This window comes from Aotus nancymaae, unplaced genomic scaffold (assembly GCF_030222135.1).
Source record: "Aotus nancymaae isolate 86718 unplaced genomic scaffold, 86718_ANA_hifiasm-v0.15.2.pri h1tg000004l, whole genome shotgun sequence".
Taxonomy (NCBI): domain Eukaryota; kingdom Metazoa; phylum Chordata; class Mammalia; order Primates; family Aotidae; genus Aotus; species Aotus nancymaae.
Genome location: NW_026988415.1, coordinates 2,620,116 through 2,764,294, shown reverse-complemented (window position 1 = coordinate 2,764,294; position 144,179 = coordinate 2,620,116). Strand labels below are relative to the sequence as shown.

Sequence of the window (144,179 nt, the reverse complement as noted above, 5' to 3'; positions counted from 1 at the left end):
AAAATAAATTTTAAATTAATAACTAATACTATGTTTCAATTTTAAAACTGACTACATTTAAACGTTTTTTATTAATTTTGTTAATGATGATCTGCTGGTTCTGAGTGTAGGGAAACAGGGATTCTCACATACTATTGGGGACAGTCTAAACTGGCCAAACTACTTTAGAGGGAAATATGGTCAATTGTACTGAAAAGTTTATACACTTTAACAAAGTGATCCTACTTCTAGTAATACAGCCAATAAAATAATCAAAATTGTAGATAATGGTTTGTGTCCAAAGATGTTCATAACAGCATTGCCTATAATATTAAACCATTTGAAACAGCCTATGTGTTCAAAAAGTGACTGATTAAAATACATTGCTCTCCATTCTTTCCATGGAACACTATATCAGCATGATGAAAAATGGAGCAAGTAGCTCTGCATATTTGCTGCACATTTGAATCACCTAAGGAGATTTTACAATTCCTAATGCCAGCCATATCTCATATCCAGTAAACCAGTATTTCTGGCGGTGGGGCCCAGGGATCGGTACTTTTTAAATCTACCCTCACCCCCACCACCCACTGATTCTAATGTGCAGCCAAGCTTAAGAACCACTGATGTAGATTTCTATTTATTGACATGGAAAAAATATAAATATTCACTAGAATTTGATGATAAAAGCAGATTATAGAACAGTCTGTATAGCATGAGCTCATTTAAAAATATAAATGTGTGGGCCTTCTGAGTAAAGATGATGGATTGAACACCTACATTTGCTTTTACTTCCTCCTGAAACTCCACTAAAACAACAATAAAAAGATATTTTAAAAGGTGCAAACTGATGAGGAAAAAATAACTGGAGGGAGGAACAGCAACAAAATTTTGGAAGCTAGAAAGCATTTGAATGGTGACTTAGAATGAAGCTGAATCCCAAACCAACAGTGGTTGATAAGCAAATTTACAATGCAGAGCTCCCATCCCTTATGATAAACTAATTAGTAGATGTGGATACCTCTGGAAAGGATGAAAGAAAAGGTCACTATAAAGTTTACTTAGGAAGCATTTAAAGCTCCCGATTCTTTCCACAACCCCAGCAGGAGTTGGAGGCTTATTTTCTGAAGAGAATAAAATGAAATATCTCCAGATGGAGTCAAAGGACACACTTGTGGACTGAGGGTGCTGTGCTAATAGTGGATGGATTCAGTTAATGCCAAGATCTCCAGCTCATTTTCCCTACTCAGTTTCCAGAGCTGTAGTTGCCAGGTTTATCATCTTCCAGGAAGGAATTTGGAAGGAATCTGAGTAGCCCAAGAAGAGAGACATGTACTTGTTATGGGCTTACTGGGGACTCCAAAAATTCATATGTTGAATTCCTACCACAGAATGTTACTGTAGTTGGAGATAAGATCTTTAAAGAAGTATTTTGGTAAAAATGAAGCCATTAAGGTAGGCCCTTATCCGATGTGACCGGTATCCTTACAAGAGAAAATTTGGACACAGACACATACAGAGGGAAGGGTATGGTGAAGATACAGGGAGAAAATATCCATCAACAAGGCAAGGAGAGACACTTTAGAATAAACAAACCCTGACAACACCTTGTCTTGGACTTCTGACATCTAGAATTGTGGGAAAATAAATTTCTGTTATGTAAGCCACTCAGTATGTGCTACTTTGTTATGGGAGCCCTAAGAAACTAATACACTTCTATACCAGAATTCTCCCCGAAATGGCCTCACCATACATACATGGTATAGTGAAACGAAGTTGACAAGGCCCACACACTCTCAGATATTCCAATGGACATCTGGTCCCTCTCTTTTAAAATTCAGCAGCATCCAAGGCTTATCAGACATTTGTGGAACACTTCCAACATAAAAGATAGAATCCAAAGCAAACAAACAAAAAACTCAGGGAAAGCAGGAACTATTCATGAAGGACAAAACCACATGCTACAACATGATGAACTTTGAAAACATTATGCTAAGTTAAAAAAACAGACACAAAAGGCCACGTATGTTATGATACCATTGATATTAAATGTCCAGAATAGGCAAATCCATGATGATAGGAAGTAGATTAGTGGTAGCTATAGAATTGACTGCCCTACATCTTTTCTTTTTGAAACCTTCCATTGCCTTACTGGGGAGAAAATCCATCATCACACAACTCTGCTTCCCCTACCTCAAGAGTGTGTACTTGCCCCAAGTTGATCAATATATACCATCCTCCTGAGCATGCTGTTTGTTTCCTAACATTGTACACATAAAGCCAAGCCTGGACCTTTTTCAGGACTGATACAGAGACTGATTATGAAAATGCCTCTTCTAACACTGTAAGCACCAGGGACAATGTAAGCCTGGAGTTGTCGGAAGCTGACTTTGTAGCCTAGTGTGAGAGGACTGCTTAAGAATGAAGCCAACACTAAGGGAAATAGAAATGATATTATTTGAATGCCTGCAACTAGCTTCACCTTTGGTGATGCAAGATTATGTGAGCCATTGGACTCCTTTTTTTTCCTTTTTGCTTAAGCTCATGCTCATTTGAGATAAGTTTCTGTCAAAATCAAAAGTCTTGACTAATTCAATAATTCATTGCATTGGTATTTCAGAGCAGAACAACTATATGAGCAGTGATATGGTTTGGCTTCATGTTCCCACCCAAATTTCATGTTGAATTGTAATTCCCAGTGTTGGGGAAGGGACCTGGTATGAGGTGACTGGATCATGGGGGAGGATTTCCCCCATGCTTTTCTCATGATAGTGAGTGAGTTCTCATGATATCTGGTTGTTTAACAATGTGTAGCACTTCCTCCTTCTCTCTCCTGCTCTGCCATGGTAAGACATGTTTGCTTCCACTTCATCTTCTGCCATGATTGTTAAGTTTCCTGAGGTTTCCCCAGCCATGCTTCCTGTACAGCCTGTAAAACTGTGAGCCAGTCAAACCTCTTTTCTTTATAAATTACCCATTATCAGGTAGTTCTTTATAATAATGTGAGAACAGACTAATAAAAGCAGTCATCACTAGAATATGCTAATTTTGTCAGTTTCACCAAGATAGATTCCAATCGTGGCAAGGATTCCTTGGACAATCAGAAAAATTCAATTATAAAAGTTTCTGCCCCCTGGATTTACTCATACTTCAATGAGATCTTTTAATGGAATAGAGATCCTATTAGGCAATGAAATAATATTGTATCTGTAATTCAACATTAGTGAAGTATGTGCAAAAAGTTAATTTTTAAAAAGCAGTGTTATTTTCAGAAACAGTATATGTCTTAAATTTGAGCTATAAAATACATGATACAGTTGAAGACATGATAAAAGGAGTTTATAATTCTAGCCTAAATTTCACAAATAGGGAGCAAGATGGTGCAATAGAAGTCGCCACCAATCAACCCCTCTTCAAGGACACCAAGCAAACAACTATTTACACAGAAATAATACCATCATAAGAATCAAATATCAGGTGCGCACTCAAGAGTACTTGGCTCTAACTTCATATAACTGATAAAGGCACTGAGCAGCCTGAATTGCCAACACTACTCCCCAACCCTGCAGCAGCAGCATTGGGGTGGAGGGTATCTCTGGGTGCTGGGTGAGGGAGAGCACAGCAATTATGAGGCACTGAACTCAGTGTTGTCCTGTTAGAGCAGAAAAGAAAACCACACCAAATTCAGCTGATGCCTGCCCAAAGAGGGAGCATTTAAACCAGCCGTAGCCAAAGGGGAATTGCTGATCCCAGCAGTGTGAACTTGAGTTCCTGCAAACTTCACACAGAGGGCAATAGTGCTCTAGGTTTCCATGAAAACTTGAAAGGTCGTCGAGGCCATAAATATTGCAACACTTAGGTGAGTCCTAGGGCTGAAATATGCCCAGAGACAATAGATAGGGAATGGTTCATATGACCTGCTAAGACACCAGCCCGGGCAGCTAAAAGAATGCTGGCATCACCCTTCCCCTAAACACAGGCTGCACAGCTCTCAGCTGCAAAAGAGACCTCTTCCTTCTGCTTGAGGAGAGGAGAGAGAAGAGTTGGGAGAACTATGCCTTCCATCTTGGATACCAACACAGCCTCAGCAGGATAGGGCACTGGACAAAGTCATGAAGCTCCCTTTCTAGGCCCTAGCTCCCAGATGATATTTTTAGATATGTCCTGGGCCAGGAGGGAACCAGATGCCTTGAAGGGAAAAACCTAGTCCTGGCAGCAGTCATCACTTAACTGAAGAGCCCATAGGCCCTAAACAACCAGCAGCAATACTAGGTACTACATCAAGGGCCTTGGATGAGATTCTGAAATTTGCTGGCTTCAAGTGACACTTAGCACATTACCAGATGTAGTGACTGTGGCATGAAATGCCTTCTGTTTGAGAAAAGCAGAGGGAAAAGTAAAGGGGACTTTGTCTTGTACCTTAGTTACCAGCATGGCCATGGGGGGTAGAGCACCAAGTGAACTCCTAGGGTCCTTATATTCAGGACTTCACTTTTGGACAGCATCTATGGATCTGTCCTGGGCCAAGGTATCTATGGACTGCCCTGAATAGTGAGTCCCAGGTCATGCAACATTCACCACAAGCTTGGGCCTTAAGGGAATATCAGCAGTAGTCTGGCAAAACTCCCCCTGGACTATGGTGATGCCTATGGGGTGAGGCTGCTCTGCCTCTGGAAAGAGCAGGGAACAGTAGGAAGGATGCATCTTGTGGTTTGAGTGCCAGCTCAGACACAGTACAATAGAACACCAGGTAGAATTCTAAGGTTTTTGACTCTAGTCTCTGTCTCCCAGACAGCACCTCTGGAACCACTCAGGGGTGGGGGGAACTCACTGCTCTGAATGGAAGTACACAGGTGTAGATGAAATTTTCATCAGCTGATTGTAGAACTGCAGGGCCTTGAGCAAAAATAGGCAGGAGCCAAGGAGTAGTTACAGTAGACCTTTGGTGAGAACCAGTGCTGTGCTGGCTTCAGGTCTGATCCAGCACAGTCATAGTGGTAGTAGCCAAAGGGGTGCTTGTAGCATTCCATCCTCAGCTTCAAGTGTCTCAGAACAGAGAGAGAGAGAGAGAGAGAGAGACTATTTGGGAAAAAGTAAGGGACCTAGAAATCCAGAAAATTCTCTTGGATCTTGTCTAAGACTAATAATCAAACTCCCAAAGATCAAAGACAAAGAAAAGATTCTAAAAGTAGCTAGAGAAAAGAAACAGATAACATAAAATGGGGCTTCGATATGTCTGGCAGCAGACTTTTCAGTGGAAACCTTACAGGACAGGAGAGAGTGGCATGATATACTTAAAGTGCTGACGGAAAAAATATTTTACCTTAGAATAGCGTATTCAGCAAAAAAAAAAAAAAAAAAAAAAATCCTTCAAACCTGAAGGAGAAATAAAAATTTCCCCAGAAAAACAAATCCTGAGGGATTTTATCAACACCAGACCTATTCTACAATAAATGCTAGAGGGAGTACTTCAATCAGAAATAAAATGATACTAATGCACAATAAGAAATTATCTGAAGTATAAAACTTACTGGTAATAGTAAGTACACAGAAAAACATAAAATGTTATAACACTGTAACTGTGTTGTGTAAACTACTCTTATCCTAATTAGAAAGATTATGTGATGTCCCAATCAAAAATAATAACTACAACTTTTCAAAACATAGTACAAGAAGATGTAAATGGAAACAAAAAAAAGTCAAAAAGCAGGAGGACAAAGTCAAGGCATAGAGTTTTTATAAGTTGTCTTTTTGCTTGTTTGTTTGTTTATGCAAATAGTGCTACATTGTTATCAGGTTAAAATAGTGGCTTTTAAGATAGTATTTGTAAGCCTCGTGCTCACCTCAAACCAAAATTCATACAATGGAAGCAAGGAAAATAAAAAGCAAGAAACTAAATCATATCACCAGAGAAAATCACCTTCACTAGAGGAAGACATGGAAGAAAAAAGAAGAAAGAAAAGACTACAAAAGAACCAGAAAACAAATGATGAAATAGCAGGATTATGTCCTTACTTACCAATTATAACATCTAATATAAATGTATTAAACTATCCAGTCAAAAGACAGACTGGCTGAATAGATGAAAAAACAAGACCCATTGATCTGTTGCCTACAAGTAACACATTTCACCTATAAAGACACATATAGACTGAAAATAAAAGGATGGAAAAAGATATTCCATACCAATGCAAACCAAATAGAAGCAAGAGTACCTATATTATATCAGACAAAATAGATTACAATACAAAAAGTGTAGGAAGAGACAAAGAAAGTCACTATATAATGATAAAGGGGTCAATTCATCAAGAGGATATAGCAATTATAAGTATATATGCACCCAACACTGGAGTACCAGATATATAAAGGAAATATTATTAGCACTAAAGAGAGAGATGGACCCTTATGCAATAATAGATTGCAACTTCAACACTACACTTTCAACATTGGACAAATCTTCCAGACAGAAAATAAACAAAGAAATATTGGACTTAATCTGACCTATAGACCAAATGGATCTAATAGATACTTACAGAATATTTCATCCAAGAGCTGCAGAATGCACACCCTTCTCCTCAGCACACTGATCATTCTCAAGGATTAAATATATGTTAGGTCACAAAACAAGTCTTAAAACATTCAAAATAATTAAAATAATATCAATAATTAAAATGATATTTTCTGACCACAATGGAATAAACTAGAAATTAATAATAATAAAAATTTAAGAAACTATACAAATACACAGAAATTAAACAATATGCTCCTGAATGACCAGTGGGTCAATGAAGAAATTAAGAAGAAAATTGAAAAATTTCTTCAAAGAAATGCTAATGGAAACATGAAATAGCAAAACCTATGGGATACAGCAAAAGCAGTACTAAGAGAGAAGTTTTTACTATAAATGCCTACATCAAAAAAAAAAAAAAGAGGAAGAACTTTAAATAAACAACCCAATGATACATCTTAAAGAACTAGAAAAGCAAGATCAAACCAAACCCAAAATTAGTAGAAGAAAAGAAATAATCAAGATCAGAGTAAAAATACATGGATTTGAAATGAAGAAAACAATAAAAGAGATCAATGAAACAAAAAGTTGGTTTTTGAAAAGTTAAAAAAAAAAAAAAACCTTTTTCCAGACTAAAAGAGAAAAGACTCAAATAAATAGAAAGAGAAATGAAAAAGGAGACATTAAAACTGGTACTGTTGAAATTCAGACAATCATTAGTGGCTATTATGAGCAAACATATGCCAATAAACTGGAAAATCTACAAGAAATAGACAAATATCTAGAAATATACAACCTACCAAGATTGACCCCTGAAGAAATCCAAGACCTGAGCAGACCAATAACAAATAATGAGATTGAAGTGGTAACAAAAATTCTCACAGTAAAGAAAAGCAGGGAACCCAGTGACTTCACTGTTGAATTCCACCAAACATGTAAAGAAGAACTAATATCAATCCTACTCAAATTATTCTAAAAAATACAGGAGGAGGGAATATTCCCAAACACATTCTATGATGCCAGTATTACCCTGATACCAAAACCGGACAAACACACATGAAAAATGTTAAGTACAGGTCAATATCTCTGATGAATATTGATACAAAAATCCTGAACAAAATACTAGCAAACCAAATTTAATAATAAATTAAAAGAATCCTTCATCATGACAAAGCTCTGGAATGCAAGGATGGTTCAACTTATGCAAATCAGTATGATACATCATATAAACAGAATTAATGATAAAAATCATATGATCATTTCAATTGATGCTGAAATCATTTGATAAAATTCAACATCCCTTCATGATAAAAACCCTCAAAAAACTGTGGCTAGAAGCAACATACCTCTATATAATAAGAGCCATCTACAACAGACCCATAGGTAGTATCATACTGAATGGGGAAAAACTGAATGGGGAAAAACTGAATGCCTTACCCCTCAGATCTGGAACATAAGAATGTCTACTTTCACCACTGTTATCTCACATAATACTGGAAGTCCCAGCTAGAGCAATCTGAGAGAACAAGTAAAGGGCATCCAAATTGGAAAGGGAGAAGTCAAATAATCCTTATTTGCAGTTGATATGATCTTATTTCTGGAGAAACCTAAAGACTGCAACAAAAAAATATGAGAACCAATAAATTCAATAAAGTTGCCAGATACATATCAACATACAAAAATTAGTAGCATTTCTATATGCCACAGGGAAGAAATTGGAAAAAGAAATCAAAAAGTAATCCCATTTACAATAGCCACAGATAAAAATAAATACCTAGGAATTAATCAAAACATGCACAATCTCTACAATGAAAATGATAAAACACTGATGAAAGAAACTGAAGCAGATGCCAAAACATTGAAAAATTTTCCATATCCATGGATTGGAAGAAACAATATTGTTAAAATGCCCATACTACCCAAGGCAATCTACAGATTCAATGAAATCCCTATCAAAATACCAAAGACATTCTTCCCAGATATAAAAAATAATAATTCTAAGATTTATATGGAACCACAAAAGACCCAGAATAGCCAAAACTATCCTAAGCAGAAAGAACAAAACTGCAGGTATCACTTTATTTGACTTCAAATTATACTGCAGAGCTATAGTAACCAAAACAGCATGGTACTGGCATAAAATCAAACACATAGACCAATGGAACAGAATAGAGAGACTAGAAACAAATCCACACTCTTACAGTGAACTCATTTGCAACAAAGGTGCCAAGAACATATACGGGGGGAAAGAGAGTCTCTTTAATAAGTGGTGCTGGGAAAACTGGGTATCCATCTGCAGAAGAATGAAACTAGATTTCTACCTCTCACCATATTCAAAAATCAAATCAAAATGGATTAAAGACTTAAATCTAAGATGTAAAACAATGAAACTATTCCAAGAAAACTTTGAGGAAAATCTCCAAGACATTGGTCTGGTCAAAAATTTATTGAGCAGTACACCATAAGCACAGGCAACCAAAGCAAAAATGAACAAATGGGATCACATCAAGTTATAAAGCTTTTACACAGCAAAGGATACAATCAGCAAAGTGAAGAGATGATGCACAGAGTGGGAGGAAATATTTGCAAACTATTCATCTGACAAGGGATTCATAACCAGAATGTATAAGGAACACAAACAGCTCTATAGGAAGAAATCTAATAACCCAATTAAAAGATGGGCAAGAGATTTGAAAAGACTTTTCCCAAAAGAAGACATATGAATGGCAAACAGGAATATTAAAAGGTGCTAAACATCATTGATCATCAGAGAAATGCAAATCAAAACCACAACAAGATATCATCTCATGACAGTTAAAATGGCTTAAATCCAAAAGACGGGCAATAACAAATGCTGGAGAGAAAGTGGAGGAAAGAAAACACTTGTACAGTGTTGGTGGGAATGCAGATTAGTAGAACCACTATGGAGAGCAGTTTGGAGGTTCCTTGACAAACTAAACATTTAGCTATTGTATGATCCAGCAATTCTATTGCTGGGTATATACCCAAAAGAAATAAATCAGTATATTAAAGAGATATCTTCACTCCCATGTTTGTTTTAGCACCGTTGACAATAGCTAAGATTTGAAAGCAACCTAAGTGTTCACCAACAGATGAATGCTTAAAAAAAATGTGGTACTTATGCACAATGGAGTATGGAGTACTGTTCAGCCAGAAACATGAATGAGATTCTGTTATCTGCAACAACATGGATGGAACTGGAGATAATTATGCTAAGTGAAAGAATGAATAAGACATATCATTTGATCCCACAACAAGGTGACTACAGTCAATAATAGCTGTACATTTCAAAATAGCTAATAGAGTATAATAAGATTGTTTGTAACACAAAGTATAAATGCTTGAGGGGATGGATAATCCATTCTCCATGATGTGATTATTTCATATTGCATGCCTGTATCAAAACATCTGATGTATTCCACAAATATATACACCTATTATGTACTCACAAAACTAAAAATTAAAAAAGACTTAAAGTTTATCAAAAAACAGGGGCAAGGGGAGGGATAGCATTAGGACAAATACCTAATGCATACGAGGCTTTAAACCTAGATGACAGGTTGATAGTTGCAGCAAACCACCATGGCACATATATACCTATGTAACAAACCTATGTGTTCTGTACATGTATCCCAGAACTTAAAGTAAAATATAAGGAAAAATTATCAAAAAATACACTTCACAAATAATTTGCAATCTTTTAAATTTTTTAAACATTATTTTGCAATCATTATAATTTACTCTTTATAATCTGCATATATATGTGTGTGTGTATATATATATATATGAATATATATATGTGTATATATATATATGAATATATATATACGTATATATATGAATATATATATGTGTATATATATATGAATATATATATGTGTATATATATATATGAATATATATATGTGTATATATATATATTCTCCTTAGAGTGTATTTTCAGAATTAAAAGAGAAAAATGTTTTCAATTACTATTGGCAAACAATTAGTTTATGTGGGACTCAGATCAGTGTGAGGTTTTACTTCAGTAGGTTTTTTTTTTTAATTGAATATATTAATTTTCCTTTACAGAGAAAAGACTGAAGTAGGGAGAGAAGAAGGAGAAGAAGAAGGGAGGAAAAGGAAATACAAAGGAAAAGGAAATAATAACTAGTAATTGAATCATTTGTTAATTATAAGCATAATTTTAAATTTTCAGGTGCAAAAGTAGAAGGCAAAATATTTTACATAATTATGATTCTTTCAAGTCAGATTCTGAAATGGATGTGTTCTAAGTTTGGTATAAACAGACTAACTACCACAATTAATTGTTACAAAAATGTCCAGTTTTTTAAAAATCTTGTTTAATTTTGTCTGAGAGCCACACTTATTTAATGTAAAGGTTGAAAATACCAGCCACCTAATAAAATACCTCCTTTTTTTGTTTGTTTTTTTAATAGTGTCTCCTTTTAATCAGTAAAGATTTCTTCAGATAAAACCACTTTTAAACATATAAAGTACAATATAAGGAAATGTCATTTGTATAAATATCCAATCTATTAGCATAATAAAATTTCTAGATCTAATTACAATCTAGTATTTATAAAAATAATTTGTATTTTAATATTTAAAAAGCAATCAAATTTACTCTCGTCACAATCAGTTAAAAGTGAATTACGGTAATTTAGAATATTGGCTTATGACATGGTTTGGCTGTGTCCCCACCCAAATCTCATTTTAAATTGTAGTTCCCATAATCCTCATCATGGGAAGGACAAAGTGGTAGGTAATTGAATCACAGGGGCTTTTACCCCTATGTTTTTCTCATGATAGTGTGTTCTCAGGAGATCTGATGGTTTTATAAGGGGCTTTTTCCCCCTTTTGCTTGGCACTTCTCTTTCCTGCCATCATATGAAGAATGATATGTTACTTCCCCTTCTGCCATGATTGTAAATTTTCTGAGGCCTTCCTAGCCATGCTGAACTGTGAGTCAATTAAACTTTTCTTTTAAATAAATTACCCAATCTCAGGTATGTCTTTATTAGCAGCATGAGAACAGACTAATACAGCTTATCCAACACATAACAAACTGCTGCTTTCCCTGTCTTAATTTTTATTTTATCAAAGTAATGAATGCACATGGTACCAAAAGGTACAGAAAATCCTATGATGAAAGGCCGAGATTCTCTCCAACCTCACTCTTCCCCAACCCTCAACCCACATTTCAAAAGCAGTCAGCTTTTACTGTTTTGCACTTTGAGCTCTATGTAAGTATGGATGATGTGCTTAGACCACTATTTCATGGTTTGTATCTGTTGAGCCTCTCATAGTCCTGATATGAAAAACAAGCACTTAATTCACACAGTTCCTTTGGTCCTCTCCCATCTTCCTGATTTTTGATCTTTGTTATTTTTAGTTCTCCTCTGGTTGCCTAGGTAACTTTAAATACTTGTGAAATGTGATATACAAAATGGTATCACTCTGCTTTAGAGCTCTAAAATGGAGTCAGGAAGTCATTCTAAGAAGGACTACCTACACAGCTTGCAACCTTGCAAAAAACAAAAACAAAACAGAAACTTGCCTTGAACTTTTGAACTAGGCCAAACTGCAGTGACCACATCTTGGAAAACAGCCGAATTTCACCAGCACTACAACTCCTGAACAGCAACAACCAATGAACTATGGGCTCACTTACCAAGCCAGCCACCTGCACCAATGATGATTCTTTCAAAACAACTTGCACAATCAGCATTCTTTAAAAAATCTCTACTCTCCTTTTCCTCTTTGGAACACAATTTCCTTTCTAGCCCAATCTGCATCTCCTGAATTGCAGTTCCTAAGATCGCAATAAACACTTTGTCTTACTGCTTTACTGTCTGGTCTTTTGCCTCTTCTTGGTTGACATTAAATGGTGTCAGAATAGAGTGGGATACAAAGCAACTTTCCCCTGCGTTCTGACACTGCCATGGATTCAAGCATGGTACCTGTAGGATCCCTATGTGTTCTATCGTCTCACCAACAGCCCAGGACCTCACTGGTGAGTCCTCTTATGTCCTTGAACCTCCTCTTTGGTTAAGTTCAGCCCTGTATGGAGAGTCTTTTGTTACTGGCTGTCGACAAAGGAATTTTTCGCTTTTTGATGAGTATTCATAGATACTTTTGCTTCTAAGGGTATAGGTTATGTCATTCCCTTCTGGAAGCCCTGCTGGTTTCTCATGCAAAAAAAAAATATAGTCCTTCATTTGATAAATTTCTTTCTTGATGGATCAATATTACTAAAAATGGTTTGGAATTACAATGGCCAACCTGAGGATCTTTTGATCTCCTGAAACTTGTTTTCCTCCATGGAAAATTAGAAGGGCTAAAAAGAAAAGTTAAAAGATTAAAAAGCCCAAATGGGACATCTACTTTAATTTGGTATCTTGAGGCAACTAAAAGACTCCAGGAATGTAAACTAGTGTTCTTAAGAGATAATAACACCAAATGAGCTCAAAGACCCTAAATTAAGAAAAAAAAGTAGAAGCTTCTACTAATAATAAAACAAATCTGGAATTGTGCATGCCTCTATTTGTCTTTGGTCTGTGTTGCCTCCTGCTCCTATCCCTACCCCTTCCATCCATCCTGTAATGTAAGGTCAGTCGACTCGCTGGAAGCTCAGACACACCCCGCTCCCTCGCCAGGGGCTCGGACACACCCCCTCTCCCTCTCCAGGGGCTCAGACACGCCCCCTCTCCCTCTCCAGGAGCTCGGACATGCCCACCTCCCTCCACGCCTAGAAACTACATCACCACTCCACGCCCGGCACCAAGCTCTGCACTCAGCACCTAGCTCGCCGTTAAAGAACCCTGCCAAAATTCAAAAGAAGCCCCACCAGAACGTGCCCAATAGCATTTTGTCCCATCCAGGCCCCACTCCCCCTGGGCAGCCCACTCACCAGAAATCCCGCCTACCTGCCAATGGCAGCTGGCCTCGTCCACGTCCTGCTCTCCCACAACCAATCAAACACCTCCACTCCCTATAAAACCCCATGTCTGAGAGGAGTCCGTGTGACTTCTCCGGCCCCTCCTGTCAGACCACAGAACCTCGCCCAGAAGCTGATTAAATTTCTTCATTCCAATAACTGGCCTCCGTTGCCTCTCATTTAAACCTTACAAGTGGTGCCGAAACCCGGGAGGAGTTGTAAGACCCCTCCTGGGGGAAACTGACTCCTCCATCCAAAACCGGACCAGGAAGCTGCTCCACTGCAAGGTAAGACTTCTGTTGCCCATAACCTCTCCCGCTGCTTGCCTCGTGGACTGCCTGCTCACAATCGCAGCTGTGTCAGGGACTCCTTCTCATCTCTTGCCGTGGGTCCAGGACCCTGGCTTCCTGCCGTGAGTCTGGGACTCCGGCTTCCCGCCGAGGGCCCAGGACCCCGGCCTCGTCTCAAGGACCTGAGCGTAAAGGAGACGTCCCTACACTCTTGTCTTCTCCCCATGAGGGGTTTCTCAGGGTCAGGATTTTGAGGGAGACAACCTCACTTTCCTGAACCCTCTCACTCGCCGTGGGTCCGGGACCCCAGACTCGTCTCGTTTTTCGTCGTGGGTCTGGGACCCCGGACTCGTCTCGTTTCTTGCTGTGGGTCCAGGACCCCAGCCTCGTCAGGGTCAGGATTCCGAGGGAGACATCCCCGCCTTCCTGAACCCTCTTGTATTCTCCGGTGTTTGGTAGCGTGGCCTGGGATGCTGATTCATATTCTCCGGTGATCGGTAGCGTGGCCTGGGATGCTGAGCCGCTCTTCCAACCACCTCCACAGCAGCGACTGAGGTGTGGGTAATCAGAAACCCCATCTGTAAATCCGGGCTCTACCCCACAGTGGAACCAAACCCCCGGCTTACACCACCAAAACGTCTATCTCAAACTTGCCCTTTGGCATATAAACTCCCGTTAATTGAGTAACTGCACTTTCAGTTTCTCTTCCTGACCTCAGCACAAGTAAACAGTAAATTCAGATTCGGCTGTATTCTCAGCTCCTGTTTCTGTTTCCCACTCTTAACTCTTTCTCTCTCTCTCTTTCTCTCAAGATGGTGGCCGTCTCCCACTCCTAACTCTCTCTCTCTCTCTCAAGATGGTGGCCGTTTCCCGCTATTAACTCTCTATCTCACTCTCTCTCTCTCTCTCTCTCTCTAGATAACAGCCATTTCCCGCTTTATGGAGTAACTGTACCTTCAGTTTCTCTTCCTAACCCTGATGCGAGTGAGTGAGTGAGTGAGTTTACGTGTAATCCCATGGCCTAATGGCTACGGGGCTTGCGTGGGCCTCAACCCAGCTACTTTGTTTCCCCTTCAATCCCATTCCCCCTCCCCAGCCCATTCCTGTCCTGAACTAATAGATACATTTGTTACACCTCGGGAGGGCCTGTCTAACCTTCCTCTCTCTAGCCCAGACCTTACCTTTTATGTAAATGGGAGTTCAATAGTGACAGCCGAGGGGCGACAAAAAGTGGCCTATGCAGTAGTCACAGATTCAGCCACCCTCGAGGCATGCCGCCTCCCCAATGGACCTACAGAATGAGGCCACCTTAACTAACCAACTCAGGCCCTCGAGATGAAGGTGACTGTTGATAATGAAGGTGATGATGAAGGTGATGATGAAGTTGATAATGAAGGTGATGGTAGTGATGATTATGTTATAGGTGATAATGGTGAAAGTGGTGATGATCATAATGAAGGTTATGGTAATGGTAGTGAAGGTAAAGGTGATAATGCTGAAGGTGGTGATGATAAAGGTTGTAGTAATGACAGTGATGATGATAAGGGTGATAATGAAGGTGCAACAACCCCCAACCTTTCTCTTAGTTAACACTAGTCAAAGCCATAAACTTCACTAATTGCTTTCTATGTGCCTCCCTTAACAAACCCCCCTTAGCCGCAGTTTCCCTCCGGACCGGGTTCAACCTGTCACGATCATCTACGGGGCCTGACACCACCCTAACGGGTATCCCACTGTTCAAGGTACACTCCCAAAAGCTCTTTCTCTGCTATGGAACAACCAACAGCTCCAGCTGCAACACAACTGCAAAAGTAAGATCCACTCTTTATGCGCCTCCAGGAGGATACTTTTAGTGTAATAGAACCCTAACCAAAGTTATAAATGCCTCCCTCCCCTCCCCGTGTGCCTGTTACTCTAGTCCCGCAGTTAGAGGTATACAGGCAAGCTGAGCTCCTATCTCTCCTTACGCTTCTCCCTGCTTGCCGAAACAAATGAGCTGTCTTTCTCCCAATAGTAGACGGCCTCTCTTTAGTATCCTCTTTAGGGGCTGCTGGAATAGGAAGCGGACTGATAGGGTACAGTGTTACTTCAGGCGCTCAACTGGAAGACAAGCTCAGTGTGGCCATTGAAGCGTCAGCCACCTCCCTGGCCTCCCTCCAGCAGCAAATCACATCATTGGCCCAGGTAACTCTCCAAAACCAACAGGCCCTTGACCTACTAATGGCAGAAAAAGGAGGTACCTGTCTGTTTCTCCAGGAACAGTGCCGCTATTACATCAATGAATCAGGCCTAGTAGAGGAAAATGTCAACACTCTCCACCGCCTCCAAGAAGACCTCTGTAAAAAACAAAATACATCAGTCTCACCTCTCATCTGGTGGCAATCTCCCATGCTTGCCTGGTTGACCCCTATCATCACTCCCATCATCATAATCTGCTTACTACTACTTCTGATTCTGATTTAAAAGAATTCTGCCCCTTTTCTTCTCAGGTTCCTGCAAGCTCGTATGCGAGAAATTGGACAAGTGGCTGTTAACCAAATGCTGCTTTGCCCCTACGTCTGGCTCCCAACTGAGGCACCAGCCAACTAATCCATCCCCCTCACTCTGCCCCTACTCAGCAGGAAGTAGCCAGAAAGAGCGGTGTCCTATATCATCAAAAAGGTCAGAATGTAAGGCCGGTCACCTCGCTGGGAGCTTGGACACAGCCCCCCTCCCTCGCCGGGAGCTCAGACACACCCACCCCCCTCCACGCCTAGAAACTACGTCACCACTCCACGCCCAGCACCAAGCTCTGCACTCAGCACCTAGCTTGCCGTTAAAGAACCCCACCAAAATTCAAAAGAAGCCCCGCCAGAACCTGCCCAATAGCATTTTGTCCCGTCCAGGCCCCACTCACCCTGGGTGGGCCGCTCACCAGAAATCCCGCCTACATGCCAATGGCAGCTGGCCTCGTCCACGTCCTGCTCTCCCACAACCAATCAAACGCCTCCACTCCCTATAAAACCCCACGTCTGAGAGGAGTCCGTGTGACTTCTCTGGTCCCTCCTTTCGGACTGCAGAACCTCGCCCAGGAGCCGATTAAATTTCTTCATTCCAATAACTGGCCTCCGTTCCCTCTCATTTAAACCTTACACATCCCACTACTACCCTCTGCACCCTCTTGCTTATGTGGTAAAAATGTATTCTAAACTGGAAAAATTATCTCCTGGGCTCCATGGAGAGGCTTATTGGATGGAGTCACTATTGGAATAGGAACACCATTAAAAATTCTACTCATCAGTAGCCAAAAGATGAATCTTTTAAATTAGAAAGACTCCTTTATTTGAAAAATAGTTTAGAGATTTGTCATTCTAAATAATTATTTGTATTTATGGGAGGATTAAAAATATTTAAGGTGCATAATAATGTCATGGCTAGCCCTAGAAATTCTGACAAAATTAAAGAACAAAGATCTGACCTAAAACAAAGTTAAAATCCTTTGTATGCTCAAACTGACTGCTTTGGATTCCCTGTGGGATTTATATAGGACGGGCACTCCATCCTATGGTTTAGTGGCTAGGATTTGGCACTTCACTGCTTTTTCCCTGGTTTGATTCCCAATCAGGAAACCATTCCCTGCTGATTTAAGTCTTTTAAATCAGAAGAAAGATTTATTTAAAAACTCGTTTGATATTTGTGTGACTCAACATTTTGGGGTACTAATTTGTTATTGATCCTTTTTCCTTCTATGGACAACTTGTGATTTTCAGTCTTACCAACTGACATGGTTTGGATATTTGCTCCCTCCAAATCTATTTCAAAATTTGATCCCCAATATTGGAGATAGATCCTCGTGGGAGGTATTTGGAACATAAGGGCAGACCCCTCATGAATGTCTTGGTGCTTCTTCACAGTAATGAGTGATTTCACACTGTATTAGTTTACGTGAGAGCTAGTTGTTTAAAAGAGCATGGCACACCTGCCCTCTCTTGCTCCCTATTTCATCATGTGACATGCCTGTTTCCTCTTCACCTTCCACCATAATTGGAAGCTTCTTGAGGTTCTTACCAGAAGCAGATGCTGGTGCCATGCTTCTTGTACAGCCTGCAGGACTGTGAGTTAAATAAATTGCTTTTCTTTATGAATTACCTAACCTCAGGTATTCCTTTATAGCAATGCAAAACAGACTAAGACACTAACTGACTTTTAAAATCTTCTATCTATTGGGCACATGGGATGGTTGACTTTTGTGTGTATACGGTCAGCTGAGAAGCTGAGATCCTAGAGAATTTGGCAGGAAAGAAATATGAGTTATATTTTGTGGCTGGCAAAATTTCTTTAGCTGCCTTTGAGATGCTCCTAGATCTTTTGAGGACTGCTTTGTACCTCTTTGGAGATGTCCCATGTATTCTTAGTTAAGTCGAAACCTTGGTTAAGGAGTTTTGGTTTTGGTGAGTTATTTGAAAGATAATTTTTGGGGAAAATCTTCTAAAGCAAAGAATATTGGCTGTTCATCCCAGCTAAAATCTGATCATGAAAGATTGAAAAAGTTTTTTTTAAAAAAGCTCTATGGTCAGAAATAAGCTTAATTAAAAGCTGATATACAGACGATAATACTTTTTTTAAAATAAAAGTTCTTTCTACTTTTTCTCTTTTGTATTCTGCTATTGGGATTTACTTTTCAGTCAACTGAAACCCCTTTTTAATTATATGATTGGTTCCTCTGTTTGCTTTTTTTCTTCACATGATTTTTGCGGAGAAAAATGTAAAACTACATTGGCCCTTCTGGAAAGCTTAAAATCTCTGAATTGGTACATCTGAGACTTGTTCCTTCATTTTCTTTCACTTCTACTCCCCCTTCTTTTTTGCCATTTTCAATTCCACATAAAGAAATCTAGAAGGGACTTCTAGCAGCTCTAAGACCCATTGAGGAACACAGAAAAAGTGGCACGCATCCCCATTTTGGGGTCATCTGTTTTTCTCATGGATCCCCAAGAGTTGTGGACTGGCTCCTCTCAGGTCTGAGGCTCTGTTCTTTTGCATTAAATTCCGTGATCTCTCTAACTTTTGGGGGTACCAGGGATTACTTTGTACTATGACAGAAAACTTAATCTTTGTGTGTGTGATAGCTAGTTGGTCACTAGCAAAAGCTGCAATTCTGGGGGTGACTGAGAGCAGTTACAATGAATGGTTATTACTGTATGGGGCTATTCATTTGTTTGTGCATTTATATAAGAAAAGTGAGGTTTGGAAACTTGGAGGCTATGGATACATCACTGAAATCAAGGGATAAGACTCCCATGGGGAATGAACTTATCACAAAGTGGGCTGATTGACATTGGGTCACCTTTGCAGTGACGTGCCCTGTGGAAGTGTTGAACAGCCTGGTCCTGTGGCATTCCCCTCCCCCTTTTTTGACATCCCAGAATTCAATGTAAAAATGAGATTATTGATTTTTGAGGATCTAGGTGATTTGCCTTCCTACTGCTTCTGCTTTTCCCTATATAAGTATTAGGCCTCAGAAGCTGCCAATGCGTTGTTTGCCCTATTCATTAATGGGCTCTACCCTGAGGTCAGTGGTCCTGTTGTAAAATGAAGACTAAATTAAAAGCCACCTATCTAACTAAAATTGGTCTCCTTATAAAACCGTCTAGTGATTCTCAATGATTTCCTGTTACCTTAGCATTCCTTACATACCCAAATTCCTTCTTCAAAAAGCTTAAATTCTCCTTCATGCTTTGAGATGTAAATTTGCAATCCTGGTTTCTCTAAAACTCAGTAAGGACTTCAACCATGTAGGACAAATAAACTTTATTTTAAAGTATTTTTTTTTATTTATTTATTTTTTTAGAGACAGGGTCTCACTCTGTCACCTAGGCTGGAGGGCAGTGGTATGATCCTAGCTCAACGTCACCTCATATTCCTGGACTGAAACAATCCTCCCACCTCAGCTTCCCAAGTAGCTGGGACCCCCAGGCACACACCAACATGCCCAACTAATTTCTTTTTTATTTTTTAGTATAGACAGGGTCTTGCCTTGTTGCCCAGGCTGGTATTGAACTCCTGGATTCAAGTGATCCTCCTGCATGAGGCATTGCACCCAGCCCAGACAATCTTTAACTTGTTTGATTTACAGAGGTGCAAATTAATCTAACTGTCCTTTTAAATTAGTGAGTTTTATCTGTCTCATGACTAGAATTTTAAAATAAAAGCAAATATAGCTTGCATATTTTTCCCTACCCAAATCTTGTGTTGAATTGTAATCCCCAGTGTTGGAATTGAGGCCTGGTGGGAGGTGTTTGGGCCATGGGGGTGGATCTCTCATGGCTTGATGCTGTCCTCAGGATAGCGACTGAGTTTTCCTGTGATTTAGTTGATTAAAGTGTGTGGCACCTCCCCCACTCTCCCTCCTGCTCCTGCTCTGCTACGTGAAATGTCTGCTCCCATTTTGCTCTCTACCATGAGTAAAAGCTTCCTGAGGCCTCATAAAAGGCTGAGCAGACGCCAGCACTATGCTTCCTGTACAGCCTGCAGAATCATGAGCCAATGAAAGCTTTTTTCTTTACAAATTACCCAGTCTCAAGTATTTCTTTATAAAACAGTCTAACACAAAAGCTATAAAACCTTTATTTGTGTTTGTTTGTATTTTATTTATAAAGGTGTATATGTCTGTTTTTATATTGTCTACATGGTACTGAGTTGAGTTATAAATAAATGAGTACTCATAAATTAAATAGTTAATCCCAAAGATTTTTTTAAATTCATATGACTTTAGTAATCTTAGATATAAAAAGCAAATTTTTAAATTGTTGATAAAATAAAATAGAAATGTCTTCAGAATTTTAGACCTCTTTGTCTTAGTCTACTGGTCAAACAAATGTATGCTCTTTCTGCTAAATATTTTAAGGTCAAAAAACTTGTTTCGGTGATTTTTTTGATAATTGCTTGGTTTGTCTTTAAGCATATGTCTTTGGTTTTGAGCCTTTAGATTCCAGAGTCTAGACAGGTGGTCATGGTGAGGCTTCCATAGCACCTAGACTACCAGCTGCAGGGCAGAGTCAAGCCCAATACTTCCTCCCTGGCCCAGCTCTGCCTCCTGGCCATGCTGGAAGGGGATAGATCCTCCATTAACTGTCTTTGCAGCTCTGTCATTTGTCCTGGGCTTTGCATTTGATACATAACAATTAAAATTGCTTTACTTCCTAGCTTTATCAGTAGAAATTGGGGTTACTAAAGTTAAAATTGTAGATAATATAATTAAAACTACTATATATAAGAGAAACAATTCTTTATAAAGAGTGTACAAAGAAAGTAGGATGTGTTTTTGGTGAGAAAGTTTATAAGAAAGACATGAAGCCAGATGCTGTGGCTCATGCCTGTAATCCCAGCACTTTGGGAGGCTGAGGCAGGAGGACTGCTTGAGCCCAGGAGTTCAAGACTAGCCTGGGCTACATAAGATGACCCTATCTCCATGTACGTGCACACGCGTGCACACACACACACACACACACACACAAGACTTGAGAATGTGGTTTGTTAAAGTAAAAGTATTTTTTCTAGTTTAGCGGTTATTCAAAGGCTGCTTTAAGTTGAAAAAATAAAAAAGAATGACAGAAAACTGAATGGATATAAAAAGTTCAGGAAAAAAAGAATGGGAAAAATTGTAAAAGATTATAAAATGTTCATGTAAATCTTTTCTGTGGCCAAAGCTGATTGAGATTGGATGGATTTGTTTATAATGTTTTGTTAAATTAGCTTTAGTGTTAATAATACACCAATGCAAAGTACAATTTGGTTTTCTTTTTTGAACAAGATTTTCACGTAGTACTAATAAGAAATGGTAAAACATTTGTTCACCTTTTCAGTAAAAAAAAGGAAGACTTAGGCCGGGCGCGGTGGCTCAAGCCTGTAATCCCAGCACTTTGGGAGGCCAAGGCGGGTGGATCACGAGGTCAAGAGATCGAGACCATCCTGGTCAACATGGTGAAACCCCGTCTCTACTAAAAATACAAAAAATTAGCTGGGCACGGTGGCGCGCGCCTGTAATCCCAGCTACTCAGGAGGCTGAGGCAGGAGAATTGCCTGAACCCAGGAGGCGGAGGTTGCGGTGAGCCGAGATCGCGCCATTGCACTCCAGCCTGGGTAACAAGAGCAACACTCCGTCTCAAAAAAAAAAAAAAGGAAGACTTTGCCTCATGCTCTCTTTATTAGGTCTTTTGATTGTTTGGAAAATTTAATCTCCTCTCTATCAAATAGTAAAGGTTTTTTTTCATTTTTTTAAATCTTTTAATTATCATTTTGACTAAATGAATGACTAACATTTTACAGTGACTTGTGATCTTATTTTGATATCAAGTGTTTTAAACCTTTGATATTTGACAAACATCCAAAAATCAAATTTCAAATTCTAAATTGTCTTTTTAAAGCTTGAACTAAATGTTTACACATTCCAAAAAGAGCCCCTGGAAGTCTAAGGGACACATATTAGGCTTATTTGGTATGTTAAAGTTATATGGGAAGCATTGTCAAATAAAAAAAGATATCTAACTTTCTTTGAGTTATATTTAAATGGATATGTTATTAATGTATTCCAAAATTGCATGAGATTCCTAAAATATGATATATCTTTGTATATTCAGTAAATTGCTTAACTCTAGTGCTCTTTTTCTGACAACTGTTTGTAAATTCTAAAGCGATGTGTCTTCAAGGAAGTTCATGGGAAAGACTGACAGGTAATCTGAAATACAGTCCTCTGCTTATGACTTTGAGATTATACAATTGGACTAGGTAGAAAGTTAAAAAGAAAAGTCTAACGAAAAACTAGACATAAAATTTGAAAATTGTTAACCTAACCTCAAGTAGAAGAAGAATATGAGACTAAAGTGATGAAGGGCTGAAATGATTTTCATGACTTTTTGCTTAAACATGGATAATTTTTTCTGTTTTGTTTTCCAGAATCAAGAAACCTCCTTTTTCCTCTTAAGTTATTCATAGTTTATAGTAATTGGGTGAAGTATTTTTTTTGTAAGCAAAATGAAACCATTTACCTCAATAAGAGCATTTTCTTCATTAACAGGACACAATTGAAAATGCTGGTCATATTACAAAAGCTTTGACTGGTAATTTTGTGTCATATTTTCAAATGTGACCAGGCTGCTTTGAAGAATTGCAGTTTACGTTAAAACCGACAGTCTTGGAAAAAGACTGGCCGGGTACCTTATCTACGCTATTCCCTTACAGGGTTCCTGACCTTGTGGTAAGTAAAAGTTGTCACTTTGTGACAAAACAAGCTACCTCAGATATTTTGGGGACCTCAAGAAGAGAGAAATTCACACAAGTATTACAAGCCCAGTCAAAAGATGAATCCTTCGCTTAGTGTCCTAGCCTCAAGAGGCTTTTAAAAGTCTATTCTGGGATTTCTTATTTAAAAGTTCCAGCAAGGCCAGCTTAAAAATACCCTATATAGCCAATCACTATTCTTACTGCAAACAATCAGGCAAAGTATAATAAGACTAAAAGTTATTTTGCAAATAAATTGGTCTTCCTATGTTTTGTCTTTGGTAGAAATGGGAGACTAAAGAGAGAAATACTATTTTTCAGAAGAAAACTATAGTACACGTTACTAGATTCTAGCCTTGTCCATTGTTTGTGAGTTTTTATTATTTGATTACAACAATTTGGACTGAATTCTGAATTCTTTCCTGGCTACGAATCTCCAAACTAACATGTTCATATTTTTCCATTTTTCTGACTTGGACTCAGTGAAATTGCAGCTTTTTCCTGAGGCCCTGCAAGCTGAGGCTCATATATAAACAACCTTGTGATATACAAACTACAGGCCAGAAAAATATGTCAGATTGCCACTGCCTACTTCCACTTTAACTGGAGATGGTTTGAGTCTAACATCTAGCACTTCAACTGACTGCCCCCACCAAACTCTAAAGAAACTGGTTTAAAAAGTGTTCCAAACATTAACCTTTCTTTTGCTTCAGTTTGAGTGCCTGACTGCAACACCATCTCCTGAAATGAGACACAACTGTTCAATTCACTGGCCTATTCTCAGAAATGGGAGACCAGTTTAATGGTATTCTTTGGCATTCAGCTATTAACTCAATTTTTCTCTCCACAGCCACCAACTCAGCTTTTAGTGTGTAAAACTTCTAGGGAAGTTTCAGGAAGGAGAATGCTGGGCTGCAGAAAATGATTTTCCAAAATATGGCACTTTGGCATGCTGAGTACTTTTGAAAATTGAAAGGTGTCAGAAATAGGATGCTAAGTTAGCAATTTTATAAGTCCTCAGAATCGAAGTTCATCTAACCTTGTCTTGTTCCTCCCCCTCCATGGCCAAGGGGGTATTCTCTAGAATTTCCTTCCAAGTAGCTAGAATTACAGGTGTGCCCCACCATTCTTGGTAAATTTGCCTTTAGCCTCTCCCTGAAATCTCATAATCTATTTCAAAAAAGAAAACTGAGTACTGACCTATAGACATTGTTAATCAAATATACCCTTCTCCTGACATACTGCTAATCACCATAGACTAATGCAGACCTCCTTATTAGAATGGCTTTATTGTCACTTGAATTAGACCAATCTCTAATGCCTTGGATACACATTGACTTTCCATAACCCAAACTCTAGAAATACCTCTAGAGTGGAACATGATCTAAAAAATAGGCATTTCTACCTCCAAGGGAAACAGATAACAAATCTCTGACTGACCAACTGATGATTATCAGCAATGCTTCCTCACATCACATCTTTATCAAAATGATGAAATGTGAAATGTAGTATACCAAACAGTATCACTTGGTTCAGAGCTCTAAAATGGAGTCAGGAAGCCATTCTATTACTACCTACACAACATGCCACCCTGCAGAAAAAAAAAAAGAAAAAGGAAAAGGAACTTGCCTTGAACCTTTGAACTGGGCTAAACTACAATGATCACATCTTAGAAAGCAGCTGAATTTCACTAGCACTGCAACTCCTGCATAGCAACAACCAATGTACCATGGACTCATGTTCTAAGCCAGCCACCTCCACCAATGATAATTCTTTCAAAACAACTTGTGCAATCACTCTCGGCATCCTTTGAAAAATTCCTACTCTCCTTCCTCTCTTTGGAAAACAATTTGACTCTTAGCCAAATCTGTGTCTCCCAGATTGCAACTTTTAAGACCTCAATAAATGCCTAGTCGTACTGCATTGCACTCTGCTGTTTTGCCTCTTCTTACTTGACACATTACACTTACATCTCTATTTCTAGTAGTATTGATTTTTTTTTTTTTTTTGAGATAGTGTCTCACTCTGTCACCCAGGCTGGAGTACAGTGATGCAGTCAGGGCTCACTGCAGCCTTGACCACCTGGGCTCAAGTGATCCTCCTGCCTCAGCCTCCCAAATAGCTGGAACTACAGACATGCACCACCATGCCTAGCTAGCTTTCTTATTTTTTGTAGAGACAGGGTTTCACCACATTGCCCAGGCTGGTCTCAGACTTCTGGGTTCAAGATATCCACCTGCCTTGGCCTCCCAAAGTGCTTGTATTACAGGTGTGAGCCACTGTGCCTGGCCTTGTAACAACTTTTTGATAGTATCTCTTGGACAGAAGGTAAATGTGAGTAATACAGACCCAGCATGATAGAGAAATGATATATGGAGGAGTGGTATTACAGAGACAAGATAGATTATTCAATAAATAGTTCTGGGACAATTGGATATCCAACCATATGCCCTATTCAAAAATCAGTTGCTGGTGGATCCAAATTTTATTTTAAAACTTCATTTTAAAAAAATCCTTTTATTTTATCACACATATGTGTGTGTGTGTGTATGTGTATATATATGTACATATATATATATATATATATACACATCTGTATGGAATTTTTCCCATCTTACTTTTTTAATTTTGGGGGGTACACAGTAGGTATATATATTCATGGGGTACGTAAAATATTTTCTATATTTTCTACAGTCATGCAATGCATAATAGTCACATCAGAGTGAATGGGGTCGCCATCCCCTCAAGCGTTTATCTTTTATATTACAAACGATCCAATTACGCTCTTTTAGTTATTTTGAAATGTATGATTAAATTATTTTTGACTACCGTCCCCCTGTAGTGCTAGCAAATACTAAGTCTAATTCATTCTTTCCAACTATTTTTTTTTCCTGTTAATCATGCCCTACTCCCACTTGCCCAGGACCCCACGACCCTTCCCAGCCTCTGGCAACTTCCTTCTACTCTCTATGTCCATAAGTTCAATTGTTTTGATATTTAGCTCCCACAAATAAGTGAGAACATGCAAAGTTTTTCTTTCTCTGCTTGCGTTATTTCACTTAACATGATGACCTCAAGTTCCATCCATGTTGTTGCCAATTACAGGATCTCATTCCGTTTTTAGGGCTGCATAGTACTACATTGTTTATATGTGCCATATTTTCATTATCCATTCATCTGTTGATGGAGACTTAGGTTGCTTCCAAAGCTTGACTATTATGAATAGTGCTGCAATAAACATGGAGTGCAGATATAACCTTGATGCACTGATTTCCATTCTTTTTTGTATATACTTAGGAGTAGGATTGTGGATCATAAGGTAGCCCTATTTTTATTTTTTTGAGGAACCTCCAAAGTGTTCTCCATAATGGTTGTACTGATTTCCATTCCCACCAACAGTGTATGAGGGTTCCCTATTCTCCCCATTTTTGCCAGCATTTGTTGTTGCCTGACTATTGGATAAAAGTCATTTTAACTGGGGTGAGATGATATCTCATTGCAGTTTTGATTTTGGTTTACTGATGATTAATGATGTTTAGCGCCTTTACATATGCCTGTTTGCCATGTGACATTTCTTTTGAGAAATGTCTATTCAGATCTTTTGCCCATTTTTAAGCAGATTATTAGATTTATTCCAATAGAGTTGTTTGAGCGCCTTATATATTCTGCTTATAAATCCCTTGTCATATGAGTAGTTTGCAAATATTTTCTCCCATTTAGTAAGTTGTCTCTCACTTTGTTGATTGCTTGCTGTGCAGAAGCTTTTTAATGTGATGTCATCCTATTTGTCTATTTTTGTTTTGGTTGCCTGTGCTTGTAGACTATTACTCGAGAAATCTTTGCCCATTTCAATATCCTGGACATTTACTCCAATGTTTTCTTTTATTATTCTTATAGTCTGGGGGCTTACATTTAAGACTTTAATCCATTTTCATTTGATTTTTGTATATGATAAGAGGTAGGGGTCCAGTTTCATTCTTTTGCACATGGATATCTAGTTCTCCCAGCACCATTTGTTGAAGAGAATGTCCTTTTACCCAATCTATGTTCTTGGCATGTTTGTCAAAAATGAGTTCACTGTAGATGTATGAATTTGTCTCTGTGTTCCTTATTCCGTTCCACTGATCTATGTGTCTATTTTTATGTCAGTACCATGCAGCATTGTGTATTGCTCTGTAGTATAATTTGAAGTCAGGTAATATGATTCCTCCAGTTTTGTTATTCTTGCTGAGGATAGTTTTGGCTATTCTGGGTCACTTGAAGTTTCATATAAGTTTTGGGATTCTTTTTCCATTTCTGTGAAGAATGTCATTGGTATTTTGATAGAGATAGCATTAAATCTATAGATTGTTTTGAGTAGTATGAATATTTTAACAATATTGATTCTTCCAATCTATGAATATGGAGTATCTTTCCATTGTTTTATCTCTTCTACTCTTGCATCAATGTTTTAAAGTTTTTATAATAGAGATCGTTCACTTCTTTAGTTAATTCTCAGGTATTTTGTTTTACATGTAGCTATGGTAAATGATATTACTCTTTCATTTCTTTCTCAGATGGTTCACAGTTAGCATATAGAAATGCTACTACTTTTGTATGTTTATTTTGTTTCCTGCAACATCACTGAATTTGTCTATTATTTCTAATAGTTTTTCGGTGGAGTCTTTAGGTTTTTTCCAAATATAAGATCTTATCATCTGCAAATGAGGATGATTTAACTTTTTCCTTTCCAATTTAGATGTATTTTATTTCTTTCTCTTGTCAGATCATTCAAGCTATGGCTTCCAGTACTATGTTGAATATTAGTGATGAATGTGGGCATCACTGTAGTGTTCCCAATCTTAGAGGAAAAGCTTATGGTTTTTCCCCATTCAGTATGATACTGGATATGGGTCTGTTGTGTATGACTTTTATTATATAGTGGTATGATCCTTCTATACCCAGTTTTTCAGGGTTTTCATCATGAAGGGATGTTAAAATTTATCAAATGCTTATTCAGCATCAATTGAAATAATTATATGGAGGCCAGGCACAGTGGTTCATGCTTGTAATCCTGGCACTTTGGGAGGCTGCAGAAGGCGGCTCACTTGAGTTCAGGAGTTCAAGACCATCCTGGCCAACATGGTGAAACCCCGTCTCTACTAAAAATACAAAAATTAGCTGGGAGTGGTGGTGCATGCCTGTAATCACAGCTACTCAGGAGGCTGAGGCAGGAGAACTGCTTGAACTCAAGAGGCAGAAGTTGCAGTAAGCTGAGATTGTGCCACTGCACTCCAGCCTGGGGGACAGAGTGAGACTCTATCTCAAAAAAAAAGGAAAAAAATAATTATATGGTTTTTGTCCTTCAGTCTGTTGATATGATGTGTCACATTAATTGATTTGCATGTATTGAACCATCATTATATCCTTGGAGTAAATTTCATGTAGTCATGATGAATGATCTTTGTAATATGGCAATTGATTCTATTTGCTAATATTTTGTTGAGGATTTCTGCATCAATATTCATCAGTCATACTGGCCTATAGGCTTCTTTTTTTAAGTGTGTTTATCTGGTTTTGGTATCATGGTAATATTGGCCTCATGGAATAAGGTTGAAAGTAGTCCCTCCTCTTCTGTTTTTTGGAATAGATTGAGTAGGATTGGTATTATTTCTTCTTTAAATGTTTGGTAGAATTCAGCAGTGAAGCCATCAGGTCACGGGCTTTTCTTTGTTGGGAGACTTTTTATTACAGCTTTGATCTCATTATTTGTTATTGGTCTGTTCAGGTTTTGGATTTCATTATGGTTCAGTCTTGGAAGGTTGTATGTGTCTAGGAATTGATCCATTTCTTATGAATTTTCCAATTTATTGGCATATAGTTGCTCATAGTAGCAATTAATGATCCTTTGAATTCCTCCAGTATCAGTTATAATGACCCCTTTTTCATCTCTGATTTTATTTATTTGGGTCTTCTTTTTTTCTTAGTCTAGCTAAAGATTTGTCAATTTTGTTTAACTTTTCAAAAAACCCAATCTTTGTTTCTTGATCCTTTGTATTTTTAAATTTCAATTTCATTTATTTCTGCTCATATTGTTATGTCTTTTCTTCTACTAATTTTGGATTTGATTTGCTCTTGCTTTCCTAGTTCTTTAAGATACATTGTTGGATTTTTTTATTTGAGGTTCTTCCTCTTCTTTGATGTAGGCACTTATAGCTAAAAACTTCCCTCTGATTACTGCTTTCATTGTATCCTATAGGTTTTGGTATGTCATGTTTCCATTATCATTTTCTTCAAGAAATTTTTCAATTTCCTTAATTTTTTCACTAACCCCACTGGTCATTCAGGAGTATATTGTTTAATTTCCATGTGTTTGCATGCTTTCCAAAATTCTTCTTGTTGTTGATTTCTAGTTTTGTTCCATTGTGGTCAGAGAAAATGTTTGATATGATTTTAGGGTTTTTTTTAAATGTTATAAGAGTTCTTGGCCAGGTGCGGTGGCTCACGCCTGCAATTCTAGCACTTTGGGAGGCTGAGGCAGGTGGATCACCTGAGGTTAGGAGTTCAAGACCAGCCTGGTCAGCATGGCAAAACTCTGTCTCCACTAAAAATACAAAAATTAGCCAGGCATGGTAGCACATGCCTGTAATCCCAGCTACTGGGGAGGCTGAGGCAGGAGAATCATTTGAACTCGGGAGGTGGAGGTTGCAGTGAGCTGGGATTGCGCCATTGCATACTCCAGCCTGGGCAGTAAGAGTGAAACTTGGTCTCAAAAAAAAAAAAGAGTTCTTTTGTGACCTAAATATTGTCTATCCTTAAGAATAATCTATGTGCTGAGGAAAGAAGGTGTATTTTACAAATGTTGGATGAAACGTTCTGTAAATATGTATTAGGTTCATTTGGTCTACAGTTCAGATTAATTCTGATGTTTCTTTGTTCATTTTCTGTTTGGAAGATCTGTCCAGTGCTGACAGTTGGGTGTTAAAGTCTCCAGGTATTATTGTACTGGGGTCTATTTTCTCTCCTTAGCTCTAATACTATTTGCCTTACATATCTGGGTGCCCCAATGTTGGGTGTATATATAATTACAATTGCTATATCCCATTGCTGAACTGGCCCCTTTATCATTATATATTGTCCTTCTTTGTCTCTTCATATGGTTTTTGTTTTGAAACATATTTTTTCTGTTGTAAGTATAGCTACTCCTGCTTTTTCTTGGTTTCCATCTGCATGCAAAATCTTTTCCCATCCCTTTATTTTCAGTCTATATCTGTCTTTATAGGTGAAATGTATTTCTTGTAGGCAACCAATCATTGTGTCTTGCTTTTTTTTTTAACCCATTCAGCCACTCTATTGGAGTGTTTAGCCCATTTACATTCAATGTTATTATTGGTAAGTAATGACTTCTGCTTTTTTGTTATTTGTTTTCTGGTGGTTTTGTGGTCTTCCCTTCCTTCTTCCCTTCCTTCCTGTATTCTTTTTAGGGAAGACGATTTTATCTGGTGGTTTTAATTTCTTACTTTTGATTTTTTTGTATACTCATTACATGTTTTTTGATTTGAGGTTACCATGAAGCTTGCAAGCACTATCTTAGAACCCATTATTTTAGGCTTATAAGAACTTAATACTGTTTGCATAAACAAAGAGACAAACAAAAAGAAACCTAATAACAATTTTACATCTTAACTTTTCCCCCAACTTTCTACCTTTTTGTTGTTTCTATTTATATCTTATTGTACTATGTCTTGAAAAGTCATTTTAGTTATTATTTTAAATTGGTTTATCTTTTAGTCTTTCTACTTAAGAGGATTTCACTCACCACAGTTACAGTGTTATAAAATTATGCATTTTTCTATACTCTTATTATTGCCATTGAGTTGTATACCTTCAGATGATTTCTTACTGCTCATTAACATCATTTTCTTTCTGATTAAAGTACTTCTTTTAGCATTTTTCGTAGGACAGCTCTGGTATTGATGAAATCCCTCAGCTTTTGTTTGTCTGGAAATGTATTTCTCCTTCAGATTTGAAGGATATTCTTAGGATATACTATTTTAGGGTAAAATATTTTTTCCTTTAGCACTTTAAATATGCTATTCCATGCTCTCCTGGCCTGTAGGGTTTTCAGTGAGAAATCCGCTGCCAGATGTACTGGGGATCCATTGTATGTTATCTGTTTCTTACATCTTGCTGCATTTAAGATCCCTTCTTTATCCTTGACCTTTGGGAGTTTGATTATTGAATGCCTGAAAGTAGTCTTTTGGGGGTTAAATTTGCTTAGTGTTCTATAACCTTATAATTGAATGTTGATATCTCTCTCTAGGTTTGGGAAGTTCTCTGTAATTGTCCCTTTTAATAAACTTTTTATCCCTTCTCTTTTTCTACCTCCTCTTTAAGGCCAATAACCCTTAGGTTTGCCATTTTGAGGCTATTCTCTAGATTCTGTAGGATCTGTTTCATTGTTTTTTTACTGTTTTGTGTCCTGTAACTGTGTACTTTCAAATAGCCTGTCTTCAAGCTCACTAATTATCTCTTGTGCTTTATAATTCTGCTATTAAGAGAATCTAATGTATTCTTCTGTAGGTCAATTGCATCTTTCAAGTTCAGAATTTTTGCTTGATTCCTTTCATTTATTTCTGTCTCTTTGTTAAATTTGTCTGATAGAATTCTGAATTTCTTTTCTGTGTTAAATTTCTTTGAGTCTCCTCAACACAGTTATTTTAAATTTTCTGTCTGAAAGTTCACATCTCTGTTTCTCCACAATTGGTCCTTACTGCCTTATTTAGTTCATTTGGTAAGGTCCTTTTCCTAGATGGTATTGATGCTCTTGGATGTTCAACTGTGTCTGGGCATTGAAGAGTTAGGTATTTATTGTAGCCTTCAAAGTCTAGTTTTATTTGCACCAATCTTTCTTAGGAAGGCTTTCCAGGTATTCAAAAGGACTTGAGTGTTGTGATCTAACCCATATCTGCATTAGGGGGAAGCCCAAGCCCTGTAACTCTGCGGTTCTTGCAGACTCATAGAGGTACCGCCTTGGTGGTCTTGAATAATATCTGAAAGACTTCTCTGAATTACCAGGCAGAGATTCTTGTTCTCTTTCTTTACTTTCTCCCAAACAAATGGAGTCTCTTCCTCTGTTCTGAGCTACCTGGAGCGAGAGGTGGAGTGACATAAGTACCCCTGCATCCACCACCGCTAGAACAGCCCTGGGTCATGCCTGAAGCAAGCACAGCACTAGGTGTTTTCCAAAGCTTGTTGTAACCACTACCTGACTACAGCCTACATTTGCTCAAGGCCCTGGGGCTCTATAATCAGCAGGTGGTAAAGTCAGCTAGCCTCTTATTCTTCTCTTCAAGGTGGTGTGGGTGAGTTCCCCCAGGCCCAAGGCAGGTCCAGATGTGCTGTCCATCAAGGAACAGAACATAGACAAAGGGAAAGACTTCACAACTAAAACACCAAAAGTAATGGCAACAAAAGCCAAAATAGACAAATGGGATCTAATTAAACTTAAGAGCTTCTGCACAACAAAAGAAACAATCATTAGAGTGAACCGGCAACCAACAGAATGGGTAAAAATTTTTGCAATCTACCTATCTGACAAAGGGCTAATATCCAGAATGTACGAAGAACTAAACAGATTTACTAGAAAAAAACAAAGAATGCCATTCCACTTGCATTCTTTTTTATTTGCATTTGCCTAATATTTTTTGCCCATCCCCTTAAATTAAATATGTATCAATTTATTTAAGTGTATTTCAAATCTTCTTTCTGTCTCTGTAGTTTAATGAGAGAGATCAGTCCATTCAAATATAAAGTCTCACATGTATTATTTTGTTTTACATCTTGCTTTATATCTTCTATTTACTTCATTTGCTATTTTTTCTTTCTTCTAATACACATACTTCTTCAGTATTTACTTAAAATAGTAAATAGTAAATGTTGCCTCCATCGCAATGTTCTATTTCTTCCCCAATTTTTTCAATGCCAGTAAGATAAAACATTTAGAATACTTTCACCTCACCCTACCCTCATCTCCTTATCCTTTAAAAAGAACTTTATCTCTTTTCACCTCCCATCTTTCAGCCTAACCTCTACATTTGGTTCAGGAACAATTGGATATCTATTTGAAAAAAAATGAATTTTATACAAAAGTTAAACTGAAATGGATGAGGCTGAGCATGGTGGCTCACGCCTGTAATCCTAGTACTTTGGGAGGCCAAGGTGGGCAGATCACTTGAGCTCAGTACTTCAAGACCAGCCTAGGCAACATGGTAAAACCCTGTCTCTACAAAAAACACAAAAATTAGCCAGGTGTGGTGGCATGCACCTGTACTCCTAGATACGCAGGAGGCTGTGGTGAGAGGATCTCTTGAGCACAGGAGGCAGAGGTTGCAGTGAGCCGAGATCGCACCACTGCATTCCATCCTGGGCAGCAGAGCCAGACCCTATCTCAAAAAAAAAAAAAAAAAAAAAAAAGAAAGAGAAAGAAAGAAGGAAGGAAGGAAGGAAAAAAAAGAAAAGAAAAAATACCCAGCACTTTGGGAGGCCGAGGCGGGTGGATCACGAGGTCAAGAGATCGAGACCATCCTGGTCAACATGGTGAAACCCCGTCTCTACTAATACAAAAAAAAATTAGCTGGGCACGGTGGCGCGTGCCTGTAATCTCAGCTACTCAGGAGGCTGAGGCAGGAGAATTGCCTGAACCCAGGAGGCGGAGGTTGCGGTGAGCCGAGATCGCGCCATTGCACTCCAGCCTGGGTATCAAGAGCGAAACTCCGTCTCAAAAAAAAAAAAAAGAAAAAATAGATTTAAAATTTTTAAAATTGAAATAGATGATAAACCTAAACCTAAAATCTAAAACTATAGAACTTCTAGAATATAATATAGGAAAGAAACCGTTACCATCTTCGGGTAAGTAAAAATTTTATTTGGTAGGACACATAAAGCCCAATCTATAAAGAATAAATAAATTGTACTGTGTCGAAACAGAATATTAATAGAAACAAACAGCCTTTTTGAAAATGGGCAAAAAATTTATGGGCAGTTTACTATAGAAGATATACAATGGATAGTAAACACATGAATTTAACATGCTACTCATCAGGAAAATATAAATTAAAACTCATATGTGATATCACTTCACACCTATTAGGATGGCAATTTTTTTTTAATGACAATGCCCAGTGCTGGCAAAAATGTTCAGCAGCATATATCACTGGTGGCAATGCAAAATAGCCACTTTCAAAAATCAGCTAGCAATTTCTTATAATAGTAACCATACAATTACCATACAAACCAGCAATCCCACTTCTGTATATTAACCTGAGAGAATAAAAAACCTGTATTCACATACATATTTCTATGCAAATTTTTATGCCAGGTTTATTCATAATCTCCTAAAAGAGAAAACAACCTAGTGTCTTCTAAACAATGATTAAGCTATGGTACATGTCCATATATGCACATAATGCACTACTACTCAGCAATACAAAGTAACAAACTACTGACACACACAACAAAATGGACAAAGTTCAAAAGCATTTTTCTAAGTGCACAAATTCAGACTCCAAAGGGAACATATCGTGTATGATTCCATTAATGTAACATTCTGGGAAAGGTAAAACTATAGGGAAAGAAAATAGGTAAGTTTTTGCCAGGGGCTGGGTATGAGAGGGAGAGATTGTGGTTGTACAATTGTGATAATTTATCAAAACTCATAGAACCATACATCAAAGCCTGTAAATTGTACTTTATGTAAATTACACTTCAATAAAAAGGACAAAAACATCCAAAATAACTCAACTTTTCACTCTGTGGTTACCTCATGACCTACACGGTGATAAAGCACAAAGCCCGTCCCTTCCAAGTAATCTGGTGAAGAGTCCATAAAATCCTCAAGAATAGTGTATGGTTTTGCCAGAACCATAAGAGGTCAACTAGAAGTTGAAATTCCTACTGAGACTTGGATGGGACCCAGTAATATATTCTTTAGGAATTTAACTGCTTCAAATGAACTCTTTTCTTGTGGCTGGTAATACTAGCAGTTCTCAGTTTGCATGTCCAATCAGCACCTGTTTTCAGCAGCAATTTAACTTGGGGGCAGGGCTCAGTCAAGCCTGTCTCCCCAGAGTTCAGTTTTCTGAAAAGGTTTTTTCCTAATTCTATGTCTTCCTGGTGCCTGCAGTCAGACTCTTTGAGCTCTGAAGCTAGGCAATGCAGCTTTTCTTCCACAGGTCTTTCTGATTTACTTTGCCAATCTGACTTATGGCATCTTTCATTGTGGTTGGTTCTGGCTATGCATGCATGAGGAGCTCAATGTGACCTGACAGGGGTAGGGCCCAGGGGATCTCCGATGCCTTGCTGAGTTTATTCCTGTCCTGTACGCCTAATGCCAGAACTACTACTGAACTGTTAATACTATAGATTTTCCTCACATCCAATAATACTGTCTACATAACAACCCCTCCCATCTTTTACAATCTGCACTTTCTCAACTTTTATTAGACAGTCCAAATTCTCCATCTGCCAGCTCAGATACCACAGTCTCAAGCCAAGATTTTAAGTCTAAGAAAAAGAAAACAAAAGAAAAGCAAACAAACTATTATTTTCCCAAGACTTGTGGCCTTGGGAAAAAATATTCAGTAACTATCTGGGTTTACTGAAAACATCCCAGCCCCAAATGCTAATGTTGAAGAATTAATTTCTTCTGAATAATTAGTTGGTCAGTTTCCATGAATAATAATAGCGTGTTTAAAGTGTAGCTTGCCACTTTGGGAGGTTGAGGGAGAAGGATAGCTTGAGGCCAGGAGTTTGAGACCAGCTTGGACAACATACCAGGACCTCATCTCTACAAATAAATAATAATAATAATAATAATAATAATAAAGATCTTGTTCCAGTGCAATCGATTCCTTGCTTCCTCAGTATGCCAGCTTTATGAATGCTTTTACTGGTTGTTTTATATGCAGAATTCCAGCAGGAGGCCATGGGTTCTGGAGCCAGGACACATTCTGAAAAACTGATATTATAATATACTTAGTATCAGTCCTCCTGTCCATGCAGGCCTCTGTTCTTGAAACACATTTGCTTGATATCTCTATCCATTCTTTCCTAATAGGCCTCCCATTCCTCATGAAAAAACAGACTTATTGTGGACCATTCTACTAGCAGTTTTGTGGACATGCCAAAATTCCAGCTGTGAAAATACCTTAGGCTCCTACTAGTACATTTGGATCTCATTCATCCTGATTACAGTTGCTGTTTTTTAAATGTAAATACTTATTTTGTCATATAATAATTTTTCCTCCAGCATTCCCTTAGTTTTTTCTTTCCTTTTTTGAGACAGAGTCTGGCTCTGTCACTCAGGTTGGAGTGCAGGGTGCGATCTAGGCTCACAGCAACCTCCGCCTCCCCAGCTCAAGAGATCATCCCATCTCAGCCTCCAGAGTAGCTGGGACTACAGGCACACACCACCACGCCCAGCTAATTTTTTTATTTTGTTATAGATATGGGGGTCTTATCATATTGCCCAGGCTGGTCTCAAGCTCCTGGCTCAAGCTATCCATCTGTCTCAGCCTCCCATAGTGCTGGGATTATAGACGTGAGCCACCGCACTCAGCTGCCCTTAATTTTTTTAATGAAGAAATGTTGGAAGAAAAATTCTTTTCCTTTTTATTTTAGAATAATTTTCAATTTACAAAAAAGGTACAAAGCTAATACAGAGTACTTATATAACCCTCACCCAGTTTTCCCTAATGTTAACACTTTATATTAGCATGTTACATTTGTCACAACTAAGAAAGCAACATCTGGGTGTTACTATTAACTAAACTGCAGACTTTTTTCAGATTTCGCTCATTTTTTCACTACCTTCCTTTTTCTCTTCCAGGATCTAATACAGGATACCACATTGTATTCTGTCAATATGTGTTTTTAATCTCCTTTGGTCTACTGACATTTCTGTCTTGTCACTTTAATTTTTAAATGATTGGGATTTTTTTTTTTTTTTGAGACAGGGTCTTGCTCTGTTGCCCAGGCAGGAGTGCAGTGGTGCAATCTTGGCTGACTGCAACCTCCACCTCCCAGTCTCAGCTGATCCTCTCACCTCAGCCTCATGAGTAGCTGGGACTACAGGCACATACCACCATGCCTGGCTATTTTTTTTTTTTTTTTTTTTTTTTTTTTTTTTTTGTAGAGATGATGTCTCCCCATGTGGCCCAGGCTATGGTTGGGATATTTTTATGTCAGTTCCACAGGAAGGATCCGAGGCCTGCTCTGCCTAGGTACTACAATTTATGAAAAACATTATTTCCCACTAATTCTAAAAAGGCATATTTGTCAATAGAGAGGAGTAAAAAAGCGCTAGAATGTTGCTTCATAATACAATCATGGATTATAATACTGAGGTTGAATTTTCCTTTACTTGTTCAAAACAAGCAACCTTTTCATTCAGACTTGGGACAAACATCTCTACACTTAAGCCATATACTCTGCTCCATAAACTAGTTTGCCATTTTGAGTAACGGGATGAAGGGTGTAGCAGCACTCACAGCAAGCTGCATGCCCAACACCATCATCATCATCTTCCAAAAGAAATACAGTTCTGTTTAGGACAGCAAGGTGTCTGACTACAATCCTCGGGCTTCCTTGTAGCTACATGTAGTCAGGTAACATGTTCCCAGCCAATAAGATGTAAGCAGAAATCTACTGAATGTGGCTTCTGGGAGAGCTAGTATTTTCTTTATTATTATTTTTTAAAGGAGCAGCTGGCATGTGCCTTTTGGACAGTCTGTTCTTAAATCCTTTTTCCTGCATAAAATGTAAACTCACGGTTTAGAGAAGGAGAGTCAACTTCCAAACATGGGGATTTCAAGGAGGATTAGTGGGAAGAAGAAGGCACCACCAGACTATTTCCTCACTTCTTGTCTCCAGACTTCTTGTTACATAAAAAGAATAAATAAAATAAATGCTTTACTTGTTTAAGTCAATATTTTTTAGGTTTAAGTGATATATAGTTAACTGTAACCAGATCAATAAACAGAGCCACACTTGTGACATGTACTGACCTAGTAAGTGCAATAGACAGTGACAGTCAGTAACCACCTTAAATAATCTCTGAGAAAGATGCCAGGAGATTGGAGATAGACAATATTCCACATTTCCACATTTCAAAGGGAACATACAGACCTCCCAGCTTAATCAACTCCTGGAAAAACCCTAAACACTATTCTTTCTAAACGGAGTCGCACTTCTGAAAGAATTTGTTTACTGCCCTTCAGGTAAAAGTTCACTTAACTTTGGCAGCTCATTGAGCCCAAATTAATGCTCAAACCAAGGTCCATTGCAGCTCAGAAGTATTTCTCTGCTTTGGTATTAAGAGCTGTCTTAAAGCACTCCTTGATATGAAAACAAACTAGTCATGAGTGCTACTCCTCAGACGCAAAATTCTGTGTGGGTTTGTGGACGATGTGGGCAATATATGCAGACAGTTAGGGCCACAATTCAGTTTTAACATCATTGAAATGACCTTTAATGTATGCAGACACTGGCTGACTTATTTACCTAGATTATCTCATTTGATGCTCACAATACCTCCAATGAAATGCATGCTTTTATTATCCCCATTTTATGGATAAGGAAACTGAAGCACAGAGAGATCAAGGAACTTGCCCAAGAAGACTGATTAAGAAGAACCTCATTCCTAATTCATAAAAACCTTAGAAATCTATCCTTTGGTTGGATCTGATAACCAAAATGAGTGATTGCGGGGTAAGTCTCGAAACATCAAGGTTTATTGAGCCAGCTTGAGGGTGCACCCAGGAAATATGTGAGTCACAGAAGCATCTGTGGCTGTGTTTTTCCCAAAGAGGTTCACAGGAGGTTTAGTATTTATACATTTTCTTTAAAAAATGAGGGGTGGCAGTGAGACAAATGATTATATATTTGTGAGACTTTAGTGGCCAGTAAATCCACACTGACATAAAATAAGGTGAATATTTGAAGAAAAACGCAATGGAGAAAGCAAATTTCTTGGGGAGAGGTAAATAAATGATTAATCTCATCTTGTCTTTGTTCTATACCTGGGACAATCATCTAGTAGCCTTTTGAAAGGGCTGGTTTCTGTTTAGCCCTTAGGGAATAAAACCTATGACTGTTAGCGAGGAAGGGGGTATAATGAGCCGTGTCCAATCTCTCATCCTGTCATGGCCATGAATTCAGCTTTCAAGGTTTCTCTTCAGTTCCCCTGGCCAAAGTGGGGTCTGTTCATTCAAATGAAAGCTAGGAATTTTATTTTTATTTCTCAGATCCATCTGTGCAGCTCAGGAAGACTGCTATGGCTCCCACCTCCTTGAAAATTGCCATTTTCTCATGTTACTGATCACTGGCACCTTGGTTTAATGCTTTTTCTTTTTTTTCTTTTTCTTTTCTTAAACTGTTTTTAGAGACAGGGTTTTACCTTGTTGCCCAAGCTGGGGTGCAGTGGCCTGATCTTAGCTCACTGCAGCCTCAGACTCCTGGCCTGGAGTGATCCTCCCACCTCCGCCTCCTAAGTTGCTGACACTATAGGCATGCACCACCATGCCAGGCTAATTTTCTTACTTTCTTATAGAGTGGAGGGTCTCACTATGTTGCCCAGGCTTGGCTCAAACTCCTGGCTCCAGGCAATCTTCTCAACTTGGCCTCCCAAAGTGCTGGGATTACAGGAATGAAACTGGCACTTTGAGTTTACAGAGAAAACATCCCCTCCACATTTCATGTGACATATGTGCATAACAAATGGCAATCAGCAAAACTCTAGTCCTTGGAATTTCAACAATGTTGCAACTGATCTTTGCTTTAGTTCTTTGAATGGGTGGGCCTCAACATGACTCACTGTAGCCAAGTTGACTCCTGTTCTTCATAGTTACCTATTAGTCTGATTGGTTTTGTACCTCAGATTCCATATAAGTTAGGTGTTCTATCAGAAATGCATATGGACGCAGGTTATTGAAAAGCCACTTTAGGAACACTTAAACAGAGGTTTGTTTTTCTCACATAAGTCTGGTGGTGGCTGGACACAGTGGCATAGGCCTGTAATCCCAGCACATTGGGAGGCCAAGGTGGGTGGATCGCTTGAGCTCAAGAGTTCAAGACCAGTTTGGGCAACATGGCGAAACCCTGGCTCTACAGAAAAATAAAAAAATTAGTTGGGCGTGGTGATGAATGCCTGTAGTCCCAGCTACTCGAGATGCTGACAAGGAAGGATGGTTTGCGATTCTCTTAAACACAGCCTCAAGGTTTCCCTAGCTTTAGGTGTCACATCCACAACCAAAGCAGGCATTACAAAAGAAGATATATCAGCCAAATTTGTCCCCTTTTCTCAAAAAAGCAAAAGCTTTTCTAGAAACTTCCCTGTAAACTTATGTTTAGATCATATTTGCAAAACAAAAAACAAAAAACAAAAAAGTCATGTGGCCACCGTGGTTTCAGGGGTGGTGGAAACTTGAATATTTAGGTTTTCCAGTCTCTAGGGTAGAGGCAGACAAAGAGAAATTAAGGCTGGGCATGTAAGTCAAGTTAGCCAAACCAGTGATTGTGACCAATTGCATGCTATTTGTTCTCAATGGATAAAGAGAAAATAATGTGATTATCTCATAATGAAATCAATACTAAAATGACCTTGAGGGTCAATACTTCTACCTGTACAGGCTTGTTTGTGATGTTTGGGCTATGAATATCAGTCCTGACACTCGACTACAAGCCAAGAAGCAAATTCCAACTCAAATGTATAAAATTGTGCTCTGACATGTACAGAGTTTGTCAATTGGCACTCCTTTCAACAACAACTAAGCATTGAACAAACAGAAAAGCAATGACTTCTCTTAGACAAAGATATTTGAGGTCCCAGGGCAACGTGCCAGCACCAAATCTGGAGAGATAGGTGAATATAGAGAATCAGAACAGAATTTAGATTTCCTGAAACAGAAGCCACTGGAGCCAATTGGGTAGGAAAACTTAAATGGTGGTTTTGGTGAATTGCTTGAGGCTGGGTGTGGGCTAGTTTGAGAGTTGAAAATTCCTGGGGGACAAATGTTGGATGGTGAAGGCTACACTTTCATGGGTTTTGCCTTCAGGAACCCCACCAGTTTCTGACAGTATAGATCAGAGAAGCCCCCCTTCCTGTTTCCTGCAGGAGGAGCAGGAAGCAACTATTTTGAAATATATTCAGCATATTCTTTATAACAAATCCCTACAAGGGAAACTACCTTTCCAGAACCATTCCTGACCTAGGAAGGGACTAATAGCCAGTGCTAGTCCTTTCTAGCCCTCTTATCTCACCTAAAGGGAGAAAAAAAGCAAAGAAATAATTCTGAAGATCACAGCCCAGGAACTCAACTAAAAATCTGAAATTTAATCATAAAAGTATAGAACACTTCCCTTCCCTAACACCATGCTACCACATCAAGAGTGTTCCAGTATAATAGCAATAGATTACAATCAGAGAGCTGAGAAACTCAGACCATTTAAGAAGAAGTTGATAGGGAAACTCAAACACAGCACAGGAGACAAAAACAAGGATACTGAAGTAAAGCATCTGGCACCTACAGCTACAGTAAACATTTAACACCCCAACTCGTAACTGATTAACATAAAAACTCAAACTAAAACCTAATTACTTCAGTTCCTATTACCCAAAACATTATACCTGACTTTCAAAAAAAAAATTGCAAGGAATGAAGAAAGGCAAGAAAAAACACAGTCTGTAAAGATAACGCAAGCATAGGAACCAGATTTTAAATGTAACAGTGATTTTAGAATCATTAGAAAATTTAAAATAACTATAATTAATATGTTTAGAGCACTAATGGAAAAAGTAGACAACATGTAAGAACAAATGGATAATGTAAGCAGAGAGAGGGAGAAAATCTCCAAGAAAGAATTTTTAAAATGATAGATTTTTTTAAAAAACAACTATAACAGCAATACAAATGCCTTTGATGGGCTCACCAGTAGACTGGAAACAGCTGCGGAAGAATCAGGGGAAAGAATCAATGAGATTGAAGATATGTTAATAGAAACTTCTGTTAATCAAGTTTATCCTAAAGCTGCCTCCTTACATACCTTACATATTTAAGTTCGGCCTACAGGTTTTTCTGTACATCTTGAACTATAACAAGTGGAGGTATAAAACGACCATAGCCCACACCTGTGCCAGTGACTGAGTTTTGGCCAATCAAATGTAACCAATTGTTTGAACCCTGTTCAAATAACGCTAACGCCAAGCTGTAACCAATCCAGTTGTTTCTGTACTCAACTTCTGATTTCTGCAATCATTTTCCTTTTTTGTCTATAAATCTTCTTCCACCACATGGCTGCAGTGGAGTCTCTGAATTTGCTGTGATTCTGGGAGCTGCCCGATTCACCAATTGTTCATTGCTCAATTAAATGCCTTTAAATGTAATTTGGCTGAAGTTTTTCTTTTAACACTTTCCAAACTGAAATCCAAAAATTTAAAATTAAAAATAAACAAAATATCCAAGAACTGTAGAACAATTTCTAAAGGTATAATATGCTTATATGAGAATACCAGAGTAGGAGAGAAGAAGCAGAAGAAATATGTGAAATAATAAAGGCTGAGAATTTTCCAAAAATCAATGACAGACACCAAACCACACATCGAGGAAGCTCAAAAGACACCAAGCAGGATAAATTGAAAAAAAAAAAGTCTGACCTAGGCATATTATGCGCAAATCACAGAAAACTAAAGACAACCAGAAAACATGAAAGAAGCTAGAAAAGAGGAGAAATTTACCTATAGAGAAACAAGGATAAGCATTACATCAGAAATCTCATTGGAAACTATGCAATAAAGAAGAGGGTAGGGTGAAATATTTGAAGTGCTGAAAGGAAAAAACTAGAATTCTGCATACACTGAAATTATCCTTCAAAAGCAAAGAAGAAATCCTTTCTCAGACAAAGACTGAATCTGTCACCAGTAGAACTGCCTTGAAAGAAATGTTAAAAGAAATTCTCCAGACAGAAAGGAAATGACATTGGTAAAAAACTGAAATCTACAGAAATTTCAAGAAGGAATAAATGAGGATAAAATAAAGCCTTTAATTTTCCTTAACTTTAATTGATCTAATAAATATAACTATTTTTTCAAACTAATAATAACAGTGATGTTTTGGATGATTATAATATATGGATAAGTGAAGTGAATAATAGCAAAATTATAAGGAACACAAGGCAGGAATTGGGAATACTCTGAAATAAGGTACCTGTACTACCTATGAAGCACTATAGTGTTATTTGAAAGTGGACTTAAATTAGATGTCCAAAATCTAGCGAAAATCTAGCGAAACTACTACATTTTTAAAAGTATAATCAATATCTAAGATCTCTTTTCCTAGAGAATAATACAAAATGTTCAATTAAAACCAGAGAAGGCAGAAGAGGAGGAAAAGTTAAAAAAGAAACCAAGAACAAGTGAAATAAATAAAAAACAGTTAAAATAGGGTAGATATGAATCTAACTATATTATTATAATAATCACTTTAAATTTGAATGGTCTAAATACATAAATTAAAAGATGAATGCTGTCAGAATGATTTTTTAACACTCAATTATGTATTGTCTGCAAGAAGCCCAATTTAAATACAATGATGTAGCTAGATTAAAAGCAAAGGGATAGAAAAATATATACCATGCTAACACTAATCAAAAGAAAGCTGAAGTAGCTATATTAATTTCAGACAAAGCAAACTTCAGAGCAAGAACATAATCACGAATAAAGAGAGACATTACATACCGATAAACATGTCAATTCTCCAAGAAAACATAAAAATCCTGACTGTGTATCCATCTAACAACAGTGCCAAATATATGAGGCAAAAGCTGACAGAATTGCAAAGAGAAATAGACAGATGCACTGTCATATTTGGAGACTTCAACACCACTACTCTGTCCGTAATTTACAGATATAGCCAAAGAAAATCAGTAAGGATACAGTTGAACTGAGCATTCTTATCAATCAACTTGATCTAATTGACACCTATAGACGTGTGTGTGTGTGTGTGTGTGTGGGTGTGTGTGTGTGTGTGTGAGAGAGACAGTCTCGCTCTCTTGCTCAGGCTTGGAGTGCAGTGGTGCAATCTCTGCTCAATGCAACCTCTGCCTCCCACCTTCAAGTGAGTCTCATCATGCCTCAGCCTCCTGAGTAGCTGGGATTACAGGCATGCACCACCACACACAGCTAATTTTTTTGCATTTTTAGTAGAGATGGTGTTTCACTATGTTGGACGGGCTGGTCTCGAACTTCTGGCCTCAAGTGATCCTCCCACCTCAGTCTCCCAAAGTGCTGGGATTACAGGCATGAGCCACTGTGCCTGTCCTGATAGTTACAGACCATTTGATCCAACAGAGACAGAATATACATTTTTCTCATGCTCACATGGAACATTAATCAAGATGGATCACATTCTGTTTCATAAAATTCACCTTAAAATTAAAAGAATAGAAATCAAACAAGATATTTTCACAGATTACAATAAAATTAAACTAGGTATTTTTAGAAACCTAGAAACATAGCTGGGCAATGTCCTCAAATATCTGGAGATTAAACAACACACGTCTAAATAATATACAGATCAAAGAAGATGTTTCAAGAGATATTAAAAATATTTTGAACTAAATGAAAAAATAAAACTTATTAAAATTTATGGGATGTAGCAAAAGCAGTGATGAGAGGGAAATTTATATATGCCCATAATAAACAATTGGAATTTGAAATTAGAAATATATCATTTAACTCATTACTGAAAAACAAAATATTTAGGTATAAATCTAACAAAATATGTACAGAATCTAGTGAAAAACCTTATGAAATAAATGAAAGATCTAAATACCTGGAGAAATATCCCATGTTCACATATAGCAAGACTAATATTTTTAAGCTGTCACTTCTTCCCAACTTGATCTATAGATTCAATGCTATCTGAATCTAAATTCCAGCAAGTTATTTAGTGAATATTGACAAACTGACTGTAAAGTCTATATGGAAAGACAGAAAATCCAGAATAGGCAGTATAATATTGAGGAAAAACCATGTTGGAAGACAGACACTGTCTTACTTCAAGACTTATTATAAAGTTACACTAATCAAGACAGTGGGGTATCGATGAAAGGGAAAGAGAAATACTGTCATTCCTCAGTATCTGAGGGGAACTGGTTTCAGAATGTCTGAGGATATTAAAATATGTGGATTCTCAAAGTCCTTATATAATACAGCATAGTATTTGCATATAACCTATGCACATCCTCCTGTATACTTTAAATTATGTCTAGATTATATATAATACCTAATACAATGTAAATGCTATGTAATAGTTGTTATACTTTATTGATTTTTATTTGTATTATTTTATTGTTATATTGTTATTTTTAGGGGATTTGTTTTGAGATGGAATCTCACACTGTTGTCAGGGCTGGAGTGCAGTGGCGCGATCTTGGCTCAGTACAACCTCTGCCTCCTGGGTTCAGGTGATTCTCCTACCTCAGCTTCCCAAGCAGCTGAGATTACAGGTGCCTGCCACCATGCCCTACTAATTTTTTGTATTATTAGTAGAGACGGGGCTTGACTATGTTGGCCAGGCTGGTCTTGAACTCCTGACCTCGTGATCCCCCCACCTGGGCCTCCCAAAGTGCTGGGACTACAGGCGTGAGCCACTGTACCTGGCCATTTTTAAGGGATTTTTAAATAATATTTTTGATCTATGTTTGGTTGAATCTGTTGATGCAGAACACATGGATACAGAGAGCAACTGTAGATCAATGGAACAAAATAAAGAGGTCAGAATTAGACCCATACAAATATAGTCAACAGATCATTGACAAAGAAGCAAAGAATCCAATGGAGGAACAATGGTCTTTTCAACAAATGGTGCTGGAATAACTGGATATTCACATGCAAATAATAATCTAGACACAGACATTATATCTTCCACAAAAATTTACTCAAAGTGAATCACAGACCTAAATGCAAAACACAAAACTGTAAAACTTCTGGAAGATAACATAGGAGAAAATCTAGGTGAACTTGTGTTTGATGAGTACTTTTTGAGTACAATGCTAAATGCATGATCCATGAAAAAAACTGAACAGTTGAAATTTTTAAATTAGAAACATCTGATCTATAAAAGACATTGTTAAGTGAATGAAAAGACAAGCCACAGTCTGGGAGAAAATATTTGCAAAATACACATCTGATAAAGGGCTGATATTTAAAATATATTAAGAACACTTCTAGATCTGAGCTGACACTGTATCACAGAAGATATATAGATGGCAAATAAGCATAAGATGCCTAATGCCAATGCCGTATGTCATTAGGAAATTGCAAGCTAAAACACTGAGATTCTACTACACACCTATTAGAATAGCCAAAATTCAAAACACTGGCAACACCAAATCCTGGAAGGATGTGGAGTAACAGGAAGTCTCATTCATTGCTGCTGAAAATGTAAACTGTTACAGCCACTTTGGGAGACCATCCGGTAATTTTTGATAAAGCAAAATATAGTCTTACCATATGATCCAGCAATCACGCTCCTTGGTATTTACCTAAATGAGGTAAAAACTTATGTCTATACAAAAACCTGTACAAGAATGTTTACAGTAGCCTTATTCATAATTATTAAAGACTGGAGCAACCAAGATGTTTTTCAATAAATAAATGGATAAACAAACCATGGTACATCCATACAGCAGAATATTGTGCCCAACAAAAAAAAACTATCAAGCCATGAAAAGACAGAGGAATGTTAAATGTATATTGCTAAGTAAAATAATAAAAGCAGTATGAAAAGACTACCTACTATATGATTCCAACTCTATGACATTCTGGAAAAGGCAAAATTCTACAGAAAGTAAAAAGATCAGTGATTGCCAGTGGTTGGTTGCGGGTAGACTAGATGAATAGGTGGACTACAAGGAATTTTTTAGTGCAGTGTAATTGTTCTGCTGACACTGTAATGGTGGATATGTTATGCATTTTTCAAAACCCACAGAGCTGTGCAACACAAAGAGTGAGTAATAATGCATCAGTTGTAATAAATGGACCATACGAAGGCAAGATGTTAGTAATAGGAGAAATCGTACAGGAGGAGGGGAGACTAGGTAGTACATGCATTATGGCAACAACTTCTTCGCTGGTCTCCTTGCAGTCACTGTTGTCCCCTCTCTGACATTTCTCAGCACAGAAGACAGAATGACCCTGTTCAGGTGTCAATCAAGTCACTCTGCCACTCAGAATCCTCCAGTGGCTCCCTATCTGCTTAATTTTTCCATAAATCTAAAACTGTTCTAAAAAATAAAGCCAACTAATTAATTTTTTTTTCTAATATCTCATTCAAATGAGAGGTCACAGTTAAGTGAAATTGTCAGATAAAGTGTCAAGAAAGAAGTGTGACTTTAGCTGGATCCTAAAGAGTACATAAGATTTTTAGAGTTGGAAAGGGCAGAAGGCCTTTCAGCTGGGATTAAGGCATGAAAAAGACTCTAGAGGGCTCAAGTTGCGAAGGAGCAGGAAATAGCAGAGAATAAATCAATGCAAAGACAACAGGCAGCAATTTAATGGAAACTAGGGGCCAAGGCAGGGCTAGAAACACTGAAGCATCATTGCAATATCAGATAAATATAGGCATGAGAGCTGACTCAACCTTGGCCGGGTCCTCAACACATATCCATTCATTCATGTAATATTCAGTAAACATTCCCTATGTTCCAGACACTGTGGTAGGCACTGGGGACGAGCAGTAAATTAAACAAATGGAAATCTTTGTTCTCACTGAGCTTACACTCTAGTGAGGGGAGACAGACAGAACCTGCCTGGTATTTTCAAGAAACAACAAAGAAAATATTATGGCTGGAATGAGAAACAATGGTCTTTTCAACAAATGGTGCTGGAATAACTGGCCATTCATATGCAAAAATTAATCTAGATATAGACCTTATATCTTTCGCAAAAAAATTTACTCAAAATGGATCATAGACCTAAATGCAAAGCACAAAATTGTAAAACTTCTGGAAGATAACATAGGAGAAAGTCTAGGGGAACTAGATTTCATTCACTGGAATGAAGTGAAGGTGCAAAGTAGAAGGTGAGATAGAGGAGACAATAGAAGTCAGAATATATAGGGCATGGAAGCCAGAATAAATAACGAATCTGGCTTTTACTCTGAGAGATGTAGGGAATCACTGGGGGATTCTGAGTGGCAGAGTGACTTGATTGACACCTGAACAAGGGCATTCTGTCTTCTGTGCTGAGAACTGTCAGAGAGGGGACAATAGTGACTGCAAGGAGACCAGGAAAGAAATTGTTGCCACAGTGCAGGTAAGAGAGAATGGAAGCTTGGACTATGGGTTGTAGCTCAGCAAATGATGAGAGGCAGATTCTGGATTCTGCAATGATTTGCTGATGGATTTGATGTGTGGAAGAAGGTGAAAATGTCTTAGTTTTAGGCTTGAGCAATGAACTGGAAGGCAAGAGTTGTCTGTAAAAAGAGAGAGAGATAGAGAGAAGGGCAGGGAGAGAGAGAGCATTTTGGAAGAGCAGGCTCATGATCAGGCCTGAGCCCAGTGTCTGAGTTCAGGTAAGCTATCTTGAAAGGAGAAATATCAAAAGCTAGAGATCAGAGTGAGGCTGAGACTCAGAGTCAAGTGGGCAAGACTAAGTTGCAGTATGTACTGGCAGTGAGGATAACTATTTATTTATTCATTCATTGAACATACCTTGAAATCAACCACTTTTAATGTGCCAGGGACACAAGGATAGAAAAGATATTTGCCCTGTCTGGGAGGTACTAATAATCCAATAAGGAAAACAAAAATATAAATAAATTATTCTAGTATACTAACCATCAATAGTAGAGGTATTCAACATTTGTTGAGTCCCTGCTACATGCCAAGCAGTGTAATGAGGAGGCAGGAGGTATGCACAAAGATCTACAAGAGCACAAGGTAAGTTCTGGTAAAGGTTTGTAAAGACATTCCCAAGGGTTTTCACCACAGTATGACTTCAGGGAGTTGGCAGCAACCTAGATACCCGATCAGTAGGGATATGTATGAATAAAACCTATAGCATACTCAGTAGCAAACTAAGTGTACAAACAGCAATGTGGGTATAGCTCAAAAACATAGTGTTGAGCAAAACAGTGGGAAATAGAGATTTACAGTCCAATACCACCTCTGTAAATGTAAGAGGCATAAACAAAACATTATCTGTCTTAAATTATCAGGGATCTATATCGAACATATTGCAGTTTGTGTCTGGAAGAATGAGAGTGGGAATTGAGAAAGATGAGGAAAAAATCATATAAATAATATAAAACAAGGACCTTGTAGGGACTGATATGACAATGTGCTGAAAATGGAGGAGCAAAGTTAACTCTCTGTACCTGAAACAAAATAACCAGCTAATAGGAATCCAGCTGAAAGCCTTAAGGGGCAGGGCCTCTACGGGGCTCAGGAAGGATGTGTAGACACATGAAAGGATGAAAGTGCATCACAGGTTCAGGAACAGCACAGGATGAGTGTGGCTTGCAATAAAGATAGTTGTGAAGAGTTGACCTATTTTTAAGCCCTGGGTAAATTGAACAACACCTTACACGCGGAGAGGTATAATTATTCTAATCAATGTGTCCCCTTTTACTATAATACATTGGAGTTACAGCTAATGCTCTGCTCCCATTTCAACCTATGATGAGATTCTCTTTCAGCCCTATTGAAGTCTTGGTCTGAAGTGACTACTCCAAAGACGGTAGTCCAAAAATGTCTTTCCTGTTTACTATGACCTTGAGGAATGTGGCCCTAAATCCACTGCTTTAAAGCTGGCATTCCACCAGCACCAACATCTTCTCATTCTAGGGCACCTGCCTGGGGCAGGTCATCCTGCCTCTGCCAACTCAGTGCTACAGTTAACTCTCACCTGCCATATTCCAGCTGGAATCATTTCCGATTCTCCACCCCAGACTGGGTCATGTTATGTCATCATGGATGCACCTATTCTTCGTAGCCCTTATCACAACTGCAATTCCTCATTTACTTGCCAGGATAATTTATGTCCATCTACTTCGCTAGGTTCCAAGTTCAATGCTGGCAGTCTTTTCTTTTTTCTTTTCTGTTTTGCTCACCAATTTCTCGCTAGCACTTAGCACAGTGCCTGGCACATGATAGGTGCTCCATAAACTTCTCAGTTGGATACCAGCATCCCTAAGGGAACATGGATCAACGCAGCTATAAGCACGGTGCAGAAACAGGAATAAGAGAAAGTTGGGCTTTGTTTTAGAGTAGAAGGTAAAGGGTTGCAAGGAGGTGCATCGACCCCTGTAGACACGACCCATGACTGCCACACACATGCTCACCCCGACACAGGGTGCGCATACAGTAGGGGCAGAAACGAACTTTAAAGACATTAAGAAGTGCTAAACACAATTTTTTAAAGTGTGTCAAGTGAAAGTATGAAAATAAATTGAGGAAAGGCAAGTACGTGGGTCAAAGCCGGGTGTGAGGAAAGGCTAACATTTTGAGGTCCTGATTCAATACACTGTCCCTGAAAGGGCCCAGGATGTCTCCACAGGAAAGCCCAAAATCTGGTGAGAGAGGGTGTGACTCTTCACCCTCTGCCTCTATGGGTCTTGAAAGCCAAGGTCAACCTGGTTGCCACTGTTTCTAGTTCAAAGTCTTCTTCAATCTACTCCTTCACCCTCATTCTCGCCTTCCACTCCACCTCCCGCTCAATCAGGCTCTGCGCTAATTTTAATCAAACCAGACCAGACACGCCCCCGGAATCCTAGCGAGGCCAATGGGATAACCGGATGCAGTTGATTTCACACGACACAGCATGCACCTCTGCAGAAATGGGAGTTCTGACCCTCGCGAGGCGGTGCGACCTGTCACCGCCCTTCAGCCTTCCCGCCCTCCGCCGAGCCCGCGCACGCCGGGCCCGCGCATCTGACGTTCGACCCGGCACTCCGGCCCGTTCCCAGCAACGCGCATGCGCGCTCTTCCTGGCCACTGGAAGCAAGGGGGCGGGGCCAAGGGGCTGAGCCCGCGGGGGGAGGGAACAGCGTCGATCACGTGACGCAGTTTCAGTGTTTACACGCGCAGCGGGCCGAGGCTTCGGCCTCTGTCAGGCGCTCGGCTCCGTTTCGGTTTCACTTCCGGTGGAGGGCCGCCTCTGAGCGGGCGGCGGGCCGACGGCGAGCGCGGGCGGCGGTGGTGACGGAGGCGCCGCTGCCAGGGGGCGTGCGGCAGCGCGGCGGCGGCGGCGGCGGCGGCGGCGGCGGCGGCGGGGGCGGCGGCGGCGGCGGCGGCGGCAGTTGTTGGGCCTCGAGCGCCCGCAGCCCACCTCTCGGGGGCGGGCTCCCGGCGCGAGCAGGGCTGAAGAGAAGATGGAGGAGCTGGTGGTGGAAGTGCGGGGCTCCAATGGCGCTTTCTACAAGGTACTTGGCTCCAGGGCAGGCCCCATCTTCGCCCGTCCTTCCCTCCTTTTTCTTCTTGGCGTTGGCGGGAGGCAGGCCCGGGGCCCTCTACCCCAGCGCCGCGCCTGGGTGCCAGGGCACGCTCGGCGGGATGTTGATTGGGAGGGAAGGACTGAACTTGGGGCCTGTAGGAAGCCCCTCAAGCCCCGCTCCGACTCCGAGAGGCCCTAGCGCCTAACGGGATGAGAGACGAACGAGGACAGGGTTCCCTTTCGGCGCTGAGCCCCGCCGGGGTGAGCTGGGGATGGGCGAGGGCCGGCGGCAGGTACAGCAGCCGGGGCGGGAAGGGCCGAAATCCGCGCTAAGTGACGGCGACGGCTTCTTCCTTCTTTCCTAAATATCTTCTCCCAGCGGGATCCGGGCCTGACGTGTGAGTAGTTGTGGAGGAGCGGGGGGCGCTTCAGCCGGGCCGCCGCCTGCAGCGCCAAGAGGGTTTCAGGTCTCCTTTGGCTTCTCTTTTTCGGTCCAGCATTGGGACTTCGGAGAGCTCCCCTGCTCTGGGCGAGGGCTGTGAAGAAAGAGTAGTAAGAAGCGGTAGTCGGCACCAAATCACAATGGCAACTGATTTTTAGTGGCTTCTCTTTGTGGATTTCGGAGGAGATTTTAGATCCAAAAGTTTCAGGAAGACCCTAACATGGCTCAGCAATGCATTGAAGACGTTGATCATCGTGAATATTCGCGCCCCTCCTTTTGTTAAACGGGGTAAATTCAGGAATGCACACGCTTCAGCGTCTAAAACCATTAGCAACTCTGTTACTTAAAAATTGTGTGTGTGTGTGTGTATGTGTTTTTAAGTTTCCAGAGACTTAAATATATGCCATGGAACTTCAGGAAATTAACAGAGAGTATATTACTAGGGCATTTTTTAAACTGAGCGAAAATATTTTTGTGCCCTTAAGAACTTGACCATATTTCCTTTGAATTTGTGGTGTGGCAGTGGGCTGAATTGTTGAGGCTTAGGGATCCATGGGTTTACTGTGCTTTTTAAAGTTACACCATTGCAGATCAACTAACACCTTTCATATTTAAAAGGAAGATTTACAAATTTGATGTAGCAGGAGTGCGTTTGTTGGTATGTAGTTGCTGTAGATGTATTAATCTATAATTCTCATTTCCTCTTGAATGTCTATAATCTCTGTAAATAATATCCCACCTTACTACAGTATTTTGGCAATACAAGGTGCACGTGGAAGGAAGCATGGAAAATAGCTATTACCATTGTCCAACACAATTCTTAAATTTATTATAGAATGACATGAATGTTTCAAACATGACAAGTTTGGCTAGGAAAATAAACAATTTGACTTTAATATACTCTGGGTTTACCAATCTTATGAAGACATTTGGAGATCAGTATATTTCATAAATGAGTAAAGTATGTAAACTGTTCCATACTTTGAGCACAAAGATAAAACCTTTCGCTGTAAAAGGAGGCACAAAGTAACCCCACGTTTACGTGAACAGTCTCGCGAATATGCAGTTGTTTCAGTTGACTGCAGTCAAAATTTTAATTGCATTGATTTTATTGATCCATAATTTTTTCTGGTGAGTTTGCGTAGAATCGTTCACAGTCCTAGATTAGTGGGTTTGGTCACTAGATTTCTGCCACTAATAACTCTGTATATACACATATATATGTATGAGTAAGGGCTAATGGGTAAGCAGGATTCTGATTGATCTGTGATATCAGCTTAGGTTGGATGCCACTAAAGTTTGCTTACCACAGAGGGCAAGTAGCGCATTCTAGCCTTGAAGTACTTATTGTTCTCTTCCAGCCACTTAGGATTTGCTCCAGTGATTTTGCTTGCAAACTGACTGGAATATAAGAAATGCCTTCTATTTTTGCTATTAATTCTTCCCCCCTTTTTGGGTTTTGTTTTGTAACAAAGTTGTTTAACTTGAAAGTAAATGAAGAATAGATTGGTTGCCCCTTAGTTCCCTGAGGAGAAATGTAATAGTTGAACAAGTGTGTGTCAGAGAAATTGCTGTTATGTTTATTTAATTAAGTTTGATTTCTAAGAAAATGTCAAATGGTCTGCACTGATGGAAAAATGGTTTCTGTAACAAAAAGCTCAAAGTTTTTATATGACTTATAATATTACTGTGAGTTATAAAAGTAAAGCAAAAGTAAACTGAGTTGCTTGTCCAGTGGGATGGACAGAAAAGATGTGAAATAAAAACCAATTAAAAATGAACTGCTATGGAGAAGTGTTACATTTATGGAAAAAGAAATAGGAACCTTGTTCAAATTGATAGAAGAGCTTTAAAAACTAAACAAATCAAACAACTTAGGTATAATTAAATTCAGACTTTGATTTGCTTAACATAACCACCATATTTCCAAGGACAGCTCTCTTTTTCTGGTGTTTCTTCTTAAAAACTTAAGTTAGATTTAGTAATCACCAGAGCCACTACTTTTAAGCTTAGATATTTGACTTAGAAAAAGTTGGTCACGTGTACCACTTACAGTGCCCTGCGGGTGCTGTTTAAGATATGAAGACACTTTGACTTACACCTCATGAAATCTTTACAAAGTATTTTCTAAATGAATAATGATGAAATAAAGCCTTTATTCTAGGGGCATGTGCCCCACATAATTTGTTTTCTTTGGACTAGAAGTTTTGATGTGTTGAGAATGGTAATGAATTAACTCAATTTTAAATGTAGAATGTGTATCATTCCAATATGAATGCCCTAATAAATCCTAAGATTTGTAGGTTTTGTGAAAATTACTAAAGATGGATACATCACATATTGGAGACATAAGAACCCTTTTTGTTTCTGAAAATACAGCCTCTGATTTCTGATTCCTTATTGTCATATGGTATAATTGTGCTACATTATAATTTTGTTGTTAGATTATACTTTATTTTTTCAGTATTTATGGACAGACTTTAATTTGGTGAGCAGTAGTATGGCAGCTAGCAGCTAAATATGATAAAGTGTACAATCAAAAGAAAATTTTTAATGAAGGTATTAGTGGTCTAACATGTTATTTCAGATGCTAAGTGAAATGTAGTAAAATCAGTTTTACTATAAATAAACTTGTATAAGGTTTATAAGTTTATGAAACAACTTGCTTAAAGTGTAAATAAACTTGCAGCATGTTTTCTCTGAAGTTTCTTGAGCTAACTTTGCATAAAGGTGTTATTCTGTATTTCGAGGAAGTGAATTATTTGGGTCAACCACATTTATTGTTTGCTTCCTAGAGTCTAATTACCTTTTTTAGTTTTTAGGAGCTTCGTGGCTACATCATTTTCCCCTTTTTGGACTTTGTATTTTCTAACTCCATACCTAAGTATTCTGATAACCTCCAAATTATTAATTAGATGCAGAATTCAGTGGTATATTACTAGAGTTTCTGATTTCTGCCCGCTGTAGGAATGTGCTTCCTGAGAAGATCAGGATTGTGATTATAATAATATTTAATAGGGGATGAGTACTTTCTAGGTGCCAGGCACTGTTCTAAGTGCTTTACCTCTGATACTTTATTTGAGGTATTGTTGTTATTCCCATTCTTTAAATGATGCACAGAGAGGTTAGGTAAGTGGCTTACTACCAAGTGTCAGGGCCATTAAGGGTCAGGATTCTGACTTCCTGAAATCATGAAATTTAGCTTGAAGAAATTGGTTTGATTTCCTGCTCAGTTTTCAATTTCATTGTGGTCTTTGATTGTATTTTGTGTTATAATACTGCCTTGGCATCCTATAACTATAGTTACAAGGTTATATTACTATTTTTTACTGTTAATAGAAAGCTGTCATGAAATAATTTAGTTTATGTGCCAGCCTTTTTTGTTGTTAACTCTTGACCCTTGACACTGTACTTCTTCATATGGATGCCTGTTAAGGAACGATAAGGTTGGAAATCTTTGACCCGGCTAGAAAATTTGCCTTGTTATATTGGGAGCTTATAAAACTGAAGTATTCAAAAATTAGAATACATACACACAAGGAAAGTTAATAACTAATACTGTTTTCTTTGCACATGTCTCTGTTGTCTTTTGGTCAGGGTGAAGCAGAATGTGTTTTTCTCATAATTTGTGGCAAATGGCCTATATGAAGTCCTGGACATGTGGTATGGTTGGAAGGACTGTTGATGAGGTTTATTGTCTGTGTTTATTCTTGTATGTTGTTAGTGTCCCCATAAAAGGGGGACAAAATGATAACTTACTTTGTATATGAAGCCTTTGGTTTGAATCATACTTTTATCACATTTTTTATGTCCCTGTCCTCTCTATCTGCTGCAGGTTTGGTTTGGTTTTGTTTTGCTTTCTTTCTGTCTTCCTGTCTTTGACCTTCCTCCCCTCCCCTGCCCTGCCCTCCCCTCCCCTGCCTTCCCTCTTTTCTTTTCTTTTCTTTTCTTTTCCTGTCTGTTTTCTCTTTTCTTTTTTCTTTCTTTCTTTCTTTTTTTTTTAATAGAGTCTCACTCTGTTGCCCCAGGCTGGAATGCAGTGGCGGGATCTCAGCTCACTGCACCTTCCACCTCTCGGGTTCAAGCCAGTCTTGTGCTTCAGCCTTCCAGGTAGCTGAGATTACAGACATGTGCCACCACGCCCGGCTATTTTTTGTATTTTTAGTGGAGATGGGGTTTCACCATGTTGGCCAGGCTGGTGTCAAGTTACCTGCCTGCCTCAGCTTCCCAAAGTGGTAGGATTATGGGCGTGAGCCACCAGGCCCGAACTCCTACAGGTTTTCCTTAGGAGGGATATTTTACAATGCTGTTAAGTTTTTCCTAATGAAAATTATTGTAGCACTACATGCTCTGTCTTCAGTAAGTGATAGAAGCTTACTGATAATGTAGTAGTTGTGTTCATTGGTGGTCAGGTGTACATTGAAACATTAATACACAATATCCTCTCCTGTGAGCAGTGGCTCCTATTTGTAAGATACCTTACTAAGCTAAGGAATGTGAGGTGTAGTAGGGGAGAGTTTACCCTAATAGGGATGGACTTTCTTTGTTTCATCAGTCCTGATAATAGAATGTTTGAATGGATAGCTCTAGGCATTACATACTTTGGTAAATATGATTTTTTAAATTACCTCTTTGGCCCAGTTGCCAGTAAATTGGGGATTCCTTAATGATTTATTTTCTGTTTATTCACCCTGATGAAGAACCTGTATCTCTTTTAAACTGTACTTTATCACCTTTCTCAAACCCCAAGATTTTCGTCATGTTTTTTTTCTTCTAAGACTCTAAACAACCTTTAGTATTGAGTATCTTTGTGGAAACATTCTTTTCTTTTTCTATCCCAATTTTTAAAGCTTTTTTAAAGTGTGCTTTTGTTGTGATGTACATTTTTCAAATGGAAGAGCATTTATGATTCTGCATTTTTTGTAAAATATGACACTCTCTACTTTATCTCTCATTTATTTAGTGCCACCCATGTGTGTAATTTCATTACCCACAACAACCTTAGGAGGCTGGTCGAGTTCCTTATTTGCAGATGAGGAATCTGAGGTCCAGAGATCACTTCTTGGTGAGAGTCTCACAGCTATTATGTGTTAGAGCCAAGATTTTGAACCTAGATCTGATTCACAGCAAAACCATTAACTACTAAGTCCACTGACTCCAATAAGAGTCCTAGCTCTCACACAATACACTGTAATTCCCCTTGTGTGTTTATTCAAACTCATTCAATATGCTGCTTTTGGAAACCTCTCAGGAATCTTCTTAACTTGTCTTCTCTACAGACATCAGCTTTACCTGAAAGGTAGGGATCACAGCAAAATACAGTTTTACAAGTTGGTGATTGATGGAGTGATAGTGCTCTGGAGATGGCCAAAGAAGGAAGGTATGAGTGTGTCTGTGGGTGGGTGAGTGGTGGATAAGGGGAAGGACAGAGCCAAAAGGGGGGCTATTGGAAAAACTATGATGAGAGACAGGAAGATGGAACCTTGTTGGAATGAAGATTTAGTGAAAGACCTTAGAATTCACAGGAGGTATTTGGCCTTCATGAGGGAGTAGACCAAAGGCAACCTATGAGTTTCTTTTAGTCCACTTATTAAGGCAGCAACCAAAGGTATTATATACCTTCTGTATTCATTTAAAATGACTAATTTTGAAACAGTCATGCAAACATCCATATACAGATAAGCCTCATTAACTCAAAGTCAGTGGCCCTGTTGAGCTATGATGATTATTCAAACCATTTCTGACACTACATCCGGAAATGCTAAAGCTTTTTTTTCTCTTTTTAATAGCCACAGCACTTGCAGGTCTTCCTCCTTTGAGAGATTATTTGATTTTAGGAAATAAGTAAATGTTGCGAATAAGTATGATTCAACTGGGCAATAACTTTTAGGCAAAGAGGAAAAAAATAGCAATGTAGTGACAGGGCTGATATTATAGTGCTTTTATGATTAGTCTGAAGACAGTCTCCAACATTTGTAAATGTTTTAAATCGGGTCTGTCTACTACAGTAGCCCTTAAGCCTTATGTGGCTATTGAGCACTTGACATGTGACAAGAGTGAATGGGAGACTGATTTTAATTTCATTTAATTTTAATGTGAGTAGCCACACATGACGCATGGCTGCTGTGGTAGATAGTATAGTTTTAGACAAGGGCAGGAGTCTTGGATAGACACTTGATTTTCTGAAAACATTTCTTTACCTAGCTGTAATAAGATCCTAATAGCTGATTAAAAGACAACGTTTTTAGCATATAATACACAGTAAGGACCTAATGTTAATTACTGCCAAGATGTATAAACATTATAAAACTTTAGACAAGGATGGACACAGAAGCAATGGCCCTTTGTAAATAGAAATTATAGAAATAAGAATTATTTCTATAAATAAGAATTATTTATAGAAATAAGAGCCTAAGAGTTACCAATTCCTGCAACTTAACTCAAAATTAGGCCTCTCTGTTGAAGTAATAGGGAAACAATTCCTTATAAAATCTAATAATTCTAAAATATCATTGGCAGTATTAAGCTAGAATTCTCAAAATATGCTGTAGAAAATATAGCTGAGTAAAAATAAGCAGGATCAAAATGATAAGAAAATGTTGATTTCTCCCCCAACTCTAAGGATATATACCCATGCTTAACTTAAAAATAATTATTTAACCACCTTGGGTATAGCACAACATATGGATGCCGTTATAGTCCTCCTTGATCTTGCAAGGAAACTTTCTTTTAGCATAGCTTGACTTATATTTATTTAAGCATTATTGGAGAAGTTTGGTATCTCTCTTTAAGTTGCTTCTGTGTCAGTGTTCCCAGGGCCCTGTCTCAGCTTCCATAGTTTTTCTTAAGAGCAGCTGATTAATGCTTCACTCCATATGCTTTAATTTGATATTTTGGGAAGTTTCATTTTTTAAAAGAATCTTTATACCAGGCCTTTGAACACGTATGTGTTTACCAAGACATCTGCATTGGAACATTTGTTTTTAAAAACATGTGTTGGGCACCGACTATAAACCAGAAACTGCCATTTACTGAGGGCACAGAAGTTAGAGAATGGTCATAATCCAAACTAGTTATCATCTTACTATCTAATACAGAGATCAGACATTCAGCGACAGGAGGATTTACTACTGTGTTTTCTCCCAAGAGTTGTATAAGTTTAGCTTTTATATTTAGGTCTTTGGTGCATATTCATTGATTTTTTTTGTATGCAGTATGAGGTAAAGGTTGAAACATATTCTTTTTGTATGTGAATATCCACTTGTCCCAGCTTCATTTTTTGAAAACAGTATTCTTTCCCCCATTGAATTGTCTTGGCTTCTTTGTTGACAAAGGATTTATTATTTCTGCCACAATCCAGCTGTTTTTCAATATCTAAATCTTTATGCCTGCTGCCCCTTAGGCTTAGTGGAATGCCTCTCCATCCTCCTCTCTCTTTTGTTTAGCTAATCCTTCCTTATGCTTTAAGGGGTCAGTAGGAACCTCACCTTCTTCAGTGTGTTTTCCTTTATCTTATCAACCTACCAGCACCGCCCACATGCATACATTTCCCTAAGGCTGGGATAGGAACCTCTTATGCAATGATCTATTTGATAACTACTCACTGAGTTCACACTAGGCACTCTGCAATATGACAGTAAGTGAAGTAAAACCTGACACCACCCTCAGGAACTTTACCATGAGTGAGAAAATGGGCCATAATAATAGAGGGGGGTAAGTTTATTGTAGGGATAAGCATAGGATGCTATGAGTATGCAGAGGACAGGAATTTAACCTAGACTTCTCAGTTCTCCCATTGAAGATGACATTTGAACTGAAATCTGAAAGACCAATAAGAGATAGCTATGTAAAAAAAGTGGGAAGGACAATAGGAAAGAAGGAAAGGAAAGAGGCCCAGAACAGAGTAAGGCAAAAGTAGTTTTTAGCATTGTTGGGTTACAAACTCTAAGGATATGAAAGATAAAGCTTGGAGAAGTGGTGGGGGTGGAGAGGGCAGCTCCTGTACAGCCTTTTACAGCCAGAGAAGGACTTTGGCTATGGTCCTGCAGGCAGGGAGAAACCACTGAAGGGGAGAAACATACAGAAGAAATCTGAGTAAGAAGCTTAAATCTCCCCAGGCCCTTTTAAAATGAATTAAGATATAAAGCTTTTGAGTTTCTTTATGCTTTGTTCTATTCCTCTAACTGTCCAAAACAAAAGAAAAACCCTCTTTTTCTGTACCTATTAAAAGCTTAATTTTGTAAAATTACAGCATGCAGATTAAAGAATTCTTGATAGTTAGTTAGCTATTTTCTTTCTGTGTGTAGATTACTAGCAATTGTGTCATCAGATTTAAAAGATCAAAACCTCTGGACTTTATATATTTTTTCTAGAAGTGCCTGTGAGATTGAGAATTAAATTCAATTCTGGACCGTTTAGTGTTGTTTGCAGCATGTGGTTGTTAAAGGTTAGTATATTTGTGTGTGTATGGGTAGATAGATAGATTTGAGGTTATATTTAATCATTGACTATTGGTATTCTAAGATTTTAAGAAGAAAAAGGTGGGTTACAACATATATATACTGGCTAATATATGACTCTGGAACAATTTTCTTAGTTTTCAGTACTTCTAGCCTAAAATATATGTCCAGCTTTGCACTCACCACCAACTCTGTGGAGCAATTTTTTCTTGTTTAGTGTTTTAGCTATCTGTATCTCTAGGGTATAGCATATACAAGGTGGCAATATAGATGTGCTTAATGAATAAATGATCTTCAAAAATTGACCTTCATTTGAAGCTCCATTTTATTCATAAACACATAAAACATTTGGTATCACTGTAAAATTTAAAAACAAACAATCTTTGAGCTCACAAGTTAATTTAATGTTTTTTTCTTACACAGGCATTTGTAAAGGATGTTCATGAAGATTCAATAACAGTTGCATTTGAAAACAAGTAAGTGTCTTGTTATATAATTTTAATGATGAGGTTCTTTAATATTTTATGCTAATTCTCTTCATTTTTTAAAAATTCAGGTCAAGTTTGAGTGCTTTTTAGGAATGGATCTTCATGTTACTGACTGAGAAGTTTCTGAACAACCCAGAATTAAACTAATGGAATGACTGTTTCTGCTAATGACCTAGAGGTCCTTTGTTGTATAATATTGATCCTTACATCTTAATTCCCTTGAATTTGAAGAAAGAAACCAGAGATTCTTGTGTATTAGTAACTGAGTGTTTGCATAGGATTATTTGTAAATTTTAAAAGGATAGTAATGAAGGGATTCATGAATATTGCCTAAAAAGTGTATGTGAGTTCTTCAACATTAAATCTAAAACTGATGGTTTTAGTTGTCTAGTATATTTTATCAGAAACAGTCATGTTTACCAGTTATCTGATTTTTTTGTGTTTTACTTATTCAGTAATAGCAGTAGCTGATCTTTTCTGCTCTCTTTCGCTAGATAAGGAAATAAAAATAGTTATAGGCCTAGGAATATTAACTGTATGAAAGCATCAATAGTATAGATGTTAACATTTTATTGGAGAAGACAGGTCTCTTGACTACATTTTTTGAATGCTAATAAGACTGTTTTCAGGGTAGCCGTTTAAGATTCTAAAGTACATATAAACTCCTCAGCCGAAGTGTAGATGTGGCTATTATCTTAGGATTTTACTAAACTCTTATGGATGGTTAACAGTTATCATTTTTTGGCTCTTATATACCAAGAGAATTAATAGTATCAAAAGCAGGCTGCAAATCTATAGAGACAGAAAGTAGATTAGTGATTGCTTAGTGCTGGGGCTGGTGGGGAGGCCATAGCTAAAGAGTTCAGGATTTTTTGTGTGACAATGAAAATGTAAAATGGACTGGTAATTATTGCACATATCTCTAAATCATTGAATTCTACAAACCATTGAATTGTACATTTAAATTGATGAATTATATGATATGTGGATTATGTCTGCTAAAACGTAGTATGTGACCCAGACATACTAAGCAATAAATACACACATCTTGCTTCTAAATAATTTAAAACCAGGCCTGTGTTTCAGCATCTAGAAAATAAATTTTGTAATTGAACTTAGCAGATTCTTTTGGCTAGCAACAGGACAAAGTGGTATCCTTAGATGCCTGAAACACATGTAGGAGAACAGAGATAAAAGGATTGAAAGTATCTAACCCTATTTCTGGCTCTGGACTAATAATCTCAGACAAGAATGCAAGATTGAATAATAGAATACCTTTCCCTGAACACATAAAGCCTAAAATTTCAGAATTTGTCTTTTTGCTATTTCACATATCCATGGTTATGAAATAACAAAATAGACAATGGTATCACACCAACAGAGAAATCTTTGATAACTTGGAGGGTATTTTTTTTCTTATAGTTACACACTTTATCTACTTACATCACTAGGTAAATGCTGTTTCCCATAAAGGGAGAGTTGTCTTTATTTGCTACTCTTTTAGTTTTTCCTGTAGTCTACAATCCAAAATATTAAGCAAATACTCATTTCCTCTGTGCATTTAAGAATTTTTCTAGTTTATAAATTGATTTATCAGCTCACTTCTTTTTGGTTTTCAGTCAGATTTCTACCATAAACTTAAAATTATTCCATCTTTGGACCTTCTAATTATTTATCTCCTGTACCATATCTGCATAAAAGTTTCTCTTCAAGCTCTTTGTCATCCTGGGAGTTTGAAATAGATCATCGATTTTTCCTTGTGTTCATGGAATATGTTTGAGATACAACACTGGGTTTTTGAGCACATCAATAGGATTTAATAAGTCCCTACCAAAGTAATCTCTTTGCCCTTCCTTGTGTGTTTCCTTTTTGGTTTTCTGTTAGAAATGAAACAAAAACAGCGTTTTGTAGAACACCAGATTGTATTTACCCTTTCTTTCCTTTCAATAATGAAGAAGCTCCTGTTACTGATACCAAGATTATTTTAGGTGCTTTGTTTTTAGGTGCTTCCTAAACATTCCATAAAGCGTAAAGGTGTTTCCATATTTCACATTTTTGAATAAGGAATTTAAATTTTTATCTGTATACACTTAAAATAATTATTTCTTCTTCAGAACCAAGAAGTTATATTACACATTATTATATGCTTTAAAATCAAATTTAGCAATGAACGTATAATAGCTGTTAAGTGTTTATAATAACTCAGAGGAGGGTTCAGTTAATTTAGGCCCTAGTCAGACTTCCACAAATTCTGACTTACTGTTTGCCCTCTTATATAATAGCTCTTCTTTAAACAAAACTTAGTGCTTTTCTCAGTAGAATTTTACTAAGAAAGCCCTTTAGCAAAACATCGACATTGTACATAGAACATATCTTTGTATTTACTGATGAAAACCACCAAAAAGAACCCAGACGTGGCTGCTTCAGAAGTTGAGTCCTCAGTGTTTTTGCAAAGTTTGTCTTTTAATATTTTATATATGTGTGTGTGTGTATATATATATATTTAAAGGTAGGGTCTCACTCTGACCCAGGCTTAGAGTGCAGTGGCATGATCATGGCTCACTGTAACCTTGAACTCCTGAGCTCAACTATCCTTTCACCTCAGCCTCCCAAGTAGCTGGAACTATAGGCACATGCCGCCACACCTAATACTTTTGTAAATAATTTGTTGTGAAGATGAGGTATTTCTTTGTTACTCAGGCTGCTCTTGAAGTCCTGGCCTGAAGCAGTATTCCCACTTCAGCCTCCCAAAGCTCTGGAATCATAGGCATGAGCCACCGCACCCTAATATTTTACATTTTTATGGATATAAAAAATAATTTGGTATCTTTCAAAGTCGTTTAATATCATTTTAAGTTTAAAAACATAGGCAACTTAAACTCCTATAGGCTGTCTCCATCAAGTTTCTGTGGTTTAGGAGAGCCCACCATCCCAGTGCATGCTGATAACGTCATACTGATCAGCAGCCAGCTACCCACAGCAAGAATTGACCACCTCGTGGGATCTAAAATTTAAAGGGGGAAAAGTGAGTTGTGAATTGCTAATGTGCTGACTGCCCCATTTTGCTTGGGAATTAGAGGGCAGTTTTTGTGGTCCTCGGAATGTGGTTAAAATTCTACTGCAAGTGGAAGTATATTTATATTACTAACAATTACTGGCACTAATATTCAAAGGTTGAAGGAAATTTCTGTTGTGTTCTTATGTTTAAAGCTCTTAGAAGTTGAAATTACTGGAAAGAAGACTTGTTTTGAAAAATCATAGTGTTGCCGTATTGTGTTTAGAGAAATACTCCAAATGGAAGTAGGCTGCTGTGTTGCATGCAGACTTTGCTGAAATGTTACTATATTGCCATTATGCCCTCCTCAGCAAAAACTGATCATTTTAAAGCATTTGCTTCTTTAAACTAGAAAAAGAGGGTCACACTTAACCAAAAGTTGATGGCAGAATGATCATTGTTTCAGTTAAACATGAAAAGCATGTTAAATAATTTTATGTTTGCTTATTTACAGCTGGCAGCCTGAAAGGCAGATTCCATTCCATGATGTCAGATTCCCACCTCCTGTAGGTTATAATAAAGACATAAATGAAAGTGATGAAGTTGAGGTGAGTTTTCCCTGCCATAAAGTCATTTAGCACTGAAGAAGTGGGGTTATTTAATTTATCTGTGCTTTTTTTTAATACCTTGTCTTTATCACTGTTTAAATTACTTTGAGAATTACAGTTGAAGTGGACATGTGCATTTGACTAACTCATCTTATTAATAATTCAAAATGATACATGATGCTTACATTTGGCTATTTGAGCAGTACTCAGAGCATATATTTGAAAGTCACTGCCTCAAGTTTCTTTGCCCACTAATAATTCTTTTCTCCTTCTCTCGATTTCTGAATCTTCAATAATGTGTTGTTTGTTTACAACTGTGTCCCCATTGTAAACAAAAATTGATTATGAAAATTAATTTTACACAGGAAAGAAATCATGCTTTATTACAGAGTAGTATACTGTAATTTCTTTAAGTGGTAGTGAATCTTCTTGGTATATTTTTAAAAACCTACAAAATTGGTTTTATATTTAAGGCACTTACCTTGCCTCATATAGTTAGAATCCTCTCTCCTTTGTATCCTTTCACATACTCCATTTTGAGCTTCTTCTCTTCTTTTTCCACAATTATAAGCATAATGCCTTACTATTAGCTAATAATAGTTGCTGTTTCATGAATATTTGTAGTATGAAGGATGTGGCTAACTAGACATTTGTGCAGGTAAGGCAGAGTGGTTCTAGGTCCTTCAATTCTTTTTTTTTTTGAGATAGAGTCTCGCTCTGTCACCCAGGCTGGAGTGCATTGTCACTATCTTGGCTCACTGCAACCTCTGGCTTCTGAGTTCTAGCAATTCTGCCTCAGCCTCCCGAATAGCTGGGATTACAGGTTCCTGCCACCATGCCCAGCTAATTATTGTATTTTTAGTAGAGATGGGGGTTTCACCATGTTGGTCAGGCTAGTCTTGAACTTGTGACTTCAGATAATCACCCACCTTGACCTCCCAAAGTGCTGGGATTACAGGCATGAGCCACCACACGCAGCTGGTCCTTGAATTCTTATTTGCTGCACTAGGTAGTAAAGGTATAGCAAAACAGGACAGAATCTTCTGCCTTTGATGAAATCACATTCCAGTTAGGATAGCTAATATGACAGATGTGAGTCTTAACAAAGGAAAAAAAAAAAAGCAAGAGGATGAAAGGTGATATAGGGGCAGGATTGCTGTTTTAGAGGGTAGTCAGGGAAGGTCTCTGAATGTCCAGGTCTGTGTTTTTCTCTCTACAGTTTTAAAGTGGAAATAGGATAAAGTGTTATTTATTTTCCCAAAAATGTACCCAATCTCTACTAGTAAGCAACTGGGCTTGGTTTTGCAAGGGATCTTAATAGGGAACAGAAACACTGTGTATGCTTAGCTGTCCACTTCCCAAGGAGAGTATAAGCTCTCTGAAGGCAAGGCCCAGGTCTTTGGTCTATATTAGGAATACCCAGAATAGTGTTTGATGGAGGGATGAAAGGGACATTTTCTCCCCAGCTTAGTCACTTGACAAATGGGGACCAATGAGATGCCATTGCTAGGATGACCTCACTGTATTACACCCCGATTAGCTGAGGTAATTTCCCTGGCTGGAGTAGTTGAGAATGATGGAAGCAAGAGGGAAAGGTATGTTAAGTTGTATTCCGTCAGTGTATTGTCTGATCATTAACTTTGGTTATAAAAGGGAGACAAGTTTGAGCTTTTACTTGCTTGTCAGCCTTAGACTCTGTACCTTTCTGGGCCTCACCTCCTTATCCCCCTTGTCCTCCTGGGTTTCTCTTTTCTGCTTCTGAGTGTCTCAGTCTTTCTCTCCATGTATACTCTACTGTCTCTTTTCCTATTAACCTTGATTTGCTAGGGTCTTCACGAAAAGTTCCATGCTGTACATCTTAAGTGAACTTTGAAGTGGTCACCAAAGAGATCAGTTAGAAGAACTGATCCACAATGTGTGACAGAGCAGGAAGGTGATATCCAGAGGATTGCCAGCCTGAAGTTGTCCTTTTTAGTGGAAAGGAAGCAGGAGACCAGAGAGTGACCAAGGATCTGTCCATTTAGTTCCCAGGAGATGTGAATGCCAGAGTGGTATCCTCAGTGGGCTGCGAGTTCAGTGATCTTACTTAGTCACCAAGCAACAAGACAGTAGGGCAGGGTCAGTAACTTTTAGTAAATTTTTCCTACTGGAATAAACAAAAATAAGCTTATGCATTTTTAGATACATTTTTGTAACTCACTAAGTACCCAAGGAAAGTGTGCATATATTTATGAGCACCTATTTTCAGAGTACTAATTATTGCTGAAGTAGATCAGAAATATAGGAAAACTGATTTTTACAAGGAGCCTTAAAGCAGTCTCAGGTAGTTTCTGATTACGTATCTCTGCCTAGCTCGGGGTACATAGACAAGGGTACAGTTTGGTTGAAGATATATGACATGTGATTTTAAAGACACCTAGGGGCATTTTAAGAAAAGTTCCTTGATATCTGATAATCCGTAGATTTCAAAATTATGTTAATCGTGAAATATTCTGTGTTGTAATTTTTGTGTAGGTTTATTCCAGAGCAAATGAAAAAGAGCCTTGCTGTTGGTGGTTAGCTAAAGTGAGGATGATAAAGGGTGAGGTAGGAAAATGCTTATTTAAATTTTTTTCTTATACTATTTCCTTTTTTTAAACCCAGGTTCTACATTTCCATGTGGATTTCTATTTTGAAGTAATCTCTAATTCTGAGACATTTTATTAAAATGTTTTCACTATGTGTTCAGTATGTTTTGAGTTGGTTATAAATTTTTTCCCATAGATAATTTATTTTAAAATAACTGAATAGGGAGAGCTTCTTGCTCTTACTTTAAAAGCGGTGATTAGAAGTGATTTTTATTTATTTCTCAGTTTTATGTGATAGAATATGCAGCATGTGATGCAACTTACAATGAAATTGTCACAATTGAACGTCTACGATCGGTTAATCCCAACAAACCTGCCACAAAAGATACTTTCCATAAGATCAAGCTGGATGTGCCAGAAGACTTAAGACAAATGTAAGTTGATACACAAGAAATTCTGAGAACTTGGAACTGATATGCAATTAGTTTAAAAGCATATGAATTTTAAAATACTAGAAATTGATTTTAAGTTTGGTGAACTTTGGCAAACATTGTTTGGTTTGCAAGAGCAATGGGGAAAAACTTATTTAGCTTTTCCTACTTATAGAATCAAGGCAGCCTTGCACTTGTTTAAACTTACTTGGCTGTATACATGGCTGATGTACATAATATACATTTGTTTTCTAAACTAACTTCATTCATGAATTCTAAGATTTAAAAACTGATCAAATGTGATAATTCTGTCATAAGTCACACATTAAATTATTGACTAAAAGATTTTTCTCCTTTACCTAAAAGTTTTCAGATAAATGTGTAATAAATAGAGCTAAAGAAGCTTTAAAAAGTCATCTCATCTTATAATCCATGATCTGGAATAATGCTTAAAGACAATAGAAGAGATTCATTTTTTTACAGATTTTATCAAGTGAATACAGTACGTTTGATTTGGACATGTTGCACCTCAGATGAACATTAAATTGCAGTTGAGAATACATAGAAATCTTCCCTTTTGATTCTAGAGATTGTGTATGTGTAAAAATTTTTGTGCCTTCTCGTTCAAACACATTTCCTTCTCTTCCTCGGATTGGTTAGCAGTTTCCTACCTCATTTTCCATGATGTGCTTATTTCATATTTCATGCCTGTATCAAAACATCTCATATGCCCCATAAATACATATAAATACTACTACATGCACACAAAACTAAAAATTAAAAAAAAAGGAAAAAAAAAACAGGCCTGCTACAAGAAAAAAAGAAAGAAAGAAATCAGATACCCTGTAGGTAGCTATCTCCAAAAGCTTTCAACAGTTGACTTAAGAAAACTGCTGACTTACATGTAACTGAAATCAGGAAACCTGTAGTGTAAAGTGGTTCCCGAATATGTCTCCTTTGGTAATCTAAGCCGTATTTCAGAGATTTACAGAAAAGGTGCTAAACTTCTAAATGGATATAGCATATTTTGCATAAATCAAATTTAATATGAATCCATGTTGGTAATTATTCATCTTAATTTTTTTTTTATTTCTAGGTGTGCTAAAGAGTCGGCTCACAAGGACTTTAAAAAGGCAGTTGGTGCCTTTTCTGTAACTTATGATCCAGAAAATTATCAGCTTGTCATTTTGGTGAGCATTTTCGAGTTGTTTATTTTTGGTTTATTTCATCTGGGGCAATTGCCTTGATAATAATGTTGTTCATTTAAATCATTTAGTCCATCAGTGAAGTCACCTCAAAGCGAGCACATATGTTGATTGACATGCACTTTCGGAGTCTGCGCACCAAGTTGTCTCTGATACTGAGAAATGAAGAGGCTAGTAAGCAGCTGGAGGTATGTCACTTTCCCTAGCACTGCTTATAAAGCTACTAGAAATGATAACTGTATCAATTCAAAACTTGAATATGGGCCACTTGTCATTTATTTACTACTTCCTAGCAATTCCTTAGATTTTGTAGTTGGAAAATAGTACAAAGCATAACCATACTAAAGTTTCCATGCCTGAGGTTTCAGAATTAAGCAGCAGTTCATGTATATCAAGGGACTTCTGGTCTTTTCACTTTTACTGGAAGTTTATCAAAGCTGCTAATAAAATGAGGCAATGCTTCTTCCATATAACATCATTAACGTACTAGAGAATATTTAAGTATCTAATAATATTCCTTTCATTGTGTAGGTTTATCTTTGTTTAAAAGGATATAGAACTTCTTCATTCTAATTGGTTGTCATTCTTTAAAACTCCTGTCTTCAGATTCCCGCCAGAGGCTATTTCCCTAACTTACTATTTCGTCTCTTAAGGTGCATTTTATCTACTTTTATTAATCCTCCAATAATTTTCATCACCATACATTTATTTTCATTGATAACTATCTAGTACATCCATCCATTACTATAGAAACTAAGTGGATCTTGGATGAATGTGTCAGCTCTACTATATTACTGTCAAATTCCAGAGTTCCTCATCATTATTCATTTGATTAGAAGGAAAACACCACACATTTGAAATAGTAAAGAAGAAAAGGAGTTCCAAACTGCATTTTAAGAGAAAAGGTAGTGAAGTCTCTGTTCTTGTAAAACCCTATGAAATTTGGCACCTGCTAACTTGATGTATGGTGCTGAACTCTTAGCAGAAGGGGAAAAGTTTAATCTCTTTTGCTACTTTGTTTTTTCTTAAGGCCATGGAGGTCTGTTTAATTCTTTAATTTTTGCCCTCATTCTTTCTTGATGTCCCTGTGTTCACAATTTTGTGGTTTCTTTAGTGATTCTCTTGTAACTTTTAGCCCAGAGCTGCCTCCTTACTTGCATTGTATTATGAAAATATACTCATATGCCTCTTCTTAAGCATCAAATTATTCTTAAATGATCGGTTATCATACTTTGGGCTAACCATTTATCAGTAAATTATCAATGAAAAAGAATGAACCAGATTAATCAACCAGAACTCAAAAACATGACTTCTTGAAAAGTCCTAGAATTATTTTGTACATTTTATTATTCTAGTCTAAAACAAATGGATATTGCACTTTTAGAATTAGTTATAATAGTTATATTCATTCATTCATTCAAATTATCAGATCTGTTGAATGAGAAACTAGTATGCATGCCTATGTTTCTTCACTACTAATATTAAAGATATTTACATGTTCCTCTAAGAAAATCCCATTTTTCGACATGAACCACTAATATATTTGGTTTTCATTAATGGCATGCTAGAACTAAACACTAAATTTTGATAATGGTATTTAAAGACAGGGATTATCCATAAGTTGGGGATGTCAGTGTAACTTAGTTTCATCATCACTGAATATTTACAAGTGCTCATCAGACTTGTGGATCCAGATCACAAAGTCTTACAGACTCTGGTCTCATGGTAGCTTTCAGATGCTTAGTAAGTTTTTAATTTTTGATATTTTTTGATTATTCAGTTTAACTACTGTACCAACAATTTTGGTTCCTTAGCTTTTGAGGGAGGTATCATTTTAATGTCATTTTAACAGAGGAATGTTTAGACTACAGTACCTAGTGATGTTATAAAAAATGGCATTGTTTCCAGAAAATATATACTGTTATCTTTTAATAAAAATGAAGCGAATAAAATTTTCTATAAAGATGGTATTTAAACTTTTTTGTAACCTAAATAAGTAACATTGAGTTTGTCAGACCAAGTGGGCTGGTTTTTACTGGGGAACATTTGACCTGCTTCTTAGTTATTATATTGTTGATGTCATTGGTTAACTAAGGCAGCCTTGCAGATAGGTTTTCAACAGTTACTTTGGAAAATGTCAACAAGTTCTTTCCTGTTAACAAAACATATAAAATGACATAGACCTTTAGTAACCTAAAAAGTACTTAGGCTGTGAGAGAGGTATTTTCTAAAACCTGTTAATTTTCAACTAGAACTATTAATAATTTATGGACCCCTCATATACAGGGTCAAGATAATTTACATGGCTGACCTAAATACAATTGTCTTAATAGTTGATAAAGTGTATTCATCAGATGTGCATTTTTCTTCAGAGTTCAAGGCAGCTTGCGTCGAGGTTTCATGAACAGTTTATTGTAAGAGAAGATCTGATGGGTCTAGCTATTGGTACTCATGGTGCTAATATTCAGCAAGCTAGAAAAGTACCTGGGGTCACTGCTATTGATCTAGATGAAGATACCTGCACCTTTCATATTTATGGAGAGGTAAATATTTTACTGCATAGTATTCTTTTTCCTGAAAAAAGTATTTCAGCTGGCTAATCTTTTGTCTTAAAACTTTTCCCCTTTTATTAGGATCAGGATGCAGTGAAAAAAGCTAGAAGCTTTCTCGAATTTGCTGAAGATGTCATACAAGTTCCAAGAAACTTAGTAGGTGAGTCAGAAATATCTGTTGACGTACAGTACAAAATCAAAGTTTAGGTAAACAGTTAATAGTGATAGAATTCCATTTTTTCTCACTGAAGGGTATCATTTAATTGAAATATAGTCTTTGAAATATGATCTGTTCTTATACAAAAAATATTTGGTAAGTGTGATGCTCAAAGATTACATTTTCAGAAGGTATTCAAAAGAGATTGATTTTCTAGTTCAAACCTACTAATACCTGAAAGGATAAATGGATAAATCTTACCCAGCCTCCTTACTGTATACTTTTTATATCTTAAAATTAAATAATTTTTCAAAATGAATGATATTTGGGGGCCTCATAATTTGAAGTAGATTTGTATTTGTTCTTATGGGACTATAAAATGATAGCATTCATTTTAATTATCTCAGGGTTGAAGCTCTGAACATAGGTTACTTAAATCTAAAATGTTTCAAAGCTAGAAGAAACTTCAAATGTCTCTTGGACTTTCTGCAAAGTCAATAGTAATTCTTCATTTTGACTTGAGTACTGTTTTATGACCATTACCATCATGAGTATCAGCAAATATTTAGGAGCTCTTCACCAATACTCCCAAATGCTGCAGATATCTTTAGTAGAACATATCAAAACCAGGTGCAGTTTTATCAAGAAAGCTACATATGTTTTTAATTTATAAATAAAATTTGGACATACTACTGTCTATGTTTTTTATCTTTTAAACTTGAGATCATGACCGTGACCGTTTTATATAAAGTAATACATGTTCTTTGGAAAGTTTTAAGAAGAAAGCAAGGACTTGTCGTACATTTTGTTTACCTAGTTTCAATGCTAATTTAGCCTGCTTTTTTGTTAGCATAAAATTCATAAACATCTTCCTTGTCATTAACAAACACTAGAAATGATGAATATGTCTCCCAAAGAAAATTAGCTTGAAGATAAAGTACAAATAGTAGGGAAACAATGCAGAAGTGTTAGCTCAACTGTATATTACAGAAAACAAGAGAATGTGTTTGTAATGGTACTGAGGTAACTTGCATACCAATTGTATGTGTACAGAATGTATGCATAGCACAAGATAAAGCAGTAATTTCAAGGCAGTGGGGTGATGAATAATATTTATTTTCTTCTTTACAGCTTGTCAAGCAGTTGCATACCTTTTGTAGTTAGAAAGGTTATTGTAAATTTAGGAATTCTTATGGAAAAAGAGCCGGTAGGTTTTTTTTTTTTTTTAATAGCAAATGAGTAGAGATTTATGTGTCATTCATTAAAGCTGGTTTCGGAGGTGGCATGATGGTAGCGGGGAAAGTGCTTGGGCATTGGAGTTAGATCCAGATTTCAGTCCTACTTCATTCTTTGGTGGCAGTGTAACTACGGGTCACTGCCTTAGCCCCCGAGACTTCTTTTTCTTACCTACCAAACAAATGTGATGAATATCCACCTCACAGAGTTGATGTGACAATTATATGGGAAGATAGAGTAGGGGACAATTCTGGACATAGTAGGGAACTGTGTTAGTTCTTCCCTTTGTTCAAAACAACTCCATTTCAGTAGAACAGAATTATAGTAAATTGTCCTTTGAGATCTGGAAATAAATGTGAATGTAGAATTGGATTATTTGCTATTAAATAATAAAAACAGATTCTATCTGTGGTTACCTGGAAAGAAGAGGATCTCAGAAATAACCAGAAAGACTGCTAAAGTAAATCAGCCTGGTTTTTCTTTTGTTGTTTCTAGTTAATAAAATGAGAGAATTCTGTTTTAGAGATGGTCCACTGTAACACTGGGAATGTTGGAAATTTTCAGAAAGCATTTTTATATAAGATTTTGCAAGGCAGATTTTTAGAGAGGTGTCATAATCAGTATTGCATGTGTTTTGTTTGAGTCAGCCAACATGATTTATCATCTCTAGTTTTCATAAACTGTCTTTATTACTATGTGTACTAATTTATCTTCTTTAAAATGGGATTCTTCACTCGCTGAGAATGAATTGGTATAACTATTCGGTCAGCTATATTTAACACACAGTACTTAGGATAGTTAAGACATTATCTTAATAAAAACATCCCCAAATCTCATTTTTTGTTTTGTTAACGCAGATTTTTATTAAAATCAACACTAATTCATGAAAATATAAGTGTTGCAGATTAAAAGCAAACTGTGTGAAAACTCCAGGTGACTTCTCTCACCTCACCTTTCCTCTTTTCATTATTAAAGAGCAGAAATAATTGATAGAAGGACCTAGACCAAGAATCCTGATTTAGTGGTGTGAGTTCTGTTCCCTGACCAGTCAAAGAGTTTCTAGGAGTGAATGAGGCAGCCATACACAGCAAGAATTTCAAAGCTGTGCTCTGATTACAAGAACCACAAGAATTTTTTGTGAGAAGGCTTTTCACTGAGTTTTTATCTAGCATTGGTTCAAAGCAAATTTTTGCTTTCATCTTTTCCCCCAACTTTGCCTAGAGCTTTGCCTTTAAAGCTCAAGGTAAAGTTGGGGGAGAAAATGGAAGGTGAGATGGTGAGGTCAAGCATATGATGGATTTGGCCAATGTAAGGATACTTAGATACCTTGTGTAAGCCCTCAGAATCATGTAGTTCACATGTACATTTCTAGAATTAGAAATTAAGTTTATAATGTCTTTCTTTCACACTCATGTGTGATGATGCTTATGAAAGCAGTCATTTCTCAGTAATGTATATGATTGAATTTTATAAAATGAGGAAAATAAGTACCTATTTTTTTACTGGTACTTGAAATCTCGAGTTTTAATAGATGTTACTGAAAGAATACTTAACCTGGTTTTAAACTTTTTCATTGGGATTTGAGTTATCTTAAAGTGAATTTTCTTAATCTTTTACTCTGTGACTAGTCCCTTCACCTTTTAATACATTGCTAATGTTTGTGAGTAATGCACAGGAGTGATACTCTGTTAACACATTGGCCTTGAAGAATTTGTATTCCTTTTAGATGTATGTCTAGCAGCTTAAGCCACTTTCAGACTTAGAATGTCTTTTATAAATGTGCCTGCCATACAGAGTTCTGAGTTCTGAAAATATTTATCATGAGACAAAGAAGCAGATTTAAATCAGGTATAGATAAGAATTGAAATTATTGAATAAGTGAATATATTTCCCATTGTCTCTCCTTTTTTTCTTAATTCTTTTTATAGAACTTTGCAGAAAGAATGATATAGTACCAGCAAGTTTAGAGTGTACCCTTTTGTGCAAAAATAAGAGGCTATCTTTGAACTGCCTTAAAAATTCAAAATTACCCAATCAGTTTACAAGTATTAACTCTAGTACCTGACCAAAGGAGTTTAAACAATGATGTCCTAATTAAACAGAAAACCAGATTAACCATCTTCTTGAAGAGTCTCTACTTTAGTTTTGAAATCTTACAATTCAATACATACATGCATATACATACACATAAAAATATCTATATGAATGTAATAGTTTATTTACAGTAGGGCTGTGCTTACTGCTTTGACGTATGTGTTTTTAAAACCAAACATGATTGTTTATTTCTTAGGCAAAGTGATAGGAAAAAATGGAAAACTGATTCAAGAGATTGTGGACAAGTCAGGAGTTGTGAGGGTGAGGATTGAGGCTGAAAATGAGAAAAATGTTCCTCAAGAAGAGGTATGTTACAGTGCAGATATTTTGTGGTTTGTCTAATAAAAATAAAATTTTTTATGTGATACATTAAAGACCTCTAATATGTACATAAAGTGAATGCAAATATTCTGATTACCAAGCATGCCTGCTGTAATTAATGTTAGAGTTATAGATAATGGCCACTCTCTGTCCTCTAATGCTGTGAGTTTGGATTAGTCACTTTATTTTAGTCTTTTTTTCCTAATTTTTAAAAGGAGTGGTTATAAATTTTTAAATATGAAACATACATCACTGGGTCGAGTGTTAATGACCATTTAATAATATATATGAAAGTGCTTTGTAAAGCACTTTTTAAATGTTAATGTTGCTGACAAAGGCAAAATTGGAACACAGGTTAGGTTTTCTGGCTTTCATCTTTTCACTTTTTTAGTTTGGGGATTTTGTAGTATGTGTGTTTATTCTGTGTGCTTTAAATTATTTTCTGTGCTTTTTTTTTTTTTTTTTTTTAAAGATGGGGTTTCACCATGATGGCCAGGCTGGTCTTGAACTCCTGACCTCAGGTGATCCACCCACCTTGGCCTCCCAAAGTGCTAGGATTACAGGCGTGAGCCACCGCGCCCGGCCTATTTTCTGTGCTTAATATCTCTTCCCCATCCTTCATAGCTTTAAATTCTATAACCCTTTTATCTTCAAAAATATGTGCTTTTTGTAGCAACTTTTAAGGTATTTGCATGGGGTAGAGAGGTGAGGATGCACTCTTCTGTGCAATAGTACTCTTGTCTAAGATACTATCTCCTCAAAGTGCCATAATTTTCACATATTGTCTAGCTTGCTTTTGTGAAAGATTCTCTTAGCTAAAGTTAAATCCTTTTTTTGTTTGTTTTTTGTTTTGCTAAAGTTAAATCCTTTGGGTTTTTTTTTTTTACCATATAGTTTGTATTCTATAATTTTATATACCAAAACTGTTTATAATAACTTACATTTTTAACAATATAATGATTGATACATTAATAGAGCTAAATAAAGTCTTAAAATTGATTTTTTTTTTCTCTTTTGTGTTTTCTGTTTTGTACCAAGGAAATTATACCACCAAATTCCCTTTCTTCCAATAATTCAAGGGTTGGACCTAATGCCCCGGAAGAAAAAAAACATTTAGATATAAAGGAAAACAACACCCATTTTTCTCAACCTAACAGTACAAAAGTTCAGAGGGTAAGAATTACTTGTCACTTTGAATTACACTAAAAATAATTTGTCTCAGATGTCACAGTTGGTGTTTTGGGTGTTTTCTCTGGTTAGACTTGTAGGCTACTTATGTTCTATATTTTTCAAATCTCATTGCCAGCTTATGAGATAACTACAAACCAATGTGATACATACTTTTCAATTTATTCACAGTGACAAATCTTATGCTGTAAACATAAAATAATGGGGTTGCATTTAGTAGTCACATTTTTCTTTTGAGATTGGACTCTCCTCTTTCCATGCCTTCTCTCTTTAAATTTTTCAGGTATCGTAGCTCTAAATATACTTGCTGTTGGATGCAGTAGTTACTACTTAAAACCATATTTTAGAAACTAATTTTCTCTATTTGAACTAACCTATTTAGAAATGGATTTAAAAGTCCTGCAGTGAAAGTCCTGTGTTCAGGCTTCTGTGTATCATTTGTTACAGTTAATGACATCCCTTGCATTCCTTATACTGCTTTAGGTGTTAGTGGTTTCATCAATTGTAGCAGGGGAATCCCAGAAACCTGAACTCAAGGCTTGGCAGGTAGGAAAACATTCCTTGAGAAATACACTTTCAGTTTTTTAATGTTTATTCCCCTTGTTAAGAAAGGTTACAAATGATCATCAGGATTAGGAACTGGAAGGAGGAGTGTTTGTGGGTATGTGGATTCATTGCCCTGGAGTTAAAGCTTAAACACCTTCACGCCACTTGTAGGGCCAGTTACTTGTCTAATATCTTAAATTGTCTTCTCCCTTGGACTCTAGAAAAGCTTGAGCCATACTGAAGTACTTTGAGTTCTCTGAACATTCTCATGCTTATGTTGCTTCTAGACATACATACAGTTTTACTCTGTCTGGAGCGCTTTTTCTGCTCCACTTGCCACCTCATTTTGTCCTTACTCCTTATAAAACTTTCCTTGTGTACTTGCCAAAGATCCCTACCTTCCTGACTGGTTCAAGGGCCTTCCCCTTTTTTTTTTTGCAATGTGCTCACCCCAGCATAGTGCTTAAACATAGATGTTTACTTGTTGATCTCCTCAACCATATTGTAAGTTCCTTGAGGGCAGAGAGAGCCCATGAGAACTATTTATGGAAAAGATGTTGTGGACTCATGTATTAAAACCAAAGATACCATTTTACAAAGAGGACTATAATGGCAAGTGGATTGGATATGCCTTGTTGCTGGGCAGCCCAGTTCTTATTCCAGAACAAGGAGTAAGCTTTTTCTGGTATCTGTATTGAAGGCCACCATTCCATTCTTGCCTTTCTTCATTTTAATTTACTATTCAGGTCTACTAGTGAAGTGCTTAAATTAGAGTGGTCCTTGGGGTACTCCGACAATTTAGATTGTTGCAGGAAAATATATTTGTAAATAATTTGCTCCAAAGTTAATCTAACTAAATCTATTACATAGGATTTTAAAGCTTATTTTGGTGATGTTTGACCCAGAGGGAAGGGTGTAGCATTCATTCCATCACCTGGCATTTTGGGAAATAATATGGTTAAAGGCTTTGTGACAAATAAAGCTTGTTGGAGAAAAACCCAACACCCAAAAATAATGCTTTTGGGAAAAAAATCTGATTCATAGGCTGATATTATTTCCATAATTCATATATTTGATGCAAAAAAAATCCATATGAAGCCCATGGATTTTCAGTGACACTGATTCTTCGGGTGGTTGTTGCTACTCAAAGTCAGTGCTTTGACTACTGAATGAAGGTCAGTTTGCAAGCAGTATTTCCTAATTGTTCAGTTTTATTCTCCACCGATATCCACATTCATGTGGCGAGAAAAAGAAAAACCTATTCCAGCCCCCACATGCCTTTAAGATGCTATATACTGAATGCAAGCAAGCAAGAGCGGCCCAGCGGTAGTAACACCTACCAGATGCATGCTCTTTATGAAAGAGTGATTCTTTGTTTAAAGGACAGTTTCTTGGCTTCTCATGCGTTTTAATTTTGCCTAGAAAATTATAATCCACATCAGAGCTACAATATGCTTTTCATTAGTCACTTATTAATATCAGTAACCGTTATATTTATTCAGCAGCAAAATATTGAACTGTTCTCAACTTTGAATGTCTGTCGTAATTGCCAGTTATTCGTTTGCACAATTGTGTCTAGGTTTCCCTATAACTTGTGACAAGAGGTAGTTTTTTTGTCTCATAATGTATACATATGCCTTTTAGAAATCTGTTCTTAAGTAGTATCCGTAGAGAGAAGTTCAAACTTTCCTTGTGATTCAGCCTTTTAAAATTTTCAGAGTATATTATTGAAATGTGTATGGGCTTGCTAAACCTTATGCTTGTCAGTGTACCTATTTTTTTGTCTCGCAGATTACTTAGTGCATTTTTATCATAATTTTTTTTTTTTATTTTATATGTACTCTATTTACTTGGTTAGCAAAACATGATATACTTTTTACTTTTGTACCCCTGGTATTTCATTTCGATTTTTTTTTTTAAAGAATTTGATTGGCCAGGTGTGGTGGCTCACGCCTGTAATCCCAGCACTTTGGGAGGCCAAGGCGGGCAGATCACCTGAGCCCAGGAGTTCGAGACCAGCCTGGGCAATGTGGCGAAACCCCGTCTCTACAAAAAGTACAAAAATTAGCAGGGTATGGTGGCATGCATCTGTAGTCCCAGCTATTCAGGAGGCTGAGGTGGGAGGAACACCTAGGGCCTGGGGAGGTCGAGGCTGCAGGGAGCCGTTATTGTGCCACTGCACTCCAGCCTGGATGACACACTAAGACCCCATCTCAAAAAAAAAAAAGACCTTGATCATGATAAAGCATTTAGTAAATGAATTAGAGCATCTTACAGTGTTCATTTTGTCTATACATCTGATGTTAAGCTTCAGTAGTTTTAAATTATACATTTTTTTATTTTACTGTTACTGAATACTAATCTTCAAAATATAATAATCTGATCCATTTAGGAGGTTGCTATTGATCTGTTCTTATTCACAGTAGATGTGTAAAGTAGTATATCAACTACTTTTGTTTTCATATATTGATTTATATTTTCAGCAAATATTTGTATACCTACTGTTCACCAGATCATATGCTAGGGAATTAGTCATTATTTACATTTTTCAGATTTAATCTATCATTAATTTTTAGGATCATCATTGCAATTTCTTTTTCAGGGTATGGTACCATTTGTTTTTGTGGGAACAAAGGACAGCATCGCTAATGCCACTGTTCTTTTGGATTATCACCTGAACTATTTAAAGGTGAGAACAGAAAGAACTTTAACTTCTAATCCTTTTGTACTAAAATATACAAACTTTATAGTAGATCTTTTAGCAGTTAGGATTCATTCTAGCCTGTGCAAAACACTGACTTGTCAAAGATAATAGAGAAAATATGTTGTTTAACTTATAATTTTTCTAAAAATGGAAGTCATTACAAATTTAAGGACCGATATAGCAGTTCTCAGTAAAATTTTATACTTCCCCTTATTCTTCTCTTAAACCCTTACACTCCATTTAGGCAGTCCTGTACATAATCTTTTAATCAGTTTGATCCTTTCTAGTATTTTGGTTTTTCCAGGCCGAAATTTGTGTCTGTAAGTCTTGCCTTTATTATTCCTTTTGTGTCATTTATCAAGGAAATGTAAGCATTTCATGAAGTCCTTTGTTTAAATGTTTACCCTCTCTATTTCTCTCTTTGCTATTCTTCAAAATACAAACTGTTTGTATCTTCTCATAAATGGTCATTTTAGAGTTAGCCAGTTATGCCTCCTTTAAATTTCAAACTGGAAGATAGGATCCAGGAGGCTACAGGGTGTAGTGGAGAAAGCACTGGATTGGCAATCCAGCAATTTGCTTATAAGTCTTCAGCCAATGAACTAGCTTTGTGACTTTAGGCAAGTCACTTCTCTACACTAGATGCTTCTTGAAATTCCTTTTGGCCAAAATGTTCTATAATTTAATGAAATGGAAACTGATCTACTTCATTTTTATAATGTTTTATTTGTATCCATACATATCAAAATGGTAATGTAACTGGTATTAAATGTCTTTAAAAGCAATCAACTCTTATTTATGGCATTAGGAATTTTTTTGCTGATTTCTTGAAAGAAAGAAAAAGTGATTTCTGCTTGTGTATAAATAAGAATGAAAGGAAGACAAAGTGAGATACTGGGCATGTCATTCATTCTTATGGTGGCCAGTTAATTAAAAGTGGGAAGGTTTCATCCAGCAAGGTTTACATTGGTAGGAATACCTCTTTGATGTTTTTTTTTTTACAGTATGTTTATGTGTAATCTTTAGTGTTTCTTCATATTCTTAGCTTAAATCATTTTGAAGACCTGGAGAGTTATGATTGCATTGTATCAAATCCCTTGTTATTTTGACTAATATTCTTTCTTAGATCCTTTGATTTATTCTCAAGAATATCTTCTTTGGTTATCAGCAGCTGCCCTGTTGCCATTCTTTGCATCACCAGAACTTCCCTTGTTTGGGCCTGGCATCTCTCACCAAAAGGTGACTGCTTTGCCCCAGTGGGATAACCTGGACTACTGTTCTGTTTTGCAAGATATCCCCATTCTATGAACTATTACCATACCTTTGGAGGAAGTCACTCGGCTGCAGTCTCTCCTTTGCTCAAATTCTATGTAAAACAGATTCTGGTGTAACTGTGTAACTTGCTAATTACGGCAGAGCGCAGGTGAAACTAACCCAAATCCTTACCTGACCTTTCTTTTCCAGAAGCTGCACAATCAAGATTTTAGAAACTTAGTTTTACAGGGATTTCTCCATTGACTGTTCATATAGACAGTCTCTGTGATAACCTCTGCTTAACTGAGACACCTACTGCTACTATAGTTATGTATCTGATTCCCTGTAGCCAGTAAACGAGATGTTTCTGAGTGGATTGGAAGGACAGTGGTTAGAACTGAGGTTTCACCTGGATTTAACAGAGCCCAACATACTGGAAGTACTGTGTTTAAGGGTCTGTCAGTGGACCCCAGTGGACTCCAGGTGTATATTTTTATCAACTGAATGTATACTGTGTCTCGTACTTGTTGTAGCAGAATTGTAGTCTTTCAGAAGTTTTCAAGGCATGATGTGAGACCTAGCTGTCTGGTCAGCTATTAAATAGTTTTGTTTTCCCTTCATAAGGAACAGTCAGCATTTTCAGTTCATGAAAAATAATTGTTCCTTATATTTAGTATATGTTCTTTTAAAACAAAAGATGGCCCAGACTCAATGCTTTGTAAATTTAGATATTAACTGACAAATCTCCTTTAATTAAGATTATTTACGATGTGTGATTTTTAAGGTTAGCTGGTTGAACCTTAAATGTCATTTATCTGTATTCATATATTTTAGCATTGTTTAGTATCCTATCATGAAGAAGTCCCCAAAAGAGCATATCTGTGCCTTAGCAGTAGAATAATTGGATAATAGTGCCAAATTAGACAACTTTAAATTTTATTCAGTATAATTTTAATGCTGAGTGTTTTTGTTGTATCTTTAATTCTGGACATCAATAATCTGTTATCTGTAGTAATTTTCTTTTTAAGGAGATCAGTTTCCTGATAATTCTATGTAACAGTATTTACTGTAAATTTAGAGCTGAAATTGAAATATTTCCAGTATATTTTTATCTGATGAAAAGGAGAAAGGCTTTATTAAGTAAAATGTCAAATTATTTTTACTGTTATCTTGTATATTTTAAATAGGAAGTAGACCAGTTGCGTTTGGAGAGATTACAAATTGATGAGCAGTTGCGACAGATTGGAGCTAGTTCTAGACCACCACCAAATCGTACAGATAAGGAAAAAGGCTTTGTGACTGATGATGGTCAAGGAATGGGTCGAGGTAGTAGACCTTACAGAAATAGGGGGCACGGCAGACGCGGTCCTGGATATACTTCAGGTACAAACTAAGCATTTTACTCAGTAACTTTATCTGTTCCTAGACTTACAGCTGCTAATCTCTAATATTCATTAGAACCCCGTTATAACAATTTGTCACTACGTGGTTTCCAATTCACAGTGGGTTAAATTGTGTTACAAGAGACATAGAGTAAAAACCGGATAATAAACAGAGTTCACAGGGTAGGTGCAAGTTCTGTTCATGTTCTGATTGGGGGTAAATCTGCAAAGCCCTTGTGTGTTGATGACTTTCTTAAGGCCTCTCCTGATTTTATAACTGTATAGCCAAAACTTTTTTCATTTGTGTACTGTAGCTCATTTTTTTGTCAGGTATGTGCTGGTCATACTTGCTGGATGGACTGTGTAAATCAGGGGTCTGCATCTTGTGGCTCATAAGGTGATTTTGAGTGGCATGGCCAAAGTCAGCCCTAGGCACAGTCAAGAAGTAGGCGAAGTTTCTCTTTGCCTTCCCAGCTTTTCTGTCCGTGCTTCTTTCTTCTCTCCCAGTACCTTTCAGTAAACCCGGTCCCCACCTGCCAGTGCCTACTGTCTTTCTTGCTCAACTGTGTATCTACTTTGTAACTTGCTAATGATGGTATAAGATATAATCCATCTCACGCATATTTGCATTTCAAAAAGGAACTCTTTAAGATGGAAAAGCCTTCAAGATCCACAGGAATGAAGCTATAATGGTGAAGCTATAATTGGTCATTAGCTCCAACAGAGGAAGAGAGAGAGGTAGTAGAGTTGATATTCTGGAGCTGGGGAGAGATACTTACTCCTAAGGCCAACCTTGAACCTAACCCCTAACCCCTCTCCCAGCAGTCTGTTCTTTTTACTCATGAATTTCTGCCTCACCGTGGAGCTCTTTTTCTCCATTCCTGTCCTCTTAAGTCATTAACCCCTTCAGTCATAATGAGTTTATTACAGTAATTCTTTATTAACGATCAATTATTGCAATGGGAGTGGGAGGGCAGGTTGTGGACCAAACATCAGGCAAGCATATCCACCTTCGGCTAGATCCAGCTCCTTACCTTACAAGAGACCCTTCCCCGAAGCAGTTGCCACTGTGGTCTCCTTTGCCACCCTCTCAGAAATGGCCAAAATATATACATTCCCCTCTGTCCTGGGCCAAATCTTGCTAAAAGGAGCTCTCTTTATAGAGGTTTTATTTATCAGGGTATCACACTTAACTGTTGTAGATAATTTTTCCTCCAGAGAGCATAGATGTTTAAAGGAACACAGCTGTTTATTGGTGTGGCTCAGTAAGGTTTGAACTTAGATGGCTAATAAAATACCTTTTTAAAAATGAGAATGAGATGTTTATAACCGAAATTACCTCAAATATTGCAAAGCCCTTCATTTTGAGTTTATTTGTTTTACAAAATGGAAAGTGATAATAGTCTTTGTGGGCTTATAAATTGGGAAGAGTATTGGATTACCCCTGAAACATCTCTGGAAGCTTCTGTTAACCTCTTTTTTTTTTTTTTTAAGTCAGACAATGGTATATAACTTTTAACTCTCGATAGGAACTAATTCTGAAGCATCAAATGCTTCTGAAACAGAATCTGACCACAGAGACGAACTCAGTGATTGGTCATTAGCTCCAACAGAGGAAGAGAGGGAGAGCTTCCTGCGCAGAGGAGACGGACGGCGGCGTGGAGGGGGAGGAAGAGGACAAGGAGGAAGAGGACGTGGAGGAGGCTTCAAAGGTATGGAGATCTTCATCATTAAGAAATCAAGGTGAATTGTAACAGCTGTCTTGAAGTTCCATAAAAAATTCTGTTGATGCAATTAAGTATTATCAAGATCCCATCTCTCGTTTTGTGCTGATCACCATAAGAAAGGATCAGCCTTCCACTTTTGTAGAAAGAAAGAATATTAGGCAGCCTTCCTTATGGTTCATACAGATATATGAATAAATGTTGATAACTAATTCAGCATCTTTGTAAGTCTGAACAGCATCCCTTCATTAACTCACATTGACCTGTAGATGTAGAATTATAATACCTGTGAAATATTTTCTGTTGCTTTGCAGCAGGCTAGATTATTAACCATTATGTAACTGGAATCACTGGACTGTTGATTGCATTTCAGATTCTATGGGTGGTTTAGATAGAGGATGTGGGAATAAAGAACTTCCAGTAAGCATTTCAGAATCAGTAACTGTTGAACTTTTGAAAATATTTTCATAGGAAACGACGATCACTCCCGAACAGATAATCGTCCACGTAATCCAAGAGAGGCTAAAGGAAGAACAACGGATGGATCCCTTCAGGTAAAACCTGTCTGCCTCTTTTCATCTAAATTGTTTGAATATGGTAGTTTGAAATGTATGAGTTTCTTTTACTTTATTAAAAGCATATTTAAAGATTGCAAATTAGGTTTATGTGAAATATTTTACCTTCAGTATTACAATTGTGGTCAATCTTAGTCCTTTGTAACAAGTATACAAATAAGAGGATTTCTCTAGATAATATGCAGTCTGAGTATTTGTAAAGACCTTGACAGCCACACTATGATTTTAATACCACATTGGTGGTCCTGCAATCCCCCAGACAAGGAACATCCTGGAATGTACTTAGAGACCTCAGTAAGCCCTGTGTGTCTTTGCTCCTCTGAGTTAACAGGGATAGGGTGTTCTTTTTGAGTAGAAAATAAGGAAAAGAAGATGTCTGTCTTACAACTAATAATTATGACAGACAGAGCTGATGATAGTCAGCTAGTCTCCATGCTCAGTCAGTCATCTGCTTATTTACAGCCAGGACCTAGACTGAGGATCCCTACTCAATTGGCTGTCACCAGTAGTAAACCAATTAAGTAATTTTGAAATTATCCCCTGGGCACATCTAGGCACCTTTGCTAAGTGCTTTATGTATGTTTTATCTCATTTAATCTTACACTAATCCACTGAGGTAAGTAGTTTTATTATTCCACTTCATAGGTGAGTGCACTGAAGCTTCAGTCCTTTTCCCACAGTCACATAGCTAGCATACGGCCAAATAATCAAACTTTTTAGTGTCTGATTCTCCAAATGTATGTTGTCTTCTACTTTTTCTGTGAGTTTTAATTCTTAAGGAGTTAGGGTTCCTTCCTGACTATGGATTCATTTGGGACCATCACCCAAGATTAGTGAGAGACACTTTTTAAGACAAAATGTTTATGATGGAATATTTCTTGGAATTCATAGCAGCTCAAAGTTAGTGTTAACTATTGGTGGGTTCTTTTTTTTTTTTTTTGAGACGAAGTCTCGCTGTGTTGCCAGGCCAGAGTGCAGTGGCATGATCTCAGCTCACTGCAATCTCCATCTCCCAGGTTCAAGCGATTCTCCTGCCTCGGCCTCCCGAGTAGCTGGGATTACAGGCATGTGCCACCAAGCCCAGCTAATATTTGTATTTTTAGTTAGTAGAGACAGGGTGTCACCATGTTTGCTAGGCTGGTCTCAAACTCTTGACCTCGTGATCCACCCGCCTCGGCCTCCCAAAGTGCTGGGATTACAGGCATGAGCCACCATGCCCAGCCTATTGGTGAGTTCTTAGGGGCCAGCATAGAAATCCCTTGGACCTAGATGGATTGGCAGATTAGTGTAGGTACCTGTCCTTTACAAAGCTATACGATATTTATGTACCAGTTTTGTAACTCTCCACGTAAACTGACATGTTTGATGAACTTGGCAGTCTAACTGTATTGATTAAAAGGATGCACATTTATATTTATAAATGAAATGGAATACTGAATAAAAAAAGGTGATGTTACCGCTGTTAAGTATGAAAATAGATACAAATCAAAGTACTGAATCCTTGGTAACCAGACATTTAAAACACATACCCATACCCGCTACTTAAAGATATTTTGAAATTATAACCATTTGGGGATGTTTTTAGCATTTGTGCTTGATGCAGATCAGTATTTGTAGTTGTTCTAGGTCCATTTGTCACTGTTAACTTTCATTTGTACCTCTGGAATTAGCAGTGTTGTGTTCAGCATTGACACTTAAAATATTTTATAACTCTTAAAACACTATTTTTAAAATTACATTAATCTTTATACTCTCCTAGGATTTCAGTCCTTCCACAAATTATTATATTCCGTTTTCTTTATACCGTTCCATTCTTCAGAGTTCACGTTGTAGTATCATCTGAATTTTCTTAGTAAAATACAAGCCAGTAGAAACCAAAGCTTGTGTTTTTCTACTGTATGATCAAGTATAGAGAAAGTTGATCACACCTGTGATAGGTAGAAAGCTAGTTTTAAAGTCTAGTTAGTGAGTTACTTGAGTGGTAATGCTAGAATAGGAAAACACTTTTTCTCTCTTCCTAAGTTTCACAATCTTTGGAGAATAACTCATTTTAACTCTAGTGTTAGAGGCATATATGTCTTCTGGTAGTCAGTAATAGTAATTCATTTTACCTGTTTGTTTCTCACTGTTTTATTCTACTTAGAAGACGACATGATAGGATTGTGAGTTTTTCTCTAACTTTGGATGCAGTGAGATGACCAGTGTGTTCCAGTTAAAGAAGAAGAGTGTTTTAAAATCATAAACTAAATAAAGAATCCTACCTTACATTGATTTCTTGCACTTCTGTTCTCATCACCATTTCTCTTTTTAACATGTGGAATTTATACTTCAGGTTTAAATTTCTTCTCAGGCCAATTACAGATTACAGTAGGATATGGTCTGTATATATAACAACTATAACTTGTTTTAGATCAGAGTTGACTGCAATAATGAAAGGAGTGTCCACACTAAAACATTACAGAATACCTCCAATGAAGGTAATCGGCTGCGCACGGGTAAAGATCGTAACCAGAAGAAGGAAAAGCCAGACAGCGTGGATGGTCAGCAACCACTCGTGAATGGAGTACCCTAAACTGCATAATTCTGAAGTTATATTTCCTATACCATTTCTGTAATTCTTATTCCATATTAGAAAACTTTGTTAGGCCAAAGACGAATAGTAGGCAAGATGGCACAGGGCATGAAATGAACACAAATTCTGCTGAGAATTTTTTATTTTTTGGTATTGGCCATAAGCAACAATTTTCAGATTTGCACAAAAAGATACCTTAAAATTTAAAACATTGCTTTTAAATCTACTTAGCACTTCAGGGCAGATTTTAGTTTTATTTTCTAAAGTACTGAGCAGTGATATTCTTTGTTAATTTGGACCATTTTTCTGCATTGGGTGATAATTCACCAGTACATTCTCAGTTTTTCTTAATATATAGCATTTATGGTAATCATATTAGACTTCTGTTTTCAATCTCGTATAGAAGTCTTCATGAAATGCTGTCATTTCATGTCCTGTGTCAGTTTATGTTTTGGTCCACTTTTCCAGTATTTTAGTGGACCCTGATATGTGTGTGATGTGACATTTGTCATTTTCATTAGCAAAAAAAGTTGTATGATCTGTGCCTTTTTTATATCTTGGCAGGTAGGAATATTATATTTGGATGCAGAGTTCAGGGAAGATAAGTTGGAAACACTAAATGTTAAAGATGTAGCAAACCCTGTCAAACATTAGTACTTTATAGAAGAATGCATGCTTTCCATATTTTTTTCCTTACATAAACATCAGGTTAGGCAGTATAAAGAATAGGACTTGTTTTTGTTTTTGTTTTGTTGCACTGAAGTTTGATAGTGTTTTTGAGAGAGATGTGTAATTTTTCTGTATAGACAGGAGAAGAAATAACTATCTTTTCATTTGAGAGAGGCTAAAATGTTTTCAGCTAGGAACAAATCTTCCTGGTCGAAAGTTAGTAGGGTATGCCTGCTCTTTGGCCTGATGACCAATTTTAAATTAGAGCTTTTTTTTATTTTGTCTGCCCCAAGTTTTGTGAAGTTTTTCATATTTTAATTTCAAGCTTATTTTGGAGAGATAGGAAGGTCATTTCCATGTATGCATAATAATTCTGTGAAGTACAGGAGGTACTTTGTCTAAGAAACATTGGAAGCAGGTTAAATGTTTTGTAAACTTTTTGAAATATAAGGTCTCATGTATAAGCAGAATTGGAAAAGACTAGAATTGGTTAACAAGTAATATGTTTTTTTCTTTTATTTTTTGATGTGTTGGGGTTTTGTTTTGTTTTTGGAGTCTTTTTTTTTTTTTAATGAAATTTATTGAGGAAAAGTATGTGAAGGACCTTCACTCTAAGATGTTATATTTTTCTTAAAAAGTAACTCCGAGTAGGGGTACCTCTGAATCTGTACAGAGCCGTGAAAACTGAAGTTCTGCCTCTGATGTCTTTTGTGAGTTTGTTTCTTTGAATTTTCATTTTACAGTTACTTTTCCTTGCATACAAACAAGCATATAAAAATGGCAACAAACTGCACATGATTTCACAAATATTAAAAAGTCTTTTAAAAAGTATTGCCAAACATTAATGTTGATTTCTAGTTATTTATTCTGGGAATGTATAGTATTTGAAAACAGAAATTGGTACCTTGCACACATCATCTGTAAGCTGTTTGGTTTTAAAATACTGTAGATAATTAACCAAGGTAGAATGACCTTGTAATGTAACTGCTCTTGGGCAATATTCTCTGTACATATTAGCGACAACAGATTGGATTTTATGTTGACATTTGTTTGGTTATAGTGCAATATATTTTGTATGCAAGCAGTTTCAATAAAGTTTGATCTTCCTCTGCTAAATTGATGTTGATGCAATCCTTACAAATGATTGCTTTTAAAATTTTAAGCTAGGAAAAGAAATCTATAGAAAGTGTTCTGTTACAAAATGTAACTGTTACCATTGGAAATTTCACGTCATAGGAAGTTAGCCTTTATCTATCAACTTTCAAGAACTTGTTTAATAAAGTGAAAAACTCAACCAAATGGTACAAAACCACAGTGTACCATTACAATATGCACTAAGTCTCTTTTTTACAAAGGCTGAATTCAGCAAGGCGCTAACTTGCTTAAATGTGAATTACTAACTTCTAAAACTGTACTTTGATTCACATGTTTTCAAATGGAGTTGGAGTTGATTCATATTACAATATTTGTGTGCTAAACGTGTATGTTTTTCAGTTCAAAGTCATGATGTTTTTAAAATCTTATTAAAGTTTCAAAAATCTGAAGATTGTTTATCTAGATGTAAATTTTTATTAAAAAGTTGCACTTATGAAAAAGCGAAAAATTAGTCTGACAGATGTTTGCTCCTGGTTTTAAATTTCTACATGTGACAAAAACTAATGATATGTGGGGGGGAAGTTACACAAAGCAAATGTGTGTTGCAGATAATCTTTTATGAGACCTTGAAAGGCAAAAACAAAGACACTTGAAAATAATTCTCCATATTCTCAGACATAAAATTTCACCACATTTGTTACATTATTACGTAGGATGCCACTAAACCATATTAAACATACACTCCTCTTTGTGCACACATACACATACCCTGCCCTTTGGAAAAAAAGTATGTCTATGGAGTAAAAAAAAAAAAAATTCAATTTAAACATCTCAGTAATAAAATAAATGACAGGTTTGTAGGTACAATGTGCCTGGAAATTGACTATTGTAATCATTTCAAGGAACTCTGGCACAGCCTACCACCTAAAAGGTACAAATGGATAGGTGATAGTGTCAGTGTTGTACCCAGTGTTAGAATCCAAAATGATGTTAGACAGTCTCCTCTACATTGATGAGTTTTTTTTCCCCTAGAAAAAGTCTTTTTTTTCTACTTTTCTAGTTTTTCATTCTGATACCTTTCTGGGGTTCTGTGCTACCCATTCTGTCCAGCTGGGCGTCAGTGGTGGGTAGGCTGAAACCATACTCAAGTAACTTGTTTGGATTTTCCTTGTTTCACAGTCGTTTTCAGCATTACACATTAACAGTCTGTTTGAGGCAGCCAGCTTAACACTCAACTTACCTCTCAAACCATTTCTCTCATATGATCATGGTCTTAGAATTCCTGGTGGCTCAGAATATAGCGTCTTTTAGAGGCAGCATAATGGTTCTGACCCTTTTGAGCCATAAACAGCCTTGTGAACCTCTATGCCTCTGATAACCAGTTATTCTGAAATAGCCATTACCATGTGCTAGTCTTGATTGTTCATAAGGATTAATGTACCAGAATTTAAATCTTGAGCATTTTTTTTCTCTGTTTATCTGGGGGGCATTTAAAAAGTTTTCTTTCAATTTCTGTGTACTATAATGAAACTGGGAAATTTCATTTTTTTATGCTAAGGGGTTTTCTTTTAGTGGGAGAGGCTTGCTCTGTGTTAAAATAAGTTCACAGGGAAGAAATATCCTTACCCTGGAGTGCAGACCCAGGGTGCAGCCAGCAGTGCTCTGGCCTTTCCATGAGAGAATAGTATCCATGTGTTTCTTGCTGAACCCTTTGCTGACAAGTTTCCCTCATTAAAACCTTTTTCTTCCGTATGGCTTTGTGCAGTTTGCCATAACCCATCACCTCAAAAATGGTGCCCAACATGAAGTAAAATCCACTTACTCCACCTCTGGGTTTCTGGAAACTGCAAAAGGGATCAACTGAGCAATACTAGGAATGGACAGCATCCCTTCTGGGGCTGGTGGTGGGAAACCTAGCCAAGCTAAAATCGCTAGTAAACATGTTAGTGTGCTTATTTGTGTCCATGTGCCACAAAGGTCCTGGGAAGTCTGCTGTGTAAGGCAGATTGAGACAATTTAATCCTTTGGCACTCCGAGTCTGACAGCCCTTGTGAGACCTAAGGAAAAAGAAGTTGGGAGAAAAGAATCCTCAGCACCCAAGTACCGTTGGAATAGTTGATGCAATCTAAACATTTTTTTTGGAGACAGGGTTTCACTCCAGGCTGGAGTGTAGTGGCGTGATCTCAACTCACTGCAACCTCTGTCTCCCAGGTTCAAGCGATTCTTGTGCCTCAGCCTCCTGAGTAGCTGGCACTACAGGCATGTGTCGCCACGCCCGGCTAATTATTTTTTTGTAGAGATGCAGTTTTGCCATGTTGGCCAGGTTGGTCTCGAACTCCTGACCTCAGGTGATCCGCCCGCCTAGGTCTACCAAAGTGCTGGGATTACAGGCCTGAGCCACCGCGCCCGGCCAACACTTTTAGATTTGAGACTTGTTGTGCAGTGTGCCACTCGGGGGCCTTTGGGAGGAATTGAGGTACATCCTGTGGGGCTTCAAAATCACTAACAGGGCATTGGACTCCCAGCAATGGTTATAAGAGTGACCTGAGGCTCTAATTCCTTATATAATGAAGAGGCTACACCCACAAACTAGTGAAGCTGAATGGTAAGCACTTGGGTTTTGTCATGGGATTCTCTTGCCAGATGAATTTGCTAGGCTAACCAATGGGGTGGGAGCAAATAGACCTGAATTGGATGATCAAGGAAATCAGATTCATGTAATCACCAAGAAGAGACTTCCTGAGATACTGAGTGCAAAATGGAACCACTCTACTTAGGTTAAAGCTGTTTTGAGACAACTTTGCATTTTTGGATGATTGTATGGAAATCCTAGGCATCTGGCATAACTTGTAAGCAAATGACCTTAATTCAGATAATGCTGCTGGAAAAGTTGATGGTTTCTTATGCAGAGACATCCCTAACTTTGCTCCTTCTGCCAAAGTGTAAAGGATGAGATAATGCGCCACCCAAAGTGGGGCAATGAGATAAGGAGCCCTGGAAGGATAACATGTCTCAGCAAAAATGAAAAGTCAAGGGAAGAACATCACTCCAGACTTTTCCTAGGCTTGCACAGGCAGTACATTATGGCTCTTAGTCTGGAACAAAGTGATGACTAGCTAAGGAGATAGATAGTAAAAGTAGAATCACTCTAAGAAGATTGCAGAGAGGAGGATGCAGGAAACACTGGTATTAGAGTAGGCATTAAGGACCCTCCCCCCTATGGAGAGCTGATGCAAGGAGGTTTTGGGTGGGAGGGTTCCCTTTGGAGATGGAGGCAGTTAACTTTCCCCACTACCTGGCCAGCAAAGCTCCAATGCCTCCTGTGTCCTTGTAGAAGGGTTTAGAGGAAGCTAAGCAGTTAGCCACATCTTAACGCTGCTGAAGCAAGACTCTCAAACATTCCCTACCCCCAGAAGCCTTTGTGTCATCTGAGAGATTGATGTTCTAGGCTGATTGCTGAGGAGCTCTTCAATCCAGATTTAAGTCCATTTAAACCAAAAGCAAACTTGTCCCAGGGCCAGTGCTTCTGCCCTCTTCAAAGAGATGCTAACTTTATGTCCTAACTCATAGAGCCTGGAACATAGGTAGGGGAAGGACTCAACAGACCTACACTTAACCAAACACAGGAGCCCAAGGAGCTGTTATTGGACCTGATCAAGTCCACAGTAAATTTCCCTGGCAGGAGTTGGGATTGGTTTTGCTTGGAACCAAGAGACTCAGCACAATGACTGCAAACGCTGTTGGCTGCTTTGATGAGACCATGCTCACTCACCATCCCTCAGACTGTACAATTGATATGGACATGCTGAGTTCCCTCAGCCCAGCAAAGCAAAGCATCTGAATGGATGCAAGCATGGCAGTCTGTCTTGGTGAACACCATACATCAGTCCTACTGAGTCTGCAGAACCTCCTGCACTTCTAAATCCTTTCAGGATTGTGCAGTTAAACCTGGTACATACCAAAGATGACAAAGAAAACAGTCCCCTCATACAAGATTTACTGACATTGCCGTGAAGGAACGATAGGCTACACTACCTTCCAATTCCCCAACCCTATTAAGCCAATAAGCAAATCCAGTGTCCTTGGCATCAGATTACAGATCATTCTGGATCATTGTGGTTTTAACGGTGGTCACCATGGCACTCACAGTGCCTGATTAACCAACGGATGACTGAACTGATTGCAGCCATTACTGGCAATGTGGTATGTCCTAGAGCTACGCAGTCTGGTTCTTCAGTCACTAGCCATATACGGCTGTTGAGTGCTTGAAATGTGCTGGTCTGAATTAAGACATGCCGAAGGTGTAGAATACGCAAGAGATTTTGAAGACTTGGTTTGGAAAGAAGAATGAAAAATGTCTCTATTTTTTATATTTAGCTGTTGAATATCAATATTTTAAATCTCTTGGGTTAACTAAAGTATGCCATGAAAATTCATTGTACCTATGTCTTTTTTACCCTTTTAATAACGACCGCTAGATAAATTAAAATTACATATGTGGCTCACATTATATTTCAACTGGATAGAATTACTCTAGATATTGCTAATGTTCTCCAAATTTCTCCAGAAAGAGAAGAAATATTTCACTCTCACCTGGCAGAACATTAATTTCTGGTTTGTTGTGGGAATTTCACACTCCTCCAGCAAATAAGTGCAATTTATCAGTAATGGATTGGGCAAGCCCATTCCATTATATTGATGACATTTTGGTAGTGGCCCTCACAAAGGAAACTGTCCTCACTGTAATGCATGCTCTCTTATCTAAGTACAAGTGTCCACAGGTGGCCTGGCCCTTGAATGAGGATAGATACCAGAGCTAGGCAACTCAAGTACATATCTTGGGGGCTGTATTAGAAAAAAAAAAGCCCAAAGAGACATTCCTTAGCATAATAAGGAAAATCTATTAGCCTCGCAGACACTACAAAGAAAAGGAGGCCTATGACCTATGACCTATGATCTATGATCTATGATCTGTTTGGCCTCTTTGGGTATTAGAGCAGCACATCTCACATTTCAAAATGTTATTCAAGCATCTGTACCTAGTCACCACACTGGTAGCCAAATTCAAAGGGAGACCCCTCCAGCAAGAAGCCTCAGAAACAATGCAAGAAAATAAAACCTGATTCCCATGGAGTTTTGTGTATCTATGACAGGTCTTACCTCTGATAAACCTGGCAACAATACTCTGCCAATACTGGGGTGGGAAATCTCTCCACTACTGAATGGTACGTGCCTTTTAAATGATGATTATTTGTCCATTATAAATCCCTGGTGGAGACTGAAGGGAAATCTCACTGAAGGGCAGTGATTGTGAGGTCTAACATTCCCATTCTACAATGGGTTCACGGAACCAAATTTCATAAGATGAGTGTATCAGTGAGGGTCCAGTCAGGGAAACAGAAATCACACCACTAATTTTAACAGAGAGTTTGATGTAGGGATTGGTTAAACAGATATTAAAGGACAGAAAATGCAGAACAAGAACATTAAGGTAATAGAGGTAGGCTCTAAAGGAAGCATCTACCATCCTGAGGCCTGGTGGAATGAAGGGATGAATCTGGTATGAGGAGAACCCAAAGCTCAAAGGAGGGGCCCATGGAATTAAAACTTCAGACCTGTAGGAAAGGGACACTGGTTAGCTAGTACTGGTGTCTTGGAGGCAGACCCTCATGGGGCTTGACTTAGACCACTTAGCAGAGGGTGCCAGCCAACTGGCTGACGCTCGTGTCTGAGGAGGCATGATGATGCTGGCTCAGAAAGGGTGGAGGGAAAAATCTGGGAACTGGATTCAAGTGCTGCTACTGGAAAAGACTGTTTCTACCAGAGTGAAGAACCGTCATCTTCAGGTCTCATTCTAGAGCCCCTTATTGTCAGAACCTAATAGGAAGCAGCTGGTGAAGGAGACATGTGATGTGCAGAGTCCCAGCCCCAGCATCAAAAAGCAGATTATAGAAGGTTAGTTTGGAACTGAGAGACAATTAGTTTAATAATTGGCAGAGTGTGACAAGCTAACGAAATGCGAAATGGAAATGGTACATCCAATAGAGAGTCAAGCAAACTGCAAGGATAAGTGGTTGCCTATGCAGTAGGTACTGAGAAAGCTTCACTCCTGCTTTGCCTGAGCAACTGGCTCAATGATGGCTTCAGTTTCAATGGAATACTAAGCCATTGGTTATAATGATGATAACTGTTGATATTCCATGGCAGTGGGTCCTCTGCACAATTAATAGAAGTACTTCAAGTGGTGGCTTTTGAGCAATAAAACATTCTGCCCCTTGAATGAAAATGCCTTTACATAGACATGGGCTGCTGCTACTGGCCTTGCTCTTAGGTCAGGCTGTTGGACCACCCAGGAAGAGACCATGAAAGTCATACACATGTGGTGCTCCCTGTGGAAACAGATGCAACTCATCCACAGGCACAATTAGTAAGTCACATATGTATTCGTCTCTTAGAAAGGGCCACATCCTGAGAAAAGCAAAACATTTGGAATGAGAAAGTCAATTGAGCTTGTAAGCCATCCTATTTATGGTGACCTACTGGATCCAGGTTCAGACCCACCACAGTAACAAAACCATCATGAAGGGCTGTCATACAGGACTCAGAACTACCCCGTACTGGCAGGTTTACTTTATAGGCCCTCTGCCCCTATTAGAGCCAGATAGTGGGTCCTGACTGCTTTAGACAAACGCTCTAGGTATGGGTTGCTTTCCACCTGGCCCAATCAGATAGCACACATAAAGTGTGTGACTGACTTTACTTTGTCATGTGTTGACATGTTCTTACATGATACAATATGACAACTCATTTATGGCCAGTGTCAAACACCAAGGGGCCAATGAGTCTGTTAGCATGGAACTCACTGGCACTCCTATCTTCTTTCCATTCTCATTCAGTAGGTGCAATAAAGTGCTAGGATGGTCAGCTTAAGGAACAACCACACTAGCCGCTTTACGAACAAACTCTGTAAGGCTGACTAGGACAATTCTTATCAGCTGTATACTCTGCCATATTCCATGTGGTAGTTCAAGTACTCTAAGAAGCAGATGTCAAGACAGAATTAGATGTGCAAGATATTTTGGGGTGAAAGCTCAAGACAGGTAAAGGGGAGAGAGCCAGAGAAGGTCAAGAGAGACTTTAGACCATAATACCAATCTGACATCGATGAAGGGCAGGGAAGAAAGAAGGATTGGGTATGGAGATCCTCAACTATAGCGCAGTTTCAGGTAAGTTTTTCAACCAGGTGGATGAGGACTGCTTGATCCAAAGTCATTTGTTTAAAAAGTTCTACTTGCAAGAACTTTTTTCTTGCATGATTCTGCGATACCATTAGTACCCGCACTGTGCTCAGTTAGTGGCTGATTATTGGCTGGAAGTAGGCTGAAGGAAGCACAACCTCAGTGCGTACACAGTCGTGGATTCAGAAGGGTAGCATCTGGGGCTGTCAGTCAATTATGCTCTCCACAACAGGAGACTGAAGTGGTCCACTTTGGTGGCCGCCACATTATGTAATAATAATTTCCCTCATTTTGTTTGTTTGTTTGTTTTTAGAAATGAGGTCTCACTCCTCTGAAACATAGGCAGAAAAAAAAAGAAAAAAAGAAAGAAATGAGGTCTCACTATGTTGCCCAGGCTGCTCTTGAACTCCCGAGCTCAAATGATCCTCCCACCTTGGCCTTCCAAAGTGCTAGGATTGCAGGCATGAACCACCACACCCAGCCAATTTCCCTCCTTTTTTTGGATCCACACTAGCCATGATGAATACCTGGGAAGATTGTATTGCATAGGTCACAGAAATGTGGATGAACACAAATTTGGAGGTTTTTTTCTTTCTTCATTGAAATGACATCTGGTGTCCTTTCCTCTGCCCCCAACACCCCCAGACAACTCTGAATCTGGGATTGCCACACGCCTCCTCTGCAATTTGAGAACACTGCTGTGGTTCTCAAGCTCATGTTATAAGTCACCTCTGTGCTGTAACCATCTTCCTGGATCTCAAGAGATTGCCTTTGATAAAGGAATTGTTATCCCCATGGTCTCTGCAGATTTTCATTCTAGTAAATAAAAGAAGGTCTAGTGCTTTCCTGAGGGTAGTTGACAGACCCTGACTGGTTGAGCATGGGCAAATTCAACCCTGAGAAGCAAGTAGAGGATCAAGGGGCAAAAAACCTCTCTGTTTTCCTATTCCATATAGAGACAGACTGTACCTGTCTGACGCAGTGACCCCTCGTGCCAACTACCACAAAGCTAAATATGTCACTCCCAGGTGGATTTGGCTATGGGGATCATATTAGCAACCCACTCTCAAACGATGCCTCAAGTATTGCTCCTACAGCAAGAGGCCTCAGCCACCTTTTGCCTTGGCCTTCTGCACTCATGTCTCTCCCCTGTGATGTCCACACCAAACGAATGCAGAGGATCATCTTGGACCCGACTCAAAGCAGCCTTTGTGTACCCCTCACCTGCTTCCAGGATTCATTTTTCTGTGCACTTAAGATAGCTTCCTTTGCCTCCCCTGCCTTTACCTTCAAAAGGTTGCGCACTTCCTGAGGGTAGTCATACAACTCTTCAAAAAACAAAGAACCAGTGGGCACAGGCTATATCCTCAGCTTCTGGAACCATCAGCAGGCTCTCCTTAGGAGCACTACAGATACAGTTTGCTGTTATTTTACATGGGTTTTTCTTTCATTAAGTTGTGTTCGTAAGGCTCACCAGGGGAGATTACCAATGAGACAGCTGGGGATCTCACTATCAAAGATGTTGACTCCCTAACTCAGATTGTTAGACATCTGCATAACTTTGCATTATTTACTAAGTAGGCAACGTGCATTGTGATCAACCTGATTCTGGGTGCGTACTTCAATACAAGTAGAGCTATTGCTCAGCAACTGCTGGAGTTAGTCACGTGGCTCCAAAACACCCCCAATCTAAGCCTTGGATCTTTTTCTCATAGTTTGGCCTGGGCTCCATGACTAGAGGTCTCAGGGAACTCTACAGGTTTTATTATAAACTTTGTACTATTATTTAGGACCTTCCTTATTTTACAATATTTCCTTTGGCATAGTCACAAACTCCAGAAACCCCATTGAAAAATCCAATTTATGTTTAGTACCAGTGGGCAGGCACATCTCCCGGAAGAACAGAAGACGATGTACTTCATCTTACTAATACTTTGGCTTGTAAGTTACCCCCAATTAAACCCATTCTTCTGCCCATTCTACATAACGCAATAGTGTTCCCTTCTACTCACCTTTCAAAGACGGACTAAATGGACAAAACTAGAGGCAGAAACGTCAGGTTGTTGAAATTATGAGCCAATGCTAAGCTAGTGAGAATGGAGAAGGATTACGGGATTCTTACGATATTTAAGAGATGGGATCAGTGGGACTTGCTGTTATTATGTGAGAAGAAAGGGCGAGGGAAGAGGCTAGGGTTATGATTTGCAATGTCTTTTGGAGAAACAGACTGATGTTATTCATTCAACTGATGTTTATTGACGCTATACCATGAGTCAGGGAGTGTGTTTGATGTTGGGGATACAGAAGAAAAACACACTGGGAGACAGAAATTAACATAAAATAAAATAATAATTACAGAGACAAATAGATGTAATGTGCCTTCTCATATGATGCACTGACAAGGATACAACCTCACTTCTGTAGTGTTCCTGCTAAAAAATGAATAAGCTGAAATTAATCATATGAAAACATCAGACAAGTCCAAATAGATGAACATTTTACAAAATGAATTGCTTGCACTCTTCATAATTATTGAAGTCATAAAAGACAAAGAAATACTGTGAAACTATTTCAGATCAAAAGATACAAAAGAGACATGGTAATTAAATGTAACATAATCCTGGATTGGACTTTGAACCAGAAAATGTTGTCTTTTGTCATAAATGACATTATTGGAACAATTGGCTAAATATGAATAAAGTCTGCAGATTACACAATGTGACACACAATGTGACAATGCTACCTTTCTAATTTCGAAGATTGTACTGTGGTTATGTAAGAGAATGTTCTTGTTTTTAGGAAATACACACCAAAGAGTTTAGAAGGAAAAGGCTGACATATTAGCTGAATGAAGGTGTAAGCAGTAGCAGAGCCTCCAAGCATGCTTAGGATCTGGCATGAAATTACCTGGGTTCTAACCCCAGCACAGCAATGTGCTACCTATGAGACTTCAGGCAAGTTATTTAAGCATTCTAGAAATTAAATTTTCTCAGGAGTAAAATGGACGATGCTTATAATAGCCTCTACCCTATAGAGATGGTATGAAGGTGCCATTAGTGAGCGTATGTGAAGCACTTAGGCTTATGCCTGGCATGTATGTGTCATCAATGCTGGCTGGACTTAAGCTATTTTCCCTCTGTCCTGTGAATACAGAGGGAAATGTGACATAGCCTGCTTCTTCAGGGAGACACAGTGTAGTGAGAAAACTAACAAGGTTAATGGATAATAACAAAACCATGTGATGATTATCCTGCTCTGGACTTGAGCTGAGAGTCGCTGAGCTGGAGAAATACATTTTTGTGGGAGCATGTCAGGAGGGGTTTCATGGAGGCCTTATGATTTGAATTGGATCAAGAGGGCTGAACAAAAGTTTGTGCAAAATACGCATCTCCCACTTCTGCCAGGCCAAGGGCATCCTACGAAACTCTGTATAAGCACAGAGTTCTGGAAGGTATTGCATACTATAGTGTGGCATAGGATATGCAGCAGTGGTTGGCAGAAGGGCCAGACTCAGCTTCCAGGTGTGTGGAGAGCATTGACTGCCAGTCAGTGGACACAGGTTCAGATCCCAGCTTAAATATCAATTGTGGCTTTGAGCAACTCATGACACCTCTCTGAACCTGTTTCCTTTCCAAAATGGAGATATTAACATTTACCTCAGGGTTCCTATGAGGATTAATGTGAAGTGCTGAGCACAGTGCTCAGCACGTGGCCTGTGTTTAATAACGGATAGCAATTTGTAATAATCCTGGTAATGGACATTTCGAGGGCTCCCCAAATTTTCTGGTTCTCCTTTTCTTCCAGGTACATGCTTCCCTAAGTGAACATGGCCCTGTACCTTCCTTTGAATAATAAAGTGGAAGTGGAAGGGATGCATGTCCTTTCTGACTGGAGCCATCGAAGAGGCAGCATAGTTTGATTCTCTACATACCCTTCCCCTGATACAACAATTTGGAACTTCAACTTGGGATGGCAGCATCATAAGATGGTGATATCTCTGTCAGCACAGGTCTCAGGAACGATCAGCAGTGTCCCTGCCAACCTGTGCTGGGCATGTAGCATGAGCAAGCAACAAACCTTTGCTGCTATAAGGCAGTGAGATTTTGGAATTTCATCATCCTTAGCCACACTGGTAAACTCCGAAGAATTAGGGACTTTTCTAAACACATTGATGTCTCATGCCAATCTTCAGATAAGGGAAAATGGGCGCTCTTCAACTCTCCCACCTTGTTGATGGGATGACAAAACGTGATGGAAGGTTTGGCAGCAACGTAGCTTAACAGAGGAATCCCAACTCAATATAAACAAAGAAAAACCAGCAGGCAGATGTATGGCCACTTGAAGACATACTGACTCAGAAAAGATCCCAAGCAGTTCACAGAGGAGGCAGTAAATATTGAGCACATCTTTCTCTCCTTATTTAAATTAACTGAATTGTTTCAGTTAATTATTTCAGGTAGTGTAGAGTGAGGAAGGAAAGAGAAGAAGACCTAAAAGAGAGCCCTGAGGAAACCCAACACTTAGATGCTGAGTAGAGGAGAAATATTCATCAAAGCAAATGAGAAATGCAGCCAGATATGTAAGAAAGCCGGGAGACAAAGAACTAAAAACACCAAAGAGAGCGAGAGACTGCTTCGTGGAGGGAGCAGATTTATTGGCATCATTTTTCCTGTAGACTTCAGGGAGCCAGCAAAGGTATTTTTCTGTCTCTCTTCAGACTCCTCCATGAAAAACACCTTTCCTATATTTTTTGCCTGGACATTATCTACTTAATCTTCAAAGCCCGAATTAAATGTCACTTCTCAGTAGTTTTCACTGACAAATCCAGGCTGAATTAATTGCATCCTCCATTGTGTTCCTGCAGCACTGTGTTCAAAACTTCGTTTTTAAGAGCATTCATCACATTGGACTACAACTGTATTGTACATGCCTGTTTCCCACACTAGACTGCAGGTCCTAGAGCCCAGGGCCTCTGACTTATTCCATCTGGTTCTTCTAGAGGTAAGAATGTTGAGCTTGCTTAGTTGATCTTGTAAGGCCGGCTGCCTCGCTGAAGAGCCAAATGGACACACTTATCTCTCTGTGCTGGCTCCCCACACCTGCTCCTATCTGGTTTCTCCATGCAGGCTCCACACGCCCACTCCTGCATTCCTCACTCAACCCTTTCAAAATTTAAAAAGCCCGTGGAAGATTTGTCCAATGGCAGTTTAACATTAACCGCCCCAGCCAGTCAGCCTACCAATGAAACTGTCTGCTCTTTGTTTCCCTAACAATCAATCAAATCTCCTTACCAATGAAATTGTCTGCTCTTTGTTTCCCAATGACCAATCAACTACCTCCACTTCTTATAAAACCCCACGCCCTGAGAAGCCCATTGCAACTTCTCTGGCCCCTTCCTGGACCACAGAACCTCGCCCGGGAGCTGAATAAATTGGATTCTCATTTTTTCTCACTGGCCTCAGTTTCCTCATTTTAACTCGGCAATATACCTTACAGCTGGTGCCGAAACCCGGGAGGGGTTGTGAGACCCCCTCCTAAAGGGGAAACCGACTCCTCCACCTGAAGCTAAACCAGGGAGCCACTGCGCCGCAAGGTAAGACTTCTGTTACCCATAGCCTCTCCCGCTGCTTGACTCCGGACTCCCTGTCTGTAACCGCGGCCGCGTCAGGGACTCCTCTCTGCCGTGGGCCCAGGGCCCCGGCTCTGTTCAGCTGAGGGCCCAGGGCTCCAGCTCCGCCTCGAGGACCTGAGTGTAGAGGAGACGTCCCTACGCTCTTGTCTTCCCCCCGTAAGGGGTCTGCGGAGGGTCAGGATACTGAGGGAGACGTCCCCTTCTTCCTGAACCCTCTCTGGTGTCCGGTAGTGTCGTCCGGGACGCCTACCGGTCATCTCTGTGGCAGCGGGCGAGACTTGAGTGACTAGAAGCCCTGTTTACTCCTCCAGGCCCTTAAGGCCTAAATTAAACCTTGGCTCCTAACCCCAAAACCTGCCCTTTGGCAAATCAGCTCCCGTTTAATTATAATCTCAATTTCTCTTTCTGTTTCTCCTTCTGTTCCCGAGTGAGTGTGTGAGTGAGTTTTTTTTCCCTTCCAGTAAAATTGTATCCTGCTTTGCAAGTTTTATAAGTTTACAAATTCTTGTATTCTTGTTCTCTATTGCTAATAACTGTAAGTTTCTACAGTGAAGGTCATAAAAATGCCCAAGCAGGCAGGACTCTAGCTTTCTAAACACTGTATCAAAAAGAAATAGATAAGGCCTGTGCTAAAATCCTACAGGTAGGATCTATCTGTAGATCCTGAGCTCTACAGATAGCAAACATCTAGGTCACATAGCAACTATCACATGTAAGCCTAAGTTAAGTACCTATTACTGCTTAATAAATTGCCTTTGTTCTATGCCTGCAAACTTGTTTTAGTGCCACTGTGTACTTCATGTATAAAAAGCCAAGCCCTGTCTTTGTTAAGTGCTTAATATTAAAATGCTAATCTGCTAAGCCAGTAGCCACCTTAATAAAATCCTCCTGTTTCACAAAAAGAAGAAAAAAAAGAAAAGAAAAGAAAAAATCATGGGTAACCAAAAATCCCACCCAAACCCTAAGTCACCACTGGGATGCCTAGTTCTAAACCTACCCAAGCTGGGCCTCTCTATAAAAAACAAAAGGCTACTCTTCCTCTCCACCGTAGCCTGGCCACAGTATCCGCTAAACAACCAGTCCAAGTGGCCTCCAGAGGGCACACTTAACTTTAATGTCCTCACTAATTTAAACAATTTTTGCCAAAGGAAAGGCAAGTAGGCCAAGGTTCCCTACATCCAAGCATTCTGGTATAAAATATGAAAAACTCCCATACGAGACCTGGTAAACTTGGCATTTAAACTTTTTAATGGCCGGGAAGAAAAGGCTAAGGCCGTCCACCAAGTCCATTTACAGCAACAGGTAAGCCTCCAAACCCAAGCTATCGTAGCAGCCCTAAGGCCGGCAGCACGCCCAGCATCTGGTGGGGAAAACTCCTCAAAGTTCCTCCAAAAAGGTCCCCTAGAACCCACCCAGACTACTTCAAAGGTCCCTCCCGGGCCCTGCTTCAAATGTGGCCAAAAGGGACACTAGGCCCAGCAGTGCCCCTGTCCACGTCCACCTCCCGGACCCTGTCCAATCTGCAAATGAACTGGACGCTAGAAGGTAGACTGCCCATTCTGGACTACAGGCTCACCCCCTGCATCTCCATGTGAGGGGCAGGCCAGTCCAAAGGATGCAGTCCCTTCACTTGAACTCCTTGGCCTCATGAATAATTAACGCAACCCGGACTCGAAGACCCCCATCACCCTTGCTGAGCCCAGGGCGCTACGAAGAGCGGGTAAGCCCATTTCCTTCTTAATGGACATGGGGGTTTCCTATTCTGTATTGCCTTCCTACTCAGAGCCTAGTACACCTTCCCAGGTCTCGGTTGTGGGAATTAACGGGAAGCCCTCCTGTCCCAACCGGACCCATCCTCTAACTTGTTACCTGGAGGGACATCCGTTCACCCACTCCTTCTTAATCATACCCTCGTGCCCAGTCCCCTTACTGGGACAAGATATCCTCCAGACTTTAGGGGCTACCCTCCAACTCATTGGCTCTCCACAGTCCTCCCCATCTTCTACCCATCTCCTGGTATTAACTTTAAATAACAATGCACCCAGTCATGATTCCTCGCTTCAACCCCCTATTCCTCCTGAAATGGTTAATCCCTCAGTATGGGATACTTCCAAGCCCATAATTGCCACTCATCACATGCCAGTCAAAATATTCCTCAAGGACCCTTCCCATTTTCCCTCCTGTCCTCAGTTTCCCATCTCAAAAACCCACTGCCAAGGCCTAAAGCCTATTATCACTTAACTCCTAGCACAGGGACTCATTCCTACCAGTTCCCCTTGCAACACTCCTATATTGCCAGTCCAAATGCCATGCGGCTTTCACCTGGTTCAGGACCTGTGCCTTATCAATGAAGCAGTAATTCCCCTCCACCCTGTAGTTCCCAATCCATACACACTATTATCAAACATTCCCTCCACTACTTCTCATTTTACAGTCCTTAACCTCAAGAATGCCTTCTTTACCATTCCTCTTCACCCTAAGTCCTATTTCCTCTTTGCCTTTACTTAGACCAATCCCGACACTAACCTCTCGCAGCAGTTAACCTAAACGGTCCTGCCCCAGGGCTTTAGAGACAGCCCTCACATATTTAAAAAAGCATTAGTAGCTAACCTAACCTCTTGCCCCCCTCAGCCTAGTCTCCTCTTACAGTACGTGGACAACCTGCTGCTTTGCAGCCCTTACCTCTCCATGTCACAACAGCATACTGCCGCTCTCCTTAATTTCCTGAGGTCTAGGGGTTACCGGGTTTCCCCTTCCAAAGCACAGCTGTCAGCCACCTCGGTAATCTATTTGGGTGTCCACCTTACTCCCCAAACTAAGGGCTTAACAGTAAACCACAAAAAGGCACTACTTACACTGCAGCCCCCAGAAACAGCCAATAAAATCCTCTCCCTTTTAAAATTTGTAAAATTTTTCCATCACTAAATTCCTAACTTTGCTGTTCTGGCCAAACCCTCATATGCAGCAGCTAAAAACACCTCCCTGGGACCCTTCTCCCAGCCAAGAGTTGTCAAACAAGCCTTTAAAACCCTGCAGGCTGCCCTGTCCAAGGCACCTCCTCTTCAATTACCGGATCTCACTCATCCATTCCACTTATTCACAGATGAAAAACAAGGAATAGCAGTAAGGGTTTTAACCCAACCTCTGGGCCCCACCTATCAGCCTATAGCCTATTTGTCAAAACAGCTTAACCCTACTGTTAGAGGATGGCAGCCTTGTCTGCAAGCCCTAGGAGCAGCAATGGAACTAACCAAAGAATCCCTAAAACTTACCCTAGGCCAACCCATCTCAGTGTTCTCTCCCCATCGGCTAACTGACCTACTCTCTCACAAGTCTCTCGTGCACCTAGGACCCTCCCGTTTACAGGAGTTTCACCTACTCTTCATTAAAAATCCCTCAATCAGCCTCCATCCTACCTCTCTACTCAACCCGGCTACCTTGCTTCCTCTTCCGTCTCACTCTCCCTCTCCAGCCCACTCCTGTCCTAAACTCATAAATACATTAACCAAACCACGTGAAGGCCTAACTGACCTTCCTCTACCTAATCCAGACCTCACTCTATATGTAAATAGGAGTTCTATAATAATGGCTGAGCGACAGCAAAAGGCAGCTTATGCAATAGTCATAGATTCAGCCACCCTTGAGGCTTGCCGACTTCCCAATGGAACCACCTCACAAAAAGCGGAGCTCATTGCTTTAACCCGAGCTCTCACGCTCCCACAGGGCAAGAAATCATCCCTCGCTTCGGCCTGCCAGTGACCATCCAGTCCAACAACGGCCCGGCCTTCACTGCTCAGGTGGTCCAGCTGGTCGCTAAATCTCTCAACATTTCATGGAAATTACACGTCCCATACCACCCTCAGTCTTCGGGTAAGGTTGAACGGGCTCACGGCATACTCAAGGACCACCTAACCAAACTCGCCATAGAAGTAAAACTTTCCTGGCCCACACTTCTACCTCTTGCCCTGGCCTGGGTCCAAGTCACCCCAAGGGAGCCAACGGGTCTCAGCCCCTTTAAGTTACTGTACGGCAAGCCTTTCCTGGTTTCTCACAACCTCCCAGTACAACCACCCCCTCTGGCCTCATATCTCCCATATCTCTCCCTCCTCCGCCACTTACTCAGGGAACACGCGGATCACACTCTCCCTGTAGTCCCGGAATTAAAGGACTTACATCCAACAGTACCTCTTCAGCCAGGGGACAGTGTCCTCCTTCAGGAACTCAAACCAAGGTCTCTGCAGCCCAGGTGGTCAAGACCCCACATTGTTATCCTAACCACCCCAACTGCTGCCAAACTTTTAGGCCACACCTCTTGGTACCATGTGTCCCGCCTCAAGCTGGCCCCTAAAAGTTGCCAGTGGAGGTCCAAATCCTTGGGTCCCACTCGGCTCCGCCTTATGCGTGGCCCCTGCCTACCGCCCTCTAACTCTCCAAACCTTTCTCACTGTGGCCCTTCTAGTCCTTCCCCTTAATTCCAGTCCCCATTATGTCTGGCAGTTCTATCTCCAAGAGTCCTGGACAGATGGCCCCACTACTAAAACTCAATACCTTGCCCAAGCAGACTGCCAGCCCTCAGGCTGCCAATCAGCTATACAATTTAATTTCCCTTTATCCAAGTCCCATATCATAAAAAACTCCTGGAATAATTTTGCCCTCTGCTTTCTATATGACCAAACCAAGAATTATTGTCACTGGTGCAGCACCACCTATGGCAGATGCCCATATGCTTCATGTGTTACACACACAACCTACAAACCCGTTAATACCCCAAAAAGTGTATTACTCTCCGGTAACGATCGCCAGGGTGTGGTATCCTTTACTATCCGTGATCCTTAGGATGGGCGATGGGAAAAGGGAACTGCAGGTAAAGTTTACACCTGGGTTACAGACAGCCGCCCCAGTGGTACGTGGCTAATATTTCGGTCCTACATCCTCGTTGTGCCAGTAGAAATAGACCAACTCAACTCAGTAGGCAACACCATCCTGCAAAATAAAGCCACCCTAACTAAACAGCTCAAACCCTCAGGTAACACTTCCCAACCTTTCTCCTGGCTAACGTTAGTGCAGCAGGAAGCTAATATGTTAAACTTAGCCAAAGCCACAAATTTCACCAACTGTTTTTTATGTGCCTCTCTTAACAAACCCCCCTTAGCCGCAGTTCCCCTCCGAACTGGATTCAACCTGTCACTAAAGTCCACAGGACCTGAGACCACTTTAATGGGGATCCCCTTGTTCAAAATACACTACCACTCTCTTTCTCTATGTTATGGGACACCTGGCAACCACAGCCTTAAGTGCAACACCACAGTAAATATAAACTCTTCCTTTCATGCGCCTCAGGGGGGTACTTTTGGTGTAATGGAACCCTAACCAAAATTATTAAAACCTCTTCCCCATTCCCCTGTGTGCCCGTCACCCTAGTCCCACAACTAGAGGTGTATGGGCAAGCTGAATTTCTATCCCTCCTTCCATCTTCCCCTCAGGGCTGAAACAAACGAGCTGCCTTCCTCCCCATAGTAGTTGGCCTCTCCCTAGCCTCCTCTTTAGCAGCTGCTGGAATTAGAGGCGACGCCTTAGGCTACAGTATCACTTCAGCTGCTCAACTAGAAAACAAACTCCATGTGGCCATTGAAACATCAGCTGCCTCTCTGGCCTCTCTTCAGCGACAAATTACGTCACTAGCCCAGGTAACTCTCCAAAACCGACGGGCTCTAGACCTACTAATGGCGGAGAAAGGAGGTACCTGTCTGTTTCTCCAGGAACAGTGTTGCTATTACATCAATGAAACAGACCAAGTAAAAGAAAATGTCAATACTCTCTATCGCCTCAAGGAAGACCTCCGAGGAACGCCAAGTGCGCCAAACTTTCCTCTTAACTGGTGGCAATCTCCCATATTCACCTGGCTAGCTCCTGTTGTCATTCCCCTAATCATGGTTTGTCTTCTACTAATGCTGGTCCCATTCTTTCTTAGGTTTTTACAAGCTCGCATGAAAGAAATTTCCAGGGTGGCGATAAATCAAATGCTACTTCACCCCTACGTCCAACTCCCAACTGAGGCACCGGCCAACTGACCCCCCCCAACTCCGCCCCTGTTCAGCAGGAAGTAGCCAGAAAGAAGCGACGTCCTATATCATCAAAAAGGTCGGAATGTAAGGCCGGCTGCCTCGCTGAAGAGCCAAATGGACACACTTATCTCTCTGTGCTGGCTCCCCACACCTGCTCCTATCTGGTTTCTCCATGCAGGCTCCACATGCCCACTCCTGCATTCCTCACTCAACCCTTTCAAAATTTAAAAAGCCCACGGAAGATTTGTCCAATGGCAGTTTAACATTAACCTCCCCAGCCAGTCAGCCTACCAATGAAACTGTCTGCTCTTTGTTTCCCTAACAATCAATCAAATCTCCTTACCAATGAAATTGTCTGCTCTTTGTTTCCCAATGACCGATCAACTACCTCCACTTCTTATAAAACCCCACGCCCTGAGAAGCCCATTGCGACTTCTCTGGCCCCTTCCTGGACCACAGAACCTCGCCCGGGAGCTGAATAAATTGGATTCTCATTTTTTCTCACTGGCCTCAGTTTCCTCATTTTAACTCGGCAATATACCTTACAGATCTCCATTGTGGAGCTCAGGAAAGGGGCAAGACCAGATATATGAAAATTAAAGTGTCTTTGATATAGAGACAATCGCTAAAGAAATGGAGGTAAATATATCACGCCTGGTTGTGGAGTGACTAGAGAATACAAATAATAGACGGCAGTAGGACCAAATTTCAGGGAATGTCTACATTTATCCAACAGCACAAGGATTGGGAGGATGTGAGAATTGAGCTTTGTCTGACAATTATGCATTAAAATATATGTATTGGGGAAATACTATGAGCTATTCAATGTTTAGGCGCTGAAAATACAGCAACAAATAAGGCAGACAAGTTCTCTTCTCTTGGAGAACTTACAGGCCAGTAAGGACACATAGATTCCCCGAGAAAAATAGGGAAGTTAGCTGTTTCAAATGCTGCAAAGTGTTTGAGAAGGATAAATACTTTAGTGGCTTTCAAATTTGAAAAGTGGAAGCCAAAATAACCATGTAGCCAGTTTCATTCTAAGAGTAAAGGCCAAGGGTTGTGAGTGAAAGGCAGTTGCAGATTCAGGTGCTAAAATATAGAAGCAAGAAATACAGACTTCTTAAAATTTAGTAGGCCCTTGAGGTGCAAAAATTCAAGCAGGTGGTATAATCAGATAATGTGGGCTCCACAAGAGAGGAAATTGACAACAAGCATTGAAACCACGGTTTGGGGTAGCAAAGAGGTGTAAGAAATTTACTAACCTCTTCTTTTCCCCTGCAAGTAGAAGGAGGAATAGTATCCACTGAAGGGAGTTTCCAGCACAGTGGTTAACCCAGGGAGGATTAATCAGTTGGAAGCTAATTCAAGGAGTAGGAAAGCAGAGGAAAAGAAAAAAAAGTGAAGATTTAGAGCAGCTTCTTTACATTAGGATGGAGATTTTAAAAGGCACAGTGGAAGGAGCTGATAGAGTGTGTAAGAGGTGGAGTGTGCTTGAGTGGTAGTATTTCAGGGCATGAGCTGGCTACATGTGAGGCTATTAAAGGTGGTAGTGGCTTGCCCAACATCCACCCAAACCTCTTCAACTGCAGAAGCTAGAAAGCTAAAACGCCACATTTTCCAGATTCCTATGCAGACCAGATTTTGGATGTGATTTTGGTACAACCAATCAGTTGTAATTACGTTATGCTTGGTTTCCAAACCGAGCCAAGGGAAGGAAGTGGCATGCAAGACATCCGTTTTGCTGGTGAAGGTCTGGAGCCAATACTTCTGGCAGCAGGTTCCTAATCCCCAGATCTCAGCAAACTACTGCTTTCCTAGAACCAACCATTCTAGAAATGACTTACTAATCCCCAGGCAAAGTAATGAACAGACACTTCCCAAAAGAAGGCATATAAGTGGCCAAGAAACAGATGAAAAACTGCTCAATGTCACTAATCATCAGATAAAAGAAAGTCAAACCCACAGCGAGATACCATGTCACACCAGTCAGAACAGCTATTATTTAAAATGTGGAAAACGAACAGATGGTGGTGGGGCTGTGGAGAAAAGGGAATACTTATACACTGCTGGTGGGTATGTAAAGTAGTTCAGTGTGGAAAGTAGTTTGGAGATTTCTCAGAGAACTAAAAATAAAACTACCATTAGACCCAGCAATCCTATCACTGGATATAAAACCAAAGGAATATAAATCATTCTACCAAAAAGACACATGTACTCATATGCTCATCACAGCACTATTCATAATAGCAAAGACATGCAGTCAATCTAGGTGCCCATCAATAATGGATTGGATAAAGAAAATGTGGTACATACATACACACTGTGAAATACTATGCAGACACAAAAAGGAATGAAATCATGTCCTTTGCAGAAACATGGATGCCACTGAATGCCATTATCCTAAGCAAATTAACACAGAAACAGAAAACCGAATACTGAATGTTCTCAGTTATAAGTGGGAGCTAAACATTGGGTGCACATGGACATAAAGATGTGAACAATAAACACTGGGGACCACTGGGGGAGCGTAAATGGAAGGGGAAAAGAGCCGAAAAACTACCTATTGGATACTATGCTGACTACATAACCCAAACCTCAGCATCATGCAATGGATCTGCGCTTGTACCTCCTGAAGCTAAATTAAAAGTGGAAATTATAACAACAAAAATAAAAAATATATTAAAAATAAAGATATTCGATTTAAAAAGGTATAATCTGGTAAAGAAATTAAAAGTACACAAAAGAATGGAAAGATACTCTATGCTTATGAATATTTAAGTTGCTTTGGAAGGAGCAAGTTTGGAGGATTTTTGAGAAAGAAGTATGTGAGTTGATCTAGAATATAGGTCTTGCATATGAGTATTTATCCAAAGGTTCTCTTTGTAGGAGAGGTGCCAAATAGTTAGATGGACTTAATGCCCATTCAGTGACCTTGGGGACAGAAATGAAAATATGCATGGACTCAATAATATGAATTTCCTCTCACCAAAACTTACTATTACTACTGCTTGGATGCCCAATTTACCAGCAGCAGCCATTAACCCTGGGACCCTGATGTGGTATAATATCCTATGGGTACCATCCTGCCATCTTGGGACAGTTCCATTACTTCAGACTCCTTTTATTACAAACTGGACAGTGACTTTTTTCTGAACTTGAATAGATCAGAGTTGTTTGTTTTCCTGTTTACAAACAGGAATTGGATTTGTTTTCCTGTTTACAATCACTCTGCTAGCCCTACCATCTATAGATTTATTGAATACCTTATTGAAGCACTATTGTATCTAACACAACATTGCTTCCATTGAAAGAACTCACATTACCCCGATCTAAGTACAACAATGAACTGAAGCCTGTTGACTTCACTGGTTTTACCACATGCCACCTCATCTAGAAGAAGACAACCTAATAAAACAATGAAATCATCTCTTATAGACCTACTTATGACACCTCATAATCCACAAAAAATTTTGTGTTTCGCTTCCTATTCTCACAACTTTGGTTTCTGCTATTTTAGAAGTAGAAGCTTATTATTATTCAATATTTCTTTCAGGGAGCACAATAATAATTCCACTCAATTAGAAGCTGAGACTGTCACCTCACACTGGTAGGCAAACCAGTAAAAAAAAAAAAAAAAGATAATTACTACCTTGGCTAGGGTGATTGATCCTGACTATCATTAAATGTTACATTATACATTATAGGAATGAACTAGTTTGCTTTTATTACCCTACTGAGACATCATTTATGTTATTTCCACTATAACAATGAACAATGTTGTACACGTCTCCTTGTACACATGCCACTTTTAGATACCTAAAAGTGGAATTCCTAGGTCACAGAATATGTGAATATTTAACTTTACAATGTGTTCTCAAAAAATCACCAAAGTGGGTCGGGCACAGTGGCTCACGCCTGTAATCCCAGCACTTTGGGAGGCCGAGATGGGCTGATCACCTGAGGTCAGGCGTTCAAGACCAGCCTGGCCAACATATAGTGAAACCCTGCCTCTACTAAAAAATATAGAGTTAGCTGGGGCGTAGAGGCACATGCCCATAGTCCCAGCTACTTGGGATGCTGAGGCAGGAGAATCTCTTGTACCCAGGAGGTGGAGGTTTCAGTGAGCTGAGATAGCACCACTGGACTCCAGCCTGGGTGACAGAGCGAGACTCTGTCTCAAAAGAAAAAAAAAACAGCTCACCAAAGTGGTTGTACCCATTTGTAACCCCACCAACAATGACCAAAGTCTTATTTCTGTGTGGATATTTATTGATTTTTGCTAATCTGATCAGTGTGACATGATATCTCATTATTGATTTAACTTATATTCCCATGATTACCTGAGGTCAGACATCTTTTCATGTCTGTCTGTGGTGATATTTGAAAAAAAAATAGTGTCTATTCTGAACAGTAGTTACATTGTAAGCAGTGGTACGTATCATCTCCTGAAGGATTCCTGTACTCATGCCCATGCAATACATTTTTATCTCTAATTAGGTCTGGGTTGTTTAGTATCAAATGTAGCTCCCTTGAGGGTATAGGACAAAAGAGGAAAGCCAGTGCAGGATTTTAAATTTACATCTGACAATCTATAAAATGGCCACTTCACATGGCTTTTTTTGTGCGTGTGACCTAAATCTAGAATTAACGTTGTGTAAACCAGGAAGTGCTGAGCTGTAATCTTACAGATTTTGTCCCTTGAGTTCCTGTTAGTAATTTGGGTTTCTAATGGTATAACGTGGATTACATTGTAGTAGAACTGCCATGCTTTACATGTTTGCAGTAACCTCAAATGCTATAGTCAAGTATGAGTCACGGCATGCCAGAGCTGGATGGTATCTTCCCAATCAGGCTGTCCACAGCCCCTAATTGGTAGATGGGGGAAACTAAGGGCTAAGAGAGCTCAACTTGTGAGATGGCAAAGAGCTGAGTTCCCAATGGTGTGCTCCAGCTTGATTTTCTGAGACTTCAGGGTGGCTGTGCGGTGTCTGGTCATATGAACATTTCCCTCCTGTGCTGTGACATAAACACGTTGCTGTTGGGAGGCAATTTTCCATGGATTTGTTGAGTTTCTGCATGCCTCAGAAGAGCTTTTGTCCTTTGTCTCTGACTCAGTAGTCTTGCATCTTCTGCCAGCATCTATAAAACTGCAACTAGTTACCTTTTTACTTGAAAGCGGAGTAAAATCTCAGCTACTTCACAGTTCCTCACAGCTGCGAGCAGTAATTTCAGAACCTATTAATAAATGTTTTGTGCAATAACAATTCTCTCATCAAATTAATTTTGGAAAAGCCGAAGCCAAAAAAATGATTTAAAAAACTATAAAAGGAAAATGGGTTATTTTCCTGTTAGACTCTTGAATAAAGGAAAGAGCATTATGAATGGCTCTTAGGCATGGGGCTGGGATGGATGGAGTGTGCTAAGTTTCAAGAATTATTGGAATAGGAAGCCTTCTGCCTTCCTCTGTGGGATGTCTAGTAACACTGGAAATAACAATAGAATAAAATTAGTAGAAACTCCTTTGGAAAGTGTGTATAATATAATTACGAATAAGGATGGAAGTGCAGTTGAGGATGGTTTTCATAACCTTGTAAACTAGGATATGGTAGGCTAACAGTTACGGAAGCATTACCTACACAATCCTTTTGCAGGTGTGGCCAAACCAACGAAGGTAATGGGATTTTGCCCAAGGGTCAGATTTTAGAGCCAAAATGGGGTCTAGCAACAATGTACAGCCTTCTCATTTTACATGAGGCACCAAGGTCTAGTGGGAGGAGGACATTTACTTAGAGCCATCCAGTTCATGGGTGGTATTATGGCAATAAAATGTAAATGATTTTAGTCACTCTTCAGTGTTCCTCACACATTATTTGTTCTCATGTTGTCCTATTGTTTTATTTATTTGTAACTCAGTTTTAAGGTCTCATAAGGCAAATAGCATTTTGTCCCACACTTAAAGGCTTCTTCTACTAAAGTGTAACAATCTATTGAATATCTATGATATACACTAGTCACTCTTCACATCCAGCACTGCCCAAGACAACTTTTTGCCATGATGAAAATGCTCCGGCTGGGCGTGGTGGCTCACGCCTGTAATCCCAGCACTTTGGGAGGCCGAGGTGGCAGCATCACCAGAGGTCAAGAGTTCAAGATCAGCCTGGCCAACATGGTGAAACCCCTGTCTCTACTAAAAATACAAAAATTAGCCAGGCATGGTGGGATGCACCTGTAATCCCAGCTATTCGGGAGACTGAGGCAGGTGAAGGTTGCAGTGGGCCAAGATTGTGCCCTGCACTCCAGCCTGGGTGAAAGAGCAAGACTCCCTCTTAAACACACACACACACACACACACACACACACACATGTTGCCAGTGTTCAGGATGGCAGCCATGTGCCACATGTGGCTATTGAGCACTTGTTAATGTGGCTACTGTGATTGAGGAACTGATTTCTTAATTTCATTTAATTTTAAACTTAAACAGCCACATTTGGCTAGCAGCTGCTGTCGCAAGCGCTGTAATGACTAACTGTAGTGACTGTACACTACAGTATGCACTCTAGGAAGGAGGAGGAATTAACAGCCAAGGCTGGAGTCTGAATCCGAGTTACTCCTTTTTTTTTGATCTATGACAAGCAGTCATGCCACTGGTGCAGGCCTCAAGACCCGTTCACTTGCTCTGCAAGCATTTAACAAGCACCTAGTGGCAGGCTTTGAATAGGAGTATGGGGGTGCACCAAACACTGGCCGCGTGGTTATAAGGGTCTGGGCCTGTGGAATGAAGCAGAGAACATCATTGTGAAGAACTCAGTTTCAAACATCGCGAGAGTTGGCACAAGTCACGCAAACGTCACTGCCCCCGAGTTACTGGGTCACGGGCTGCACCGGAACTTCGGGGTCACGGACTGCCCCGGAAGCTTATGGGTCACAGACCGTTGGACAGTGAGGCGGCGTCTCTCTCAGCAAGGCGGTATCTCTCTCAGCAAGGCTGTATCCGGAGCCATGCCGTCACATCGGAGGCAAGCGAAGCGGAGGAATAGGTCAAAGATCCTGGCCGTGAATGTGGTTCGCTTAAAGATGGCAGTTTCTGAGGCGTCGGCAAGCGGGTCGTATCCCAAGAGCAAGTTTCCCGGGGTTGAGGCTGCAATGGATAACAGGCCTAGGCCAGGATGGCGGGCATCTCTGCATGGCTTCTGGGCGAAGACTCACCGCTCCCTGACAAACATGTGGCTCAACAAACGCCTCTGGCTGCTCATGCTGTCCATCTGCATCCTGCTGTTGGTGGGCTACTACTTGTACTCCGGTGAGTGGTGAGTGCTGGCTCCCGGCCAGTCAGGGAAATGCTGGGGGACTGAGGGACTGGGGGATGGGGAGGGGTGGGGTGTGGCGACGTGTGGGCACCAACCAAAGGCTTTCCTGCCCCCTCCTGTCCTCTCTCCTCCCGAAAGCCTTTATGGCCCTATCCTCAGCAGTCCTCCTTACAAAGTCCTGCCCTCTCTCGCCTCCCTTCATAAAGACCTGCTCTCTTACGCCTGGGCGGCAGGAAGTCTTTCCCGCCTAAACTCACTTCTGGAAGACCTTCCCTCCCCAACTTCCCCTAACAAAAGCCTTCCCTTACTTACTTCCCCTCACAAAATACTAACCTCCCTTGTAGCCCCGTTTTTAAAAATTGAGGACCAGGCGCTGTGGCTCACACCTGTAATCCCAGCACTTTGGGAGGCCGAGGCAGGAGGATCACTGGAGGTCAGGAGTCCAAGACCAGCCTGGCCAACATGGTGAAACTCCATCTCTACTAAAAATAGAAAAATTAATTGGGCATGGTGGCACCGCGCCTGTAATCCCAGCTACTGGGGAGGCTGAGGCAGAAGTATCACTTGAATCCGGGAGGCAGAGGTTACAGTGAGCCGAGATCGCGCCACTGCACTCCAGCCTGGTAACGGAGTGAGACTTCATCTCAAAAAGAAAAAAAAAAAAATTGAGGTTATATTTACATAACATAAAATTAACTTTTATAGTGAACAATTAAAGGGATTTAGTTCATGTAAATGTGCAACTGTCACTCCTATGTGGTTCCACCACACCAAATTAAAACCCACACCCATGAACCAGTTACTGCCAATTCCCCAGTCCATAATGGTACTTCATTCCTTTTTATGGCTGATTAGCATTCCATTGTAGGGATATAGTACATTTTAATCTAGTTTCTGAAATTTACCAAATTTTGGTTGTTTTCACTTTGGGCCTATTATGAACAATACTGCTACGAGCATTTGTGTACAAGTTCTTTTGTAGACTTGTTTTGAATTCTCTGGGAGTAGAATTGCTGGGTCATATGGGAACTCCTTTGATCTTTTTGAGGAAGTCCCACATTGTTTTAGGAACTGATTGAACCATTTTACATCTCCACAAACAATGTTTGAGGACTTCAATTTCACCAATACCTGTTATCTGTTGCCCTTTTTAAAAATTATAGCCATCATAGTGGGTGTGAAATAGTATCTCATTATGGTTTTGATTTATATTTTCTTTATGCCTAATGACATTGAGTATGTTTTTATATGCTTGTTGGCCATTTGTACATCTTTAGAGAAATGTCTTTTCAAATTCTTTGACCATTTTTAATCGGTTTGTTTTTGGTTTTGTTCTTGACCTTTAAGAATTCTTTATATTTTCTGGATACTGGACCCTTATCAGATACATGATTTGCAAATGTTCCCTCCCATTCTGTGGGTAGTCTTTTCACTTTCTTGATAATGTCCTTTGATGTAAAAATGTTTTTAATTTTGAGAAAGTTCAATTTCTCTATTTCATCTTTAGTTGCTTGTGTTTTTGAGTCTTATCTAAGGATCCATTGCCAAATCCAAGGTCATGAAGATTTCTTCCATGTTTGCTTCTAAGAGTTTTATGGTTTTAACTCTTATATTCACATTGTTGATCCATTTTGAGTTGGCTTTTGCAAATGGTGTATGTTAAGGGTCCAACTTCATTATTTTCCATATGGATAACCACTTGTCCCAGCACCACTTGTTGAAGAGACAATTTTTTCCTCAATTGAGTGGTCTTGGCAGCCCCGTCAAAAATCAGTTGGTTATAGATTTACAGGTTTAGTTCTGGACTCTCAATTCTATTCTGGTCTATGTGTCTATCCCTATGCCAGTATCATATTCTTTTGATTACTGCAGCTTTGTAGCAAGCTTAGAAGTTGGAATGTGTGAGTCCTTCATTTTGTTCTTTTTATCCATATTGTTTTGAGTATTCCTGGCTCCTTACAAGTCTGTATAAATTTGAGAGTCAGCTTTTCCATTTCTGGAAAAAAGCCATTGGAATGTTGATAGAGTTGGTATTGAATCTGTCTGTAGATTACTTTGGGAAGTATTGCCGTCTTAACAATATTAAGTATTCCAGTCTATGACCATGAAATGTCTTTCCATTTATTCATGTCTTCTTTAATTTATTTCAGTAATGTTTTGTAGTTGTCAGTGTACAAGTCTTTAACTCCCTTGGTTAAATTTATTTTTAGATATTTTATTCTTTTGGATGCTATTGGAAATGGAATGGTTGTCTTTTTCTTTTCAAATTGTTTGTTGGTGGTATATAGAAGCACAGCTGATTTATACCTGTTGATCTTGTACACCATAAAATTGCTAGATTTATTTATGAGCTCTAGTAAGTTTTCTGTGGACTTTTTGGATATTCTAGATATAGAATCATGTTATCTGTAAATAGAGAGATTTTTCTTTTTACTTTCCAGTTTGGATGCCACTTAGTTCTTATTGTCTGATTGCCCTTGCTAAAAGTTCCAGTACAATATTGAATAGCAGTGATGAAAGCAGGCATTCGTGTTTTAGGGGAAGCTTTCAGTTTTTCCACATTGATTATAATGTTAGCTGTACATCAGCTTTTCATCATGTTGAGGAAGATTCATTCTGTTCATAGTTTGCTGAGTGATTTTTTTCATGACAGGGTTTTAGATTTTGTAATATGCTTTTTATGCATCAATTGAGATATCAGATTGTTTCCCTTTGTGTTTTACGTTAAATGATTTTCTTATGTTGAACTGTCTTTATATTAGTGGGATGAACCCCACTTCATTGCATATAATCCTTGTAATACTTGGTTTGCTACTATTTTCCATTTGATTTGCTACTATTTTGTAGGAGAATTTTCTATCTATATTCATGAGTGATATTGATCTGAAGTTTTCTTGGGGTGTCTTTGTCCTTGGGATCAGGTTAATACTGAACTCCTAGAATCAGTTAAGTTTTCTTCCTCTTCTATTTTCAGAAGATTTTGAGAAACATAGATGTTAATTCTTCTCTAAGTTTTTGGTAGAAATCACCAGTGAAGCGATCTGCTCCTAGACTTCTTTTTGTTTCAACATTTTATTTTTGAATTATTATTATTGTTTTTTACTTTAAGCTCTGGGATACATCTGCTGGATCTGCAGGTTTGTTACATAGGTATACATGTGCCATGGCGGTTTGCTGCACCTCTCAAGCTGACATCTAGGTTTTAAGCCCCGCATGCATTAGATATTTGTCCTAATGCCCTCCCTTCCCTTCACCCCCATCCCCTGACAGGCCCCTGTGTGTGATGTTCCCCTCCCTGTGTCTATGTGTTCTCATTGTTAAACTCCCGCTTATGAGTAAGAACATGTTTGGTTTTCTGTCCCTGTGTTAGTTTGATAAGAATGATGGTTTCCAGTTTCATCCATATCCCTGCAAAGGACATGAACTTATCCTTTTTTATGGCTGCATAATATTCCATGGTGTATATGTGCCACATTTTCTTTATCTAGTCTATCATTGATGGGCATTTGGATTGGTTCCAAGTCTTTGCTATTGTAAATAGTGCTGCAGTAAACATTCGTGTGCATGTCTCTTTGTAGTATTATGATTTATACTCCTTTGGGTATATGCACAGTAATGGGATTGCTGGGTCAAAAGATATTTCTGGTTCTAGATCCTTGAGAAATTGCCACACTGTCTTCCACAATGGTTGAACTAATTTGCACTTCCACCAACAGTGAAAAAGCATTTGTTTCTTCTCATTCTTACCAGCATCTGCTGTTTCCAGACTTTTTAAAAAATATATACTTGAGGGCTGGGCGCGGTAGCTCATGCCTGTAATCCCAGCACTTTGGGAGGCCAAGGCGGGTGGATCACGAGGTCAAGAGATCGAGACCATCCTGGTCAACATGGTGAAACCCCGTCTCTACTAAAAATACAAAAAATTAGCTGGGCATGGTGGCACGTGCCTGTAATCCCAGCTACTCAGGAGACTGAGGCAGGAGAATTGCCTGAACCCAGGAGGCGGAGGTTGCGGTGAGCCAAGATCGCACCATTGCACTCCAGCCTGGGTAACAAGAGCGAAACTCCGTCTCAAAAAAAAAAAAAAAAAAAAAATATATATATATATATATATACTTGAAGTTCTGGGGTGCATGTGCAGAACATGCAGGTTTGTTACATAGGTATACATGTGCCGTGGTGGTTTGCTGCACCCATCAACCTGTCATCTACATTAGCTATTTCTCCTAATGGTATCTCTCCCTTAGCCCTCACCCCTCAACAGGCCCGGATGTGTGATATTCCCCTCCCTGTGTCCATGTGTTCTCATTGTTCAACTCCCACTTATGAGTGAGAACACGTGGTGTTTGGTTTTCTGCTCTTGTGTTAGTTTGCTGAGAATGATGGTTTCCAGCTTCATGCATGTCCCTGCAAAGGACACGAACTCATCCTCTTTTATGGCTTCATAGTATTCCGTGGTGTATATGTGACACATTTTCTTTATCTGGTCTATCATTGATGGGCATTTAGGTTGGTTCCAAGTCTTTGCTATTGTGAACAGTGCTGCAATAAACATATGTGTGCATGTGTCTTTATAATAGAATGATTTATAATCCTTTGGGTACATAACCAGTAATGGGATTGCTGGGTCAAATGGTGTTTCTGGTTCTAGATCCTTGAGGAATGGCCACACTGTCTTCCACAATGGTTGAACTAATTTGCATTCCCACCAGCAGTGTCAAAGTGTTCCTATTTCTCCACATTCTCTCCAGCTTTTGTTGTTTTCTGACATTTAAATGATTGCCATTTTAACTGGCATGAGATGGTATCTCATTGTGGTTTTGATTTGCATTTCTCTAGTGACCAGTGATGATGAGCATTTTTTCATGTTTTTTTGATTGCATATTAAATGTCTTCTTTTGAGAAGTGTCTGTTCATATCCTTCGCCCACTCTTTGATGTGCTTGTTTGTTTTTTTCTTGTAAATTTGTGTAAGTTCCTCGTAGAATCTGGATATTAGCCCTTTGTCAGATGGATAGATTGCAAAATTTTCTCCCATTCTGTAGGCTTCCTGTTCACTCTGATGATAGTTTCTTTTGCTGTGCAGAAGCTCTTTAGTTTAATTAGATCCCATTTGTCAATTTTGGCTTTCGTTGCCATTGCTTTTTGTGTTTTAGTCATGAAGTCCTTGCTCATGCCTATGTCCTGGATGGTACTGCCTAGGTTTTCTTTTAGGGTTTTTATGGGTTTAGGTCTTAGGTTTAAGTCTTTACTCCATCTTGAGTTAATTTTTGTATAAGGTGTAGGGAAGTCGTCCAGTTTTAGTTTTCTGCATATGGCTAGCCAGTTTTCCCAACACCACTTATTAAATTGGGAATCCTTTCCCTATTACTTGTTTTTGTCAGGTTTGTCAATGATCAGATGGTTGTAGACGTATGGCATTATTTCTGAGGCCTCTGTTCTGTTCTATTGGTCTAGATATCTGTTTTTGTACCAGTACAATGTTGTTTTGGTTACAGTAGCCTTATAGTATAGCTCAAAGTCACAAGCATGATGTCTCCAGCTTTGTTCTTTATGCTTAGGATTGTCTTGGGTATACAGGCTCTTTTTTGGTTCCATATGTAATTTAAAAGTAGTTTTTTCTAATTCTGTGAGGAAATCCAATGGTAGCTTGATGGGAATACCATTGAATCTATAAATTACTTTGGGCAGTATGGCCATTTTCACGATATTGATTCTTCCTGTCCATGAGCATGGAATATTTTTCCATTTGTTTGTGTTTTCTCTTGTTTCCTTGAGCAGTGGTTTGTAGTTCTTGAAGAGGTCCTTCACATCCCTGGTAAGTTGTATTCCTAGGTATTGTTCTCTTTGTAGCAATTGTGAATGGGAGTTCACTCATGATTTGGTTCTCTGTTTGTCTATTATTCATGTACAGGAATGCTTGTGATTTTTGCACATTGATTTTGTATCCTGAGACTTTGCTGAAGTTGTTTATCAGGTTAAGGAGCTTTTGGGCTGAGATGATGGGGTTTTCTAAATATACAGTCATGTCATCTGCAAGCAGAGACAATTTGACTTCCTCTCTTCCTATTTGACTACCCTTTATTTCTTTCTCTTGCCTGATGCCCTGGCTAGAGCTTCCAATACTATGTTGAATAGGAGTGGTGAGAGAGGGCATCCTTGTCTTGTGCTGGTTTTCAAAGGGAATGCTTCCAGCTTTTGCCCATTCAGTATGATATTGGCTATGGGTTTGTCACAAATAGCTCTTATTATTTTGAGATATGTTCCATCAATACCTAGTTTATTGAGAGTTTTTAACATGAAGTGGTGTTTAATTTTATCAATGGCATTTTCTGCATCTATTGAGATAATAATCATGTGGTTTTTATCATTGGTTCTGTTTATGTGATGGATTATGTTTATTGATTTGCGAATGTTGAACTAGCCTTGCATCCCTGGGATGAAGCCGACTTGATCATGGTGGGTAAGCTTTTTGATGAGCTGCTGGATTTGGATTGCCAGCATTTTATTGAGGATTTTTGCATCGATGTTCATGAGGGATATGTACCTGAAATTGTCTCTTTTTTTGTTGTATCTCTGACAGGTTTTGGAATCAGGATGATGCTGGTCTCATAAAATGAGTTAGGCAGGAGTCCCTCTTTTTCTACTGTTTAGAATAGTTTCAGAAGGAATGGTACCAGCTCCCCTTTGTGCCTCTGGTAAAATTTGGCTGTGGATCTGTATTGTCCTGGGCTTTTTTTTTTTTTTTGGTTGGTAGGCTATTAATTACTGCCTCAATTTCAGAGCTTGTTATTTGTCTATTCAGGAATTCGACTTCTTCCTGGTTTAGCCTTGGGAGGGCGTATGTGTCCTGGAATTTATCTATTTCTTATAGATTTTCTAGTTTATTCACATAGAGGTGTTTATAGTATTCTCTGATTGTAGTTTGTATTTCTGTGAGATCAGTGGTGATACCCTCTTTATTATTTTTTATTTTATCTATTTGATTCTTCTCTCTTTTCTTCTTTATTAGTCTGGCAAGCAGTCTATCTATTTTGTTAATCTTTTCAAAAAACCAGCTCCTGGATTCATTGATTTTTTTGAAGGGTTTTTTTGTGTCTCTATGTCTTTCAGTTCTGCTCTGATCTCTGTTATTTCTCATCTTCTGCTAGCTTTAAAATTTTTTTTCTCTTTGGTTCTCTAGTTCTTTTAATTGTGATATTGGAGTGTCGATTTTAGATCTTTCCTGCTTTCTGATGTGGGCATTTAGTGCTATAAATTTCCCTCTAAACACTGATTTAGCTGTGTCCCAGAGATTCTGGTACATTATCTCTTTGTTCTCATTGATTACAAAGAAATTAATTATTTCTGCCTTAATTTTGTTATTTACCCAGTAGTCATTCAGGAGCAAGTTGCTCAATTTCCATGTATTTGCACGGTTTTGAGTGAGTTTCTTAATCCTGAGTTGTAATTTGATTATAGTGTAGTCTGAGAGGCTATTTGTTATGATTTCTGTTCTTTTGCATTTGCTGAGGAATGTTTTACTTCCAATTATGTGGTCGATTTTAGAATAAGTGGTATGTGGTGCTAAGATGAATGTATATTCTGTTGATTTGAGGCGGAGAGTTCTGTAGATATCTATTCGGTCTGCTTTGTCAAGAGCTGAGTTCAAGTTCTGAATATTCTTGTTAGTCTTCTGTCTTGTATATCTGTCTGATATTGACAGTGGGGTGTTAAAGTTTCCCACTATTATTTTGTGGAAGTCTAGGACTCTTTGTAGGTCTCTAAGAATTTGTTTTGTAAATATGGGTGCTCCTATATTGGCTGATATATATTTAGGATAGTTAGCTCTTCTTTTTGCATTGATTCCCTTTACCCTTACATAATGCCCTTCTTTGTCTTTTTTGATCTTTGTTGGTTTAAAGTCTGTTTTATCATAGACTAGGATTGCAACCCCTGCTTCTTTTTGCTTTCCATTTGCTTGGTAAATATTCCTTATCCTCTTATTTTGAGCCTATATGTGTCTTTGCACTTGAGATGAGTCTCCTGAATACAGCACACTGATGGGTCTTGACTCTTAATCCAATTTGCCAGTCTGTGTCTTTTAATTGGGGCATTTAGCCTATTTACATTTAAGGTTAATATTATTATGTGTGAATTTGATCATGTCATCATGAAGCTAGCTGTTTATTTTGCACAATAGTTGATACAGTTTCTTCATAGTGTCATTGGTCTTTATATTTTGGTGTGTTTTTGCAGTTGCTGGTACCAGTATTTTCTTAACATATTTAGTGCTTCCTTCAGGAAATCTTGTAAGGCAGGACTGGTGTTTACAAAATCCCTCAACATTTGCTTGTCTGTAAAGGATTTTATTTCACCTTCACTTATGAAGCTTAGTTTGGGTCAATATAAAACTCTAGGTTGAAAATTCTTTTATTTAAGAATGTTGAATATTGGCCCCCAGCATCTTCTGGCTTGTAGGGTTTCTGCAGAGAGATGTGCTGTTAGTCTGATGGACTTCCCTTTGTAGGTAACCTGACTTTTCTCTCTTGTGGCCCTTATCATTTTTTTCTTCATTTCAACCTTGGAGAATCTGATGATTCTCTTGGGGTTGCTCTTCTTGAGGAGTATCTTAGTGCTGTTCTCTGTATTTCCTGAATTTGAATGTTGGCCTGTCTTGTTAGGTTGGGGACCTTCTCCTGGGTAATATCCTGAAGTGTGTTTTTTAACTTGGTTCCATTCTCCCTCTCACTTTCATTAGTTTTTTTTTCTAATAGTCAGGATCCTCTTCTGCAAGTCTACTGCAGTTTGCTGGAGGTCCACTCCAGATGCTATTTTCCTGGGTATCACCAGTGGAGGCTGCAGAACAGCGAAGATTGCTTCTTGCTCCTTCCTCTGGAAGCTTCCTCTCAGAGGGGCACTGGCCTGATGCCAGCCAGAGCTCTCCTGTATGAGGTATCTGTCAACCCCTATTGAGAGGTCTCTCTCAGTCAGGAGGCACGGGGGTCAGGGACTGACTTGAGGAGTCAGTCTGTCCCTTAGCAGAGCTCGAGTGCTGTGCTTGTAGAACCCTCCTTGTCAGGATCCACTGCTCTCTTCAGAGCCAGCAGGCAGGAATGTCTAAGTCTGCTGAAGCGGCACTACAGCCACCCCTTCCCCTAGGTGCTCTGTCCCAGTGAGATAGGAGTTATATGTATAAGCCACTGACTGGGCCTGCTGCCTTTCCTTCAGAGATGCCCTGCCCAGTGAAGAGGAATCTAGAGAGGCGGTCTGGCCACAACTGCTTTGCTGCACTGTGCTGAATTCCACCCAGTCCTTAGCACAGTCAGGGGAAAGCCACCTACTTAAGCCTCAGGAATGTCAGACGCCCCTCCCCACACCAAGCTCAATCATCTCAGGTCAACTTCAGCCTCTGTGCTGTCAGCAGAGAATTTCAAGCTACTGATTCTTAGCGTGCTGTTCTCTGTGGGAGTGGGATGCGCTGAGCAAGACCACTTGGCTCCCTGGCTTCAGCCTCCTTTCTGGGGGAGTGAACGGTTCTGTCTTGCTGGCGGTCCAGGTGCCACGGGGTAAGAAAAAAACTGCAACTAGCTTGGTGTCTGCCCAAGCAACCGCCAGTTTTGTGCTTGAAACCCTGGGCCCTGGTGGTGTAGGCACACGAGGGAATCTCTTGTCTGTGGATTGCAAAAACCGTGGGGAAAGTGTAGTATCTGGGCTGGAAATCACAGTCCCTCACAGTTTCCCTTGGCTGGGAAAGGGAGGCCCCCTGCTCCTTGCACTTCCTGGGTAAGAAGATGCCCTACCCTGCTTCTGCACGCCCTCTGTAGGCTGCACCACTGCCTAACCAGTCCCAGTGAGATGAACGGGCTACCTCAGTTGGAAATGAAGGAATTACTCGCCTTCTGCATTGGTCTTGCTGGGAGCTGCAGGCCGGAGGTTTTCCTGTTCAGCCATCTTGCCAGCAGATCCCCCTGTTTTTGTATTTTTATATCGATATGTCATAGTTGTATATATTTTTGGGGTACATGTGATATTTTAATATGTATATACAATGTGTAGTGATCAAATCCAGGTAATAGGGGTATCCATTACCTCAAAAATTTATTTTTGTGTTGGGAACTTTCTAATTCTTCTCTTCTAGCTGTTTTGAAATATAAAACAAATTATTGTTAACTATAATTTCTCTATTGTAAGGGAGGTTTTGATTAGTGTTTCAATCTCTTTACTTGTTACAGGTATTCTTTGAAAGGTCTTCCCTCTTTAACCTCTCTTCACAAAGTACTAGATTTCCTTTCCCTCCTTTCAGAAACGACTTTCTCTCATGGATGGCTTTCCTCCCTCATCTCTCCCAAGGCCTTCTTTTCAGTAACTTCGTTGCATGGGGCTAACCTTCTTCCCTGCACCACTCAAAGTACTAGCCTCCATCATCTCCCTCTTAAAGCTCTTCCACCCCTAACCTCACTTGCTAACCTCCCTTACTTCACTACTCAAATTTCCTCAATCACCTCCCTTCGCAAAAGTTTTTCCTTGCTCACTTTCCCTTAATGAAGGCCTTTCTTTACTCACCTCCTATCACAGAGTTCCCACCCTCCTTCATGTTCACTCACAAATGCCTTCCTTTATCTTTCAATAAAGGCCTCCTACCACACTTCTTCTGGCAAAATCCTTCCTTTTCTCACCTCGTTTATGAAGGCCTTTAATTCTTCGGCTCTTCACTAAAATTCCTTGCCCCCCACGTCTTCCTTCGCAAAGACCTTCCTTCCTTATCTCCTCTCACAAGAGCCTTTCTCTTCTCACCTCCCTCATGAAGTAATAACCTCCTTCATCTCCTTGTCATAGTCCTTTCTTCTCTCACCAGTACATTCCCTGCCTCAGCTTTGCTTATATAGTTCTGACCTCCCTTATCTCTCCTCACAAAAGTATGCCCTCCTTCTTCTCCTCTACTACCAAAATCATCTTTCCATGCTCTCCCCGCGCAAAGCTCTAACCTTTTTCACCTCCCCTCACAAAGAACTCATCTTTAATAGTTGCCTTTCCTGCTTTCTTTACCCTCACAATTGACTTCCCTCCTTCACCTCCCTGCTCAAAGGCCTCCTTCCCTCAAGTCCCCTCACAAAACCCTAACTTCCTCACTTCCCTTCCCAAAAAACTTCCCTCCTTCACTTGCCATCACAAGTGCCTCCCTCCTTCATCACCGTTCCAGAAGTTTTCCTTGTCCTTCAGTCAGGGTCCTTTCATTTCTCACCTCTCCCCACAATGACTTTCCTTTGCTTGCTCCACAGGCCTTGTCTCAAAAGTTTTTCATTCCTTATCTCACAGAGCCTTTTTCTCCTCTCAAAGTCTTCAGTGCCTTACCTCCCTTCTTTTATCTTCTATCATCCCTTCCCTCTCTAACCTACCTTCATTAAGGCCTTCCATCCCTCCCTCAAATTCCTCCCCTTACTTCTTTATGTACCCTCCTTCAGGGCCTTCACTCACTCCCTCTCAGAAGCCTACTTTCAGCTCTCCAAAAGTTCTTCTCCCCACTCAGGTTTTCCTTCCTTCACCACCAAAAGGTACTTTCTACTTCTTTCCCAAATGCCTTCTTTTCTTCCTTCTACTTAATGGTCTTGCTGCCTCACTTGCCTCACTCAAAGTCTTTCCCTCTGCCTTCATATTCTCCCAACCTGAACTGCTTTTCCTTTCCCCACAACCTTCTTTCCTTCCCATACCTCCCTAAGTCTCAGATGGTTTTCTCAAAACAGCTTTCTCAGTATAACCCACAATGACCTGCCTTTTCTCCCAACCCCATCACAAAGGTATTTTATGTTCTCATCTGCACAAAGGCCTTAGATTTCCCACAGTCTCCTGCCTTCAAGCTCCAGACCCAAGCCCAAAGACTTCCACCATCCCCACCTGTAATTCCAATAGCTTCTTTCTCTCTGCTCTCCCTAGAGGTTTTCCATCTTCTCAACCAAGGTCCACCCACAGTCAAAGAGGGAGGCACAGATTGGGCAATGGCATCACAACTAAAAACAGTAGAGACTTCTGTACACTATGTCACAACTACATGGGTTTATAGGTTTTGTGAGGGGTGAAATTTGAAGTTCAATAAAGTACATGCTGATTTTTATCAATTATTTGAAATAAGTTAGGAAATATGATTTTTGTTCTTTGAAAACATTTTAAGATATTTTTAATGATCATTTATAAATCATAATATTACTACAAATTATTCATGTTTATTTCTACTATTTATCTAAAACACCAAAGTATTTCGGAATTACTGAATTTGTAATAGTACAATACTGAAAGTCTTTGTAGCCTCTAAAAACGTAAGCTGAAAAACAAAACTATAAATTGTATATTTTTTCTTAGTTGGTGAGTTCTTCATTTTCTATTTCTATTTTGAGTAGAAATCCCACAAAAAAAGAATACTGTCTATTCAGTGTGATTTCTTTATTTCCAGGAGGACTTTTTCCATTATAGGTCTAACATGTTTTCTCCTAAAATAATCCATGATTCATTCTTTATATTGTTAGATTTCCCAGATTCTCAGGAGGTAATATGTGACTGTATGAATTAAATATAATTTGCATTTAAAATTGTTTCACTTAATTAACGTAACAAAATGTACTAAGTTATGGGTTGAATTGTGTCCCCTCAACAAAAACAGTTGCAATTTTAACCCCAATACCTTATTTGTGATCTTATTTGGAGATAAGGTCTTCATAGAGATAATCAAGTTAAAATGAGGTCATCTGGAGTGTATTTTAATCCAATATGAATGATGTCCTTATAAAAAGGGGGAACTTGGACACAGAGACAGATATCCATAGAGGAAAGACCATTTCAATCTACAAGCCAACGAGAGGCCTTTCCTCACAATCCTCAGAATCCCAGCCCTACTAAGACCTTGATTTTAGACTTTTAACCTCCAGAGCTGTGAGATAACAAATTTCTGTTTTAAGCCACCCAGTTTATGGTATGTTGTTACAACAGCCCTAGAAAACTAATATACATCAGAAGGGAAAATAATTGCCCATGGCCCTGTAAAATTATGGCGAAAGCAAAACATGTGGTCCTGAAATTAAAATTCTGTTTCTCATTTCTAAATGGACCCTACTGAGTTCTCTTAGATTTAATGCTACTGAGAGGAATTGAAGTTGAGTGACCTGAGATAACTCTGGGATATACCTCCAGTTTGTGTTGTCATTTCCATTCCCAAGCCACAATGCCTTTCAGGTTATATTTATGCAGAAGACATACAGACCAGTGGCTACAGGATGAGGAGGGAAGCAAATTGGGGACTGGAAATTTGATTCCACCAATTCTCTGTATATTCAGTCAGTCCTAATTGCTCATCCTTTTCAGGGAAATTTAAAACATGAGAAATAAAGATGGACTAGTAGGTAATATTTTCAAATTGCCTTAGCTCCATGGACAAATCCCAGTAACTAGTTTCTGTTTCATTATATTAAAATACTTCATTTATCTGGTATCCTTGGGGAGTGAATGAGGTAGAACACTTGGCTGCCTGCCATGTACCTAATTGATCAGGAGGCTTGCTTTTGCTTTAACCCTGTGTGCATGTGGTGTAGTTGGAGGAGCCCTAAGCTAGGAATCAGGAGATCTCGGTTGCCCTCATTCTTCACACTAACTTGCTGTGTGACCTTTGATGAGTCATTTTACCTCTTAAGGCTTCAGCTATCTTGTTGAAAAAATGACGAAATTTCACTAGGTAAGCATTTCTTCTGCTCACTCATTTCAAGCTAGGAGCCCTAAGCTAGGCATTAGATCTAGGTTGCCGTGATTTTTCACACTAACTTGCTGTATGATCTTTGATGAGTCATTTTACCTCTTTAAGCTTCAGTTATCTTGTTGAAAAAATGAAGAAATTTCACTAGGAGGGCATTTCTCTTGCTCAGTCAAAATGCTTGGTTATCGTAATGCTACCAGCCATTCGTATTTTCTTTTAAGCTACCTTACTGTTTTACATTAATTTATTTATTTAAAAAGGGAAGTGTACCATAGTTATAAATGGAAAGCTGACCATATTTGCTATTAAGAAAGTTATTAGTAAAAATAGATATCCTGAAAACAAAGTAATGATATTAAATTTAAAATTGTAAGCAATAAAAATAATGAAAGACATATAACAAACTATTGTTTTGCATTGTACTAAGCACTTCACATGTGACTTCATTTAGTCCTTATAACACTTCAAAATAAATATCACCATTTTGCAGATCAGTAAACTGAGGCAACGAGAAGTTTACTGACATGCTCAAGTTTACCAACTAGCATGTGGCAGAGCCAAGATGCAAATTCAGGTCTGTTTGAGGCCAACACACAGGAAGACAGTGGCATAGACAGACCTTCAACTTGAAGCCCCAGGAAAATCCTTTAGAAACTGATACAGTTAGCCACTGTTCTTTCTGTCTCCTCACCCTGTCATTCAGTTCCTCATCTGTAAGACCTCCCACCAGAGTAGGGGGTAGCAACATAATTTGTAAAATGAAAATACAAGATCTCTCATTCAAAATTTGTGGATTTCAAGATGATGATAGCAAAACATTAAACCAAGCATGGAGCTTCCCAAGTGCAGGGCCCTGTTTGACTGAGCAAGTCACATATGGATGAAACCCTCTGTCTGCACTGAGTCTGGTGTTTCTTTTCCTTGAGATGTAGTTAGATTTTTAATCTTTTATTTGTAATAGGGAAATTAAAAAAATAAAAATTCTTTGTGACAAGGAAACAGAATTGGTTCTTTACTATTTTCTGCTACCAATTTAAAAGACTGACTCCTAATCTTTTATTTGCTGAACATGCTAATGAGTTTAAAGATGCAAATTAGAGGCCAAGAGGATGAAATTATTCTGCATATGAAAAGTAATGGAGGAGGGGAAAGACGGTAGAGAGGAAGACCTGAGAAAAACGCTTGTGTGCTGGTTGATGGGAGACTTTGAAGAGTGTTAAAGTGGAAAAGGAGACAATCGTCCCAGGGAGGAAAGAACAGGGATAAAAGTTTATAAAGGTTTGCCACATGGCAAGTGATGTCAGCCGTGTTTGGTGTCATGGTAGGTTTGATATGTCACTCATTTTTTTTCCTTCTACACTTTCAAATAAACTCATAGCAAAGGTTAACATATCCATAAATATTAATCTATGCTCCACTTAAAATTCTTCTGTACTACTAGCGATAGACTACACTTTGAGAAATACTGCCCAAATTAATTTAAAATTGATTGTCTTTCAGAGTATGGAAGAAACCAGAGGTGAAGGGCAGGTTAAAATATGTTCGAGACTTGTGGTTGAGGCTGCCACTGATGTTGCTTATCTGAGTTAAGATGTTTAATTGACTCTTTCATTTCAAATGCCCATTGTAATGACCAAAAGATCTATAAAAGGTGAAAACCTGGAGAGCCATCTATATGCCAGAAACTTGGAGGGTTCTATGAAAGATAAAAACATGACAGAGAGAAATCACAGCAACTTGCATTTCATGTCGAGCCAAGGGCAAGCCTGTGTGGCAGGGGCTGGAGGCTGGGGTACTCTGAGTTGGGGACTCTAAGTTGGGGGATCAATATTCTGGAGGAACTCCAGAGAGCACATAACTTGCTGAATGTAACTTAGAATGGAGACTCAGGCCTCAGTGTGCTACTGTCAGCCAGCACTTCAGGTGGTGTGCTGAATCAAATGGCAAGAAGGACGGCAAATTGAGGAAGGGGGCACTGAGCAAACAAACAGCAATATAGAACAAAGGTTTTGTCAAGTTCTCTTCCATCTGTAGCTCCCTTCTCGTGTTATGTAGGACAGGCTCTCTGATCTGGCAAAGTGTGCCTGACAACGTTAATCTCATTTATTGTCCTCGTGCTGGAATCACTCTCCCAGGCCCTTTGTGCAGCCAGCTACTTATAATTCCTTCTTTTTTTCTGCTTAAATATCATCTCCTCACAGAGATCAGCCCCCCTCCCTTATTCTGTATCAATATCCACTTTGTTCATAGCACTCATTACAATTTGTAATTATTTAATTTGTTAGTTGACTTCTTTTTTGTCTTCTCCACAGCCTTCTAAGCTCCATGAGGGCAGGAATCTTTGACTCTCTCACTGATATATCCTCAAAACGTAGACTATAATAGGTGTTATTAATGAGTAAGCATTAGTAGAAAACAAGCAGGAAAAAATGGATTATTTTTAATATTGTCAAGATGTAATATACAGTGAAGATAAAATTGTCATGATTGAATATTTATGCAGTGTTGGAATATATGAAACAAATAGTTCTAGAAATTTAAGTAGAAATTGTCAAAACCACAATTGTGGTGAGATACTTTAATATTTATCTTTTAGTCCTTGACAGGAAAAAAAATAAAGATACAGAGAATTTGCATAATATAATTTAGCTTGATTTAACATTTATAATAGAGTTCAATGTGAGAGTACACATTCAAATGTATGTGTATGGAAGTTGCTCTCATTAAAATGAGAAAGAAGATATTATCATTGATATAAAGGTGATTTAAATATTACAAGTGAATAGTCTTATGATTCCATGCTAATAATTGCTTTGCAAATGGATGATTTCCTAGCAAAATAAAAATAACAAAATTAACTGTGACCATGAGGAAGTAAAAGATAAAGAACTACCCCTCTCCAAAAAATAGACTCAGACTTTTTATGGATGAGTTTTCCCAAATCTTTAATGGATTAAATAATTCCCATATTGTTTCATCTGTTTTAGTCTAGAGAAAACACGACAGGAAGCTTCCTAGGTTATTTTATGAAGCAGGTATAACCCTCATGCCAAAATTTACAGATGTAGCACACAAAAGAAAACTGCAGATACACTTCATTTAGGAATGTTGAATCGTGAATCCTGTATAAAGCATTAGCACTTATGGATTTTGCTCAAGAATGCAAGAATATTTTAATATTGGCAAATATATTAATATTCAATAATTAATAGGCAGGGGAAATATCATCATGGCAGTAAATATTAAAAGGATTTTATACAATCCCACTTCTATCCCTGATTAAAAATGAAACAAAACAGCAACAGAAAATTTGTAGTGAACTACAACTAGAGGAGTACATCCTTAATTCAATAAAGGGTATCTATCTTACCCCATCAGCCAACATGATACTTAATTATGAAATACTACCACATTCCCATTAAAGTCAGGAAACACTCAAGAATGCCCATTGTTATAGTTGTTAATCAACATAGTTTAAACATTTCTAGGCAATGCAATGAGAGAAGAAAAATAATTCAGCTGTTAATATTGTGAAGGAGACAAAATCATCTATATTTAGTGATAATATGATTGTTTATCTGGAATGAAACTGAAGAACAATGAGAACTAATGAGAGTTAACTAAGGCAGGAAGAAAATACATGTTTAAAAATCAATAGAGCCAGGCACAGTGGCTCACACCTGTAATCCCAACAGTTTGAGAGGCCAAGGTGGGCAGAGCACCTGAGGTCAAGAGTTTGAGACCAGCCTGGTCAACATGGTGAAACCCTGTCTCTACTAAAAACACAAAAATTGGCCAGGCGTGGTGGCAGGCGCCTGTAATCCCAGCTACTCCGGAGGCTGAGGCAGGAGAATCGCTTTAACCCGGGAGGCAGAGGTTGCAGTGAGCCGAGATGGCGCCATTGCACTCCAGCCTGGGGGACAAGAGCGAGACTTCGTCTAAAAAAAAAAAAATCAATAGCTGTCTTACATACCATCAATCCATTACAAAATGAGGTGAAATGGATTATATTCACAAAACAATAAAATATCTATGATATGTGGGAATAAATGTAATAAGAAACACAGGACCTGTCTGAATACAATGATAAACCTTATTCAGGGACATAAAAAGATACTTCCGTGAATGGAGAAACAAAACTACTTAGGTGAAAAAATTCCTAGCACATAGGACACACAATAAATGATTTTTGGATGAATGATAAGTAAGTGAACATAATCACCATAAAAATCTTATTAGAATTTTTTTTGGCTCAACCAAATGATTTTAAGCTTCATCTAAAAAATTCTCAGAGCCGAGAATAAAACTTTGATAGCAGAGACAATGAAAGGACTACCAGATCAGTTATTAAAACATATAATGAGATAAGATAGGCTGGGTGTGGTGGCTCACGGAGGCTGAGGCAGGTGGATCACCTGAGGTCAGGAGTTCGAGACCAGACTGGGAAACATGGTGAAATCCCTGTCCCTACTGAAAATACAAAAAATAGCTGGGCGTGATGGCGCTTGCCTATAATCTTAGCTACTCGGGAGGCTGAGGTACAAGAATCGCTTGAACCAGGGAGGCAGAGGTTGCAGTGAGCTGAGATCATGCCATTGCACTCCAGCCTGGGCAATAGAGAGAGACTCCATCTCAGAAAAAAAGATAGTAACATTGGTATTGGCACATGAATAGATAGATTAGTGGTACAGAATAGAAAGTCAAGAAGCAGATCTATGACTGTGTAAGGATTTAGAGTATGATGATGTTTTCATAAGTATAATAGAAAAGGATGGATTTAATAAAGGGCCTTAGGACTGCTGGAAAAAATGTATCCCTACTCCATAACACACTCCAAAATATACTGCAGGTGTATTAAATATTTAAATATAAAAAGTACAACCATGAAAATGTTAGAAGGATGTATTAGAGTATAGAATGCCTTTCTAGAGGTAAAGATAATAAAGGAAGAGATTGATAGATTTAATTACATATAAAATTTTAAGCTTCTGAACTTCACCAAACACCATAAAAAATGTAAGGATAACCAATTACATTGAAAAAAATATTTGAAATATGTGGCAGATTAAGAGTTTTCTATTATGCAACACAATATGAAAGATGTAAGCTCGCTGATTATGAAAGTTGCAAATTATAACAAAAGATATTTTGTTTTATTTTGGCCATCAAATTGTCAAATAATAACAAAGAATGGAGAGGTGTCAGAAAACTGGCACTTGCCTGTACTACTGGTAGAAGTATATTTTGGGGTAGCCATGCTGGAGGGTAATTTGGACATAATCAAGAACCATGCCTTAAGAATTTATCTTAAGTAATTTTTCGTGAATATTTGCAAATATATAAAGCTTCAATCGTAACCATTGCAAGCTAATGATAATGTAATGATAATCATTGCAGTATTCTTTATAACATCAATAAATTGTAAACAACCTAAATGTCTTCCTATGGGGAAATTGCTAACTCAACTATAAGAGAGCCATATAATGGAATTCCGTGACATTATTAAAGATAATTTTGGGAAATATTTAATGATATGAACAAATCTGTGTTATCCTCTTCTCTTACATAGGAGGGAATTGTGTAAATAAGACTAAAGCCAGTTCTTTAAAATAGTGAGAAAGAAGGATAAGGAAGGATTTACTGTATCTAAGGCCTTGATTTTTATCAGTATATATGTAAGCTAACATTTTCCAAGAATTTCTATGATGGGATCTGCTTTAGTTAGAATACATACTGTTTTCAGTTCATCAATTGATTAGGCCTCTTAATGTCAATGCCGTTTGTCAGAGGCAAGTTTACTATTGTAAATCAGCTTACAGCGCAACAATAGGATGTGTCAGCCTATAGCTTAAGCATTTGTAAATTTAACACTTTTGAGTTTCACAACAAAATTGCATTCTGATTATTAATAATACCTAAGCTGTTATAAGATGAAAATATATCTATTAGCTATGTGACTTTCTATAATTAATTTAAGCAAAAGTAATTACTATTAAAGGGTCATTGAAAGTGATGAATGCTTTATATGTTGAGATGAATCATTTTACTTCTTAAGAATTTCCAAATGGACATAGCCTGGAAAACAATGAAGATGCTAGTGGCCAATCTCTGGAAAAAGATTTCATATCGGAAGCTCTGCTGAATTTTTTCTTTCCAACAAGTAAGTTCTTGTTTGATTTTTCCCCCTTCTAATGTTCTTGTTTTGAAAACAGTAAATGTTTAGGAAGCACTGTGACGTATTGGCACTGGAGTAGGACAGAGCTGAGTTTGAATCCTGGCTCTGCCCTTTGCCTTAGGCAAGACAATCTCTCTGAACGTCTGTGCTCTCATCTTTGAAATGAGGATATTTACTACAAAGAATTATGAGGATGAACTGAGATAATATTCGTAAGGCATTTCATAAATGTTTGTTACTGTTTATAAAATACTTTTCCTTCACAAATATCTAAATCTTTCACAGTTTACCTGAATGGCATTACCTGAAATTTAGTCACTGACCCAGTATTGTGAAATTGATGTCTTCTGTGGCATTAGTGACGGTACTGTGTGACTGATGTTATGGAATATGCCAGATGTTTTCCCATCTGTTTTAATGATAGAAAGCTCAGGTTTTAAGTCCCACCATCTTTTTGTGATTCTGTATATAATGTGTTTATCAAGCACATGATGACCCCTGAGAATTACTAACCACAGATAAGCACGTTTCATTTTGTATAACATGTGGTGCCCTTTCAAGGAGAAGCTTCATATAAATTGGCATATGTGAATTACAAAGAAAAAGCTCTTATGAAAAATCATGCAAAATTTATTCTAACAAAATTGTATATACTCTATAAGCACAAAATTAGATCTATTCTTCAATTCCAGGCCTTACCACTGAATTCTTTAGTGACCTTGAATAAATCTCTTTGTTTCTTTATACTTGTTTCATTAAGTTTAAAATAGGCATCTAGCAATGAGAATAGCAAAATAAACAAGTTCCTTAAATAAACTCAAAATACTGCCATAGTCAAATTGAGTAAATAAAAAAGAAATCTGAGAAAGTGTTATGTTGTATAGGCTGAAAGAATGGTTTGAGTGTCAAAGTTAGTAATAAACAACAACTAATGATGATTTTAGCTTTAGAGCTTATGAAAATAACAGATGTAAATAGTCACATACTTACCCATAATAGCTATGTTGTACAGACACTGAAACCACCTTTAAAACTGGTCCAGATAAGTTATCTGCATTTCCCAAATATTTCTTCAACCTGGTGCAATAAAGTAAATAAAAATTGATTATATGAAGTAACAATTTTGTCCAACAAAATAAAATTTTTGCATTTTAATAGAAACATCTGACCTAGGTTGATTCAAACAATGATTAAATATTTATAAAATGTACATACTGTCTTCTTTGGAGAGAATAATTACAGCTTCATAAAACATGAAATATTTTAACCAATTTATTTCTCCCCCACATAATTGAAAACAAACACTCTTACCACTTAAGCATGAAAAAAAAGTTCGTTATTTTGTCATTAGGCTATTATCTGTAAAATATTCATCTCTTGCATATTAAAATGATAACCTTGAGACACACTGGCAGGGAAGCTTGAGAGATCACCTGATCTTTCTCCCTTTGGACAAAATTATATACTTAAACTTGACCAAAAACAATTGTTCTACCCTTTTGATTCTTTAAAATTACCAACATCTCTTAATAATTTGAGCCTGAAAATTAATTTTAATATCTAGCATAAAGTTCATCAGATGCACTTAAAGTATAAATTAACATGTTCTTAGAGATCATGTAGTCTAGTCTCTACAAACTTAAAAATAGTCACCCAGAACTGAACACTAGATGCAATCTAATCTGGGGAGAAGAGTCACTCGGGGCCTAGGAGAATTGAAGAGCAGATTATTTAAAATATATAACAACAAGTAGGATAAACTCTCATGTCTAAAACGTTTGGAAAATGAGTATCTAGGTCACTTGGTAGTGCATTAAATTTGTGATCTTGCATAAGTTACTTTGATCATTTATTTTCTTATTTTTAAAACAGAGGTTATAAAACTCAGTTTGGGAGTTTGTTGCTAAGATTAGTAATAAAGCGTGTAAAGCAATGTTCCTGGCCCAAATAGGTGCCTAAAGAATGGTAGACATTATTACTTTTACCTTGGCTTCAGGAATTGCCAATCTTTCAAAAAGAGGAATGTAATAAAATATAGTAAGAGGTTAAAATTTGCATAAAACAATTATATTGTTCTTTGCTGATGTTGAAGTGTTTTAGAGTGATTATAAAACATCAGTTACTATTTTTAAGTTTGTAATTGTTGATAGTATAAGAGATTGAACAGAATCTATTCTGGCCTTAACACATTGACATACTGTGGAGGTTTTGGTTTTTGAATAAAAATCTGATATCATGCTTTTCAGTTTTTTGTTTCTCTTATAAAGCAGGATATTTTAGAAAATAAGCTATTTGAGCTTGCAAGTCTTTTAGATTCAGGTATGTACAAATTTATTAAGTTGCATGAATCTTGGTGTTCATGCCATAAATCATTGCCTATTCAAAATTATGGAGTCATAATGTAAGGCTGAAACAAAGAATCTTAAAATATATTGTAGTGCCAATATGATAAGTGTTCACAAAAAGTAGGTCAACACCAGTGTATCACTTACTTTAGTCACTAGCAGCAAAGTACTTAATTTTTACTTACATTCATTCTCATTGATGCATTCAATGACTTTCTGTAGCTTAGTAATGTTAAACCAGAGGATACATGTGGGATCGTTTTAACAAGGGGTGTTTTAAAGTCATTTGACCTGCTATTATTTAGTTTCTTCTGTGTTATATTTGTATCTCCACCACTCAGCTCATGATTTATTGTCCTTTAAAACTACCTTACCAATGATTTGTTAACAACTTGTATTTTTCTGCAGTTTTTCTAGATTTGAAAATGTGGTGTTAAATAACTTAGTGGTAACTTTTAGCTTAATTCTTATTTTCTTTTAGCACTCATCACTAGTTGTATATGCCATTAAATGTTTGCTTTTCTTGTCTTGCAGTAATTATTTAATTAGGAAAAGTGCTAATTAACCATGCTGAATTCTCTTTCTTAAATTTTTGTTTCTAAAAGCTTGCATTCTGAGGGAAAATCAGGTGGTAAAGGCTTGTAATGAGCTGCAAGATCTTAATGAGAGTGAATGTTTGAGACAGAAATGCTGTTTTTCATCATCTGGGACTGGTAGCTTCAAATGTTTTGCTCCATTAGAAGATGGTAAGTTTTTATCCTCTTTCATTTATTTCTATTTTTTTTAATTAAATAAACAGATCACAATGGCGTAAGTTCACATTTGGATTTCCCAGCTTAATACTTAATTTGGCATTTGGGCAAGATTCTAGAGTACCAAGAATAAATCACTGATCAAATGGGATGATAGCAACAAAGATGAAGACATCCTAGAAGATGGGATTGATTTTCTACAAAGGAAAGCAATAGCATCACTACTTCTCTGTTAGTAAGAATAAGACAACTACAATATGTACAAAGGAACAAATAATTTTTATTGTTCCTATAGAAAATTTAGAAAATGTTCAAAAATTATAAAATATTCGTAGTCGCACCACTCAAAAAAAAAAAAATGGGATTCCCAGCCCTAGATCAATGCTCCTTACAAAGTCCTGAGGTGGTCACGACTCTATTCAGTAGCAGTTTCTGCTTAGCCTTTAGATGGTGATTTTGGTAATTCAAAATTAGTCTCACCTTTTCTTTTGCTTTAGTCACTCTCTGTGTTTTATCCTAAAGGTTCCAGGCTCTATGGTATGCTCAGTGGCTGAGAGAAGATACCGGTTGGTCATGCCTTAGGTTACTTTTCCTTGCCCAGCTTTTCTTCCTGGGTAGAATTCTTCCCATTTGTCTTGTCTTTGACATCTCAGTATGCAGTAGACTTGAATGTTTCTTGTGAAGGCCTGCTTATTAGTTTTTCTTTGTTTTATTGGGTAATTTTTGAGGTAGTGCCTCACTCTGTCACCCAAGCTGGAATGCAATGGTGATGTGATCACAGCTCACTGCAACCTTGACCTCCAGGGCTCAAGATCCCTGAGTAGTTGGGACTACAGTTGTGTGCCAGCATGCCTGACTAATGAATTTTTTACAGAGACAGGGTTTCCCTAGGCTTCCCAGGGTGGTCTCAAACTCTCAGGCTCCAGAAATTCTCCTCCGTCGGCCTCCCAAAGTGCTGGAATTTATAGGTGTGAGCCACCACACCAAGTCTTGTTCTATAGTTTTTAAATTAGGTTCTGAATATTTTTTTCTTTACAAAGTTTTGAGAACTGAACCATCTGTTGTTGCTACCTTCATTTGGATAGTGGGGATGTATTTCCAGTTGCTCTTATGCTACATGGATTTAATATGATGAAACACTAACAAATACTACAAAAAGGATGCATGCAAAATAATATCTTAAGTAAATACAGTCCCTATTCAATTTGCAGCTTTTTGTTGAACATGTAGTATTAATACTGAAAACTAAAACCTGATCATGAATATAATTTTACAATTTTAACACTGTCACATGTTGTTTATAATTCATTTATCAGTTTGGTCTTCATATTATGTATGAAGCAACATTTGGTTCTTGAAGAGGAAAAAATTTAACTGTGACTTACAATTCCCCAATCACATTAGAATGCATTTTTCAATGAATGTAACACTAAAATATGCTTATTTCACCTGTGAATTCTTGATTCCTTGTTTAATTTAATGTTTTGTAATTTGGAAGTAAACCTACAGCACCTGGTATTCCCAGACAGTCTCCCATCTAAGTACCAAGAAGCTATTCATTTACCAAGTTAACGGTTCACAGATTAATGTGCTCCCCAAGTGCTCTAGGATATACAACATATGGCCAAGGGAAAAAGCCTATTTAGGGCCACAGGAAGAAATATATAGTATGCATGATAATAATCAATGATTGTACAAAAAGAGTGGGATCATTTTGTTAAGGCTTCATTAAGGGATACATATTGAAAGTGTAGCCTTCAGTTGTCTTTCAGGAACATTTCATGAACTCCTGTTCCTTATAAAGTAGCAAGGATATTCACCTGTCATGTAAGAATACCTCCTCATTTTACTTTATTAACTGATAAGTTTTTTAAATAAAGAATTTATGAAAGAGCTTGGATTTACTTCTCTTGCTTAAGTCATAAAAGTAACAGGATGTAATTAAACCAACAGAGCCTAAACAGATGATGCGAATGTTTGGGGTTGGTGCAGTTAGCCTCATGATCCTGGGATGTCTGCCCTTTTATTACTGCTGTCTTTACTGGTAGGTAGGCAAATATAAACTTTTATTTGTTTGTTGCTAAGTAAACATGAGTATTTGTGTATAGACATATTTATTAATATACTTCAGAAAGATAGGGATTATGTTTGGGTTCTTTACGTTGAAACTATGGTAGCTTACTTTGGATAAAGATCATCAAAGTGATTGACAGTAGGAGTGGAATTTTTGACCCTTCCTTCTTCTCTTCAAAGGTTGATTTTGTATTAAAAAACCCATGATTAACAATGAGGTAACATTTGCTAGAAATTGGTGGCTAGGAATATACCATGCAATTTAGAGACTTTCTAGGATACTAAGTTTGATATGATCACTTCATTATGGTGTTAAAATGCCTCTGCAAAGGAATTTTATGCGGGTGTTCAGGTCCCCTGGATTTTTTGTTCTCTAAAATGATATCCAAAGGATTATTCTCTGATACTAATATATTTGCTTCTTTCTGCATAATATAAATTGCTTGAGAAACTTGAACAATGTGAATCAGTGTATATATTGGGTACTATACATTTTGGTTTACTATGTTTTATTTATTTATTTTACTATTTTGTGCAAGAGCAGTATGCTCCTTCTGTCATCTTGAGCTGACTATCATGACCCTTGGAGCAGGTAGCAGATTCATCTTGCTGCTTAGATGAATTTCCAGGAACAATGATTGAGAGCAGATGAGTGCTTTCAGCCTATTGTGATAGGCTGATTTTAGAGGCAAGGGAAATAATTGTGTAAGAATGGGGAAATCCCATTCCTGATATCAAACAAGGAGCTAAGTAGAGGACAATGTTTGCTTTTGCAGGGCAAGATATCTCCTTAGAAAAATTTCCTTAACTCACTTTCTGTTCTCCATTTCAAAGAATAAAGAGATAGATAAAACATTAGAGTAGGTAAGATAACCCATAAAAAAGAAATAGACACAGAAGTAAAATCAATACGTGGTGGCTTAAAAAGGAAAAGAAAGAAGCCAAACACAATCGTTTGTCTAAATCAGAGGTACCAAAGCTAAGTAACTGTCTGCAGCGTTGTGATTTGGGCCTCTTTTGGATGATCTTTTTTGCTCTTTCATCATTGGAAGATATCCTTAAGCTCTCCCTCCTGCTGAATCCTGTCTTACACATTAAATAACTGAGCGTTCCTTTAAGAAAGAGCTGTTGTAGCTCTCCTCTTGGCCTTCAGTTGCAAGCCAAAACAAATGATGTTTTGGTATTCCTCATCCTCTGCAATTTGGATAGTGGTTTTTATTTTGTTTTGTTTTGATTTTGTTTTTTTAAGGATCACCTAAGGAGCCAACAACTGGTAAGAGTTGGAGAGATTAAAAAATCAGAAGCAATTTAAGCTGGTGGGAGAAGTAAAAGCAGTGTAGGTGAAAAGGGTAATTGTGCACCAGAGCCATAGGTACTTCAGTTTTTGGTGCCTAATTCATTTTTTCCACTATTGAACATACTCATTCAGTGTTCGCTTGTGCCAAGTATAACAGAGGATACAGACATTTTAAAGACACAGGCCCTACTTTTAAGGAGCTTAAATCCACCTTAAAACAAATCTGAAGTATGACACATTTAAATTACAATATAAGATGAAAACAATTAAGGACTACAATGGATGGTGGCGGTAACTTACAAAAGTTTTGAAGCAGTGGAGATCAGGTTAAGTGGGAGAGGGCAGGTCAAGCTTCATGGTAGAGGTGACATTTGAGCTCAGTTTTGAAGGGGGACAGATTTGGAATAGATGGACGGGATCCTTTTCAGAGAATTAATTACATTCGGATGGTGGTCTTCTCACTATAGACCCCTTAACTGATTGTCATTTCTGAGCAGATATGGCTGAACTTTGCCAGTGGAATAATCTATAACTGAATCTCTAGTTTACTGCTACTTGAGTTCTACTGTGATATGAACCCAGTACACAGAGGACTCAAACCGGCTTGAACTGGTTGCACATACGAAAGGAAGCAGAGAGCATTAGTGAAAAACTTTCTAAGAATTTTCTAATAGCCATATTAAACTAACATATAAGATGTATTTTGAAATTTATTGCATCCTCAAGGTTATATAAGATCTATTTTTATCCTCATTAATAGGGATCAGAAGCTTCATTAGGTTTGAGTGTCACTAGTAGGCTTAAGCGTTTGCATAGAAGAGAAGTAAGGAAAAGATCAAGTGGATAGTGACAAAAGGAAGCAGGAGAGAAGGGTTTTAAGGGGAGGACTTGAAAAAGGGAGGTAGCTGAATTGTTCTTATAACAGCTATTACTATAGCTAGCGACAGTAGTCTCAAGTGCCAGATTCACTTTCTAATCTTAATCTGTTTTTAGATAAAGTTTAAATCTGTGTGCATATGTCATTTAAATATCTATGGATTATGTAATGATATGATACTTGAGTGTGTATGTAGCTTTGATAAGTTGAAACATTTAAACCTTATAATACCGTGCCTGTTAAACTCAGATGAGGTGTATTTTCATGTTCCTTTTCTTCCTATCAGATTAAATTTATAACTTTGAATTAAGACAGAATTCAAAACTCAGTTTGAAAATGTTAAAACTATGTTTTCTTTCAACTAATAAAATGTCTATTTTTTTAAAGATTGTAGATCATCTGATACACAGATGATGTAAAAAGCACATTCTCCATACATTTTCTTCTTCTTCTTCTTTTTTTTTTTTTTTTTGAGACGGAGTTTCGCTCTTGTTACCCAGGCTGGAGTGCAATGGCGTAATCTCGGCTCACCGCAACCTCCGCCTCCTGGGTTCAGGCAATTCTCCTGCCTCAGCCTCCTGAGTAGCTGGGATTACAGGCACGTGCCACCATGCCCAGCTAATTTTTTGTATTTTTAGTAGAGACGGGGTTTCACCTTGTTCACCAGGATGGTCTCGATCTCTTGACCTCGTGATCCACCCGCCTCGGCCTCCCAAAGTGCTGGGATTACAGGCATGAGCCACCGCGCCCAGCCATACATTTTCAATGTTGCTACTTGCCAGATGGCTGTTACTGAAAATTTCTACATTTAGACAAATCCTGCTGCATGATTCTCTGTATTATAATGTGATATTCATTATGCTGATAGTCTTAGTGCCACTTATTTTCTTACAATGGGAGGTAAAGAACTGGGAATAAATGTGTCAAAAACTGCCTAAAAATACATCACCCATTGAATTTTAAAAATGGACATTTACATTTTCAATTTCCAATGTTTGCATGTCTCATTATACTGTACAACATAATTACGTTATTTTGAAAAACTTTATGCAGTAATTAGTGAACTACTGGGAAGTTAGAAATTCCTAGGATTATATACATCTGGATTCAGAGGAAGGAAATAAAATCTACAAATTTTAAAAGTATGACTAGGCTTTAAGAACTTTGATAAAATATGTCAGATGAGAATGTGAGCAAACTGGAACTCTGTTCTAACATGAGTCACTATAGATTTGAAATTCGTATGAAGCTGATTCTTCTTGGATGCTGTTCAGAGTAATTTAATTACTGAAATAATAAGAGAACCTCATTATATGCAGATCATATGTCTGAGGTGTTCCCATTGCAAGGACTCCAAGGACAGCACTTCAGAGAACTCTGGCATACTAGGTCCTATTAAAAAGAACATTCTGTTGCCAAGTAACTAATAACTGCATTGCAAAATGAAGTGGCTTTTTCTCAGTTCCCATTCAACTTGATCTTTTTGTCACAGAGTACGCTGTTGACTGCTCCCTTCTTGAAATTTTCCTCCCTTGGATTTCATTGTTCCGCTTACAATTTTGATCCATCTCAGTCTGCTTTCCTTTGTTCTCCAAAGTGTGGTTGTTTCCCAAAGCTTTACTTTCATTTATCAGAGAATGTTAGAAATATATAGTAGGAAGAACATTTTAAAAGGTGTGTGTTCCAATTCTGCTTCTGCTACATTTCTTGGATGTGTTTAACTTCTTTGAGTATTGATTTTCTTATGCGATTATAGTAGAGACTTGAGTTAGATGATTTCTACATGATTTTTGGTCCATAATATTCCAAGATTCTTTGGGTAAATTACTCTTAAATCCAAATCCTAAAATCCTCACCTCTATCTGTTCTGTATTTCCAATCACTCTTGCGGATTAGATGTTTTATCAGCACCTCAAATGTAACATGTGCAAATGTGAACTCATCTTTTTCTCTTAAATCATCTCCCCTTG

General features: G+C 38.5%; 2 protein-coding genes and 2 long non-coding RNA genes across 14 annotated transcripts; 3 read left to right on the top strand and 1 right to left on the bottom strand.

The window, feature by feature from the left end:
• Positions 1–48,697: 48,697 nt before the first annotated feature.
• Positions 48,698–51,035, bottom strand: LOC105727298 (uncharacterized). Its single transcript, XR_001109744.2, has 3 exons — positions 50,862–51,035; positions 50,535–50,638; positions 48,698–50,248 (listed from the first exon to the last, which is right to left on the bottom strand). It is a non-coding gene; the product is annotated as an uncharacterized LOC105727298 (long non-coding RNA).
• Positions 51,036–51,390: 355 nt separating this feature from the next.
• FMR1 (fragile X messenger ribonucleoprotein 1) lies at positions 51,391–89,239 on the top strand. Of its 11 annotated transcripts, none has more exons than XM_021667851.2 (19): positions 51,391–51,456; positions 56,873–56,974; positions 60,282–60,355; positions 60,792–60,844; positions 64,366–64,459; positions 66,974–67,045; positions 67,312–67,460; positions 68,554–68,647; positions 68,734–68,850; positions 71,035–71,205; positions 71,296–71,374; positions 74,898–75,007; positions 76,061–76,195; positions 76,694–76,756; positions 79,359–79,445; positions 81,902–82,097; positions 83,701–83,808; positions 84,292–84,374; positions 86,857–89,239. In XM_021667851.2, exons 2-19 carry the CDS (start codon positions 56,881–56,883, stop codon positions 86,965–86,967), a joined length of 1,890 nt encoding a protein of 629 aa, XP_021523526.1. In that variant the 5' UTR covers positions 51,391–51,456; positions 56,873–56,880; the 3' UTR covers positions 86,968–89,239. The 11 variants fall into 11 exon arrangements, with proteins under 11 accessions (XP_021523526.1, XP_021523524.1, XP_021523523.1 ...); XM_021667849.2 differs by having other exon boundaries at positions 83,662–83,808; XM_021667848.2 differs by having other exon boundaries at positions 51,392–51,456; positions 86,806–89,239.
• An 11,904-nt stretch (positions 89,240–101,143) lies between these two features.
• Positions 101,144–108,166, top strand: LOC135268333 (uncharacterized). The gene is made up of 2 exons (XR_010336623.1): positions 101,144–101,562; positions 107,573–108,166. It is a non-coding gene; the product is annotated as an uncharacterized LOC135268333 (long non-coding RNA).
• A 6,500-nt stretch (positions 108,167–114,666) lies between these two features.
• Positions 114,667–140,010, top strand: FMR1NB (FMR1 neighbor). The gene is made up of 4 exons (XM_012467085.1): positions 114,667–114,967; positions 134,746–134,850; positions 137,816–137,956; positions 139,916–140,010. The coding sequence occupies exons 1-4, from the start codon at positions 114,667–114,669 to the stop codon at positions 140,008–140,010; spliced, it is 642 nt and encodes a 213-aa protein (XP_012322508.1).
• The last annotated feature ends 4,169 nt before the right edge of the window (positions 140,011–144,179 follow it).

Coding starts and splice junctions, on each gene's coding strand:
- FMR1 (XM_021667844.2), top strand. CDS start 56,881: ATGTGTGTAATTTCATTACCCACAACAACCTTAGGAGGCTGGTCGAGT. Junction 71,206..71,295: donor CCTTTCATATTTATGGAGAG/GTAAATATTTTA, acceptor CCCTTTTATTAG/GATCAGGATGCAGTGAAAAA. Junction 71,375..74,897: donor AGTTCCAAGAAACTTAGTAG/GTGAGTCAGAAA, acceptor TTTATTTCTTAG/GCAAAGTGATAGGAAAAAAT.
- FMR1NB (XM_012467085.1), top strand. CDS start 114,667: ATGCCGTCACATCGGAGGCAAGCGAAGCGGAGGAATAGGTCAAAGATC. Junction 134,851..137,815: donor GAATTTTTTCTTTCCAACAA/GTAAGTTCTTGT, acceptor TGTTTCTAAAAG/CTTGCATTCTGAGGGAAAAT. Junction 137,957..139,915: donor TTTTGCTCCATTAGAAGATG/GTAAGTTTTTAT, acceptor TTAAACCAACAG/AGCCTAAACAGATGATGCGA.